Source organism: Coregonus lavaretus (assembly GCF_964263955.1).
Source record: "Coregonus lavaretus genome assembly, contig: SUPER_35_unloc_6, whole genome shotgun sequence".
Lineage (NCBI taxonomy): Eukaryota > Metazoa > Chordata > Actinopteri > Salmoniformes > Salmonidae > Coregonus > Coregonus lavaretus.
In genome coordinates, this window is record NW_028167176.1 from 625,733 (window position 1) to 742,493 (window position 116,761).

General features: G+C 44.2%; 8 protein-coding genes across 13 annotated transcripts; 6 read left to right on the forward strand and 2 right to left on the reverse strand.

Annotated features, from left to right (window-relative positions):
* Positions 1-2,572: 2,572 nt before the first annotated feature.
* On the reverse strand, positions 2,573-10,608 carry LOC311110490 (uncharacterized protein). Its single transcript, XM_084189050.1, has 3 exons — positions 10,147-10,608; positions 5,217-5,353; positions 2,573-4,170 (listed from the first exon to the last, which is right to left on the reverse strand). The coding sequence occupies exons 1-3, from the start codon at positions 10,442-10,444 to the stop codon at positions 2,950-2,952; spliced, it is 1,656 nt and encodes a 551-aa protein (XP_084045176.1). The 5' UTR covers positions 10,445-10,608; the 3' UTR covers positions 2,573-2,949.
* A 2,772-nt stretch (positions 10,609-13,380) lies between these two features.
* LOC311110487 (uncharacterized protein) lies at positions 13,381-15,474 on the reverse strand. The gene is made up of 4 exons (XM_084189047.1): positions 15,089-15,474; positions 14,888-14,991; positions 14,716-14,779; positions 13,381-14,537 (listed from the first exon to the last, which is right to left on the reverse strand). The coding sequence occupies exons 1-4, from the start codon at positions 15,381-15,383 to the stop codon at positions 13,444-13,446; spliced, it is 1,557 nt and encodes a 518-aa protein (XP_084045173.1). The 5' UTR covers positions 15,384-15,474; the 3' UTR covers positions 13,381-13,443.
* Positions 15,475-15,910: 436 nt separating this feature from the next.
* LOC311110472 (uncharacterized protein) lies at positions 15,911-34,107 on the forward strand. Of its 4 annotated transcripts, none has more exons than XM_084189029.1 (5): positions 15,912-16,787; positions 17,598-17,734; positions 17,913-18,131; positions 28,905-29,099; positions 33,029-34,107. In XM_084189029.1, the coding sequence occupies exons 1-5, from the start codon at positions 16,490-16,492 to the stop codon at positions 33,068-33,070; spliced, it is 891 nt and encodes a 296-aa protein (XP_084045155.1). In that variant the 5' UTR covers positions 15,912-16,489; the 3' UTR covers positions 33,071-34,107. The 4 variants fall into 4 exon arrangements, with proteins under 4 accessions (XP_084045152.1, XP_084045153.1, XP_084045155.1 ...); XM_084189028.1 differs by having other exon boundaries at positions 15,913-16,787; positions 28,902-29,099; XM_084189026.1 differs by lacking the exon at positions 33,029-34,107 and having other exon boundaries at positions 15,911-16,787; positions 28,902-30,454.
* Positions 34,108-34,243: 136 nt separating this feature from the next.
* Positions 34,244-45,551, forward strand: LOC311110474 (uncharacterized protein). Its single transcript, XM_084189030.1, has 4 exons — positions 34,244-34,725; positions 35,050-35,186; positions 35,569-35,766; positions 43,009-45,551. The coding sequence occupies exons 1-4, from the start codon at positions 34,428-34,430 to the stop codon at positions 44,230-44,232; spliced, it is 1,857 nt and encodes a 618-aa protein (XP_084045156.1). The 5' UTR covers positions 34,244-34,427; the 3' UTR covers positions 44,233-45,551.
* A 1,582-nt stretch (positions 45,552-47,133) lies between these two features.
* LOC311110471 (uncharacterized protein) lies at positions 47,134-70,151 on the forward strand. 2 transcript variants are annotated; one of them, XM_084189024.1, is made up of 7 exons: positions 47,134-47,806; positions 48,363-48,499; positions 48,678-48,890; positions 50,336-50,554; positions 64,252-64,464; positions 68,181-68,253; positions 68,370-70,151. In XM_084189024.1, the coding sequence occupies exons 1-7, from the start codon at positions 47,509-47,511 to the stop codon at positions 69,545-69,547; spliced, it is 2,331 nt and encodes a 776-aa protein (XP_084045150.1). In that variant the 5' UTR covers positions 47,134-47,508; the 3' UTR covers positions 69,548-70,151. The 2 variants fall into 2 exon arrangements, with proteins under 2 accessions (XP_084045150.1, XP_084045151.1); XM_084189025.1 differs by lacking the exons at positions 47,134-47,806; positions 48,363-48,499; positions 48,678-48,890; positions 50,336-50,554 and adding exons at positions 62,359-62,894; positions 63,705-63,841.
* An 11,863-nt stretch (positions 70,152-82,014) lies between these two features.
* Positions 82,015-90,854, forward strand: LOC311110441 (uncharacterized protein). 2 transcript variants are annotated; one of them, XM_084188988.1, is made up of 14 exons: positions 82,015-82,331; positions 82,514-82,683; positions 82,822-82,885; positions 83,956-84,437; positions 84,620-84,756; positions 84,873-84,963; positions 85,050-85,227; positions 85,475-85,614; positions 85,797-85,933; positions 88,414-88,507; positions 88,614-88,946; positions 89,047-89,215; positions 89,348-89,472; positions 90,335-90,854. In XM_084188988.1, exons 1-14 carry the CDS (start codon positions 82,136-82,138, stop codon positions 90,713-90,715), a joined length of 2,697 nt encoding a protein of 898 aa, XP_084045114.1. In that variant the 5' UTR covers positions 82,015-82,135; the 3' UTR covers positions 90,716-90,854. The 2 variants fall into 2 exon arrangements, with proteins under 2 accessions (XP_084045114.1, XP_084045115.1); XM_084188989.1 differs by having other exon boundaries at positions 82,016-82,331; positions 85,050-85,212.
* A 6,115-nt stretch (positions 90,855-96,969) lies between these two features.
* Positions 96,970-106,805, forward strand: LOC311110459 (uncharacterized protein). Its single transcript, XM_084189010.1, has 4 exons — positions 96,970-97,287; positions 97,673-97,839; positions 103,728-103,803; positions 103,920-106,805. The coding sequence occupies exons 1-4, from the start codon at positions 97,062-97,064 to the stop codon at positions 105,695-105,697; spliced, it is 2,247 nt and encodes a 748-aa protein (XP_084045136.1). The 5' UTR covers positions 96,970-97,061; the 3' UTR covers positions 105,698-106,805.
* Positions 106,806-106,926: 121 nt separating this feature from the next.
* On the forward strand, positions 106,927-111,222 carry LOC311110460 (zinc finger Y-chromosomal protein 1-like). Its single transcript, XM_084189011.1, has 4 exons — positions 106,927-107,238; positions 108,947-109,116; positions 109,551-109,623; positions 109,775-111,222. Exons 1-4 carry the CDS (start codon positions 107,016-107,018, stop codon positions 110,716-110,718), a joined length of 1,410 nt encoding a protein of 469 aa, XP_084045137.1. The 5' UTR covers positions 106,927-107,015; the 3' UTR covers positions 110,719-111,222.
* The last annotated feature ends 5,539 nt before the right edge of the window (positions 111,223-116,761 follow it).

Below are 116,761 nucleotides of genomic sequence, written 5' to 3' on the forward strand. Positions count from 1 at the left end.
GGCTAAATCATGTTTGCCTACTGCGCTGGCCAATCAGATAGCTCAAATCACCATGCCTACAGCTTCCAGGACCACAGCAAAGTCCGATACTAGCCTACGTGAGATTTCATACCTTATAAAACCATGACCAGTGAAAGACTGTCAAAGAATACAGCAAAGAGCTGCTGTTTTTATGAGTGAGTTCTGTTTTTATGAGTGAGTTCATGTTTAAGTTTTTATTCAGCACTTTCAACACTGTTTTTATTCAACACTTTTACAAAACATGAAGTGGGCTTCTCCCAACTTCCACTCGTGGTGCAGCTGCAATGAATGTGTTATTATTATTAGCAGCACTCGTGTTTATTTTAATATGAAGGAATATTTCACTTTCTCTGGTCATAGGAACAACATGAATTTGTGCATGAGGCAGAAATAATGCCGTGCGACTCGAGTTTGCCATCAGGTGGAAGACGGTGTCCCTTCTCTGTGGTCACTCTCACCGCGGAGGAAAGGAGAAAGCAGGGACCGTGAGAGGCGGACCCTCTACTGCCATCTCCCTCCCTCCGGTGAAATTGACCATCAGATGCTGGTACCATACAAAAAGCGAATTACTTGCTAATTATTTCAATTTATGCTCAGCTGTGCCTCGTAAGTGATACAACAACTGATTTGTTATCAAAGCTCGAGTTTTGAGTCTGAGAAGAGCAATATTGGAAGGCCAAGCACATAGCCAATATGATGTGATGATGTATTAGGACTACTGCACAAACCTCATTCCAACAGAACAGTTGTTTATTAGGTCAATGTTGCACTAACTGTAAGTCGCTCTGGATAAGAGCGTCTGCTAAATGACTAAAATGTAAATAGGCTTACATTTTTAAAGTGATGTAAAAACATTTTTTGGAGCGGTATATCTCTGCTTGCCTTTTGACTGTAAAAGTGATTTTGACTCAGAAAAGGTTGGCGAACGTTGCTCTGTTGGGTTGAGGTCTGGGGACTCAAGTCAACTGAACTCACTGTTATTTTCCAGGCAATGAACTGGCCGGTGAGTGTATATTTAGGGTCAACCTATATAGGGTAATCAATATTTAGGGTCAATATATTGTATACTTTGGGCCAATCTACATTTAGGGTCCCAGCTAGTACATTTGGTTCCTTGGAAGTTGTGGGAACGTACGTTTTTGGTTTCCCATTGGTTCTGGGAACGAAGCCATACGTTTCCTGACTGGTAAAACTTAACGTTTTTTTTCACGTTCAGAAAACGGAACGGTTCCCTGAAAGTTTTCCTGGGAGGTTTTATTAACGTTCTGATAATGGATTATTTGAAGGTAATTAAATAACGTTCTGAGAACATGTTTCAATAAGACTTTCATAACACTGATGGACTTAGTTTGGCAGAAGGCTAGGTTGGTGTCTCTTTTTTGAACAAAATTAAACAGATATATCAAAAAGCTGATAATAGTAGTATTTCCACTGAAATGTCCAACATGGTAATTGCTAACCCGTTAGCTAAAATTTTTAAGACACCAATAATCACAAAACATTGATGGCTTGATCACAAGATAACGCTGTTGAAGGTAATATATATATTTTTTTTTGTCATTTAGCAGACGCTCTTATCCAGAGCGACTTACAGTTAGTGAGTGCATACATTATTTTTTTCATACTGATCCCCCGTGGGAATCGAACCCACAACCCTGGCGTTGCAAACGCCATGCTCTACCAACTGAGCTACATCCCTGCCGGCCAATCCCTCCCCTACCCTGGACCAATTGTGCACCGCCCCATGGGTCTCCCGGTCGCGGCCGGCTACGACAGAGCCTGGATTCGAACCAGGATCTCTAGTGGCACAGCTAGCACTGCGATGCAGTGCCTTAGACCACTGCGCCACTCGTATTTCTTAAACGCTGTTGAATATGCCGATAATACGGGGTTCCACGCTAGCTTAGTTTGGGTTAACTGTTTTGAACTCCAAGCACAGATGGGAAACATGGAAATTAATTTGTTTAGGCATTAATCATGCAAACACATTTCTTTTTTTTATTGTGGCACGGCATCAGTGAGATTCGAACCTATGATCTTCTGTTCTCTATGCATGAAATTAGTTCACTGTGCCACCATGATGGAGCTAACATGCCATGTTTTTTTTGTTTTTTTGACTTATACAAAGCTGTTCATTTTAGTCTATTCAAACCGACCCCCTTTCAAAGTAAACAAGCACTCATTAAGATCCGGTGTGGCCAAATAGTGGGAGCGGCCAACATACCTGAACATACTTAACAAGATAGACGATAGAGTTATGTTGATGCTAATGTCATTAAATAACATTCTTAGAACGTTTTTTTAACGTTACTGTTTCTTGTGGTTTTTATGGACCGTTTAAAACATTTTTTAAATGAAATTCCCACAGAAGAATGTGGTTTGTTAACGTTCTCTGAACAATTTCAGAACATTACTTTAAATAGAATCATGAGGAAACCTGTAGGAAACGTTATGCTGAAGTACTGAAATTCCCATCTAAGAAACATATGGTTCTCAGAACATCATGTGCTAGCTGGGGTCGATAGGGTCAAGAAGCACCATGGAATTCTTTGAAAAATATTATTTATTGATGGAATTATAGGAATTGACAAACAAACAGCAATAGCCATTGGTCAAATTGGTACAAAAGGACAGTTTTTCACTCTCACAGTACAACTGCAGGATCTGCTATAACTTTAGTCTGAGGCACCTATATTGAACCATTATCAACCTTAACAGTCAATGTGAGTGATGCTGTTGGCCTTAAAGAAGCCAAGAAAACGTATCTTTGTAGATAATGTAAATATGAACCACGTTGTATTGTAAACGTATGAGACCAAGGCAAACATCCTGCAGACATATGACTACGTTACATCAACTGACGTTTGAACTCATGATATTGCTATAACAGCATTTTTCAATAGGAATCTCTTGCTTCTGTGCAATTTCTCAATGATGAAGCTTCTGATGTCTTTTCAGATTGCTGGAGTGGGAGAACCTGCGCCCGCAATGTGCACAACTGAAGGGCTTCTCGCCAGTGTGGACGTTCAGGTGCATTTGGAGCTTGGCGCGGGACACAAATCTCTTCTCACACAAGGTGCAGGCGAACGGCCGCTTTCTGGTGTGGATGACAGCGTGCTGCCGCAAGTCACTCTCGTGGACAAACTTCTTATTGCAGCTCGGGCAACCGTACGGTCGTTCTACGGTGCCTGGTCTAACGTCTGTGGCGAGATTACTCGAGTGAGAGGAAGTTGTGGCGCATGGTCTAAAATGGCTGACAGGAAGTGGGGTTTGAGCTGGTTGTTCAGCTCTTCTTCCTGGTATTTCAGAGTGTCTATGGAGGCTTGCCAATGAGCACCAACTATCTTTGTTGGCCTCACCTGCATTTCCTGTGCCAAGATGCATGCCTGTATTTATTTCTGAGGGCCGGAAGCTGGGTGAAACCAATTGCATAGTGTTGTCTCTCATCGATTCGTGGTGAATCATTGGTGCGTTTCTGTTAAACACTCCCACTTCCTGCTTATTTCCAGTCCCCTTGACCTGTGGTGTAGTAGCTGTACCCACCTGACCCCACTCAAAATCTCTATCTACCTGCTGCCCACTGGATACAGAGTCAATCACTATCACATGTTCTGATGAGGAATGGAACCTGTGGTTTTCTAACCCTACACTTCTCATTTCTATGGCAGAGCTAGTCTGCATTTCTGAGCCCACTGGGCCACTCCCTAGGTCCATTACTTTAGTGTGAGCAGCAGAGGCACCATCATCAGTCACTACTACCTCTCTCCACACCTGGTTTAAAGAATCTCTTAGAAGAGTGAGATCCCTGTTCATGTCACACTTTGTGTCCAGACTCTGTCTCTCTGCTCGGAGTTCAAATTCTGTGTCCTGCTGGGGTCCCTGGTTCATATTCCCTGTTTCTGATTGGAGGAGGACGTCGTCAGATCCACTGACCTCCATAGCGGTGTTGTTGTAATTGTTGTTGCCTTTGGGGCCACTGGACTGGAAGGCGGGGTCCTCTGTGGTGGCTGCAGCCGGTTGGGTGGTTAGCTCTCTGCTGCCCTCCACTGTTCTGGCTGGGTGGCTGGACCTAGAGTCCTGGTCATCTGCTTCTCCCTCTTCCTTGATGATCAGCAGGTCTAGTTCCCCTTCCTCTGTCTCTCCTGACTGCTGATGGGGTTAAGTGGGAGAGATGAGCATACACTTTCTACATGCCTAAACATCAGACTGTTACCATGGATATTCAGTCTGAAAGTAGTCTGCTTAAAAAAGACGCAAGAGTCTCTACAAGCCAGAATGTTGAATAAAATGATATTTACACTTACTTTACTGGTTGTACGTGCTGTTGGTCCTTTTGGTGGTAGGAGGTGGAGATAGGGTATCCACAGGAAAGTGTTGGTTACCCTACTTTTTGCGGCGCCGGTAGGTTCAGTCGCTTGTATTTTCAATCTCCTGATGCATTGCACATGACGCACAATATGTAAACAATAGCAGGATCTAACCGGACGTAGTCGACGTAAGCAGGTTTCCTCGCAAGCAGCTGGAAGGGTTTGTGACATTTGCCATCTGATTGCGTGGGACTACGTTCGGTCTGTTGGTTGGTTAGGCTCGGCCATATTGTGCAAGTGTTTGTCACGTGCGAATTGCATCAGTATTGAAAATACAAAATCAGAAATACAAACCGATAGACAGACCAGAGTACTGAAGGTCGGGTTGATAACGCTTCCCTGTGGATATTTTGTCTCAGGTTACAGATTAGTTGAAGTAAATTTAAATTAAGTTTGTTCAACATTCTGGCTTGTAATGGGACTGTTGGGGAATGCTGAGCCTACATGTTAGAAACCAGAGTGTAAGTATTTCACAATCTGATTCTAAAAAAGGCTAACTATCTACTGAATGGAGATATGGGCATGACATGGGATTTAGTAAAATTCATAGTAGTTGCCTTGTTGTTATTGTGTTATAATCAGTGGTGTAGTGGAGGGTAAACACCTTTTGTATTTTGCGTGAGCGTTTACAAACCTTTTGCGCATAAATGCATTGAAAGTATAGGGAGTATTACTCTACTCACCGCAAAGATCGCTGGTTATAATGTGCTGGCACACACGTCTATACAGACATAACCTCATCCCCAGGCGGAAGTGTCTGGTGTCCGAGACTAAAACAGACATAGGTCTGTGACTGACTGAAATCAGCTGTTAAAAATTGGGCGTTACCTCATCACTTGTAGCATCCATATGCTTTGACGGAGAGACATCCTCTTGGTCCACGTCTATGGGCTGTCTGTCTCTTTGAATGCTGCTGTTCCCAAAACTCCTGTTGGAAAGTCTGGCTCTGCTTTGCCAAGTAGGTCCTGGAAAAAAAATACATTTCATAACAATGATGGTTTACAAAATTATGATCATCTTCAATTTGACCTATCCATCAATGGTGTTTAACAAATAACAAAGCAAGCATAATATGTTAATGACGTGGGTAATGTGTCTATAGAGCTAGAAGGATTCTAGCTGTGTTAACAGTACCATATACACTAAGTGGCCAGTTTAGGTACACCACCCCCTTCACGAAAATGGTTTGCTCCTACAGACAGTGAGTCTGGTGGCCCTGGCTTGCTATATAAAGCAGGCAGACAGGCATCCAGTTACTGTTCGACTGAACGTTAGAATGGGCAAAACGAGTGACCTAAGCGACTTTGAGCGTGGTATGGTCGTCGGTGCCAGGCGCGCCAGTTCCAGTATCTCAGAAATGCCTGGCCTCCTGGGCTTTTCACGCACGACAGTGTCTAGGGTTTACCGAGAATGGTGCGGGAAATAAAAAACATCCAGTCAGCGGCATTCCTGTGGGCGAAAACAGCTCGTTGATGAGAGAGGTCGAAGGAGAATGGCAAGAATCGTGCAGGCTAACAGGCGGGCCACAAACAGGCAAATAATGGCGCAGTACAACAGTGGTGTGCAGAACCGCATCTCGGAACGCACAACTCGTTGGTCCTTGTCACGGATGGGCTATTGCAGCAGACGACCACATCGGGTTCCACTCCTATCAGCTAAAACCAAGAAGAAGCGGCTCCAGTGGGCACGCGATCACCAACACTGGACAATTGAGGAGTGGAAAAACATTGCCTGGTCCGACGAATCCCGGTTCCTGTTGCGTCATGCTGATGGCAGTCAGGATTTGGCGTAAGCAGCATGAGTCCATGGACCCATCCTGGCTGGTGTCAACAGTACAGGCTGGTGGGGGTGGTGTAATGGTGTGGGGGGTGGGGAATGATTTCCTGGCATATGTTAGGTCCCTTGATACTAATTGAGCTATGCTTCCATGCCCCGAAGAATTCAGGCTGTTCTGGAGGCAAAGGGGAGTCCGACCTGGTACTAGATGGATTTACCTAATAAACTGGCCACTAAGTGTATACATCCTGGATGTATGCATAACACATATAGGGCTAATGTCAATAATACAACTGTTATGTATGGTACGACGTGCTGTACGCCGTACTGTACGTTGTTATGGTTTACGATAGTGTGCTGCGTTACGGATGAATGGGTTGTCAGAATGTGTGGCACATGTCATTAAACGAGAGAGTGATGTACAATGTGAAACTGTGCAGATGTCCGTTCTTCTACAACTAGGCTAGATATAACATTGGTGACGAAGATGGCTGAAATTCAGTTTACCACCGCCAGCACCATTCCTCGCCGTGCCTGGCGAACCTCCAGTCCCGTGGAATAACTGGCTTGATAGTTTTAACACTTATCTAGAAGCTATGGACTTTTCTACAATCTCCGACAAGCGGAGGACAGCACTGCTCCGTCACTGCCTTGGTACAGAGGGACAGGGGATTTTCAGAGCGCTTGGATCGGCTCCTACATTCACTGCTGCAGTCAGCCTCTTACGGAACCACTTCGCCGGGAAAGAGCGAGTGCTCCTCCGACGCTACCGGCTACGGAAGAGACACCAACGGCCGGGTGAGTCCATTCAAAGCTACGTGGCTAATCTGAGGGATTTGGCTAGCTCTTGTAACTACGGGACACTTCAGGACGAGATAATCAGGGATCAGTTGATAGAGGGGACGTTATGTGAAAAGACAAGGGAGAAACTGCTTTTGGAATCGGATAATTTACAACTAGATGGAGCTATTAAAATAGCACTCCAGGTTGAAGCGGCGTTGGAATGCTCTTCTATGCTAACAGACAGCTCTGCAGCATACACTCGGCCCCCAGCCATTCTCACACAGCAGCTTCAGCCCGAGCAGGCGCACTACAACGATCACGCGCTGCGCACGCCCTCCCGCGTCGATAGCTGCATGGACACAGACACCGACATGCCCGTGCAGCAGGCACACAGACAAACAAACAGAAGTAGCTGTGGCAACTGTGGGGCTAGCTCTCACAATTCAAGGGCTTCAAACTGCCCAGCCCGTGGGAAAATATGCAAGAACTGTTCAAAATACAATCACTTTGCGAAAGTGTGTCGTTCTGCCCCTGCTACTAGCTCCACCCAGAACAGGCCCTTAGTTTCATCTCACTCTCAACATGAACACACGGAAATCCGAACCGTCTCCACCAACCATGTGTCATTCAGGACATGCACTGTGCAGCTGGGTGAGGTGGGTTTGCCTTTGCTGCTGGATACTGGCGCTGCGGTGTCGTTGCTCAACCTTGCCACTTACTACAAGTTTTTTCAGTCACCTACCACTCCAACAGCCCTCCACTGCCCTGTGTGGGTACGGTAGATCCAAGATAGACATTGTAGGCACCCTCCAGGTCCCAGTACACTACGGCACCAAACATCTGCCATCATTCACATTTCATGTTGCAAAGCGGGGTGCCAACCTCCTGGGCCTCGACCTCTTCACAGGCTTGGGATTCACACTGAGAGATGACAGTGGGTCAGCTATCTACCAGGTTACCTGCACATGGCAACAGAACTGGCCGACTCTGTTTGATGGACTGGGCTGCCTCACAGCCTTTACTCACAGGCCCCTAGTGAATCCGGAAGTGACCCCAGTCATGCAGCCCCTGCGGCGCATTCCCTTTGCACTGCGTGATGACGTCACAAAAGATCTCAAGTCACAGTTGGATGCAGGCATCATTGAGCCAGTCAACGCTGCCCCCTGGATTTCAAACTTGGTCATTGCAACCAAAAAGTCTGGTGGAATCCGGACCTGTGTGGATCTCCGTGCTGTGAACAAGGCCGTTGTCCCGGATAAGTACCCCTTGCCTACAGCTGAGGAGCTGACCGCACAATTCCATGGCTCCACGATCTTCACGAAGCTTGACCTTCGTCAGGGTTATCTTCAGGTACCCCTCCATGCAGCTAGCAGAGACCTCACGGCCTTTGTCACACATGCTGGCGTGTTCAGATATACATGCATGCCTTTTGGACTTAGCTCCGCCCCCAGCTGCTTCCAGAAGGTGATGAGCACCATCCTCGCTGGAATACCTGGGGTGGCGGTCTATCTGGATGACATCGTGGTCCACGGCCCTGACCTCCACATCCATGATTATCGACTCCACAGAGTATTCAGTGCTCTACTGCGGAACAACCTGACCCTTAACGGTGGAAAGTGCACCTTTGCAGCTCCAGCCGTCGAGTTTGTGGGCTTCCGCCTGTCGGCCAAAGGCATTGCCCCACTCATGTCGAACATTGAAGCCGTCCACCGGATCCCGGAACCGACCTCAGCCTCTCAGGTGGCCTCATTCTTGGGCATGACAGCTTACTACCTCCGGTTTCTGCCCCACTACTCTCAGACCACAGCGCCCCTTCGCCAGCTCCTCAAGAAGGATGAGCCATGGGCCTGGACGGCAGCCTGCTCAGACGCGGTCCGCTCACTGAAGAGCCAGCTCACCACAGCCCCAGTCTTGGCTCACTTTGACCCCGTCTGCCACACCATTGTCACATGTGACGCCTCAGCTGGAGCACTAGGAGCTGTCCTCTCACAGCTGCAGAATGGCATTGAGAGGCCCGTCGCCTTCGCCTCAAGGGCCCTGAGCCCCACAGAACAACGGTACTCTGTGGGCGAACGAGAAGCACTGGCTTGTGTCTGGGCGTGCGAAAGGTGGCACCTCTACCTATATGGCCGTCTGTTCACACTCCGAACCGACCACCAGTCCCTCACAACGCTACTGTCAGCATCAGGAACTGGCCACAAGCCACTTCGGCTGCACAGATGGGCCGACCGCCTCAGACAGTATGACTATCAGCAGGCAGTGACCAGGCACCAAAAGCAATGAAACAGCGTTTTGACAAGGCACACAGGGTGAAGAAGTCGATCATCCAAGTGTCAGACTGGGTCCGAGCCCGACGGCCTCAGCGGTGCAACAAAATGGCCTCATTCTGGTCGGACCCCTTGCAGGTCAGTCGACAACTGGGGCCCGCCACATTCATGATGAGCAATGGATCACGCTGGCACGCCAGCCGCCTCAGAAAAGTCCCTGCCCCTCAAGGAACACGAAGGCACACAAAACAGACATGCAGGCCAGAGACGCCACCGGATGGACCTCCTCCACCACTACCACCTGAGCCCCAGCCTCTGTGGGTTCCCCAAGGGCCAGAGCCACAAGCGGTGGCGGTTGAAGAAAGGCCTATGCGGGCACGAACTCGCCCTGCTTATCTGGGGGACTACTTAACCTCTTTTCATTCTTAGGCTCCGTTAGGTGTCTTAGTCAACCTCCAGTTTAATGGACTGAACTGGCTAGTTTGGAGAGTCCATCCGTTTAAGGGTTAATGTTTATTTCTTACAGGTATCACTCTAGGTTCTTGCCCTATGGACATTTTATATATGGTACCAGTCCCTGGTTTTGGAAAGGGGGGGGGGGAAATGTTATGTATGGTACGACGTGCTGTACGTCATACTGTACGTTGTTATGGTTTACGACAGTGTGCTGCGTTACGGATGAATGGGTTGTCAGAATGTGTGGCACATGTCATTAAACGAGAGAGTGATGTACAATGTGAAACTGTGCAGATGTCCGTTCTTCTACAACTAGGCTAGATATAACAACAACCCTAACTGTATTGAAATGCATACATCACGGCCGTATTATGCTTAATTTGTACTTTATGAAACACCATTGATGGATGGGGTCAAACTGAAAATTATCATAATTTAGCCTATGTAAACACTGTAAATTTCAGCTCATCACCAACCTGTCGTTGCAGTCTCTCGATTGTTGTGTCTGTTCAGCAGGCGTATTCCATGGAAGCGGTTGTGGACGGACCCCTCTGAAGACTTTGTTTTCTCTGCTCTAAACCTTGCGATCTGAAGTTCCATCAGTTTCATTTTCCTCCGGAGAAATTCGTTCTCCTTGTGGCTTTGGGACATCTCCAGGTGTACAACCGCATAGCCATCGTCAACAACTTTGCAGATTTCGGCTACAGCCGCATTGGCTAGCACCTCCATGATTGAGGCTATGTGCGCCTGGAAATCTACCACGGAACCCGACATTGTCTCACGACGCTTCAATGAAACAGTCTTTGTGTTTTTCTATATTATGATCATTCACAATTATCTAGCTAGCTAATAAAATTGATACAATCATGGCACAAACTAAACATCGCTAGCTAGCTTTGTTTGTAAGCAGCTGGTGATATTTTTCTTTTTCCTCATCTTCACAGTAATGTAATCATAAACTGGACTGTGCAATTCAATTGAAAGTACAACACCGCCACCTACTGTAGAGGAGTACTCCACAATAACAACAATGCTTTAAATATGTAATACAGCTTTCACATAGGATTTACGGTACTTCCCCCCCACAATAACAACAATGGTTTAGAAATGTGATACTGCTTTCACATAGGATTTACGGTCTTTTGGGCCATTTTTATATGACCCCCTTACAAACATGCACAGTTTTACGACATTCTTGCCTGAATACACCTTTTATACCTCCCATGCGCATGCCGCTGTTGAGTGCTACTATTGGTGTTTAGATGTGGGTGGGCATCTATTTTAATAAATCCACTGATATATATATATATATATATATATATATATATATATATATATATATATATATATATATATATATATATATATATATACCATAAAAAAGAAATCCATTATTAATGCTTTCAGGCAGGTCCTAAGAAACATTACAAGACTAATAAACATGTATTTTCAAAAGAATAGAATAGCATATTTTGGGTTTAATTAGGCTACGTTACGTCCAAATGAATGAAATGAATAGTTAATTATTTTGTTGAATGAAATTAATAGTTAATTATTTTGTTAATTGCACAGACAAGACCCACCTACCCGATCACAGTCAACACATATTTTATAGTAAGAATATAATGGAATAAAGGTTAAAAAAAAGACGTGTGGATCCGCTGTCATATAAAATAGTGGTAATTTGAAACAGAGCCCAAATCCATGCTTTTTTGTTCCACGTTTCATCTCTACCCTCACTCCACTTTGTTAGGGTGCATTCATAGTATATTCATCATGATACCGATAGAAAATAATAGCAATCTATATTTTCAAAAGCATGTGAGTCTCGTGTTCATATTTCACAACCTCCGCGGGCTTTTAGAGTTGCCTATACGCGATCGAACAAAAAATAGGGCTACACTTGATTTAGGCTACATTATAGCATGCTAAATGTTTCTGATCAGTAATAGATGAGCAAACGAATACTTATTTGCGCAGCCATTGAATTAACCAAGTAGCCTACCTATAGTAACAGATGGAGATTCAGTGAAACAAAAGGTTTTTGGTCGGGAGTAGGCCTAGGATACTAAACGACTGGAGTGAAGATCAACATAATCCACCTGTTAAGACTATGTAACATGCTGGCAAAATATTCTAATAAATGAGCCAACTAGACAAGATGATGAGAGCAGCACTCACCTCAACTATAGATAACATTTCCCCAGCCTAACCAATATCCAAACGGAGATTCAGTGAAAATTATAATCTGACATTGATTTTTCAAGACGAGTCCCCAAGCTTGTCTCAAAGCACCAATCAAAGCAATTATCATCTAGTTGACCACACGAAGGTAGGTATTGTTTAACATTTATTACATTGATTGGATGACTTTGTGAGTTTCAGTAAACAACAATTTGACACATGCCATCAATTTGATACCAGCAGCATACCACCCTGCATCCCACTGCTGGCTTGCCTCTGAAGCTAAGCAGGGTTTGGGCCCTGGATGGGAGACCAGGTGCTGCTGGAAGTGGCGTTGTAAAGCCAGTAGAGAGCACTTCCCTCTGGTCTAAGGAGATCTCCAGGGCAGTAAAGGGGACATTGCCCTGCATAGGGCGTTGTCTTTCGGATGGGACGTTAAACGGGTGTTCTGATTCTCAGTGGTCATTAAAAATCCTATGGCACTTATCGTAAGATTAAGGGTGTTTACCCCGGTGTCCTGGCTAAATTCCCAATCTGGCTATCATACCATCATGGCCACCTAATCGGCATATATCACTCCTCCCCTCTCTAGCTGATGTTTGGTAAGTGTTCTGGCACAAAAATGGTCGCTGTGCATCACCCAGGTGGGTGCCACGCATTGGTGGTGGATCAGGTGAGTTTGTCCCTTAAAGCACTTTGAGTACCTCAGTTGGTAGAAAAGCACTATATAAATTATTATTATTATTCAATTGCATTAGCCTACTTTATTCTATCATGACTGACATTAAATATATATTCATTCCATCCATCACATCTCTATAACTTGCTTGTAGCCTATCAGTCTAATAGTACATCTATCTTGTTGAGAGGCAAAGGGAAATTAGAAATCTTATGAGATAGATTATTTTATTTTATTGTATTTTTTTCTTTCTTATATTTCTGTATGTTAACTATATATTTTAACTAGGCCTCGGACGTTGCTGTAAATGACACTGTATTCAGAGGGGTTGGGTTAAATGCGGAAGACACATTTCAGTTGAATGCGTTCAGTTGTACAACTGACTAGGTATCCCCTTTTCCCTATTCTCAGTCAACTCACCTGGTAAAATAAATAATAAATTAAATTAAATAAAAATACTGTACTTTGGTTTGCCACTGCACCAATACAAATTCATAAGGATGTTTAAAATCTTCACCTGTCATAAGTTATACATGATCAGTCCACTCTGGACCAAGCATCAAGCCAGTTGAACTGAAAACACAACCACTACACACAAAGGGAAGCGTTCAATGTGGAAACCATCCAAACTGTTAAAAACACATAGACCTAGTTTTCATATGAAAACCCCAGTAGTGTGGAGCCATTCCCTTTACAACTAGGGTCAGGAGTTTTTTCCTGGTCTGGTCACATTGTGAGGGAAAACTCCTGGCCCTGACTATCATTATGTCAGGTGGAGTAGTGTAAAGTTGCCCCTAGAAGCTGATCTTTGGTCAGTTTAGCATTTTTTCTACTAATGGTTAAGGTTAGGATTGGGGGAGAGGAAGCTGATCCTAGATCTGTACCTAGGGGAAACTTCACCCTGGAACACTCAGGGCAGCCCAACGTCCTGTGGCCTGCTGCCAGTGTGGACGAGGAGGTGCCTCTTCATGTGGCCCGACTGGGTGAAGGACTTCCCACAGTAGACACATTGAAACGGTTTCTCTCCAGTGTGCACCCTCTCATGCATCTTCAGCTGGTGGCTGTGGGAGAAACGCTTGGTGCAGTGGCTGCAGCCGTATGGTTTCTCCCCCGTATGGACCCGCATGTGCCTCCTTAGGTATGCCGGCTGGGGGAAGGGCTTTCCGCAGAGGCTGCACCGGAGCTGCCTCTTGGCCAAGCGAGACGTTAGCTGTTGCGGCTGCTTTTCCATGCCTTTTGATGAAGAAGTTGAGCCTCTGTTGAAATTCGGGAAGGGGGCTTGCTTCCCTCTTTGGGGAACTTGTTGGAGAGTAACCCTTGGGGATGAAAAACTGTTTGGGGTGGACAGTCCGTTGAAATCTGGCAACTTGGATCTTGATCCTACAGTTGTCCCTTGCTCTGTGTTTTGAGTGTCAGTGGGACACTTTGTCTGTCCAGACTCCATTCCCCCTCTTCCTCTGTTGTCCACAAGCTGCCTGCGCTCTGAATAGACCTCTCCAGATGTCACCTCTTGACCCGTTATGCTCCATTCTGAACTCATATCTGCCTCCACTTTAATAGGAACCGAGTCCACCAGCATCACATCAGGCAGCCAGTCCAGAGAGCCTAAAGCAGACATGCAGACCCCAGAGTTACCAGGTGCCCCTCTCCTCTCTGGATGTTCAGACAGCCTCTTGGAGTCTGGCCCTGCATTGTGAGGAGCATTCACAGTTCGGTTGTCAGTCTCTTGCTTCTCTGTCCATTGGGACAGGCTGTATGCTATGGGTTGATGGTCAGTTTCCCAGGTCACACACTTAGCAACCTGATGGTCCTGCCTTGCTCTGTTGTATGGTGACGCTGGATGCTGGAACGTCTGGTTTTCAGGTTCTATATTGAGTGTGGTGTCTGGAGCTCTGTGTCTGTTGCCCTGCTGGTCCAGAAGGTCTGTGGTTTCAATAGATGATGAAGCACCTGGTTCTGCCACAACAATCTTCTCACTGCTCTCACTGACCGGTTGGACAATCTCTGAAATGGGGCAAAGTAAAGCACAACATCAGCTTCCTGTAGTGGAGACTGATTCTTCTTTGCCTTATTTATTAATGATGGGTTATGACTAAGAATTTAATCAAATACTGCAATAAACATTGAAGGCTTTACTCAACATAAAGTGTAAATTGCATAGATTTGATAAGTTGCATAATACCTTCTGTTATGCTGGTGTCAAGGTTCTCCATTTTGATAAGCGGTGCCTCTTGCATGTCTGCCATCTGTGTTTTTGTATTCAGCAGAAACATTTTTATTAGAAAAATATCCCCACCAACATTTGAAATATGAGAACCCAAATAATCAATTTGACCATGTCCATGACAACTGACCTGCATGCCCCCATCCTGGTCTGTCGCTGTGCGTCCTGAGTCTCTCCGGTTGGTGACATCCTGCATAAAGTTGCCTCCTTCACTGTAGGCAAAACGATTTTCCACTGCACCAGAAAAGAGAACCCTTCATAAACGTTACATTACAAATTATTTTGAATGTGTTGAAATAAGGTTAAAAAAAACTACAATATCCAAGTCTACCTGTTGGCTTTCCTACGAAGCTCTCTCTTTCCCGGACAACATGATCGGTGTCCACTCGCCTGTGAACTGTGCGTCGCAGGGCTCCGAATCTCTCTGCGCTCCGTCTAGAATTCTGGAACTTTGTCAAAAGCAGCTTCCTCCGCAGGTTATCGATTTCTTTCTGGCTATGGGAAATTTCCAAACGTAAGGCAGCATGGCCGTCATCTACAAGTTTGCAGATTTCTGCAACGGCTGCATTCGCCAAAACCTCAATGATGGAGGCTAGCTGAGCATGAAAGGCGACGGTATTGGACATTCCCTTGGCTTGGTACTATTTCTATGTTAAACACTTATAGTATAGGCTTACTAGCTCATTTGCAATGCAGTGTTCGGTCAATGTCCGGAGACTTCACACCATAGACAGACAGTACGCTTCGAACACATCTCTTTTTTGTTTGTTTTTGTTCCGGAAACGAGAAGATGTAGGCTACTTCCTCGATCATTTTCCAAAATAAAGGTTGCAACACACAATATTTATGTTAGTTCCAACATTGCCACCTGCTGTATCATAGCTGCTACTAAAAGGAATCAAACGTTTTATACAAATCAGCCTTCTTTGACTTTCAATAAAGCAGTGAATTAAATCAAACACACACTTTTCCCTTCAACAATGACTATTTACTATTTAGTTCAAGTACACAAATACACAATCTTCATACAACATGACGTTCAAAGGAATACATAAATGCCTTCAATAAATATAAAGTAAATCGAAGAGTATACTAAGGGTTAATACTAGCCTCAAAACTAACTGAAGCACTACACTGAGAATGCACTCTTAAGTAACCACTTTCTAACTCTGAACAATGTAACAGTAGAAAGAAAAACAATATTTGAATATAGAATGATAAATAGCCAATGCGATTGAGTGGATTGATAATGTATAAATTATGACAGGTGAAGATTTTAAACATCCTTATGAATTTGTATTGGTGCAGTGGCAAACCAAAGAACAGTATTTAAGAATTCAAATGTCTACAAGCAAATTATAGAGATGTGATGGATGGAATTAATATCAATTTAATGTCAGTCATACTGTTGTTATTGCTTTTTAAAAATTATGAAATATTGTTTACACCAGAGAACACCTGGTTTATTACATAGCTACAACATTGTTATTGTGGAGCACTCCTGTACAGTAGGTGGCGGTGTCCAACTTTCAACTCTACAGTTCAGCATATGATTACATTACTAGGAAAAGGAAAAATAATCTCACCAGCTAAAAACAAAGCTAGCTAGCGATGTGTAGTTTCTGATATGATTCTCTTTATTTTAATAGCTAGCTAGATAACTGTAAATTACCATAACATAGAAAACATAAAGACTGTTTAATTGAAAAGGGGCCAAAAGCGTCGGGGGACAATGTCGGGTTCCGTGGTCGAGTTCCAGGGGCAGATAGCCTCAATCATGGAGGTGCTAGCCAACGCAGCTGTAGCCGAAATCTGCAAAATTGTTGACGATGGCTATGCCGTTGTACATCTGGAGATTTCCCAAAGCCACAAGGAGAACGAATTTCTCAGGAGGAAAATGAAACTGATGGAACTTCAGGTCGCGAGGTTACGAGCGGAGAAAACAAAGTCTTCAGAGGGGTCCGTCCACAATCGCTTCCATGGAATACGCCTGCTGAACAGACACAACAATCGAGAGAAGGCAATGACAGGTGATGGTGAATTTGACAGTGTGCACATAGCCTAAATCGTTCATCTTTAATTTGACCCCATCCATCAATTTTGTTTTACGACGTTCAACGCAAGCATAATAGTCCATGATGTATGTAATGTCAATACAGTTAGAACCTGGTCGTACAACCTGGTCTCATATCATTTCGTATTATTCGTTACGTAAAACCAAATTACTCCTTATAGTATGATATATTACGTTTGGTATGGTTACATAAGACAGATGGTCACTTAAGGAGGGTGGTTAACCATTCGTCTAAGCTTAACCCTTTTAGCTAACCATTCCCCTAACCTTAACCATTTAACCTAACTCCTAAACTTAACCCTAATCCCTAGCCTAGCTAACATTAGCGAGCTAGCTAACCTTAGCCACCTAGCTAGAATTTGTAACATATCATACGTTTAGCAAATTTGTAACATATTGTACGTTTTGCGAATATGTAATATATTGTACTTTTAGCAAATTCGTAACATATAATATGAATTGTAATTCGTAATATATCGTGCGAAATCGGTAAATTAATACATACCATACAAAACATAACATATCATACTAAAAAGTATCTTGGATTTACATACAGAATAATATGAAATGCGCTGAGACCAGGTTGAGCGGTATTATTGACATTCCATACAGGATGTATCATGCTTACTTTGTACTGTCAACACAGCTACGATCCTTCTAGCTCTATTGACACACAACATACATCATGAACGTATTATGCTTGCTTTGTACTTTGTAAAACACCGTTGATGGATGGGGTCAAATTAACCTCCCCCTTTATTTCCAGGACCTACTTGGCAAAGCAGAGCCAGACTTTCCAACAGGAGTTTTGGGAACAGCAGCATTCAAAGAGACAGACAGCCCATAGACGTGGACCAAGAGGATGTCTCTCCATCAAAGCATATGGATGCTACAAGTGATGAGGTAACGCCCAATTTTAACAGCTGATTTCAGTCAGTCACAGACCTATGTCTGTTTTAGTCTCGGACACCAGACACTTCCGCCTGGGGATGAGGAAATCCCATGTCATGTCCATATCTCCATTCAGTAGATAGTGTATGCTCTGTCTCACTCACTCATCTCTCCCACTTAACCCAATCAGCAGTCAGCAGAGACAGAGGAAGGGGAACCAGACCTGCTGATCATCAAGGAAGAGGGAGTAGCAGACGACCAGGACTCTAGGACCAGCCACCCAGCCAGAACAGTGGAGGGCAGCAGAGAGCTAACCACCCAACCGGCTGCAGCCACCACAGAGGACCCCGCCTTCCAGCCCAGTGGCCCCAGAGGCAACAACAACAACTACAACAACACCGCTATGGAGGTCAGTGGTTCTGACGCCATCCTCCTCCAATCAGAAACAGGGAATGTGAACCAGGGACCACAGCAGTACACAGGATTTGAACCCAGAGCAGAGAGACAGAGTTTGGACACAAAGTGTGACGTGTACAGGGGCCTCAATCTCCTAAAAGATGATGGTGCCTCTGCTGCTCATACTAAAGTAATGGACCTAGGGAGTGGCCCAGTGGGCCCAGAAATGCAGACTAGCTCTGCCATAGAAATGAGAAGTGTAGGGTTAGAAAACCACAGGTTCCATTCCTCATCAGAACATGTGATAGTGATTGACTCTATATCCAGTGGGCAGCAGGTAGATAGAGATTTTGAGTGGGGTCAGGTGGGTACAGCTACTACACCACAGGTCAATGGGACTGGACATAAGCAGGGAGTGGGAGTGTTTAACAGAAACACACCAATGATTCAGCCCGAATCGATGAGAGACAACACTATGCAATTGGTTTCACCCCGTTTCTGGCCCTCAGAGATAAATACAGGCACCCATCTTGACACAGGAAATGCAGGTGATGCCAACAAATCTAGTTGGTGTTCGTTGGCAAGCCTCCATAGACACTCTGAAATACCAGGAAGAGGAGCTGAACAACCAGCTCATGCCTCACTTCCTGTCTGCCATTTTAGACCAAGCGCCACAACTTCCTCTCACTCTAGTAATCTCGCCACAGACGTTAGACCTGGCAACGTAGAACGACCGTATGGTTGCCCGAGCTGCAATAAGAAGTTTGTCCACGAGAGTGACTTGCGGCAGCACACTGTTGTCCACACCAGAAAGCGAGCGTTCTCCTGCACCTTGTGTGAGAAGAGATTTGTGTGCGCCAGCCATCTCCAAATGCACCAGAACGTTCACACTGGGGAGAAGCCCTTCAGTTGTGCACAGTGCGGGCGCAGGTTCTCCCACTCCAGCAATCTGAAAAGACATCAGAAGCTTCATCATTGAGAACTGACAAAGGCTGTGATGGTCATGGAGTTTTGGATGACGGTAATTGATCAGCCCAATAACCGCGGTCACCATTATAACCGTTGAAATAGCAAAGGACGCACATTTTCTCCTCTGCTCCTGACTTGTTTAAGCAAGGAGCAACAAAGTTTCATCATGTTGGAGAGTCCATGTTACAGCAGAAACCATAGAGATCCTATTAAATGACTAGAGGGGCTATGTCATAAACCCTCAAAGTTCTAGAATGGAGTGAAAATGGCAGCCATTGTGGTCAGGGAGAAATCCAAACCAGTCTAATTGGAATGAATGGTAGTAAAGGCAGAGGTGATGCATAGATGCGGTAAAGAGGTCAATGGAACGCAGACCGTGGGGAATAGAAGAAGGACGCCAGATTGGCGCACGTTCAACAAATCTGATCTAACAAAGTCGTCATTATTTATGTATTGTAAAATGTCCACAATGTGGTTACTAAAGTCCGATTTTGATATATTTGGCTGTTTTTGCTGCAGAACTTTTAGAAGTTGTCCCTTTTCAGGTTTAGAAGAAGTGACTGCTAAATGCTAACTCCCGTTCGTATAAGCTGTTAGCATCGCTAGCATAGAGAAATCATTGGTGGTTGTCAAAGTCGTTTTCAACTGTAATGCAGTTGATTGATGAAGATAACATGAACATACAGTACCAGTCAAAAGTTTAGACACACCTACTCATTTAAGGGTTTTTCTTTATTTTTACAATTTTTTACATTGTAGAATAATAGTGAATACTTCAAAACTATGAAATGACACATATGGAATCATGGAGTAACCAAAAAAGTGTTAAACAAATCAAAATATATTTTATATTTGAGATTCTTCAAAGTAGCCACCCTTTGCCTTGATGACAGCTTTGCACACTCTTGGCATTCTCTCAACCAGCTTCATGAGTTAGTCACCTGGAATGCATTTAAATTAACAGGTGTGCCTTGTTAAAAGTTAATTTGTGGAATTTCTTTCCTTCTTAATGCATTTGAGCCAATCAGTTGTGTTGTGACAAAGTAGGGGGGTATACAGAAGATAGCCCTATTTGGTAAAATACCAAGTCCATATTATGGCAAGAACAGCTCAAATAAGCAAAGAGAAACAACAGTCCATCATTACTTTAAGACATGAAGGTCAGTCATTACGGAACATTAAGAACTTTTAAAGTTTCTTCAAGCCCAGTTGCAAAAACCATCAAGCGCTATGATGAAACTGGCTCTCATGAGGACCGCCACAGGAAAGGAAGACCCAAAGATCATTAGAGTTACCAGCCTCAGAAATTGCAGCCCTAATAAATGCTTCACAGAGTTCAAGTAACAGACACATCTCAACATCAACTGTTCAGAGGAGACTGCGTGAATCAGGCCTTCATGGTCGAATTGCTGCAAAGAAACCACTATTAAAGGACACCAATAAGAAGAAGAGACTTGCTTGGGCCAAGAAACACGAGCAATGGACATTAGACCGGTGGAAATCTGTCCTTTGGTCTGATGAGTCTTTGATGAGGTTTTTGGTTCCAACCGCTGTGTCTTTTTGAGACGCAGAGTAGGTGAACGGATGATCTCCGCACGTGTGGTTCCCACCGTGAAGCATGGAGGAGGTGGTGTGGGGGGTGCTTTGCTGGTGACACGGTCTGTGTTTTATTTAGAATTCATGGCACATTTAACCAGCATGGCTACCACAACATTCTACAGCAATACGCCATCCCATCTGGTTTGCGCTTAGTGGGACTATCATTTGTTTTTCAACAGGACAATGACCCAACACACCTCTAGGCTGTGTAAGGGTTATTTGACCAAGAAGGAGAGTGATGGAGTGCTGCATCAGATGACCTGGCCTCCACAATCACCCGACCTCAACCCAATTGAGATGGTTTGGGATGAGTTGGACCGCAGATTGAAGGAAAAGCAGCCAACAAGTGCTCAGCATACGTGGGAACTCCTTCAAGACTGTTGGAAAAGCATTCCAGGTGAAGCTGGTTGAGAGAATGCCAAGAGTGTGCAAAGCTGTCATCAAGGCAAAGGGTGGCTATTTGAAGAATCTCAAATATAAAATATTTTGATTTGTTTAACACTTTTTTGGTTACTACATGATTCCATATGTGTTATTTCATAGTTTTGATGTCTTCACTATTATTCTACAATGTAGAAAATAGTAAAAATACAGAAAAACCCTTGAATGAGTAGGTGTGTCCAAATGTTTGACTGGTACTGTATATTGGGGTTGACATCCATACATGCATTATACTCAGATTTTTACCTCAACATAGTGTGGAATACATACATAAACAGTAGGCTAAAGGTAGGCTAATTTAGCTGGGGCCAATGAGGAGATTCGGAATCTTTCCCCCAATGCATTTTCCGCTCACGCGTTTCCATGGCATTCCCATTGTTTTGGTCGAGTTCCATTGACCTCTTTACTGCATGTACTGTATTTCCTGCTTGTATTTATGCAGAACAATTAAAGTAAGGCATGTGATGTATCAGGATTTGTGTAATATAATTATTGTTAACCTAAAATATAGTCATATAATTATAAATACAGTTTATTGTCAGAGTGGTGTGTGTAGATGAGGAAGGAATCAAGCGCAGGAAACCAGGAGGACTTTAACAGAACTTTAGTCAAGTCTGACACGACCATAAACGTCAACCCAACCGGGTGGCGCAAACAGATTACGCACAAAACACTGTGCGGAGAAAACAAGAAAAAGCGCACGCAGTGCGAACTCTCGTAACACATACGAGAGACTCAAATATATCGAGCAACAGCTGACAACAAAACAATCACGCATAACACCTGACCCAAACACACGAAACTAAATAGGGAAACAATTAAGACACAAATAAGGGACAGGTGTTATGAACAGACAAAACCAAATGAACATGAAACATAGAACGGTGGCAGCTAGTACTCCGGAGACGACGACCGCCGAAGCCTGCCCGAACAAGGAAGAGGAGCAGCCTCGGCCGAAACCGTGACAGTACCCCCCCCTTGACGCGCGGCTCCAGCCGTGCGCCGACCCGGAGCTCGGGGACGACCCGGACGACGCGGAGCAGGGCGCGCAGGATGACCCCGATGGAAATCGGTCAGTAGGGACTGGTCCAATACGTCCCTCCTTGGCACCCAGCACCGCTCCTCCGGACCGTACCCCTCCCACTCCACGAGATATTGAAGACCCCCCATCCGGCGTCTAGAATCCAGGATGGACCTCACGGTGTACGCCGGAGCCCCCTCGATGTCCAACGGGGGCGGAGGAGTCTCCTCAATCTCAAAGTCCTGGAGTGGACCAGCTACCACCGGCCTGAGGAGAGACACATGGAACGAGGGGTTAATATTTTTGTAATCAACAGGTAGTTCTAACCTATAACTCACCTCGTTCAATCTCCTCAGGACTTTAAATGGCCCCACAAACCGCCGACCCAGCTTCCGGCAGGGCAGGCGGAGGGGCAGGTTTCTGGTTGAGAGCCAGACTCGATCTCCAGGTGTGTATACTGGCCCCTCACTGCGGTGTAGGTCGGCGCTCGTCTTCTGTCGACGTATGGCACGCTGCAGATGGACGTGTGCAGCGTCCCACGTCTCCTCCGAGCGCCGCACCCACTCATCCACAGCGGGGGCCTCGATCTGGCTCTCATGCCATGGTGCCAGAACCGGCTGGTACCCTAATACACACTGAAAAGGGGTTAGTTGGGTGGAGGAGTGGCGAAGAGAGTTCTGTGCCATCTCGGCCCAGGGCACATATCTCGCCCACTCCTCCGGCCGGCCCTGACAGTATGACCTCAGAAACCTGCCCACATCCTGGTTGACCCGTTCAACCTGCCCATTACTCTCCGGGTGGTAACCCGAGGTAAGGCTTACCGAAACCCCCAACCGTTCCATAAATGCTCTCCACACTCTAGAGGTGAACTGGGGGCCTCGGTCAGACACTATATCCTCGGGTACCCCGTAATGCCGGAAGACATGGGTGAACAGAGCCTCTGCGGTCTGTAGGGCAGTGGGTAGACCCGGCATGGGAAGGAGACGACAGGCCTTAGAGAACCGATCCACAACGACCAGGATGGTAGTATTCCCCTGTGAGGGGGGAAGGTCGGTGACAAAATCCACCGAGAGGTGGGACCAGGGTCGTTGTGGAATAGGCAGGGGTTGTAACTTACCCCTGGGCAAATGTCTGGGCGCCTTACACTGGGCACACACCGAACAGGAGGAGACATAAATCCTCACATCCCTAGCTAACGTTGGCCACCAGTACTTCGTGCTAAGGCAGTGCACTGTCCGGCCGATACCCGGATGGCCAGAGGAGGGGGACGTATGAGCCCAACAAATGAGGCGATCGCGTACCTCGAGCGGAACGTACGTCCGACCCACAGGACACTGTGGAGGACTCGGGTCGGTGCGTAACGCCCGCTCGATCTCACCATCAACCTCCCACACCACCGGTGCAACCAGACAAGACTCCGGTAGTATGGGCGTGGACTCAACTGACCTCTCCTCTGTGTCATATCGCCGAGACAGAGCATCTGCCTTCCCGTTCTGGGACCCAGGGATGTATGTGATTTTAAACACAAACCGGGCTAGAAACATAGTCCAGCGAGCCTGGCGAGGATTCAATCTCCTAGCTGCCCGGATGTACTCCAGGTTACGATGGTCAGTTAGAATGAGGAAAGGGTGTTGAGCCCCCTCGAGCCAATGCCGCCACACCTTTAGGGCCTGTACCACGGCTAACAGCTCCCTGTCTCCTACGTCATAATTCCGCTCCGCCGGACTGAGCTTCTTACTGTAAAACGCACAGGGACGGAGTTTAGGTGGAGTGCCAGAACGCTGGGAAAGAACGGCCCCTATCCCGGCCTCTGACGCGTCCACCTCTACTTGGAACGGTAAAGAGGGATCCGGATGCGCCAACACCGGCGCCGAGGTAAACAGGTCCTTCAGTCTCCCAAAAGCCCTGTCCGCCTCAGCTGACCACCGCAAGCGCACCGGACCTCCCTTTAACAGAGACGTTATGGGAGCTGCCACCTGTCCAAAACCCCGGATAAACCTCCGGTAATAATTCGCAAAACCCAAGAACCGTTGCACCTCCTTCACAGTGGTTGGGGTCTGCCAATTACGCACAGCTGACACCCGGTCTACCTCCATCTTCACCCCTGACGCAGACAACTGGTAACCCAGAAAGGAGACCGACTTCTGGAAAAACAGACATTTCTCTGCCTTGACATATAGGTCATGCTCCAACAGTCTCCTCAATACTCGGCGCACCAGGGCTACATGCTCAGCACGGGTAGGGCTATACACCAGAATGTCGTCGATGTACACCACTACTCCCTGTCCCTGCATGTCCCGGAAAATCTCATCGACGAAGGATTGGAAGACTGAGGGAGCATTCATCAACCCATATGGCATGACTAGATACTCGTAGTGTCCGGAAGTCGTGCTAAACGCTGTCTTCCATTCATCGCCCTCTCTAATGCGCACCAAGTTATATGCGCTCCTAAGATCCAATTTTGTAAAGAACTGCGCACCGTGCAGTGACTCCGTCATAGTCGCAATCAGAGGAAGTGGATAGCTGTACTTCACTGTGATCTGATTGAGACCGCGGTAATCAATACACGGGCGCAGACCTCCATCCTTTTTCTTTACAAAAAAGAAACTTGAGGAAGCGGGTGAAACGGAGGGCCGTATGTATCCCTGTCTAAGAGACTCAGAGATGTACGTCTCCATAGCCTTTCTCTCCTCTTGAGACAAGGGATACACATGGCTCCGCGGGAGAGCTGCTCCTGACTGGAGATCTATCGCACAATCCCCCCGCCTATGAGGAGGCAGCTGCGCCGCCCGAGTCTTACTGAACGCCAGTGCCAAATCCTCATACTCGGGGGGAATCTGCAGTGCTGGCATTAGATTCGGACTCTCCACCGAGGTCGCCCCTATGGAAACACCCAGACACCGCCCCTCACATTGAGCAGACCACCCTTTAAGAGCTTTCTCTCGCCACTTAATAATAGGGTCATGAGTCATCAACCAGGGAAGACCCAGCACTACCGGATACGCAGGAGAGTCAATCAGATAGAGCTGAATTCTCTCCTCATGACCTTCCTGCGCCATCATCTGAAGGGGTGCTGTGACCTCCCTAATCAACCCAGACCCTAACGGACGGCTATCTAGGGCATGGACGGGGAAAGGCTTATCCACAGGAAGGAGGGGAATCCCTAACTCTATACAGAACTGGCGATCTATAAAATTCCCAGCTGCGCCTGAATCTACCAGCGCCTTATGCTGGGAACGAGGTGCAACCTGTGGGAAGCAAACAGGCAAGGTTAGGTGCACGACAGAAAGCTCTGGGTAAGCAGGGCGCCTACTCACCTGGGTGGACCCCCCAATGCGTGACCTGCCTTCTACCTCCCTGGAGGACCCGCCCCAACACCTAGCCGCGGTGTGCCCTCCACGACCACAGTTGGTGCAAGGGCCGGGTCCCCTCGGGCTCCTCCTCCTCCGTTCCCTAGCGCCAGCACCTCCGAGCTCCATAGGGCTCGGCTCGGAGGTGCTGGAGAGTGGAATGGGCAACCCCCTCCCGGAACGTCCACGGGTGGCGAGCAGGGTATCCAGCCGGATGGCCATGTCGACAAGCTGGTCGAAAGTCAACGACGTGTCCCTGCACGCCAACTCTCGCTGGACGTCCTCCCGGAGGCTGCAGCGGAAATGGTCGATATGGGCCCGCTCATTCCACCCTGCATCAGCCGCTAGGGTCCGAAACTCCAAGGCAAAGTCCTGGGCGCTCCTCATCCCCTGTCGGAGGTAGAATAGACGCTCCCCCGCCGCCTTCCCCTCTGGTGGATGGTCGAACACAGCACGGAAGCGGCGGGAGAACTCCGCATAGTTCGTGGTAGCGGCGTCCATTCTCCTCCACTCGGCGTTGGCCCACTCCAACGCCTTGCCGGTGAGACAGGAGATGAGGGCTGAGACGCTCTCGTGTCCCGAGGGCGCCGGGTGTACGGTGGCGAGGTAGAGCTCCACCTGCAGCAGGAACCCTTGACACCCGGCAGTGGAGCCGTCGTACGCCCTCGGGAGCGAGAGCCGAATCCCACTAGGTTCCGGAGATGAGACAGGAGGGCTGACCGATGGGGCTGGTTCGGTTCGTGGAGGTGTGGGAACCCCGCTGGTCTCCCATCGGTGCAGTGTATTCATCACCCCCTCCAGGGCATGACAGACCTGGTTGATGCGGTCCTCCTGGCCACGAAGACGTTCAGCCATCTCGGCTGTCGGCGCGGTCGCTCCTGCTGATTCCATGGATATGATGCGTGATTCTGTCAGAGTGGTGTGTGTAGATGAGGAAGGAATCAAGCGCAGGAAACCAGGAGGACTTTAACAGAACTTTAGTCAAGTCTGACACGACCATAAACGTCAACCCAACCGGGTGGCGCAAACAGATTACGCACAAAACACTGTGCGGAGAAAACAAGAAAAAGCGCACGCAGTGCGAACTCTCGTAACACATACGAGAGACTCAAATATATCGAGCAACAGCTGACAACAAAACAATCACGCATAACACCTGACCCAAACACACGAAACTAAATAGGGAAACAATTAAGACACAAATAAGGGACAGGTGTTATGAACAGACAAAACCAAATGAACATGAAACATAGAACGGTGGCAGCTAGTACTCCGGAGACGACGACCGCCGAAGCCTGCCCGAACAAGGAAGAGGAGCAGCCTCGGCCGAAACCGTGACATTTATACTGGTTTTATACACATTTTCTGTATAAATAGCCTTTAAAATATATCTAAACAGACCATAAATGTCTCAATGTTTGTTTTATTGGAAAGCTGTGAGTGTTCAAATATTATACAATATCAGTACTTGTTGCATTTACAACTTGTATAAGTCCTATCATCAACTGATTTCAGCCAGTGAATGGCTGTGGATTGACTGCAGAAACGGACTCCACCACACGAATGCCTGACCGTCCCGTTTTCAGTCAGCTGTACGTCCCCCCCCAAAAAACGACATGTTGTCATTTTTTAAAATGCGATGATGGTTAATTTAATTTTCATGACGGTCTTCATCCATAACCATCGGTTACACGGTTATACAGTCATTGTGCCAGCCCTAGACACAGAAAGACACAGAAGCAAGAGATTCCTATTGAAAACAATCTATGGATAAGCTTTATGTCAGTTAGGTTATAGCAATACGCTATTTTTATTGTTATTATTATTATTTTTATATATATATTAGTATATATATATACACTACCGTTCAAAAGTTTGGGGTCACTTAGAAATGTCCTTATTTTTGAAAGAAAAGCAATTTTTTTGTCCATTAAAATAACATCAAATTGATCAGAAATACAGTGTAGACATTGTTAATGTTGTAAATGGCTATTGTTGCTGGAAACGGCTGATTTTTTAATGGAATATCTACATAGGCGTACAGAGGCCCATTATCAGCAACCATCAGTCCTGTGTTCCAATGGCACGTTGTGTTTGCTAATCCAAGTTTATCATTTTAAAAGGCTAATTGATCATTAGAAAACCCTTTTGCAATTATGTTAGCACAGCTGAAAACTGTTGTGCTGATTAAAGAAGCAATAAAACTGGCCTTCTTGAGACTAGTTGAGTATCTGGAGCATCAGCAATTGTGGGTTCGATTACAGGCTCAAAATGGCCAGAAACAAATAATTTTCTTCTGAAACTCGTCAGTCTATTCTTGTTCTGAGAAATGAAGGCTATTCCATGCGAGAAATTGCCAATAAACTGAAGATCTCGTACAACGCTGTGTACTACTCCCTTCACAGAACAGCGCCAACTGGCTCTAACCAGATCAAGCTTTAACCTGCGATAGCAGACAGCCGCATAGCAGGTGTTTTGGCTGTGTTCGAGGTGGAACTAAGTTGGAGCCATCAAATCGGTGAGCAGCTGGTCTTGCTATCATTGTCACAAAGCCACACCCGCCCCACTCGCGTTAGAAGTTCAGAACATGAAAGTGTAGGCTATTTAGAAATAATTACGCTCAAATTGAAAAATCATTAAACAAAATAATGAGGATTTCTATCATCCTAATAGAGGTGTAGATTACATATCACATTCCAGTGTTCCAATTTAACAAGGCTGCATGGGATTTCTCTTAATGCGACTCCGTTCAGCCAATGGCGATGTCCGCTTTAGGTATAATGCCAGGAGCCGGTTGAGAATTTGACAGCTCTAACGCAGTTTCACCTCCAACACGCCAAAATAACCGCTATGTGGATGTCGGCTAAAGCGGATCTGATTGAATAGACTCCAAAATCTACACCCGTTGTATTCATCGCATGTGACTCGAAAGTCCTGCCTACTTCCTGGATCATGTCACTTTCTGTTTTTGAATGGGATTCAAGAGTATGTAATCAAATTAATGAAAACACAGTCTTTTAATATACACTACATAAACAAAAGTATCTTGTCGAGCATCTCATTCCAAAATCATGGGCATTAATATGGAGTTGGTCCCCCCTTTGCTGCTATAACAGCCTCCACTCTTCTGGGAAGGCTTTCCACTAGATGTTGGAACATTGCTGCGGGGACTTGCTTCCATTCAGCCACAAGAGCATTAGTGAGGTCGGGCACTGATTTTGGGCGATTAGGCCTGGCTCGCAGTCGGCGTTCCAATTCATCCCAAAGGTGTTCGATGGGGTTGAGGTCAGGGCTCTGTGCAGGCCATACATTTCACTAAATCAAATGTAATGTCCATATCTCCATTCAGTAGATAGTGTATGCTCTGTCTCACTCACTCATCTCTCCCACTTAACCCCATCAGCAGTCAGGAGAACCAGACCTGCTGATCATCAAGGTGGAGGGAGAAGCAGATGACCAGGACTCTAGGTCCAGCCACCCAGCCAGAACAGTGGAGGGCAGCAGAGAGCTAACCACCCAACCGGCTGCAGCCACCACAGAGGACCCCGCCTTCCAGTCAAGTGGCCCCAGAGGCAACAACTACAACAACACCGCTATGGAGGTCAGTGGATCTGACGCCGTCCTCCTCCAATCAGAAACAGGGAATGTGAACCAGGGAGCCCAGCAGCACACAGGATTTGAACCCAGAGCAGAGAGACAGAGTCTGGACATAAAGTGGGACATGAATGGGGGCTTCAATCTTCTAAGAGATTCTTTAAACCAGGTGTTGAGAGAGGTAGTAGTGACTGATGATGGTGCCTCTGCTGCTCATACTAAAGTAATGGACCTAGGGAGTGGCCCAGTGGGCCCAGAAACACAGACTAGCTCTGCCATAGAAATGAGAAGTGTAGGGTTAGAAAACCACAGGTTCCATTCCTCATCAGAACATGTGATAGTGATTGACTCTGTATCCAGTGGGCAGCAGGTAGATAGAGATTTTGAGTGGGGTCAGGTGGGAACAGCTACTACACCACAGGTCAATGGGACAGGAAATAGGCAGGGAGTGGGAGTGTTTGAGGGGAACGCACCATCGATTCACCCCGTACACCCCGATTCGATGAGAGCCACGACGCAATTGGTTTCACCCAGCCTCCGGCACACAGAGAAAAATACAGGCACGCATTTTGGCACAGGAAATGCAGGTGAGGCCAACAACTTTAGTTGGCACTCGTTGGCAAGCCTCCATACACACACTGAAATACCAGGAAGAGGAACTCAACAACCAGCTCATTCCTCACTTCCTGTCGGCCATTTTAGACCAAGTGCCACAGCTTCCTCTCACTTGAGTATTCTCGCAACAGACGTTAGACTTGGCACCGTAGAACAACCGTACGGTTGCCCAAGCTGCCATAAGACATTTGTCCACGAGAGCGACTTGCGGCAGCACATGGTCATCCACACCAGAAAGCGGGGATACGCCTGCACCTTGTGTGAGAAGAGCTTTGTGTCCCCCAGCAAGCTCCAAGTGCACCAGAATGTACACACCGGGGAGAAGCCCTTCAGTTGTGCACAGTGCGGGCGCAGGTTCTCCCATTCCGGCAATCTGAAAAGACATCAGAAGCTTCATCATTGACAACTGACACAGAAGCAAGAGATTCCTATGAAAAAAAGCTGTTATAGCAATATCATCAGTTCAAACGTAATTTGTTCTAATGTAGTCATATGTCTGCAGGATGTTTGCCTTGGTCTCATACATCTACAATACAACGTGGTTCATATTTACATTTTCTACAAAGACTTAAGTTTTTTTGTCTCCTTCAAGGCCAACAGCATCACTCACATTGACTGTTAAGGTTGATAATGGTTGTGTTCTTCTAATAAGAAGTCCCTAATAAGTGGTCCTCTGTAGCTCAGCTGGTAGAGCACGGCGCTTGTAACGCCAAGGTAGTGGGTTCGATCCCCGGGACCACCCATACACAAAAATGTATGCACGCATGACTGTAAGTCGCTTTGGATAAAAGCGTCTGCTAAATGGCATATTATATTATATTATTATATTAATAATACTGCGTGCAGGACTTATTTTGGCATGACATATCAGGGGACTTATTAACAGATACTGACATTGTACTGTGAGAGTGAAAAACTGTCTGTTCTTTTGTACCAATTTGACCAATGGCTATTGCTGTTTGTTTATTCATTCCTATAATTCCATCAATAAATAATATTTTTCAAATAATTCCATTGTGCTTCTTGACCTTATAGAGATTGACCCTAAATATACAGGTAACTGCCCAAATAATGGAAACACTTGAGTAAATGAGGGATACAAAGTGTATTGAAAGCAGGTGCTTCCACACAGGTGTATTTCCTGAGTTAATTAAGTATAATAATGCTGGGCAGGCCATTATTTTGGCTACCATGGCTATGCCACCATAGGATGATAATGCCACCATCCACAGGGCACAAGTGGTCACTGAATGGTTTGATGAGCATCACCAGATCTCAACCCAATTGAACACTTATGGGAGATTCTGAAGCGGTACCTGAGAGAGCGTTTTCCACCACCAAAACACCAAATGATGTAATTTATCGTGGAAGAATAGTGTTGAATCCCTCCAGTAGAGTTCCAGACACATGTAGAATCTATACCAAGGTGCATTGAAGCTATTTTGGTTCGTGGTAGCCCAACACCCTATTAAGACACTTTATGTTGGTGGTTCCTTTATTTTCTCAGTTACCTGTGTATTGGCCCTACATATCCAGTACCAGTCAACCCTTTGCCTTGATGACAGCTTTGCACACTCTTGGCATTCTCTCAACCAGCTTCACCTGGAATGCTTTTCCAACAGTCTTGAAGGAGTTCCCACGTATCCTGAGCACTTGTTGGCTGCTTTTCCTTCAATCTGCGGTCCAACTCATCCCAAACCATCTCAATTGGGTTGAGGTCGGGTGATTGTGGAGGCCAGGTCATCTGATGCAGCACTCCATCTCTCTCTTTCTTGGTTAAATAGCCCTTACACAGCCTAGAGGTGTGTTGGGTCATTGTCCTGTTGAAAAACAAATGATAGTCCCACTAAGCGCAAACCAGATGGGTTGGCGTATCGCTGCAGAATGTTGTGGTAGCCATGCTGGTTAAGTGTGCCATGAATTCTAAATAAATCACAGACAGTCTCACCAGCAAAGCACCCCCACACCATAACACCTCCTCCTCCATGCTTTACGGTGGGAAATACACATGCGGAGATCATCCGTTCACCTACTCTGCGTCTCACAAAGACACGGCTGTTGGAACCAAAAATCTCACATTTGGACTCATCAGACCAAAGGACAGATTTCCACCGGTCTAATGTCCATTGCTCGTGTTTCTTGGCCCAAGCAAGTCTCTTCTTCTTATTGGTGTCCTTTTGTAGTTGTTTCTTTGCAGCAATTCGACCATGAAGGCCTGATTCACACAGTCTCCTCTGAACAGTTGATGTTGAGATGTGTCTGTGACTTGAACTCTGTGAAGCGTTTATTAGGGCTGCAATTTCTGAGGCTGGTAACTCTAATTAACTTATCCTCTGCAGCAGAGGTAACTCTGGGTCTTCCTTGCCTGTGGCGGTCCTCATGAGAGCCAGTTTCATCATAGCGCTTGATGGTTTTTGCAACTGGGCTTGAAGAAACTTTCAAAGTTCTTGAAATATTCCGTATTGACTGACCTTCATGTCTTAAAGTAATGATGGACTGTCGTTTCTCTTTGCTTATTTGAGCTGTTCTTGCCATAATATGGACTTGGTATTTTACCAAATAGGGCTATCTTCTGTATACCCCCCTACCTTGTCACAACACAACTGATTGGCTCAAATGCATTAAGGAAAGAAATTCCACAAATTAACTTTTAACAAGGCATACCTGTTAATTTAAATGCATTCCAGGTGACTACCTCATGCAGCTGGTTGAGAGAATGCCAAGAGTGCAAAGCTGTCATCAAGGCAAAGGGTGGCTACTTTGAAGAATCTGAAATCTCAAATATATTTTGATTTGTTTAACACTTTTTTGGTTACTACATGGTTCCATATGTGTTATTTCATAGTTTTGATGTCTTCACTATTATTCTACAATGTAGAAAATAGTAAAAATAAACAAAAACCCTTGAATGAGTAGGTGTGTCCAAACTTTTGACTGGTACTGTATATTTTGCCCCTAAATAGATTAACCCTATATAGATTGACCCTAAATACTGTAGATTGACCCTAAATATATATTGACCCTATCTATATATATTATCACATTGCTTCCAAATGAAATCATGCAGTTCGAAGGAAAATACATTTTCCTTTAAAAAGTACAGGAAATTAATGCAGTCCAATATTCGTTGTATATGTTTTGAGGACAGAGAAGATTTAGATGTTCTGTGTCCATGAGTTGAGTCAGTAAATTAACAACTTAATTAAATACATTGGATCAATAATATAGCCTAGCCATAGCTGAGTTATAATAGACTTGTATTTGTTTGAAATCTTTGTAGAGCTCATGCCTGTCAACTTAATTCCTCCCTCCTCTTTTCAGGCCAAATCTACTGTCGAACATGGGGACACGGAGGGGCAATAGAGTCTGGACAGACCGAGAAGTGTCCCCCTGACACTCACAACGAAGAGCAAGGGAGAACTGTAGGATCGAGGTTGAAGTTGCCAGATTTCAACGGACTGTCCACCCGAAACAGCTTTTCATCCCCAAGGGTTACTCTCCGCCAGGTTCCCCAAAGAAGTAAGCTAGCCCCCTTCGCGATTGTCTACAAGAGGCTCCACTTCTTAATCGAAGGGCATTAAAAATCAGCCGCAACAGCCAACGTCTTGCTCGGCCAAGAGTCAGCTCCGGTGCAGCCACTGCTCCAAGCACTTATCCCTCAGCCAACAGCTGAAGATGCACGAGAGGGTGCACGCCGGAGGGGACCCGTTTCTATGGGTCTACTGCGGGAAGTGCTTCAAAAAGTTCGGACACATGAAGAGGCACCTCCTCTTCAACACTCTCCTAGGTACAGATCTAGGATCAGATTCCTCTCCCCCAATCCTAACCTTAACCATTAGTGAAAAAAAATCCTAAACGGACCCAAGATCAGCTTCTAGAGGCAACTTCACACTACTCCACCTGGCGCAATGATTCGCAGGGCCAGGAGTTTTTCCTCACGACGTGATCAGACCAGTAAAAAACTCCTGGCCATAGTTGTAAGGGGAATGACTCCACACTTCTGGGGTTTTCATATGAAAACTGGGTCCATGTGTTTTTGACAGTTTGATTGGTTTCCACATTTAACGCTACCCTTTGTGTGTAGTGGTTTAGTTCAACTTGCTTGATGCCTGGTCCAGAGTGGATTGATAATGTGTGAGTTATTACAGGTGATTTTCTTTTTTACATCCTTATGAATTTGTATTGATGCAGTGGTGGACCAAAGTACAGTAATTAAGAATTCAAATTTCCCTTTGCCTCTCAACAATATATTTACAGTTAGACTGATAAGCTGTAAAGATGTAAATGAAATTCATATCAATGTATTGTAGGCTAGTCTGTCATACTGTTGAAATTGACATTTTTTTGTCAATGAACTGTTTTTGTCGTTTATTTCTATTAGAAATACCACAAATAGTGAAATGCTTTATTATCATTTTTATTTTTTTAACATGAAATATTGTTTACACCAAATGCTTATTATAGCTCCAACATCGCTGTGGTCGAGCACTCCTCCGGTACAGTAGGTGGCGCATATGATTACATCAAAGTGATGATGAGGAACAGGAAAAATAACCTCACCAGCAGCTAGCTACAAACAAAGCTAGCTAGCTATCGATGTTTAGTTTCTGATATGATTGTATTTGTTTTAATAGCTTGCTAGATAACTGTATAGCATCATAATATAGAAAACATAAAGACTGTTTTCATATTGAAAAGGGTCCAAAAGCGTCGGTGGACAATGTCGGGTTCCGTGGTAGACTTCCAGGCGCAGATAGCCTCAATCATGGAGGTGCTAGCCAACGCGGCTGTAATCGAAATCTACAAAGTTGTTGACGATGGCTATGCGGTTGTACACATGGAGATGTCCCAAAGTCACAAGGAGAACGAATTTCTCCGGAGGAAAATGAAGTTGATGGAACTTCAGATCGCCAGGTTTCGGGCTGAGAGAACAAAGTTTTCAGAGGGGTCCGTCCACAACCGCTTCCATGGAATACGCCTGCTGAACAGACACAGCAATCGAGAGACTGCAACGACAGGTTGGTGATGATGGTACATTTGACAGTGTGCACATAGCCTAAATTACATTCATCTTCAATTTGACCCCATTCATCAATTGTGTTTTACAAAGTTCAAAGCAAGCATAATACAGCCATGATTTATGTAATGTCAATACAGTTAGGGCCTAGAGGTATTATTGACATTCTATATAGGACGTAGCATACTTACTTTGTACTGTCAACACAGCTAGGATCCTTCTAGCTCTATTGACACAACATACGTCATGAATGCATTATGCTTGCTTTGTACTTTGTAAAACACTCGATGGATCGGGTCAAATGAACCTACCCCTTTATTTCCAGGACCTACTTGGCAAAGCAGAGCCAGACTTTCCAACAGGAGTTTTGGAAACAGCAGCATTCAAAGAGACAGACAGCCCATAGACGTGGACCAAGAGGATGTCTCTCCATCAAAGCATATGGATGCTACAAGTGATGAGGTAAGTCCCAATTTTAACAGCCGATTTCAGACTGTCACAGACTTATGTCTGTTTTAGTCTAGGACACCAGACACTTCCGCCTGGGGATGAGGTTATGTCTGTATAGACGTATATATGACAGCACATTATAACCAACGATCTTTGCGGTGAGTAGAGTAACACTCCCAATGCCTTCAATGCATTTTTGCGCCAAAGGTTTGTAAATGCTTGCGCAAAATACAAAAGGTGGTGTTTACCCTCCACAACCCCACTGATTACAACACAATAACAACAAGGCAACTACTATGAATTTTACTAAACCCCATGTCATGCCCATATCTCCATTCAGTAGATAGTGTATGCTCTGTCTCACTCACTCATCTCTCCCACTTAACCCCATCAGCAGTCAGCAGAGACAGAGGAAGGGGAACCAGACCTGCTGATCATCAAGGATGACGGGGAAGCAGATGACCAGGACTCTAGGACCAGCCACCCAGCCAGAACAGTGGAGGGCAGCAGAGAGCCAACCACCCAACCGGCTGCAGCCACCACAGAGGACCCCGCCTTCCAGCCCAGAGGCAACATCAACACCGCTATGGAGGTCAGTGGATCTGACGCCGTCCTCCGCCAGTCAGAAACAGGGAATGTGAACCAGGGACCACAGCAGTACACAGGATTTGAACCCAGAGCAGAGAGACAGAGTCTGGACACAAAGTGTGACATGAAGGGGGCCTCAATCTCCTTAAGGCGTCAGCTTGCTTCAGTTCAGCTGGTGCTCACATACTCCCTTAAAAGACCTTTGCTTGAAAAACGAGAAAATAGTACTGTTTGTCCGTTTTGAAACGCCGTAGCCGGCCTACACTTCTTCAAAATAGTCCGAATTCATCTAAGATCAAATTTAATGACACATTTTTGAGTTATGTTTTTGCCAGAGACCTTACTCCCGCAATTTTACATCTAACAGATGTTTTGTGCAGTAGTTTTTCAATGAAGAAATTTGCATGAAAACGAGTCATCTCTCGTTAAATGACAACAAATACTTTATTGAAGAAACCCTACTGTGGACCAATCACTGACGAAGTGGCGTAGACTTCGTCTCCGAACTTCGGCATTTCTCCAGAAAACGTTTTGTGTGCCCGAACAGCCGAATAAACCTTCACCGAAGTCCAAAACAAACAAAAACGTTATAATATACATTGAGGGAAAAAAGTATTTGATCCCCTGCTGATTTTGTACGTTTGCCCACTGACAAAGACATGATCAGTCTATAATTGTAATGGTAGGTTTATTTGAACAGTGAGAGACAGAATAACAACAAAAACATCCAGAAAAACGCATGTCAAAAATGTTATAAATTGATTTGCATTTTAATGAGGGAAATAAGTATTTGACCCCTCTGCAAAACATGACTTAGTACTTGGTGGCAAAACCCTTGTTGGCAATCACAGAGGTCAGACGTTTCTTGTAGTTGGCCACCAGGTTTGCACACATCTCAGGAGGGATTTTGTCCCACTCCTCTTTGCAGATCTTCTCCAAGTCATTAAGGTTTCGAGCCTGACGTTTGGCAACTTGAACCTTCAGCTCCCTCCACAGATTTTCTATGGGATTAAGGTCTGGAGACTGGCTATGCCACTCCAGGACCTTAATGTGCTTCTTCTTGAGCCACTCCTTTGTTGCCTTGGCCGTGTGTTTTGGGTCATTGTCATGCTGGAATACCCATCCACGACCCATTTTCAATGACCTGGCTGAGGGAAGGAGGTTCTCACCCAAGATTTGACGGTACATGGCCCCATCCATCGTCCCTTTGATGCGGTGAAGTTGTCCTGTCCCCTTAGCAGAAAAACACCCCCAAAGCATAATGTTTCCACCTCCATGTTTGATGGTGTTCTTGGGGTCATAGGCAGCATTCCTCCTCCTCCTCCAAACAAGGCGAGTTGAGTTAATGCCAAAGAGCTCCATTTTGGTCTCATCTGACCACAACACTTTCACCCAGGATTTCAGTCCTTCACGGCGTAGTGTGTTACCAATTGTTTTCTTGTTGACTATGGTCCCAGCTGCCTTGAGATCATTGACAAGATCCTCCCGTGTAGTTCTGGGCTGATTCCTCACCGTTCTCATGATCATTGCAACTCCACGAGGTGAGAACTTGCATGGAGCCCCAGGCCAAGGGAGATTGACAGTTCTTTTGTGTTTCTTCCATTTGCGAATAATCACACCAACTGTTGTCACCTTCTCACCAAGCTGCTTGGCGATGGTCTTGTAGCCCATTCCAGCCTTGTGTAGGTCTACAATCTTGTCCCTGACATCCTTGGAGAGCTCTTTGGTCTTGGCCATGGTGGAGAGTTTGGAATCTGATTGATTGATTGCTTCTGTGGACAGGTGTCTTTTATACAGGTAACAAACTGAGATTAGGAGCACTCCCTTTAAGAGTGTGCTCCTAATCTCAGCTCATAACCTGTATAAAAGACACCTGGGAGCCAGAAATCTTTCTGATTGAGAGTTTTTTTTTTTTTGTTATTCTGTCTCTCACTGTTCAAATAAACCTACCATTATAATTATAGACTGATAATTTCTTTGTCAGTGGGAAAACGTACAAAATCAGCAGGGGATCAAATACTTTTTTCCCTCACTGTATGCACGAACTCTACCGGACTGTTTCTGCTGGGAAGCATGCAGATGCCTTAAGAGCTTCTTTAAATACAGGCACCCATCTTGACACAGGAAATGTAGGTGAGGCCAACAAAGCTAGTTGGTGCTCATTGGCAAGCCTCCATAGACACTCTGAAATACCAGGAAGAGGAGCTCAACAATCAGCTCATACCTCACTTCCTGTTGGCCATTTTAGACCAAGCTCCTCAACTTCCTCTCACTCTAGTAATCTTGCCACAGACGTTAGACCTGGCAACGTAGAACAACCGTACGGTAGCCCGAGATGCAATAAGAAGTTTGTCCAAGAGAATTACTTGTGGCGGCACGCTGTCATCCACACCAGAAAGCGGCCGTTGTCTTGCACCTTGTGCGCCAGCAAGCTCCAAATGCACCAAACCATCCACACTGGGGAGAAGCCCTTCAGTTGTGCACAGTGCGGGTGCAGGTTCTCCCACTCCAGCAATCTGAAAAGACATCAGAAACGTTATCATTGAGAACTGACACAGATAGGGCCGTGACGATCAAGGAATTTTGGATGACGATAATTGGTCACCGTTTATAACCGTTTGAATTGCAAAATACACACATTTTCTCCTTCGCTCCTGACTTGTTTCAGCAAGGAGCAACAACGTTTCATCATGTTGGAGAGTCCATGTTACAGCAGAAACCATAGAGATCCTATTAAATTACTAGAGGGGCTATGTCATAAACCCTCAAAGTTCTAGAATGGTTGTTACTAGGTTCTACAGCCACAAAAATGGTTGTATCGTAAAGATTCATGAAAACCTTCAATTAAAACAAAAAATGTCTGTATAAATAGCCTCTAAAATATATCCAAACAGACCATTAATGTCTCAATGTTTGTTTTCTTGGAAACCTGTTAATGTTATAATATGACACAATATCAGAACTTGTTGCATTTACAACTTGTATAAGTCCTATCATCAACTGATTTCAGCCAGTGAATGGCTGTGGATTGACTGCATTGTTTGTATGGAATGTTGGCATATTGGCAGTTAATTTGAACAATTATTGGAAATCATTCAACTTAAACTGGCTGGCTAGCTTGCTAATAAACATACTGTGCAGATCATCTTCAGATTCATTGTTTTACACAACATCTTATCGCAGCACACTGGCTGACCATGGTTGACCAACTCCCTGACCAAAATGGCTGACATTTTATACTGTCATAAGACCTCTCATGTCCATTCGTGTATTCTAATTCCTAATTATATGGCAGAAACTGACTCAACCACACAAATGCCCGGCCGTCCTGTTTTCAGTCAGCTGTTTGTTCCCAAAAAAAAGAACATTATTATATACAGTACCAGTCAAATGTTTGGACACACCTACTCATTCAAGGGTTTTTCTTTATTTTCATTATTTTCTACATTGTAGAATAATAGTGAAGACATCAACACTATAAAATAACACATATGGAATCATGTAATAACCAAAAAGAGTAAAATACCAAGTCCATATTATGGCAAGAACAGCTCAAATAAACAAAGAGAAATGACAGTCCATCATTATTTTAAGACGTGAAAATCAGTCAATACAGAACATTTCAAGAACTTTGAAAGTTTCTTCAAGCGCAGTCGCAAAAACCATCAAGCGCTATGATGAAACTGTCTCTCATGAGGACCGCCACAGGAATGGAAGACCCAGAGTTACCTCTGCTGCAGAGGATAAGTTAATTAGAGTTACCAGCCTCAGAAATTACAGCCCAAATAAATGCTTCACAGAGTTCAAGTCACAGACACATCTCAAAATCAACTGTTCAGAGGGGACTGTGGATCAGGCCTTCATGGTCGAATTGCTGCAAAGAAACCACTACTAAAGTACACCAATAAGAAGAAGAGACCTGCTTGGGCCAAGAAACACGAGCAATGGAAATTAGACTGGTGGAAATGTGTCCTTTGGTCTGTAGTCCAAATTGGAGATTTTTGGTTCCAACCGCTGTGTCTTTGTGAGATGCGGTGTGGGTGAACGGATGATCTCCGCATGTGTAGTTTCCACCGTAAAGCATGGAGGAGGAGGTGTTATGGTGTGGGGGTGCTTTGCTGGTGACACTGTCTGTGATTTATTTAGAATTCAAGGCACACTTAACCAGCATGGCTACCACAGCATTCTGCAGCGATACACCATCCCATCTGGTTTGGGCTTAGTGGGACTATCATTTGTTTTTCAATAGGACAATGACCCAACACACCTCCAGGCTGTGTAAGGGCTATTTTACCAAGAAGGAGAGTGATGGAGTGCTGCATCAGATGACCTGGCCTCCACAATCCCCCGACCTCAACCCAATTGAGATGGTTTGGGATGAGTTGGATGGCAGAGTGAAGGAAAAGCAGCCAACAAGTGCTCAGCATATGTGGGAACTCCTTCAAGATTGTTGGAAAAGCATTCCAGGTGAAGCTGGTTGAGAGAATGCGAAGAGTGCAAAGCTATCATCAAGGCAAAGGGTGGCTATTTGAAGAATCTCAAATATAAAATATATTTTGATTTGTTTAACACTTATTTGGTTACTACATGATTCCATATGTGTTATTTCGTAGTTTTGATGTCTTCACTATTATTCTACAATGTAGAAAATAGTAAAAATAAAGAAAAACCCTTGAATGAGTAGGTGTGTCCAAACTTTTGACTTGTACTTTGTATGTGTATATATATATATATATAAAAGCGGTTATGACGGTTAATTTAACTTTCATGACGGTCTTCATCCATAACCATCGGATAAATGGTTATACGGTAATTGTGCAAGCCCGAGACACAGAAGCAAAAGATTCCTATGGAGAAAAAAAAGCTATGGATTAGCTTTATGTCAGTTAGGTTAATGCAATACGCTATGAATAGCACTACGCTATTTTTATTATTATACAGTATATCATTAAAAATATATAGATATATTAACTCTGCATTGTTGGAAGGGCTCATAAGTAAGCATTTCACGGTAATGTCTTCACCCGTTGTATTCGGCGCATATGACAAATAAGACTTCATTTGAAAGTCCTGCCTACTTCCTGGATCATGTCCCTCACTGTTTTTGAATGGGATTCAAGAGTAAATATACCAATTCATGAAAACACTGTCTTTTAAGATACAGTGCATTCGTAAAGTATTCAGACCCCTGACTTTTTCCATATTTTGTTACATTACAGCCTTATTCTAAAATTGATGAGGAAAAATGTAATTTAATCCATCTACACACAATACCACATAATGACAAAGTTTTTTTTTGGGGTGCAAATGTATAAAAAATTAACTGAAATATCATATTTACATAAGTATTCAGACCTTTACTCAGTACTTTGATGAAGCACGTTTGGCAGCGATTACAGTCTTGCGTCTTCTTGGGTATGACACTACAAGCTTGGCACACCTGTTTTGGGGGAGTTTCTCGCATTCTTCTCTGCAGATCCTCACAAGCTCTGTCAGGTTGGATGGGGAGCGTTGCTGCACAGCTATTTTCAGGTCTCTCCAGAGATGTTCGATCAGGTTCAAGTCTGGGCTCTGGCTGGGCCACTCAAGGACATTCAGAGACTTGTTCCGAAGCCACTCCTGCATTGTCTTGGCTGTGTGCTTAGGGTAGTTGTCCTGTTGGAAGGTGAACCTTTGCCCCAGTCTGAGGTCCTGAGCACTCTGGAGCAGGTTTTCATCAAGGATCTCTCTGTACTTTGCTTCGTTCATCTTTCCCTTGATCCTGACTAGTCTCCCAGTCCCTGCCTCTGAAAAACATCCCCACAGCATGATGCTGCCACCGCCATGCTTCACCGTAGGGATGCTGCCAGGTTTCCTCCAGATGTGACGCTTGGCATTCAGGCCAAAGAGTTCAATCTTGGTTTCATCTGACCAGAGAATCTTGTTTCTCATGGTCTGAGAGTCCTTTAGGTGCCTTTTTGCAAACTCCAAGCGGGCTGTCATGTGCCTTTTACTGAGGAGTGGCTTCCATCTGGCCACTTTCCCATAAAAGCCTGATTGGTGGAGTGCTACAGAGATGGTTGTCCTTCTGGAAGGATCTCCCATCTCCACATAGGAACTCTGGAGCTCTGTCAGTGACCATCAGGTTCTTGGTCACCTCCCTGAGCAAGGCCCTTCTCCCCCGATTGCTCAGTTTGGCCGGGCGGCCAGCTCTAGGAAGAGTCTTGGTGGTTCTAAACTTCTTCCGTTTAAGAATGATGGAGGCCACTGTGTTCTTGGGGACCTTCAATGCTGCAGAAATGTTTTGGGAACCTTCCCCAGATCTGTGCCTCGACACAATCCTGTCTCGGAGCTCTACGGACAATTCCTTCAACCTCATGGCTTGGTATTTTCTCTGACATGTACTGTCAACTGTGGGACCTTTATATAGACAGGTGTGTGCCTTTCCAAATCATGTCCAATCAATTCAATTTACCACAGGTGGACTCCAATCAAGTTGTAGAAACATCTCAAGGATGATCAATGGAAACAGGATGCATCCGAGCTCAATTTCCAGTCTCATAGCAAAGGGTCTGAATACTTATGTAAATCATGTATTTCAGCTTTTTATTTGTAATACATTAGTAAAAATTTCTAAAAACCTGTTTTCGCTTTGTCATTATGGGGTATTGTGTGTAGATTGATGACGAAAAATGTAATTTAATCAATTTGAGAATAAGGCTGTAATGTATCAAAATGTGGAAAAAGTAAAGGGGTCTGAATACTTTCCGAATGCACTTTATCTCAAATTATAAACTGGGTGGTTCGAGCCCTGAATGCTGATTGGCTGATAGTCTTGGTATATCAGACTGTATACCACGGGTATTACAAAACATATTTGTACTTCTCTAATTACGTTGGTAACTTATAATAGCAATAAGGCACCTTGCTGGTTTGTGATATATGGCCAATATACCACGGCTAAGGGCTGTGTCCAGGCACTCCACGGTGCGTCGTGCTTAAGAACAGCCCTTAGCCGTGGTATATACAAACCCCCTCGGGCCTTATTGCTTCATTATATTAGTGTATTCATTTACTTCTATCCAATGTCTCTATGAAGGTTTTTGCGCAAAATACAAAAGGTGTTTACCCTCCACTACACCACTGATTATAACACAATAACAACTACTATGAATTTTACTAAATCCCATGTCATGCCCATATCTCCATTCAGTAGATAGTGTATGCTCTGTCTCACTCACTCATCTTTCACACTTAACCCCATCAGCAGTCAGGAGAGACAGAGGATGGGGAACCAGACCTACTGATCATCAAGGTGGAGGGAGAAGCAGATGACCAGGACTCTAGGACCAGCCACCCAGCCAGAACAGTGGAGGGCAGCAGAGAGCTAACCACCCAACCGGCTGCAGCCACCACAGAGGACCCCGCCTTCCAGCCCAGTGGCCCCAGAGGCTACAACAACAACTACAACAACACCGCTATGGAGGTCAGTGGATCTTACGCCGTTGTCCTCCAATCAGAAACAGGGAATGTGAACCAGGGAACCCAGCAGCACACAGGAATTGAACTCCGAGCAGAGAGACAGAGTCTGGACACAAAGTGTGACATGAACAGGGATCTCACTCTCCTAAGAGATTCTTTAAACCAGGTGTTGAGAGAGGTAGTAGTGACTGATGATGGTGCCTCTGCTGCTCACACTAAAGTAATGGACCTAGGGAGTGTCCCAGTGGGCCCAGAAATGCAGACTAGCTCTGCCATAGAAATGAGAAGTGTAGGGTTAGAAAACCACAGGTTCCATTCCTCATCAGAACATGTGTTAGTGATTGACTCTGTATCCAGTGGGCAGCAGGTAGATAGAGATTTTGAGTGGGGTCAGGTGGGTACAGCTACTACACCACAGGTCAATTGGACTGGACATAAGCAGGGAGTGGGAGTGTTTAACAGAAACGCACCAATGATTCACCCCGATTCGATGAGAGACAACACAACGCTATTGGTAGCACCCGCTTTCCATCCCACAGAGAAAAATACAGGCACCCGTCCTGACACAGGAAATGCAGGTGAGGCTAACAAAGCTAGTTGGTGCTCAATGGCAAGCCTCCATAGACACTCTGAAATACCAGGAAGAGGAGCTCAAGAACCAGCTCATACCTCACTTCCTGACGGCTATTTTAGACCAAGCGCCACAACTTCCTCTCACTCTAGTAATTTCGCCACAGACGTTAGACCTGGCACCGTAGAACGACCGTACGGTTGCCCAAGCTGCAATAAGGAGTTTGTCCACGAGAGTGACTTGCGGCGGCATGTGGTCATCCACACCAGAAAGCGGCCGTTCGCCTGCACCTTGTGTGAGAAGAGCTTTGTGTCCCCCAGCAAGCTCCAAGTGCACCAGAATGTACACACCGGGGAGAAGCCCTTCAGTTGTGCACAGTGCGGGCGCAGGTTCTCCCACTCCAGCAATCTGAGAAGACATCAGAAGCTTCATCATTGAGAACTGACACAGAATCAAGAGATTCCAATGCTGCCAATGACTGGAACGAATTGCAAAAATCTCTGAAGCTGGAGACTCTTATCTCCCTCACTAACTTTAAGCATCAGTTGTCAGAGCACCTTACCGATCACTGCACCTGTACACAGCCCATCTGAAATTAGCCCACCCAACTACCTCATCCCTATATTGTTATTTATTTTGCTCTTTTGCACCCCAGTATCTCTATTTGCACATAATCTCTTGCACATCTAGCATTCCAGTGTTAATACTATTGTAATTATTTTGCACTATAGCCTATTTATTGCCTTACCTCCATAACTTGCTACATTTGCACACACTGTATATATATTTTCTGTTGTATTTTTGACTTCATGTTTTTTTACCCCATATGTAACTCTGTGTTGTTTTTATCGCACTGCTTTGCTTTATCTTGGCCAGGTCGCAGTTGTAAATGAGAACTTGTTCTCAACTGGCTTACCTGGTTAAATAAAGGTGAAATAAAATAAAATAAAATAAATTCCTATGGAAAAAAAACTATGGATTAGCATTATGTCAGTTAGGTTATAGCAATACTCTATGAAAGTCCTGCCTACTTCCTGGATCATGTACCTTGCTGTTTTTGAATGGGATTCAAGAATAAATAATCAAATTCATGAAAACGCTGTAATTTAATATATACAGTTAGGTCCAAAAGTATTTGGACAGTGACACATTTGTTTTGGCTCTGTACTCCGACACTTTGGTGATATTTATGATTTTTATGCCTCTAACTTTCTCACTCATCATTATTCACGATTCATAAATGATTATCTGTAATCATGGTAGCATCCACATTAATGTAGAATTGTTAAGAAACACATTCCATTCTTATTTACAATAAAAGTGGCTCCAAAATGAAACAATACATTATTTACCATTCACAGCTACCCTCAAGCCATTAGACTGCTAAACACTGCTACCCAGACTATTTGCACTGACCCCCTTCTTTTACACTGCTGCTACTCGCTGTTTATTATCTATGCATAGTCACTTTACCCCTACCTACATGTACATATTACCTCAAATACCTCGACTAACCTGAACCCCCGCACATTGACTCGGTACCGGTACCCCCTGTATATAGCCTCGTTATTTTATTGTGTTACTTTTTTTCTACTTTTTATTTATTTATTTATTTTTTGCAAATATTTTCAGTTAAGGGCTTGTAAGTAAGCATTTCACGGTAAGGTCGACACCTGTTGTATTCGGCGCATGTGACAAATACAATTTGATTTTATTTCTATTGGGTACAAAATGTTCTGAAACACAACCAAAACAAACTGCAGATGCATCCAACAAGTTTGTAGAGTCACAAGCTTGATCAAGGTAGGAATATCGCACAAATATGATCAATGGCTCATTCGATAGAAGACAACCTACCGCGTTATGACATTGGCAAGTATTGAAATCTGACGCGTATGCTATTTTTCGTGATCTAAAAGTCGTATTTGTCATAACTTCCAGTGTAGCGAGAGCGATTTTATCGCAATGCAACGTCATACCTGACAAATGACACTTCTTGAACCGCATATAGCTCCGATACACATGAAAGCACATGACCCCTGGTATCGATGGAACATATTCTTCTTCTTCGATGAGGTTTAACGACGAATGGCATCCAATTTGTTGCATTACCGCCACCTACTAGACTGGAGTACAACTCCCTTATATATATATATATATATATATATATATATATATATATATATATTTTTTTTTTTCACCTTTATTTAACCAGGTAAGCCAGTTGAGAACAAGTTCTCATTTACAACTGCGACCTGGCCAAGATAAAGCAAAGCAGTGCGATTAAAAACAACAACACAGAGTTACATATGGGGTAAAACAAAACAAAGTCAAAAATACAACAGAAAAAAAAAAGATTTTTAAAAATATTAAAAATAGAATATACAAATAAATACACACAAAAATAAAAATAAATTGCTTGAAAAAAAGAATAAAGAAATACCCTACCATCTACCACTACACTCACAAATTCAAAAATATTATTTCGTATTATTTCGTATTACCACTGGAATGATAGATGTGCAAAAGATGATGTGCAAATAGAGATACTGGGGTGCAAAATAAATAACAATATGGGGACGAGGTAGTTGGGTGGGCTAATTTCAGAATGGCTGTGTACAGGCAAAGGTGTGTGAATCATGTTGGACATATTGGAATCAGAATAAAATTGATTTACACCAAAAGTCTTTATGGGCATAAGTGTTTTACGCAATTCTGATTTAAAAAAAATCGAATTTACTTAATTTATACATTAACCTCCAAATGATATTATTGCAGCCATATGGGATTTTGGACGCCATATTGGATTTGAGGTCAAATCCAGGGTGGCCCCAACAATAATCTGTGGTTTAATTACATGAGTAGGGTCAAAAGATACAAAATCCTTCAAGGAACCTTTGACCCAAAATGTTTAATTTCAATGTCTAAACCCACTTGTTTTCCTTAGAGCCGGTTACAATAGCCACAACATTAAAAAAAAGTGTAACTATGTATTTTTTATCAGGCAGGACCATACATTACTGAAAGAGAGCAATGACTTGGGAAGTTGTCTATTATTCAGCTACCAAAAAGTAAAGTGTACATTCATCATAAATATTCATAGTTTATATTTCTGCCTATTGTATCTCTGTATTTACAGGTCTATATTTCCAAGATACATTAAGATATCCTAATGCTGTTTGTTTGTGCATGTGGGGCAGACAGCTGACTAATTGTATTCCAAATGTTAGTAATATCAGAGCTTGAAATATTGGGAATCCCCCTTCCATCCAGGCATTATTCTGCACTTTTGTTAGTTTAGGGCGTGTCACAATATCTATAAATGTAACCACTTTTTCAGTGAAATATTTTTACACAACCATCCATTTCATAAATTAGAGACATTATAGATGTGAAAAAACATGGTTGTGTTTTGTTATAGCTCGGGTATGGGTGTCTCAACATTTTTGGGGCCTTGCCACAAGCCTCGTCTTTTTATTACGTAGTTACAACATTGTGGTGGAGCACTCCTGTACAGTAGGTGGCGCAGTTAAACTTTCAATTGTACAGTCCAGCATAATGAGGAAAAGTAAAGAATATTAACAGCTACAAACAAAGCTAGCGATGGTTCGTTTCTGATAGGGTTGTCTTTAGTTTAATAGCAAGATAGATAACTGTAGATTATAATAATATTCAAAACAGAAAGACGGTTTTCATATTGAAAAGGGGCCAAAAATGTCGGGTTCCGTGGTAGATTTCCAGGCACAGATAGCCTCAATCATGGAGGTGCTAGCCAACGCGGCTGTAGCAGAAATCTGCAAAGTTGTTGACGATGACTATGCTGTTGTACACCTGAAGATGTCCCAAAGCCACAAGGAGAACGAATTTCTCCGGAAGAAAATGAAACTGATGGAACTTCAGATCGCTAGGTTTAGAGCAGAGAAAACAAAGTTTTCAGAGGGGTCCGTCCACAATCGCTTCCATGGAATACGCCTGCTGAACAGACACAACAATCGAGAGACTGCAACGACAGGTTGGTGATGATGAATTTGAAATTATGCACATAGAACAACATTGAATCAGAACATCATTAAAAATAATAATCTTTATTATATTATTATAATCATTATTTTATAAATCCTTAGCCCTTCTCTGAAGGCGTAGAAGGCCCATTGTTCCCAACTGTGTTTGGGTTAGTCATAATTTGTAGAGCGGCTCTATTTCCCCTCATTATGCATTTATTCACTATTCTGAATGTCTAAATAATCCCTATGTTGTTCTGAAATATGAACACAGAAATACTGGACATTTTTAACTCTTATGGTGGTGATTTGACAAATATCCAATCATGGTCTTGAATTTGACATTTTTTCTGGTCTTGACTCGGTCTCTAAATGATTTGTACACTCAGTGTATGTCATGCTTACTTTGTACTGTCAACACAGCTAGGGTCCTTCTAGCTCTATTGACACATTATACATCATGTACATATTATGCTTGCTTTGTTCTTTTTTAAACACCATTGATGGATGGGGTCAAATTGAAGATGTAGTAAACATCATAGATTTAACCTCCCCCTTTATTTCCAGGACCTACTTGGCAAAGCAGAGCCAGACTTTCCAACAGGAGTTTTGGGAACAGCAACATTCAAAGAGACAGACAGCCCATAGACGTGGACCAAGAGGATGTCTCTCCATCAAAGCATATGGATGCTACAAGTGATGAGGTAAGTCCCAATTTTAACAGCCGATTTCAGACTGTCATAGACCTATGTCTGTTTTAGTCTCGGACACCAGACACTTCCGCCTAAGGATGATGAAATCCCATGTCATGTCCATATCTCCATTCAGTAGATAGTGTATGCTCCGTCTCACTCACTCATCTCTCCCACTTAACCCAATCAGCAGTCAGCAGAGACAGAGGAAGGGGAACCAGACCTGCTGATCATCAAGGAAGAGGGAGAAGCAGATGACCAGGACTCTAGGTCCAGCCACCCAGCCAGAACAGTGGAGGGCAGCAGAGAGCTAACCACCCAACCGGCTGCAGCCACCACAGAGGACCCCGCCTTCCAGCCCTGTGGCCCCAGAGGCAACAACTACAACAACACTGCTATGGAGGTCAGTGGATCTGACGCCGTCCTACTCCAATCAGAAACACGGAATGTGAACCAGGGACCACAGCAGTATACAGGATTTGAACCCAGAGCAGAGAGACAGAGTCTGGACACAAAATGTGACATGAATGGAGGCTTCAATCTTCTAAGAGATTCTTTAAACCAGATGTTGAGAGAGGTAGTAGTGACTGATGATGGTGCCTCTGCTGCTCACACTAAAGTAATGGACCTAGGGAGTGGCTCAGTGGGCCCAGAAACGCAGACTAGCTCTGCCATAGAAATGAGAAGTGTAGGGTTAGAAAACCACAGGTTTTCCCCCAAGTTGTTCAATTCCTCATCAGAACATGTGATAGTGATTGACTCTGTATCCACCGGGCAGCAGGTAGATAGAGATTTCGATTGGGGTCAGGTGGGTACAGCTACTACACAACAGGTCAATGGGACTGGACATAAGCAGGGAGTGGGAGGGTTTAACAGAAACGCACCAATGATTCGCCCCGTTCACCCCGAATCGATGAGAGACAACACTACGCAATTGGTTTCACCCGGCTTCCGGCCCTCAGAGATAAATACAGACATGCATCTTGGTACAGGAAAGGCCGGTGAGGCCAACAAAGCTAGTTGGTGCCCGTTGGCAAGCCTCCATAGACACTCTGAAATACCAGGAATAAGAGTTCAACAACCAGCTCCTACCTCAGTTCCTGTCGGACATTTTAGACCAAGCACCACAACTTCCTCTCACTCTAGTAATTTCGCCACACACATTAGACCAGGCACCGTAGAACGACCGTACGGTTGCCCGAACTGCAATAAGGAGTTTGTCCACGAGAGTGACTTGCGGCGGCATGCAGTCATCCACACCAGAAAGCGGACGTTCTCCTGCACCTTGTGTGAGAAGAGCTTTGTGTGCGCCAGCCATCTCCAAGTTCACCAGAATGTACACACCGGGGAGAAGCCCTTCAGTTGTGCACAGTGCGGGCGCAGGTTCTCCCACTCCAGCAATCTGAAAAGACATCAGAAGCTTCATCATTGAGAACTGACACAGAATCAAGAGATTCCTATGGAAAAAAGCTATGGATTAGCATTATGTCAGTTAGGTTATAGCAATACACTATGAAAGTCCTGCCTACTTCCTGGATCATGTCCCTCGCTGTTTTTGAATGGGATTCAAGAGTAAATATGCAAATTCATGAAAACACAGTCTTTTAAGATATATGTACAGTTATATTCGTATTAGTGTATTCATTTACTTCTATCCAATGTCTCTATGAAGGTTTTTGCGCAAAATACAAAAGGTGTTTACCCTCCACTACTCCACTGATTACAACACAATAACAACAAGGCAACTACTATGAATTTTACTAAATCCCATGTCATGCCCATATCTCCATTCAGTAGATAGTGTATGCTCTGTCTCACTCACTCATCTCTCCCACTTAACCCCATCAGCAGTCAGGAGAGACAGTGGGAGGGGAACCAGACCTGCTGATCATCAAGGAAGAGGGAGAAGCAGATGACCAGGACTCTAGGACCAGCCACCCAGCCAGAACAGTGGAGGGCAGCAGAGAGCTAACCACCCAACCGGCTGCAGCCACCACAGAGGACCCCGCCTTCCAGCCCAGTGGCCCCAGAGGCAACAATAACAACTACAACGACACCGCTATGGAGGTCAGTGGATCTGACGCCATCCTCCTCCAATCAGAAACACGGAATGTGAACCAGGGACCACAGCAGTACACAGGTTTTGAACCCAGAGCAGAGCGACAGAGTCTGGACACAAAGTGTGACGTGAACGGGGGCCTCAATCTCCTAAGAGATTCTTTAAACCAGGTGTGGAGAGAGGTAGTAGTGACTGATGATGGTGCCTCTGCTGCTCACACTAAAGTAATGGACCTAGGGAGTGGCCCAGTGGGCCCAGAAATGCAGACTAGCTCTACCATAGAAATGAGAAGTGTAGGGTTAGAAAACCACAGGTTCCATTCCTCATCAGAACATGTGATAGTGATTGACTCTGTATCCAGTGGGCAGCAGGTAGATAGAGATTTTGAGTGGGGTCAGGTGGGTACAGCTACTACACCACAGATCAATGGGACTGGAAATAAGCAGGGAGTGGGAGTGTTTGAGAGGAACGCACCTACGATGGCAAGCCTCCATAGACACTCTGAAATACCAGGAAGAGGAGTTCAACAACCAGCTCATACCTCACTTCCTGTCGGCCATTTTATACAAAGCGCAACAGCTTCATCTCAATCGAGTAATCTTGCCACACACGTTAGACCTGGCACCATAGAGCGATTGTACAGTTGCCTGAGCTGCCATAAGAAGTTTGTATACGAGAGTGACTTGCGGCAGCACGCTGTCATCCACACCAGAAAGCGGGCGTTCGCCTGCACCTTGTGTGAGAAGAGCTTTATGTCCCGAACCGATCTCCAAATGCACCTGAATGTCCACACCGGGGAGAAGCCCTTCAGTTGTGCACATTGCGGGCGCAGGTTCTCCCACTCCAGCAATCTGAAAAGACATCAGAAGCTTCATCATTGAGAAATTGGACAGAAGCAAGATATTCCTATTGAAAAATGCTGTTATAGCAATATCATGAGTTCAAACGTTATTTGTTTTACAGTGCATTCGGAAAGTACTTAGACCCCTTCACTTTTTCAGAATTTTTTACGTTACAGCCTTATTGTGAAATGTATTAAATTGTTTCCCCCCCCCCCATCATAAATCTACACACAGTACCCCATAATGACAAAGCAATTACATGTTTTTATAAATTTTTGCACATTTATTAAAAATAAAAAACTGAAATCACATTTACGTAAGTATTCAGACCCTTTACTCAGTACTTTGTTGAAGCGCCTTTGGCAGCGATTACAGCCTCAAGTCTCCTTTGGTATGACGCTACAAGCTTGGCACACCTGTATTTGGGGAGTTTCTCCCATTCTTCTCTGCAGATCCTCTCAAGCTCTGTCAGGTTGGATGGGGGAGTGTTGCATCACAGCTATTTTCAGGTCTCTCCAGAGATGTTTGATCGGGTTCAAGTTCGGGCTCTGGCTGGGCCACTCAAGGACATTCAGAGACTTGTCCCGAACCCACTCATGCGTTGTCTTGCCTGTGTGCTTAGGGTCGTTGTCCTGTTGGAAGGTGAACCTTCGCCCCAGTCTGAGGTCCTTAGCGCTCTGGAGCAGGTTTTCATCAAGGATCTCTCTACTTTTCTCTGTTCATCTTTCCCACGATCCTGACTAGTCTCCCAGTCCCTGCCTCTGAAAAACATCCCCACAGCATGATGCTGCCACCACCATGCTTCACCATAGGGATGGTATTGGCCAGGTGATGAGCGGTGCCTGGTTGCCTCCAGACGTGACACTTGGCATTCAGGCCAAAGAGTTCAATGTTGGTTTCATCAGTCTTGGTGAGTCCAAACGTCTTCCATTTAAGAATGATGGAGGCCACTGTGCTCTTGGGGACCTTCGATGCTGCAGAAATCTTTTGGTAGCCTTCCCCAGATCTGTGCCTCGACACAATCCTGTCTCGGAGCTCTACGGACAATTCCTTCAACCTTATGGCTTGGTTTTTGCTCTGGCATTCACTGTCAACTGTGGGACCTTTATATAGACAGGTGTGTGCCTTTCCAAATCATGTCCAATCAATTGAATTTACCACAGGTGGAGTCCCAATCGAGTTGAAGAAACATCTCAAGGATGATCATTGGAAACAGGATGCACCTGAGCTCAATTTCCAGTCTCATAGCAAAGGGTCTGAATACTTATGTAAATAAGGTATTTCTGTTTTTTATTTTTAATAAATTTGCAAACATTTCTAAACCTGTTTTCGATTTTTCATTATGGGGTATTGTGTGTAGATTGATGAGGAAAAATATATAATATAGTTCATTTTAGAATAAGGCTGTAACGTAACAAAATGTGGAAAAAGTGAAGGGGTCTAAGTACTTTCCGAATGCACCCTGTCTGCAGGATGTTTGCCCTGGTCTCATGTTTATACTATACAACGTGATTCATATTTACATTATCTGCATAGACTTCAACCTTTTCTTCTTGCCCAGGGACCCCCCCCAGGCAACTGATCATATGTTAGCCAAGAAAATCATGTCTTGTCATATCTTCAGGTGAATGATAATGGTAAGGAGAAGTAATCAACATTTTAAAATGAATAGATTTAGAAGATAGTTGTAGATTTTCACTAAGATCATCTGTTTAGCTGGTTAAACAAAGGTTAGCCATGTGTTGGCAAAAGTCAAGAAAGCTTACCAGCAGTCAGCGGCACTTGCCGCACTGGTAGCTTATTGACTGGTAGCTTATTGACTGGTAGCTTATTGACTGGTAGCCTATTGACTGGTAGCCTATTGACTGGTAGCCTATTCGCGGGTGCTTTTTCAAGGACTATGTCGGACACTCCAGTGAGTGTAATTGGCTCAATATTAGGTGAGAAATAAAGTTGACATCATTAGAAAGAAGATTCTCCTCTTTTCTACTATAGGTATGTAATTCAAAATGTGTTTATTCTGTCCTAGCTAGCGATATTCATAAAAGCATTGTACATAAAGAAAATGTGTTCCACTTTTTTAAATATATATTATTTTTTCTGCGGACCCCCTGCAGTACCTCTGTGGCCCCCTGACACCTGGTTGAATAAACTGTTAAGTGTTGTTGTCTCCTTGGCTCTTTTAGTGTCAACAGTATCACTCACATTGACTGTTAAGGTTGATAATGGTTGTGTTCTTCTAATAATACGCCGTGCCTCATACTAAAGATATAGCAGATATTGAAATTGTACTGTGAGAGTGAAAAACTGTCTCTTCTTTTTTTATGAATTTGACCAATGGCTATTGTTTTTTGTTGATCAATTCCTATAATTCAATCAAGAAATTATATATTCTCAAATTGACCCTAAATATATATTCACATTTTATTTGTCACATGCGCCGAATACAACAGGTGTAGACTTTACCGTGAAATGCTTACTTACAAGCTCTTTCCCAATGCAGAGTTAAAAAGTGAGAAAGATTTGCTTAATAAATAAAAAGGAAATAGTAACTCAATAAAATAACGAAGCTATATACAAGGAGTACCGGCACAGAGTCATTGTGCAGGGGTACGAGGTAGTTGAGGTAATATGTACATGTAGGTAGGGGTCAAAGTGACGTGGCAATCAGGATGGATAAGAAACAGTATGTGGAGACTGTGGTAGTGTGTGTGTGAGCATATGTAGTGTGTGTGTGTGTGTTCAAATCAAAATGTATTTGTCACATACACGTGTTTAGCAGATGTTATTGCGGGTGTAGCGAAATGCTTGTCCTTCTAGCTCCGACAGTGCAGTAATATCTAACAATTTCACAACATACACACAAATCTAAGTAAGGAATGAAATTTAAGAATATATACATACATACAAGCAATGACCATAAACATTTGAAGTCGGAAGTTTACATACACTTAGGTTGGAGTCATTAAAACTTGTTTTTCAACCACTACACACATTTCTTGTTAACAAACTATAGTTTTGGCAAGTCAGTTAGGGCATCTACTTTGTGCATGACACAAGTAATTTTTCCAACAATTGTTAACAGACAGATTATTTCACTTATAATTCACTGTATCACAATTCCAGTGGGTCAGAAGTTGAACTAAATTGACTGTGCCTTTAAACAGCTTGGAAAATTCCAGAAAATGATGCCATGGCTTTAGAAGCTTCTGATAGGCTAATTGACATAATTTGAGTCAATTGGAAGTGTACCTGTGGATGTATTTCAAGGCCTACCTTCAAACTCAGTGCCTCTTTGCCTGACATCATGGGAAAATCAAAAGAAATCAGCCAAGACCTCAGAAAAAAAATCATAGACCTCACAAGTCTGATTCATCCTTGGGAGCAATTTCCAAACGCCTGAAGGTACCACATTCATCTGTACAAACAATAGTATGCAAGTATAAACACCATGGGACCACGCAGCCGTCATACCACTCAGGAAGGAGACGCGTTCTGTCTCCTAGAGATTAACGTACTTTGGTGCGAAATGTGCAAATCAATCCCAGAACAACAGCAAAGGACCTTGTGAAGATGCTGGAGAAAACAGGTACAAAGGTTTCTATATCCACAGTACAACGAGTCCTATATCGACAACCTGAAAGGCCGCTCAGCAAGGAAGAAGCCACTGCTCCAAAACCGCCATAAAAAAGCCAGACTACGGTTTGCAACTGCACATGGGGACAAAGATCGTACTTTTTTGAGAAATGTCCTCTGGTCTGATGAAACAAAAATATAACTGTTTGGCCATAATGACCATCGTTATGTTTGGAGGAAAAAGGTGGCCGCTTGCAAGCCGAAGAACACCATCCCAACCGTGAAGCACGGGGGTGGCAGCATCATGCTGTGGGGGTGCTTTGCTGCAGGAGGGACTGGTGCACGTCACAAAATAGATGGCATCATGAGGAAGGAAAATTATGTGGATATATTGAAGCAACATCTCAAGACATCAGTCAGGAAGTTAAAGCTTGGTCGCAAATGGGTCCAAATGGACAATGACCCCAAGCATCCTTCCAAAGTTGTGGCAAAATGGCTTAAGGACAACAAAGTCAAGGTATTGGAGTGGCCATCACAAAGCCCTGACCTCAATCCTATAGAACATTTGTGGGCAGAACTGAAAAAGCGTGTGTGAGCAAGGAGGCCTACAAACCTGACTCAGTTACACCAGCTCTGTCAGGAGGAATGGGCCAAAATTCACCCAACTTATTGTGGGAAGCTTGTGGAAGGCCACCCGAAATGTTTGACCCAAGTTAAACAATTTAAAGGCAATGCTACCAAATACTAATTGAGTGTATGCATACTTTTGACCCACTGGGAATGTGATGAAAGAAATAAAAGCTGAAATAAATCATTCTCTCTACTATTATTCGGACATTTCACATTCTTAAAATAAAGTGGTGATCCTAACTGACCTAAGACAGGGAATTTTTACTAGGATTAAATGTCAGGAATTGTGAAAAACTGAGTTTAAATGTATTTGGCTAAGGTGTATGTAAACTTCCGACTTCAACTGTATGTATATATGTATATATTCTTAAATTGTAGTATGTGTAAATGTGTGTGCAAAAGAGCCAGTGCAAAAAAATCAATAAAAAATGGCTTGACCCCAAATATATTTTTACACTCTGTGGACATTTTTAAAGTAGACCCATCTACATGTACATTTTAGTAGACGCTCTTATCCAGAGCGACTTACATGAGCAATTAGGGTTAAGTGCCTTGCTTAAGGGCACATCGACAGATTTTTCACCTAGTCGGCTCGGGGATTAGAACCAGCGACCTTTCGGTTACTGGCACAACGCTCTTACCCACTAAGCTACCTGCCGCCCTATCTAGTCCCGGGTAGGACCCTCCTTTGCCTCCAGTACAGCCTGAATTATTTGGGGCATGGGAGTTGGATTGAGATCTGGTGACTGGGCAGGCCACTGCAGCAAGCTGAATTCATTGTCACGTTTGTGGAAACCATTCCTGGACAATCCTAGCCTTGTGGCATGAGGCAATAGCCTGCTGAAAAAATCCATTTGCAGATGGATACTCTGCTGCCATGAAGGGATGCACCTGATTGGCAATGATGTTCAGATATCCGGTGCCATTCAAACGTTGCTCCACTTTTATCAAGGGGCCCAATGTTTGCCATGAAAACATACCTCACACCACCACCATCAGCCTGCAATATTGACACGCGGCATGATGGATGCATGTACTTGGGGTTTTCTCCTTACCCTAGTCCTCCCATCACCGTGAAACAGCAGGATCCCGGATTCATCAGACCAGGCAAGGTTTTTCCAATTCTCCAGTGTCCAGTGTTTTTGTTCCTTAGCCCATTGCAACCACAGTTTCTTGTTTTTTGCTGAAATAAGTGGAACTCTGCAAGGCTGCCATACCCCATTCGTGTCAAGGTATGACAAAGTTGTGCATTATTTTATGGGTCTTTGGGTAACCAATGTTGTACTGGACTGTCGGTTGACTAACTGTAGCCCGTCTGTTAGTCTGCACAATTCGTGTCAGCCTCCTTTGTCCTCTTTCATCAATGACCCATTTTCGACCACTGGCCTGCCGTTGGCTGGATGTCCTTTGGGTGGTGGACCATTCTTGATACACACAGGAAACTGTTGAGCGTGAAAAACTCAGCAGCGTTGCAGTTCTTGACACACACAAACCGGTGCGCCTGGCACCTACTACCATACCCCGTTCAAAGGCACTTAAATATTTTGTCTTGCCCATTCACCCTCATGGGCACACACACAATCCATGTCTCAAGGCTTAAACATCCTTCTTTAACCTGTCTCCTCCCCTTCATCTACACTGATTGAAGTGGATTTAACAGGTAACAACAATAAGGGATCATAGCCTTCACCTGGATTCACCTGGTCTGTCTGTCATGGAAAGATCAGGTGTATGTAATGTTTTGAACACTCAGTGTATATTGAACCTACATATAGATTGACCCTAAATATAGATTGACCCTATATATATATATATATATATATATATATACACAGTGGGGGAAAAAAGTATTTAGTCAGCCACCAATTGTGCAAGTTCTCCTACTTAAAAAGATGAGAGAGGCCTGTAATTTTCATCATAGGTACACGTCAACTATGACAGACAAATTGAGGAAAAAAAATCCAGAAAATCACATTGTAGGATTTTTTATGAATTTATTTGCAAATTATGGTGGAAAATAAGTATTTGGTCACCTACAAACAAGCAAGATTTCTGGCTCTCACAGACCTGTAACTTCTTCTTTAAGAGGCTCCTCTGTCCTCCACTCGTTACCTGTATTAATGGCACCTGTTTGAACTTGTTATCAGTATAAAAGACACCTGTGCACAACCTCAAACAGTCACACTCCAAACTCCACTATGGCCAAGACCAAAGAGCTGTCAAAGGACACCAGAAACAAAATTGTAGACCTGCACCAGGCTGGGAAGACTGAATCTGCAATAGGTAAGCAGCTTGGTTTGAAGAAATCAACTGTGGGAGCAATTATTAGGAAATGGAAGACATACAAGACCACTGATAATCTCCCTCGATCTGGGGCTCCACGCAAGATCTCACCCCGTGGGGTCAAAATGATCACAAGAACGGTTAGCAAAAATCCCAGAACCACACGGGGGGACCTAGTGAATGACCTGCAGAGAGCTGGGACCAAAGTAACAAAGCCTACCATTAGTAACACACTACGCCGCCAGGGACTCAAATCCTGCAGTGCCAGACGTGTCCCCCTGCTTAAGCCAGTACCCGTCTGAAGTTTGCTAGAGTGCATTTGGATGATCCAGAAGAGGATTGGGAGAATGTCATATGGTCAGATGAAACCAAAATATAACTTTTTGGTAAAAACTCAACTCGTCGTGTTTGGAGGACAAAGAATGCTGAGTTGCATCCAAAGAACACCATACCTACTGTGAAGCATGGGGGTGGAAACATCATGCTTTGGGGCTGTTTTTCTACAAAGGGACGAGGACGACTGATCTGTGTATAGGAAAGAATGAATGGGGCCATGTATCATGAGATTTTGAGTGAAAACCTCCTTCCATCAGCAAGGGCATTGAAGATGAAACGTGGCTGGGTCTTTCAGCATGACAATGATCCCAAACACACCGCCCGGGCAACGAAGGAGTGGCTTCGTAAGACGCATTTCAAGGTCCTGGAGTGGCCTAGCCAGTCTCCAGATCTCAACCCCATAGAAAATCTTTGGAGGGAGTTGAAAGTCTGTGTTGCCCAGCAACAGCCCCAAAACATCACTGCTCTAGAGGAGATTTACATGGAGGAATGGGCCAAAATACCAGCAACAGTGTGTGAAAACCTTGTGAAGACGAACAGAAAACGTTTGACCTGTGTCATTGCCAACAAAGGTTATATAACAAAGTATTGAGAAACTTTTGTTATTGACCAAATACTTATTTTCCACCATCATTTGCAAATAAATTCATAAAAAATCCTACAATGTGATTTTCTGGATTTTTTTTTCTAATTTTGTCTGTCATAGTTGACGTGTATCTATGATGGAAATTACAGGCCTCTCTCATCTTTTTAAGTGGAAGAACTTGCACAATTGGTGGCTGACTAAATACTTTTTTTCCCCACTGTATATATATATATATATACACTCAGTTGCCAGTTTATTATGTACCCCACCTTGTTCATGAAAATGGTTCGCTCCTACAGCCAGTGAGTCGCGTGGCCATGGTCTGCTATATAAAGCAGGCATACAGGCATTGAAGCATTCAGTTATTGTTCGATTGACCATTATAATTAGCAAAACAAGTGACCTAAGCGACTTTGTGCATGGTATGATCGTCGGTGCCAGGTTCGCCGGTTCCAGTATCTCAGAAACGTCCGCCTCCTAGGATTTTCATGCACGACAGTGTTTAGGGTTTACCGAGAATGGTGCGACAAACAAAACACATCCATTCAGCGGCAGTCCTGTGGGCGAAAACAGCTCGTTGATGAGAGAGGTCGAAGGAGAATGGCAAGAATCATGCAAGCGGTAAGGCGGGCCACAAACAGGCAAATAACAGCGCAGTACCACAGTGGTGTGCAGAACGGCATCTCGGAACGCACAACTCAGCGGTCCTTGTCACGGATGGGCTATTGCAGCAGGCGACCACAGCGAGTTCCACTCCTATCAGCTAAAAACAAGAAGAAGCGGCTCCAGTGGGCACGCGATCACCAACACTGGACAATTGAGGAGTGGAAAAACATTGCCTGGTCCGACGAATCCAGGTTCCTGCTGCGTCATGCTAATGGCAGAGTCAGGATTTTGCTTAAGCAGCATGAGTCAATGGCCCCATCATGCCTGGTGTCAATGGTACACGCTAATGGTGGTGGTGTAATGTTTTCCTGGCACACGTTAGGTCCCTTGATACCAATCGAGATTGACCCTAAATATAGATTGACCCTATATATACAGGTAACTGCCAAAATAATGGAAACACTTGAGTAAATGAGGGATACAAAGTGTATTGAAAGCAGGTGCTTCCACACAGGTGTGATTCTTGAGTCAATTAAGCAATTAACATCCCATCATGCTTAGAGTCATGCATAAAAATGCTGGGCATGCCATTATTTTGGCTACCATTGCTCTGCCCTCATAGGATGACAATACCCCCATCCACAGGGCACGAGTGGTCACTGAATGTTTTGATGAGCATGAAAACGATGTAAACCTTATGCCATGGCCCTCTCAGTCACCAGATCTCAACCCAATTGAACACTTACATTTGAGTCTTTTAGCAGACGCTCTTATCCAGAGCGACTTACAGTTAGTGCATTCATCTTAAGGCAACCATATATCACAGTCATAGTAAGTACATTTTTCCTCCATAAAGTAGCTATTAGCAAAGTCAGAGCTAGTAAGGGAGAAAAAAGTGAAGAGCGAGTGTTAGTTCACGAAAGGCATTTATGGGAGATTCTGGAGCGTTTTCCACCACCACCAACAAAACAGCAAATTATGGAATTTCTCGTGGAAGAAATGTGTCGAATCCCTCCAGTAGAGTTCCAGACACTTGTAGAATCTATACCAAGGTGCATTGAAGCTGTTCTGGATCGTGGTAGCCCAACGCCCTATTAAGACACTTTATGTTGGTGGTTCTTTATTTCGGCAGTTACCTGTATATTTTCATATTGACCCTAAATACACTGCTCAAAAAAATAAAGGGAACACTAAAATAACACATCCTAGATCTGAATGAATGAAATAATCTTATTAAATACTTTTTTCTTTACTGCAAAACCAGTCCTTTATTGGGGGTGTCTTGCTAATTGCCTATAATTTCCACCTGTTGTCTATTCCATTTGCACAACAGCATGTGAAATGTATTGTCAATCAGTGTTGCTTCCTAAGTGGACAGTCTGATTTCACAGAAGTGTGATTGACTTGGAGTTACATTGTGTTGTTTAAGTGTTCCCTTTATTTTTTTGAGCAGTGTATATTGGAAGGAAAGGACGTTTTCCTATTAAAAGTACAGTGAATTACTGCAGACCAATTTTAGTTTTATATGTTTTGAAGACAGAGAAGATTTAGATTTTCTGTGTCCATGAGTTGAGTCAGTAAATTAACAACTTAATTAAATCAATTTGATCAATAATATAGCCTAGTCACTTTTACCCCTACCCACAGGTACATACTATAATGTATTACCTCAACTGCCTCGAACCCCGGCACATTGACTCCGTACTGGTACTCCTTATATATAGCATCGTTATTGTTTTAATTGTGTTACTACTAACTTTTTCATTTAGCAAATATATGTCTTACTTTTTTAACTCTGCACTGTTGGGAATGGGCTCCTAAGTAAGCATTTCACTGTAAAGTCTACACCTGTTGTATTTGGCGCATGTGACAATACAATTTGATTTGTTTTAGTAATAGCTGAGTTATAATAGACCTGTATTTGTTTCAGAGCTTTGTAGAGCTCATGCCTGTCAACTTAATTCCTCCCTCCTCTTTTCAGGCCAAATCAACTGTCGAACATGGGGACACGGAGGGGGAATAGAGTCTGGACAGACCGAGAAGTGTCCCCCTGACACTCACAACGCAGAGCAAGGGAGAACTGTAGGATCGAGGTCCAGGTTGCCAGAGTTCACGGTACTGTCCACCCGAAATAGCTTTTTTGATCCCCAAGGGTTACTCTCCAACAGGTTCCCCAAAGAGGGAAGCCAGCCCCCTTCCCAAATTAAAAGAGGCCCACTTCTTCATCAAAAGGCATAGAAAAGCAGCCGCAACAGCTAACGTCTCACTTGGCCAAGAGGCAGCTCCGGTGCATCCACTGCTCTAAGCACTTCTCCCACAGCCAACAGCTGAAGATTCACGAGAGGGTGCACACCGGAGAGAAACCGTTTCAATGTGTCTACTGCGGGAAGTGCTTCAAACAGTCCGGCCACATGAAGAGGCACCTCCTCTTCAACACTCTCCTAGGTACAGATCTAGGATCAGTTTCCTCTCCCCCAATCCTAACCTTAACTATTAGTGGGGGAAAAATCCTAAACGGACCCAGGATCATCATCTAGGGGCGACTTCACACTATTCCACCAGACATAATGATAGGCAGGGCCAGGAGTTTTCCCTCACCACGTGACCAGACTAGGGAACAACTCCTGGCCCTAGTTGTAAGGGGAATGGCTCCACACTTCTGGGGTTTTCATATGAAAACTGGGTCCATGTGTTTTTAACAGTTTGCATGGTTTCCAGATTGAACGCCTCCCTCTGTGTGTAGTGGTTGTGTATTTAGTTCAACTGGCTTAATGCTTGGTCCAGAGTGGATTGATAATGTGAGTTATTACAGGTGCAGATTTTAAACATCCTAAATCATTTGCATTGGTGCAGTGGTGAACCAAAGTACAGTAATCGAAAAAAACAACAACTTTTGTTTATACTAAATAACATGTTGTTTATTACATACCTACAACATTGTTGTGGTCGAGCACTCCTGTACAGTAGGTGGCGGTGTTAAACTTTCAATTGTACAGTCCAGCATATGATACATTTAATGCGATGAGGAAAACGAAGCTAGCTACAATCAAAAGCTAGCTATCTATCGTTATTTATCTTCTGATATGATTGTATTTGTTTTAGTAGCTTGCTAGATAACTGTAGACAATCATAATATAGAAAACACAAAGACTGTTTACATATTGAAAAGGGTCCAAAAGCGTCGGGGGACAATGTCGGGTTCCGTGGTCGAGTTCCAGGCGCAGATAGCCTCAATCATGGAGGTGCTAGCCAACGCGGCTGTGGCCGAAATCTGCAAAATTGTTGACGATGGCTATGCGGTTGTACACCTGGAGATTTCCCAAAGCCAAAAGGAGAACGAATTTCTCCGGAGGAAAATGAAATTGATGGAACTTCAGATCGCGAGGTTTCGAGCTGAGAGAACAAAGTTTTCAGAGGGGTCCGTCCACAACCGCTTCCATGGAATACGCCTGCTGAACAGACACAACAATCGAGAGACTGCAACGACAGGTTGGTGATGATGGTACATTTGACAGTGTGCACATAGCCTAAATTACATTCATCTTCAATTTGACCCCATCGATCAATTGTGTTTTACAAAGTTCAAAGCAAGCATAATACAGCCATGATTTATGTAATGTCAATACAGTTAGGGCCTAGAGGTTTATTGACATTCCATATAGGATGTATCATGCGTACTTTGTACTGTCAACACAGCTAGGATCCTTCTAGCTCTATTGACACATTACACACGTCATGTACATATTATGCTTGCTTTGTTCGTTGTAACACACCATTGATGGATGGGGTCAAATTGAAGATTATCATAATTTATTAAACCATCATACACTATATATACGAAAGTATATGGACACCCCTTCAAATTCGTGGATTCAGCTATTTCAGCCACACACGTTGCTGACAGGTGTATAAAATCAAGCACACCGCCATGCAATCTCCATAGACAAACACTGGCAGTAGAATGGCCCGCACTGAAGAGCTTTCAACGTGGCACCGTCATAGAATGCCACCTTTCCAACAAGTTAGTTTGTTCAATTGCTGTTGTTGTAAAAGATTGTCTGTCCTCGGTCGCAACACTCGCTACTGAGTTCCAAACTGTCTCTGGAAAAAAAATCAGCACAAGAACTGTTCACCGGGAGCTTCAAGAAATGGGTTTTCATGGCCGAGCAGCCGCACACAAGCCAAAGATCACCATGCCGATGATTTTGAAATGAGATGTTCGAGTAGGTGTCCACATACTTTTAGTCATGTAGTGTAGTTATGAAATGTATTTTTTTTTACCTCCCCCTTTATTTCCAGGACCTACTTGGCAAAGCAGAGCCAGACTTTCCAACAGGAGTTTTGGGAACAGCAGCATTCAAAGAGACAGACAGCCCATAGACGTGGACCAAGAGGATGTCTCTCCATCAAAGCATATGGATGCTACAAGTGATGAGGTAAGTCCCAATTTTAATAGCCGATTTCAAACTGTCACAGACCTATGTCTGTTTTAGTCTCGGACACCAGACACTTCCGCCTGGGGATGAAGTTATGTCTGTATAGACGTGTGTGCCAGCACATTATAACCAGGGATGTAGTGGTAAAAAATAGGTGGGTAAACAGTGATCGTCGTTCACCGTGAGTAAAGTAACACTCCCTATACTTTCAGTGCATTTCTGCGCCAAAGGTTTGTAAACGCTTGCGCAAAAGGTGGTGTTTACCCTCCACTACACCACTGATTACAACACAATAACAACAAGGCAACTACTATGAATTTGACTAAATCCCATGTCATGCCCATATCTCCATTCAGTAGATAGTGTATGCTCTGTCTCACTCACTCATCTCTCCCACTTAACCCCATCAGCAGTCAGGAGAGACAGAGGACGGGGAACCAGACCTGCTGATCATCAAGGAAGAGGGAGAAGCAGATGACCAGGACTCTAGGACCAGCCACCCAGCCAGAACAGTGGAGGGCAGCAGAGAGCTAACCACCCAACCGGCTGCAGCCAGCACAGAGGACCCCGCCTTCCAGCCCAGAGGCAACAACTATAACAACAACAACGACACCGCTATGGAGGTCAGTGGATCTGACGCCATCTTCCTCCAATCAGAAACAGGGAATGTGAACCAGGGACCACAGCAGTTTACAGGATTTGAACCCAGAGCAGAGAGACAGAGTCTGGACACAAAGTGTGACGTGAACGGGGGCCTCAATCTTCTAAGAGATTCTTTAAACCAGGTGTTGAGAGAGGTAGTAGTGACTGATGATGGTGCCTCTGCTGCTCACACTAAAGTAATGGACCTAGGGAGTGTCCCAGTGGGCCCAGAAACACAGACTAGCCCTGCCATAGAAATGAGAAGTGTAGGGTTAGAAAACCACAGGTTCCATTCCTCATCAGAACATGTGATAGTGATTGACTCTGTATCCAGTGGGCAGAAGGTAGATAGAGATTTTGAGTGGGGTCAGGTGGGTACAGCTACTACATCACAGGTCAATTGGACTGGAAATAAGCAGGAAGTGGGAGTGTTTAACAGAAACACACCAATGATTCGCCCCGAATCGATGAAAGACAACACGACGCAATTGGTTTCACCCAGCTTCCGGCCCTCAGAAATAAATACAGGCATGCATCTTGACACAGGAAATGCAGGTGAGGCCAACAAAGCTCGTTGGTGCTCGTTGGCAAGCCTCCATAGACACTCTGAAATACCAGGAAGAGGAGCTCAACAACTAGCTCATACCTCACTTCCTGTCGGCCATTATAGACCAAGCACCACAATTTCATCTCACTTGAGTAATCTCACCACACACGTTAGACCTGGCACTGTAGAACAACCCTACGGTTGCCCGAACTGCCATAAGCAGTTTGTCCATGAGAGCGACTTGCGGCAGCACGCTGTTGTCCACACCAGAAAGCGGGGGTTCGCCTGCACCTTGTGTGAGAAGAGATTTGTGTGCGCCAGCCAGCTACAAATGCACCAGAACGTTCACACTGGAGAGAAGCCGTTCAGTTGTGCACAGTGCGGGCGCAAGTTCTCCCACTCCAGCAATCTGAAAAGACATCAGAAGCTTCATCATTGACAACTGACACAGAAGCAAGAGATTCCTATTGAAATAAACCGTTATAGCAATATCATGAGTTCAAACATAATTTGTTTTAACGTTGTCATATGTTTGCCTTGGTCTCATACGTTTACATTTCTAAAAACATTTGTTACATTTTAGGAATTTAGCAGATGCTCTTATCCAGAGTGACTTACAGGAGCAATTAGGCTTAAGTGCCTTGCTCAACGTTACGTCGACAGATTTTCCACCTAGTCGGCTCTGGGTTTCAAACCAGCGACCTTTAGATTATGGCCCAGCGCTCTTAACCGCTAGGCTACCTGCCGCACAACCTCGTCTCTGAGTATTTCGTATTATTCTTTACGTAAATCCGAGATACTACATGTAGTATATGTTACGTTTCGTATTGGTATGTATTCATTTGTGGATGTCCATCATCCATTTCGTATGATATATTACGAATTACAATTTGTATGCTATTTTACGAATTTGAAAAATGTACAATAAGTTACGAATTTGCTAAACGTATGACGTTACGAATTCCAATTTGTTGTGGCTAACGTTAGCTAGGTGGCTAGGTAGCTAGGCTAGGGGTTAGGGTTAAGGTTATGAGTTAGGTTAAAGGGTTATGGTTAGGGGAATGGTTAGCTAAAATGCTAAGTAGTTGCAAAGTAGCTAAAAAGTAGTAAGTAGTTGAAAAGTTGCTCAAGTTGTCCATAATGAGATTTGAACACTCAACCTTTGGGTTGCTAGACGTTCGCGTTGTACGCCCACCCATCCACACCGACCAACCACACTCCTTTCATTTTTGCCTCAAGTAACCTTCTTTCTTATGTAACCAAATGTAACATATCATATTAATTTGAGGGTCACGGATTTAGATTTACTATGTTACATCTAGTCTATGAGACAAGGCTGGTTTACAATACAATGTGGTTCAGATTTACATTATCGGCATAAACTGTTACGTTTTCTTAGTTCCTTGGCTCCTTCAAGGCCAACAGCATCACTCACATTGACTGTTAAGGTTGATAATGGTTGTTTTCTTATAATAATACTGCGTGCCTCACAAAGTTATAGCAGATCCTGCAGTTGTACTGTGAGAGTGAAAAACTGTCTGTTCTTTTGTACCAATTTGACCAATGGCTATTGCTGTTTGTTCATTAAATCCTATAATTCCCTCAATAAATAATATTTTTCAAAGAATTTCATGGTGCTTTTTTTAGTTTTGTATTTTACCCCCTTTTTCTCCCCAATTTTGTGATATCCAATTACGATCCAATTACGATTTTGTCTCATCGCTGCAAATCCCCAACGGGCTCGGGAGAGGTGAAGGTTGAGTCATGTGTCCCCCGAAACATGACCCGCCAAACCGCGCTCCTTAACACCCGCCCGCTTAACCCGGAAGCCAGCCGCACCAATGTGTTGAAAGAAACACTGTTCAACTGACTGAAGTCAGCCTGCAGGCGCCCGGCCCGCCACATTCAGTACCGGGTCGGACCCCCTGTAGCCATGAAGGGATGCACCTGGTCAGCAACAATGTTCAGATACGATGTGGCATTCAAACGTTGCTCAATTGGTATCAAGGGACCTATGCCAGGAAAACATTACACCACCACCACTAGCATGTACCATTGACACCAGGCATGATGGGGCCATTGACTCATGCTGCTTACGCAAAATCCTGACTGCCATCAGCATGACGCAGCAGAAACCTGGATTCGTCAGACCAGGCAATGTTTTTCCACTCCTCAATTGTCCAGTGTTGGTGATCGCATGCCCACTGGAGCCGATTCTTCTTGTTTTTAGCTGATAGTAGTGGAACCCAGGGTGGTCGTCTGCTGCAATAGCCCATCCGTGACAAAGACCGCTGAGTTGTGCGTTCTGAGATGCCGTTCTGCACACCACTGTTGTACTGCGCTGTTATTTGCCAGTTTGTGGCCCGTTTGTTAGCTTGCACGATTCTTGCCATTCTCCTTCGACCTCTGTCATCAACAAGCTGTTTTTGCCTACAGGACTGCCGCTGACCGGATGTTTTTTGTTTGTCGCACCATTCTCTGTAAATCCTAGAGACACTGTCGTGCGTGAAAAGCCCAGGAGGCGGACGTTTCTGAGATACTGGAACCGGCACGCCTGGCACTGACAATCATACCACGCTCAAAGTCGCTTAGGTCACTAGTTTTGCCCATTCTAATGTTCAATCGAACAGTAACTGAATGCTTCGATGCCTGTCTGCCTGCTTTATATAGCAAGCCAGGGCCACCAGACTAACTGTCTGTAGGTGCAAACCATTTTCGTGAAGGGGGTGGTGTACCTAATAAATTGACAACTGAGTGTATATTTTCACATTGACCCTAAATATATATTCTCACATTGACCCTAAATATATATTCTCACATTGACCCTAAATATATATTCTCACATAGATCCTAAATACTGTATATTCTCACATTGCCTCCAAATGAAATCAGTCAGTTGGCAGGAAATTACGTTTCCCTTTCAAAAGTACAGGAAATTATTGCTGTCCAATTTGAATTTTATATGTTTTGAGGACAGAGAAGCTTTAGATTTGCTGTGTCCATGAGTTTAGTCAGTAAATTAACAACTTAATTCAATCCATTGGATCAATAATATAGCCTAGTCATAGCTGAGTTATAATAGACCTGTATTTGTTTGAGAGCTTTGTAAGGCTCATGCCTGTCAACTTAATTCCTCCCTCCTCTTTTCAGGCCAAATCTACTGTGGAAGGGGAGAGAGACCTCCAGTCATGGAAGAAAGAAGAGGATCTGAGGGAGATGCAAGGTAATGCTGAATGGATTGCTGTAAGGGGTGGCTGTAATGAAAAACGACATACTGATTGACTACCTCATTGTTATATTTGACTGCATATGACCATCATGCTTTTGTTGTCTCTTCAGGCACTGACAGTGGCCAGAGAATACCGGGCCCGGACTCACAGACCTCTCCAGACACAGACCAAGCAGAGCTCACTGAGCAGCTCAGAACCAAACACATCATAGTGAATGTCAACAGGTCAGACACGGAGCCTGAGAGGCTGAGCCAGGCGCTCCAACTCACAGGTCCAGGACCTGTTGCTAAACAGAAGTGCAGCCTGAACCCCGAGAGAACAACCGATCTGCCTGGAACCTCCCGTAAGCAAAGAGGCAGTGATACAGTGACTGAGCGGCCATCTTGTTCTAGTTATGCTGCCGAGACAGTCTCAGGAAGCCCCTCGCCTCTCACAAAGGTGAACTCCATTCCCCCACTTCCTCAGATGGTGAGGGGTGAACACGAGAATTCCCAGGGCGGTTCAGAGGTCAAGTCTGAGGTCATAGTTATCGACCCCCTTCCTGTTGACGAGGGGGAGGGTGGGGATGACACGCCCTCTTCCTGGGGACAAGGTGACATCATGGAACCCAGGCATCATCAAGGAGGACATAGTGAAGCAGATGCCATGCTTCTTGGAGGACATTCGAGTAACACTTATCATCATCATCCTCACCCAGGTGTCCAGGCAGCAGCGAGACAGAACTCACCCGAGAATCTGTTCTACACCATTGGCATGGACGGCGCTTTCGACAACCGCCTTGGCACCTTTCAGAACCCCGCAACCACCGCCACTGCTCCATTCGCCGAGGGAACCGGAGAGCTGCAGTACCCCTCCTGGGTGGATTTCCCTGGGAGCGCCCCCGACACCCACCTGGGCGACATGACTGGGACTCATCAGGACAGAGGGGTGGGGGAGGAGGGGGCGAGGTCCTACAGGTGCACCTTCTGCGGGAGGGAGTACCCTCACCTGTGCCAGCTCAAGATGCACCAGAGGGTCCACACAGGGGAGAAACCGTATGAGTGTGCCCAGTGCGGGAAGCAGTTCAGCCAGCTGTGCGGCCTGAAGCGACACCAGAGAGTACACACAGGGGAGAAACCGTTCAGATGCGCTCAGTGCGGGAAACAGTTCTCTCATTCCAGCAACCTGAAAGTGCATCAGAGCGTCCATACGGGGGAGAAACGGTTCCACTGCGCCCAGTGTGGAAAGAACTTCTCCTTTCTGAGCAATCTGATAAGACACCAGGCAGTTCATGCACGTAAATTATAGGTTGTGTTGTGTTGATTTTGTTGTGTTGATTTAGGATTGTGTTTTCTGAAATTATTGTAAATTGAATGAGGTGTGTGATTGCTCTGGCTATATGCCGCGTTTACGTGCTAGTCAGAACTCGGAAATGTCGGACTTGCTAAGTGGTTGTAGTTATGCACGTGCCGCGTTCAACCAGTTAGCAAGTTGGACATTCAAGAGTTTCCTAGTTCCAAAACGCGCCATTAAAGGTTGTTACCTGTTCTTTGTATTCTTTCTTTGTCGTCTTTTTTCCTCTCCTCTGACTGTTATTTTGTATTCTGGAGCCATTTGTAGAAAAATTCAAGAAAGAATCAAGAAAGAAATAATGATTTAAGGTTTGCTGCAGATTGTTATATTGGTTCAACATACAGTATCATGTCGAAAAGGTTACACTTTTTATTGGATAAATTCCTACAGTATTTGTGTAGTGTTGAAAATAATCAGGCCAAAATAAGATTGTCACAAGGAACATGCTTGTGTTAATGTTCAAACGTTCTTTGTGATGTTTTGAGAAATAAACCAACTCATGGGAAATGTGAAGAATGTATTTTGTCTTTGAGAATAATAAATTGAGCTTTATCTCCACAAAGACAAACTCTGTGATCTCAGTGTTTACGGTAAATTGTCTCAGGAAGTAGATGGTTTAACACCGGAAGAAGGTCTTGCGCGGGAAAGTTTGTTTGTAGCTCGGTAGCTAGCCTGCTTAGTAAGGTTGGCTTCTTAGTATTCAGTGCCATGGTTATCAAATGTACCGCAGAAATGGAAAGTAAATCACAGAAAATATTGTGGTGACAGCTGAAGAGAAGTACTTGGGGGTACGATATTTGACAGAAGAGTTACAGGGTGTGTTGAGAGGTGCTGTCCCGTGCTCCCAGGCCTTTGGCATGGTGTACTGTACGAGCCGATAGGATCAAGTAGTGAAATGGGTAGTGGGTTTTTAATGAGTGTAGGTGGCAGCTGCAGAGAAGTACCTGTGTACGAGATTTTACTGCAGAAGAGGTAATGGGGTGGTGGTTTTTATAAAATAGTGGTAAATACTGTAGGTGTGGGGTTAGTTGGTTGTGGATTTTTTCTTTTAGGAACAGGAATAATGAGAATTTAATGTAGGTAGGAAATGACTGGCCTCACACTTAAGTACAGTAGGTGGCGGTGTATGTACCTTTAAATTGGATGCGATCCGCCAATCCCGGAGAAGAAGAAGCTAGCCTCCTTGTACTAGTAATCAAATAATAACAAAGATGTCCAACGAAGTCGTTTTTCGTGCGCGTGTAGCTTCCGTTATGGAAACTTTAACAGCAACAGCCGTACGAGCAGTGTGTCAAATAATGGAAGAAAGCTACGCTGCTCTTCGTGTGGAAATGGAGTGTTGCCATGAACTGAACTGGAAGCCCCTGACAATGGAGATTGGCACAGGGATGGAGAAGGACACTGTGCCACCATAGAACCCTTGCCGTTCTTCTGATCGTATTCAAGTGGCAGGTGAGGTTACAAATCAAATCAAATGATTTGTCACATGCGCCGAATACAACAGGTGTAGACCTTACCGTGAAATGCTTACTTAACGTTACAAGCCCTTAACCAACAATTCAGTTTTTTTATAAGTAAGAAAATATTTGAAAAATAAATGAATGAAAAGTAGAATAAACGAAAGTTTAAAAAATAAATAACAGCATTAAATTACAATAACGAGGCTATAAAAAGGGGGTACCGAGTCAGTGTGCGGGGGTACAGGTTAGTTGAGGTAATATGTACATGTAGGTAGGGTTAAAGTGACTATGCATAGATAATAAACAGAGTAGCAGTAGCGTAAACGGGGGTCAATGCTCTCGATGGTGCAGCTGTATAACTTTTTGAGGATCTGAGGACCCATGCCATATCTTTTCAGTCTCCTGAGGGGGGGAATAGGCTTTGTCGTGCCCTCTTCACGACTGTCTTGGTGTGTTTGGACCATGATAGTTTGTTGGTGATGTGGACACCAAGGAACTTCAAGCTCTCGACCCGACCCGCTCCACTGCAGCCCCATCAATGTGAATGGGGGCGTGCTCGACCCTCCTTTTCCTGTAGGCCACGATCAGCTCCTTTGTCTTGCTCACGTTGAGGGAGAGGTTGTTCTTCTGGGTTCAGGGGGTGCATCGTATTGAGTATGTGTTGTATGTAGCTGCAGTTTGTACACCAGATGTGTTATATCTATTTACATTACATTTGAGTCATTTAGCAGATGCTCTTATGCAGAGCAACTTACAGGAGCAATTAGGGTTAAGTGCTCAAGGGCACATGGACAGACTTTTCACCTAGTCTGCTCAGGGATTTGAATGAGAGCCCTTTCGGTTACTGGCCCAACGCTCTTAACCGCTAGGCTACCTACCACTCTACTATGTTTCCATTGCTTGGCGTTACAGGTTAACTTATTGAAAACGCCGCCATAGATTTTAACTAACCTGGTCTTGGCAATACTAAAATGTAATTAAAAAATGGTCTGAGAAGAACAACATTGGCAGGGCAATTCAAGCAAAGCCAATATGCAGTGATAATGAATTGGGCCTATAGCCTACTGCACAAACCTCATTACTACAGAACTGTTTTTAATTGGTTAATGTTGCATACATAGGCTGATGTTTTTTAAGTCATGTTTTAAAGAAAAATCTGAGCGGAAGAGCTCTGCTTGCATTTTGACTCAGAAAGTGATCTTGACTCAGAAAACTTGGTGACCACTGATCTAGAGGTTAGCTCTGCCCTGGACCAGAGCTAGAAGATCCAATGTAAATCCCTTTTATAAGTACAGATCATCATTAGCTGTAACACTATGACGTCAATGTTATGGCAACTCTCTTCTAGTAAGTTTAGATATTTTGGAATATGGGCCTTCGTAGCTAGAGAACAATAGGCATATCCCAGTGATTCACAGCACCCCAATCTTAATTGGTATGTTACCCCACCAGGTTTGAGAAAGGACCTTGTTGAGGAACAGGAGGATGAAGAAGAGGCCTGCGGTGCTGATATGGAAGATGATCCCATGGACCACAATGATCCCACAGATCATGATGATTACACTCTACTGTTACCGATGTCATCGCAAGGACCATCACAGCCTGTTAAACCAAAGACATCCTCAGAAGGACCATCACAGCCTGTTAAACCAAAGACATCCTCAGAAGGACCATCACAGCCTGTTAAGCCAAAGACATCCTCCTCTCTGGTTAAGCTTACGGAAGATAAGGTCAGTGGATCTTGCGGTCGTATACTAGGGGCCTTATTCGTAGGTGAGGATATGTAAATTATTCTCACGCTCCATGATACATTTCGACGACATGTTTGTGCAGTTTCTTTGTACTGTCAGCGTCTGAGATTTGGAGTTACAGTGTCTGAAAAGGGTCCAGGGTGGTTAAAACCCAAAATGCCATTGATATCCTTGTGTTATCCAATACTTCTCTAAACCCAACATGCCTTTGATATCCTTATGTGAACCAATACTTCTCTAATCACTTGAGATACAAATACCTAATGGACTACATGATGTCACAAATCCCTCTTCAGAAGGGGATTGTCTCTCTCTCTGATCGTTGCTGTGTTTTCTAGCTCCACGTCACAGTGCTGGAGGGGACTTCTCTACCACCGCTACAAAGATGCACAACCTGCTGCAGCTACTATCATTGCCCATATTGCACCTTTTTCAAACCTGCAAGAAGGACTAAAACCATCCAGCATATACGGTGTCATCTTGCAAGGGCCGTTTGTCATAAGGGTAAGATCTTCTGGATGTCATTTTGACACGTACTTAGCTATTCGACAATGTCATGGCCCTTTTGTAACTAGAACACCTTTCATTTGTTTTAACCGCAGGTCATGAAAACCGCAGGTCATGAAAATGACATGTCTTTTCTGTCGATATTGAACCCATTTTTCGTAACAGAACCCATTTATCTGTTGGCAGGTTACACCATGATCAGGTGTACTTTTGACTGCAGGGAAGTTGGACATTTCCACTGTGCATTTTGCAAAAAGATTCTACTAAATAAAAACATATTCATTGACTACCTGAAAATGTGCGGCGGTGCGGAACCTGGTGGGACCAGCACTAACCTGGATCCCAGACCAACCGTTCTCCACGCGGAGGCCATTCTCGAAGCTCTTGCTAAGCTCAATGCAACCTCGACTTATGGACCTATGGAGCGTGCAAGGCTTAACAGCAACTTGAAAGTTGTTAGTGTGAAAATGTTGCAGCGGTGCAATGAACAAAACAAAGGCTTGAAGACAACGTCACAGACGACCCAGAGTGTGCCAAGAGGGATGGAGTGCCTGGCGACCCAGAGTGTGCCAGGAGGGATGGAGTGCCTGGCGACCCAGAGTGTGCCAGGAGGGATGGAGTGCCTGGCGACCCAGAGTGTGCCAGGAGGGATGGAGTGCCTGGCGATCCAGAGTGTGCCAGGAGGGATGGAGTGCCTGGCCACCCAGAGTGTGCCAGGAGGGATGGAGTGCCTGGCCACCCAGAGTGTGCCAGGAGGGATGGAGTGCCTGGCGCCAGAGAACCATCTTGACAATGATCCAAATCCTGGTGAGATATTTCGTTACAACTGAGCATCATGCAGGCTATTGAGTCGGTTTGAGTGAAGTCAACCAGCCCCAATCACTCGTCCTTTCTTCACTATGCTATATCGAGTTAGCTAGCTAGCTGTTTTGTGTTGAATGCTCTACGTCTGTTAGCAAACTAGCTGTTGTTGAGCAATCATTTCAGAACACCTCAATCTTTATTAGTGTTTTTTTTTTTTTTTTTTACCATACCAGGTTTGGGGAACCTTTCTGTCGCAGATCAAATCCTAGAAGAAGTGGGTCTCAAACACCTTTTTACGGAAGGTGAATCTTCAGCCGAAGACGACGATAACACAGCGGCAGAGGAGGAAGGACTATCACAGCCTACTAACAATGAGGTCAGTGGGGCTTGTGGTTCAGCCATCTGGAAATGGTGCTCATTTGTTCAAATCTATTTTAGATTGTGGCATGTAGCTGGATCTACAGAACAGGCAACCTAAAATATGGACACCTCTTGACATTAGTAGAGTTCAATGTCTGCGCACCTTTTTATTTTCTAGCTCCCCGTCACAGTATTGAAGGGACAAATGATGCCACCGCTACAAAGATGTACAACCTGCTGCAGAAAGTATCATTGCCCCTTTTGCACGGCTTTCAAACCTAATAGAAAGTGCCATCTCCTGATACATCTCGACACTCCTATTTCACGGGCTGTGTTTCACGACGGTAAATGCTACTTGCTTTGTGACATTTCAAAGAGTTCAGGCAATAGTTATTCAGAAATACATTTACATTAATACGGAACGTCCATTTTTGTAACCAAACCTATTTGTCTCTTTCCAGGTTACGTCATTATGACATGCACGTCGAACTGCAGGAAAGACGGACACAGACACCACCACTGTCCATATTGCAAGGAAACGCAACGTTCTAGACACCACCTCATTAGTCACCTGAGAACCTGCAGAAGAAGGAATCCCGGTGGTACTAACACTGGCGACGTAGATGCCGCTTCTCTCGAAGCTACCATTGCATTCGAAGGTATCACTGAGGATGACGCTACCGCTGCCCTTCAGATCGAGGCTACCGCTCCGGTCTTAACCTATAACTTGACCCGTAACCAGCGTATTGAAATTACCCCTCAAAGCCAAACGTCTCAAAGTCCAGCCTATAGGCCTCTGACGACTGTGTGTGATCACTGTGGTTTTGTGCTCCTGAGAAAGAACTTGAAGCAGCACATGCTGAGGAAACACCCGGAGATCGCCACTCCATGGGAGGGCGTAGATCCCGTGTCTGTGGCACAACAACACGGCGCCATGAAACACGCTGAAGGGACCAGACGGACACTGACAGCCACCTGCACCGTATGTGGGCGTACGGTGACCATGAAGAACATGAGAGCACACATGAACAGAAAACACCCCGATTCCTGGTAGATGCCTGCTTTGCAAGCAGAGGCATCAAAGCCTGGTCCCAGATCTGTTTGTGCGTTTGCCTACTCTATTGTCGTTGTCAACAAAACAGTCTGGCAATGACATAGAGTACAATGAGTGGAATGTTAGCAAAACAGGTTCTGGATTTCAGGCTATAGGCATCATGCATCAACTACTTCATTGATGAGGCACTGATGGCTGAAGTGTTTTTATTTTTATAATTATTTTTGGTACGTTTTACCCCTTTTTCTCCCCAATTGGTAGTTACAGTCTTGTCCCATCGCTGCAACTCCCGTACGGACTCGGGAGAGGCGAAGGTCGAGAGCCATGCCACCCTGCCAAGCTGCACTACTTCTTGACACACTGCTCGCTTAACCCGGAAGCCAGCTGCACCAATGTGTCGGAGGAAACGCCATACAACTGGTGACCGAAGTCAGCATGCATGCTCCCAGCCTACCACAAGGAGTCGCTAGAGCGCAATGGGACAAGAACATCCCAGCCGGCCAAACCCTCCCCTAACCCGGACGATGCTGGGCCAATTGTGCGCCGCCTCATCATTGGTCTCCCGGTCGTGGCCGGCTGCGACACAGCCTGGGATTGAACCCGGGTCTGTAGTGACGCCTCTAGCACTGCCACTCGGGAGGCCCCTGATGGCTGAATTCTATTTTTATTTTTATTTTTTTATATGTTCTGTTTATAACAAATCTTATAAATACATGTTGTATATCTGTTTACCATACAAATGGAGAAAATTGAGTTTGGGAATCTGACCCCTCAGTTTCATTGGGTTATGGGTATGGCCTGGCTGCCAGTTCCAAGGCCTGAGTGCTAGTCTTGCAAACAAGCAAAAATGAAACAATTGGGCAGGAAAACTATGGAGACATTTTGTTTTGAACATTTCTTGCAGTCTCTATAACTTGTTAAAGTTGACTATTGTATAAAGTATGTTGAAAAGCTGAGGAATCTTGCTCCACTCACTCCCACAGAATAATGGTTGTTAAAACCCATTATAATTAAGTTCAAGTTATATAGCTTAGTATGTTATAGCTGTAGAAACGTACATAGCAGCTCATTAGATCGATAGTTACCGGAGTGTAACTCCAGTTCTATGAGTGGAGCGGAGCCCCATAGGGGAGCTCTGCTCCTATTGGTTTACCCCGCTGCCTAGGCAGCGAACAGCCTGAGACAAAATTATGCACACACCTGCAGCCAATAGGAGTACAGGTGTCCCTATAAGAGGGGACGCTTCCCCTCAATCAGCCTCCTGATAAATTATCTTCAGCGAGACTAGAGAGGGTCGGCAGGGCCTTAAGTCCTATGGGGCTCCGCTCCACTCATAGAACTGGAGTTACACTCCGGTAACTATCGTTCTATATCGTGGAGCTCTGCCCCACAGGGGAGCTCTGCTCCTATTGGTTTAAGGCGGAGCGCAACGCTCCAAAATGTACTCCCTGCCGAGCCCAACACTTCCCATCGAAATGAAAAGGTCGGGCCTAGCAATGGCTGCGACCAAGTCCCGCAGTACTGTAACACACTGTCACAATATACTGCGTCCTCGGTTCAAATCCGCCCCACCTAGTCCAATGGCATCACCAATGTCTGGTGGGCAGATAACCAGAATATGAGTCACACTAATCTGAACCAGCAGATGGATGACGTCACAATTCCGTCAATATTTTTATGACCGGTCAATAGTAATGTAACAAAGTTACAAAAACTATTTCCCTCATCATCCCGCCCCAACCCAGTACTACTGGTGGGCAGATTAATAACATTCCCTCTACTGTACTGAACATGTCAGTCAGGAGTCATGTCATATATGTCTCCTAACAGGAGCGGACCTGAAAGAGACCTACCTGTTTTAGTCCTGCATTCCTTTCCCCTAGCTCAAGGCCTCCCATCAGCTACGCTGAGTACAGACTGAGCCAAAGAGTTAGAAGACATATCCAAGAGATAGAAACGGATAAATGGAGACGGTGGCGACCACGACGCCGCTGCACAGATATCCTCTACCCCTGTTTCTCTGAAAAGGGCAGTAGAAGCCGCTACTCCACGAGTGGAGTGGGCTCTTATACCCTGAGGCAATTGTCGCCCCGCTGCCTCATAAGCTGTCTCAATGCCTTCGCAAAGCCAATGAGACAAATGCTGTTTCGAAAGTGGTCTACCTAATGCAGCCGCACCGTGCCACACAAACAGCTGAGGCGATGACCTGATCGCTGCTGTGCGCTCAACGTAACACGCCAAAGCGCACACTGGGCACAGGCGATTGAGTCTTTCCTCTCTCCTCTCCCCATGGGGAGGAGGAGAAAAAGCCCACAGCTCCACGGTCTGTGATCTATATGAGCTCTTAATAACCTTCGGCATAAATGCCGGGTTAGGACGTAACACAGCTCTGCTCAAATCGCCATTAATGGCAAGGCAGTCGGGTCTCATCGAAAGAGCACACAAATCACTGACACGCTTTGGAGTAGTCAAAGAGAGCAACAGTGCCGTCTTCACAGACAGCATCTTGAGGGGAATTTGATTCAATGGTTTGAACGGCGACTCACAGAGCGCTTCGAGTACCAGAGCCAAATCCCACTGAGGAACCGTGGCTCTAGGCGTTAGCCTAAGCCGCCGTGTTCCTAAAAGGAAACGTTTCACCAGAGGGTGGCTGAAGACAGTGTCTCTGCCAAACCCCTCATGACAAGCCGAAATCGCCGCTGCAAAACCTTAATGGTGGCGGGCGAACGTTGCTTATCAAATAAACACTGTAGGAACAAGAGAACACTCTCAACCTGACAGCACACGGGGTCCACATTTTTTGTGACACACCACTGTGAAAAGACGTTCCATTTGCTGGCATAAACCCTGGAAGTGGAGCTGGCACGTGAACCCTGTATGGTCCTGATTACAGAATCAGATAACCTACGGCGCTCCAGCCTGTCCCTCTCAGGAGCCAAGCCTTCAGTGGTTGGCCGATTATGGGCAATTGCCCTATCGCACCTCCCGCCTGAGTCAACGCGTCCTGTTGATGTGGAATTGGCCAAGGTGGCGCAATCAACATCTGAATCATCTCCGCGAACCATGGAGCCCCTGGGCGATCGGGAGCCACCGATATGATTGACAGCCTGCCTGATCTCACCCTGGCTAACAGTGGGAGAATGCAGGACAGCGGTGGGAATACATACAGGAGAACTCTCGACCACGGTCGGTGCGCAAACGCGTCCCTCCCCAGTGGCGGTTCGTCCTGATCCCTTAGAGAAAACCATAGTTCACACGTGACGCGAATAGATCCATCTCGGCTCTCCCGAACTGTTCCCAAATTTGGAGAACAATGTCCGGGTGCAGACGCCACTCGTCGTCTCGAGTAGCCTGGAATGTGTGCTCTCAACGAGCGAAGGTGCTCGTGAGCCCACAGCCACAATTCTTCCGCTGACCGGTGGAGTTCAGGAGACCTGACTCCTCCCTGGCGATTTATGTAGGCTACTGTGGTCCGGTTGTCTGACCAGACCAACACATCGTGACCCCGAAGGGTAGACGCGAAGTGGGTCAGAACCAGTCGAACCGTTTCCAACTCCAAGAGGTTGATGAGGCGACTCAAAAGAGGCCACACACCTCCTATCGCTTGGGTCTGACATGTCCCTCCCCATCCAGTCAGAGAGGCATCTGTAAACACTGGAATGTAGGAGGACACTTTGCCTGTTGGGACGCCGTGCGTGAGAACGCACGGGTCTCTCCAATAGTTCAGATCTGCACTGAGCGAGAGATGAACCACCACCAACCGATGACGTTGACGCACTGGGTCTAGTCTTAGTTGGGCAAACCATCGCTACATCCTGCGCATGCGCAGGAGTCCCAGCGGGACCACGAAATGGGCTGACGACATGAGACCCAAGAGTGACATGACTGACAGCGCCGTTACCATGTGATTCGGACAAAACCTTCTCAGGGCTAGCAACAGGGCTACCCTTCGAGGGTCCGAAATTCGAGCCCTCATCATTACATTACAGGAACTCGTAACCTTAGTATTCCGTCCCTCCGTGAATGTAGCATGGGTCTGAACTGCACTGACTGAGGCGTTAGCCTGAGACAGAGCGCCGTCCCCGAATAGCGGTCGCGTCATCATGCCATTATCTGGTTGAGACTGAAGCCTGCTATGTGAGACACTCACTACAGCACTCCTAGGAGTCTGTAAAGTGAGGTCTTTATAAGGTAACACAAGGCGGCGCCTTGATACCTTTTTAACACCCGCCTCATGTGTGCGCTCAGCTACGCACCTTTGGTGGGCTGAGCTGCACTCAGAGTGGTGAGAGAGTGAGGAAGGTCGAACGCTCTCGGATGTATTATGGAAAAGGGTCTCTTTTTTGACAAAGTCAGGTGGAGCCAACTCTTTATTGCACACATCAACAAAAACATTATCCTCCGTACCCTCAACAGAAGGGTGGGGGGGAATAGCGGGCGCACTCGAACTCGTCACTGTGCCATCCTCCATTCTCTCCCCTACGTCCCGTCACGTGCGCCGTCTCTTCTGGTTGCCATTAGGCTGCCAGGTCGACGCTCTAATGACTTCCCTCGCCGGCGGCATCGTCGGGGCTGGCGCCGGGCACGACGCCTCGCAGTAGAGCCTACTCTACTAGAGGCGGTGGAGGTGGACTGTTTTGTAGTCGCGTGGCCTGCTCTCCCTGCCAGTGGCAGGTGTCTGGCCAGCTGCTTCCTCTCTTCGTCGAGCTTCGTGAAGCGCTCCGTCGCCTCTTTGACGGCGACTCCGAAGAGTCCGTCGTCAGAGAAGGGGGCGTTCAGAAGCGGCGCTCTGTCTGCTTCTTTCATGGTTGTCAGTGACAGCCATAGGTGTCGCTCCGCGACCACCGAAGTGGCCATGGACCTCCTCTCGCAGACAGCTGACGCCTGTGTCAGGTGAAGAATAGCTTCAGAAATCCTGGACGCCTCTTCCACCTCCTCCCTGCCGAGCTCAGTCTTACCTGTGGTTAGACGGGACAGAGAGGCCGCTAGGAGGGCAATATTATTCTCTGCTGCTACTGCTTGGGCCCCCAACGTAAAATACTTTTGCACCAGCTGTGCTGTGAAACAGTCTTTCTGTGTCGGCAGAGTGGCCTTCTTGGAAGAGGGCCAGGGACTCAAACCCGGCACGAGATACGCAGCCAGGGCGCTCTCTAGCCTGGGGATTCCCTTAGTGAAGCCCTGTTGCCTTCCCTCCACTCTGGTAAACGGGAGGTACGCCTTGGCCGGCAAATGCGCCGCCAGAGGCGCCTCCCATGAGCCCTCGACGTATTTTGCAAGCGAGGGCATTGCTGGAGCCAAAGGCTCCACCGCCCTCCTTGGCCGAAAATAGGGGCCGCCCTCCATCATGTCCACATCCGGTCCGGAGGGAATGGGGGGCAGCGCTATCTCTAAACGTCTAGCAGCCCTCTCAATGAGCCCAGGAAAGTCTGAGCGCAGAGAGGCTGCAGCGAAGGACAGGGCTACTGATCTCTCAGAGCCTGTGTCGTCATCGCCCAGGGAAGTACAAGACCTCTCACTCTCCAAAGGAAAGGGGGTCTTGAAGTTTTGGGTCAGAGGGACGGATTGTTCCATTGGAATATCCATCTCATCCCCATAATCCCTGTCTTCTCCAGAGTCGGCGCCTTCGGATGATGCCTCAGAAGATGAGGCTAACACTGATAGCACATCCTCTAAAGGGATATCCTCCCTAAAGAACGCCCAGCGCTGCTTCCTCTCCTTCAATGGAAGGAGGGCGAGGCTGGCGCAAATAGGGGGATCGCTGATGCCGTCCTTGATGTGCTGTGAACCCAAACACACGAAACATAAGTCGTGGGAGTCTGCAGCCGCCATGGAGGCGCAGCGGCATTGAGCTCTGAAAATAGCTTTTGGGGGTGGAAAACTTCCCGGTGTGCTCATTATCGGATGACGTCGAGAACTGGAAATCGACGGCGCTATCTTCGTCCTGAGTCTTCGTCTCTTCTTGGCTTCTTCAGTCTAGTCCAGTCGCTGAAGATAATGGGAGGCTAATTGAGGGGAAGCGTCACCTTGTATAGGGACACCTGTACTCCTATTGGCTGCAGGTGTGTGTATAATTTTGTCTCAGGCTGTTCGCTGCCTAGGCAGCGGGGTAAACCAATAGGAGCAGTGCTCCCCTATGGGGCGGAGCTCCACGATATAGAACAAGAGGATGAGAATGTTTCTCACTTTGCATTGAGGTGGGCTGGCTAAGGTGTGCTGTTTGAAAAAAAAATATTAGAGACTTGGGAAAGTTTGTTCAGTCAGTTTGTCTTGTTGATTTTGTTTGGTGGAAGAAGAAAAAAACGCCACTAATGCTGTTGTGAAATTTCGTATTAATATTTGTGGGTATCAAATAAATTCTCAACAAAAAAATGAATGAAGCTGCTAGAATCAAGGGCGTATATAAGCGTGTATTTACGGTATTTCACGCCCCGCCCAACCTCGTCAGCTGTCCGGAACTAATCAGAAGATAACTTCCGGAGGAGGTGAAGAGGTGTGAAAAGGTGAAGGCTCCATCTGATAACAAAGAAGATGTTCCTTGATGTAGACTTCTCTCCTCACATCACAGTAGGATCAAATTAGATCGTTTGTTGCAGTCTACTTGGTAACCATGTCTCACGAACTCACTTTTCGTTGTCGTGTTACCTCCATTATGGAAGCTTTGACAGCAACAGTCGTGCAAGAAATCTGTCAATTTATGGGAGAAAGCTATGCTGCTCTTCGAGTGGAAATGTTGCATGAACAAAATAAAAAAGAGACAAGGATGGAGAAGCCAGCGAATTGCCTTGAGAACGTTTCTAAACCTGGTGAGATGTTGACATTTAGCTATTTAGTGTACAACACACATTTTAGCGTCTGGTTTACATCCATGGTTTAACACGCAATAACACCAGAGTGTTATACCACCACTATAACGGTGTCGGTAAAAAAATTAATGCTGTACAGTATAAAATCATTAATGCGTATATTTTCATTATTTGTATGTTAGTTAGTCCACGAAGTTTGGGAAACTTTCCAGTCGTGGGGCAAATCCTCAATAAACAAGAGGCCAACTATCATTGGCTAGAAGACGGTGCTGTTTTTGAAGGTCTAGCATCACCGGTGCCAGAGACGGAGAGACGAGAGCCATCACAGCCCTCTGGTCAGATTCCAGACACGGTAAATTCAGCTAGGTTTGGCCACCTACTTTGTAAGGGAGGACAACCACAGAAGATGTTTGTGTTGTTGATGCAGCCCCAACATAACGGGCTGTAGTTTAGGACAATGTTAATCAATAATGACATTGTCTTTTGGAAGGTACCATGGCCAGTATGGCTCATCAAACAGGAGGATATGGCTGATGATGATCAGGAAAAGGAAGGTCAGTTGAAGCAACTATTTTCAATCACGATTTAAAGGCTTATTTCCCTTGTAGTAGATTGTATATTTTTCATAATTCTATAAATTATTTATTTTTGTAATAATAATGTACTTTTCAAATGTTTGTTCATTCCAAAAACAACGTATAAATCCAAACAACAACTTAGACACAAACAATGACTACATCTCATCTACCCAGACCTGCATGCTCACACCCCCATCCCTACTGCTTGCATTATTGTTTGCCACTTGGCCTTAAATTGTACCAATTTGTTTTTCTCGGTCGCCCATGATATTTCACTATTTGTCAATGCTGTCGGATTGATTGACCTCTATGTTTTAAGTATACCTTTTTTCAAGATGAGTGATGAGAAGAGAATTGTCTAGCCCATTGGCTATCTCACTACACCCCCATATGACATGTCTTGAAATATGCAGACAGACCGATTTAAAAGTAAGTTTACATTGTCTGTAGCTCAGCTGGTAGAGCACGGCGCTTGTAACGCCAAGGTAGTGGGTTCGATCCCCGGGACCACCCATACACAAAAATGTATGCACGCATGACTGTAAGTCGCTTTGGATAAAAGCGTCTGCTAAATGGCATATTATTTATTGTAATACTTCTGAAAGCCAACTTTCTAGCTCCGCCCACAACTTCCGGACATTATAGCATTTCCAGAAAGCATGGATTATTGAGTCATTATTCGTTTTACACTTAAGACATGACTCTGCTGTTGTGCTGTAGAATTTGTGAATTTTGTCAATTGTGTAGTAAATTCTATACATTAGTTTATACTGGATTAAGCGTACATTTTCGTTAACTGTAATTTTCCATCTTGTACCAACACCAGTTATTTTTTAAATCTTGGTTCCAATAGTTTGTATTTTTTTCTAAGAGGTTGTCAGTTGGATATGCTCTCTGCATTCTATCAAACATGAAGACAAGACGCAAATTAATGTGGTATTTTTTTAGATTTTGCACTTGTTAAGACCATGACAAAGTAAACTATCCCTTTAATGGCTCACCGTAAAGCCAACTCTGACATTCATTGTTGGTGACTTCCTTTCCAGATTACGGCGAGTTGATTCCAGAGACTCACAAGGCCAACCAGAATATCACAGGAGAAAGTGATGAGGAAGAGAGAAGTCAAGCCTCTGGGGGATCCAAAGAACTTGGACTCAAGGACTTCAAGAGAGAAGTTCAAGAGAGTCCGTTGCTGGTGTCAACTGAGGATGCTGCAGCACCCATAAAGATGAAGTATAAAACGAGCATGTTCGAACACACTGGGAAGCCACGCTTTCGCTGCGATATCTGTGGTGAGAAATTCCAGCGTCAGAGCGGCTTGACAAGGCACCAACGGCACAAACACAACACAGTGGAAACCTACAGTTGCTATGTGTGTGGGAAAGGGTTCACCTACATCAAATCCCTCAACACGCATGAGCTCACGCACTCCGACGTCTCTATCAGTTCTACTGTAACTCTTGATGAAGCCAAGGCAAGGAAAAGACATCTGACTGATGAACCCACAGACAGAAATGCAGCGAGAGATGTGAGTCGTGTAAAATGTTGCTGTTAGCTCCACTACTAGTGTGTTAGTGATAACTCTTTAAAACACATTTAGCTGTTTCTACTCCACCTATTTACATAGCCTTGTCTTCTTGCCCATTACCAGTACCTTGAAGATGCATGACTGATCACACGGCTTCTATTGTTTTTATGTGGTTTTTCTAGATGATCAGTGCCATCCTTCACTCAAAGCCAGGTGGAGAAAAGGTATTCCAGGAGTATTTGAAAACCAAAGGTCTTACGGATAGCACACGGAGACTGATGGTGAACATTATTGTGGCCGATATGATGGAAAATCATGGGTACGTGAATAATTCAATGTGTTAGAACTGTATGCTGACAAAAGCTGTATTACATTTAACAGTGCATGATTTTACTAGAATTGTAGTTACTTTTTATTTAATCTTCCTCAAAGTAGGATCCCCCCATCAAGAGTCCGCACCAACTACGCCCTGGGGATTGTGACTTTATTCCCCTACTTGAATGATCCAGATTCAGAGCATGGCTATGTAAGTATGAACGTAGGACTGAATTCCCTCTCAGGGGATACCAGACCTAGAGTTCCATTTTGAACTGTTTTCTTTTTGATTGATAGGAACAATATTACGATGCAGCTAGTGGGTCTGGTTACCTGACTTGGAGAATAAAGACAGTGGGACGCAACAAATCATGTAAGATCAAGAAGAGAACCAAGTCCACCTATCAAAATGGTCCCAAGGCTCAACAAAGTTCCCCTTCAGCTGTTGAGCAACTGTCAGGTGATGAATGCAGAGGTACAGCGAAGTTCCCTTCAGCACTGTATTATCCCAATTCTTTGCTAAAGGGATAGTCCATCAAAAATATCCACATCTTATTTTCACTCATCTATTATCAGTTGATCGAGACATTTGGTAAATCATTGTCAGATTGTTTTTGTAATGTCCATCAGATTCTAGTTAGAGCATTTTAGCAATACTAGTGGTAATGGTAGGATTTTTTTGCTGAATTTTCCCTGAAAGTTGCATCTTTGTAATCTTTCAGATGAACAAGTGTCCATGTCTGAGGTGTCTATCTGCTCAGTTGGGTCTGATTCGTCTGGATCAACTGTCATTCTGGAAAAAACCAAGGCAAGAAAAAGACGTCTGACTGATGAACCCACAGACAGAAATGCAGCGAGAGATGTGAGTCGTGTAAAATGTTGCTGTTAGCTCCACTACTAGTGTGTTAGTGATAACTCTTTAAAACACATTTAGCTGTTTCTACTCCACCTATTTACATAGCCTTGTCTTCTTGCCCATTACCAGTACCTTGAAGATGCATGACTGATCACACGGCTTCTATTGTTTTTATGTGGTTTTTCTAGATGATCAGTGCCATCCTTCACTCAAAGCCAGGTGGAGAAAAGGTATTCCAGGAGTATTTGAAAACCAAAGGTCTTACGGATAGCACACGGAGACTGATGGTGAACATTATTGTGGCCGATATGATGGAAAATCATGGGTACGTGAATAATTCAATGTGTTGGAACTGTGTGATGACAAAAGATGATTTTAGTCAAAATATATACACTACCAGTCAAATGTTTTAGAACACCTACTCATTCAAGGGTTTTTCTTCATTTTTCTACATTGTAGAATAATAGTGAAGACATCAAAACTATGAAATAACACATGGAATCATGTAGTAACTAAAAAAAGTGTTAAATAAATCAAAATATATTTTATATTTGAGATTCTTCAAATAGCCACCCTTTGCCTTGATGACAGCTTTGCACACTCTTGGCATTCTATCAACCAGCTTCACCTGGAATGCTTTTCCAACAGTCTTGAAGGAGTTCCCACATATGCTTAGCACTTGTTGGCTGCTTTTCCTTCACTCTGCAGTCCGACTCATCCCAAACCATCTCAATTTGGTTGAGGTCGGGGGATTGTGGAGGCCAGGTCATCTGATGCAGCACTCCATCACTCTCCTTCTTGGTAAAATAGCCCTTACACAGCCTGGAGGTGTGTTGGGTCATTGTCCTGTTGAAAAACAAATGATAGTCCCACTAAGCCCAAACCAGATGTGATGCCGTATTGCTGCAGAATGCTGTGGTAGCCATACTGGTTAAATGTGCCTTGAATTCTAAATGAATAACAGACGGTGTCACCAGCAAAGCATTCCCACATCATAACACCTCCTCCTCCATGCTTTACTATGGGAAATACACATGCGGAGATCATCCGTTCACCCACACCACATCTCACAAAGACACAGCGGTTGGAATAAAAATCTCAAATTTGGACTCCAGACCAAAGGACAAATTTCCACTGGTCTAATGTCCATTGCGCGTGTTTCTTGGCCCAAGCAAGTCTCTTCTTCTTATTGGTGTCCTTTAGTAGTGGTTTCTTTGCAGCAATTCGACCATGAAGGCCTGATTCACACAGTCTCCTCTGAACAGTTGATGTTGAGATGTGTCTGTTAATTGAATTCTGAAGCATTTATTTGGGCTGCAATTTCTGAGGCTGGTAACTACTGAACTTATCCTCTGCAGCAGAGGTAACTCTGGGTCTTCCATTCCTGTGGCGGTCCTCATGAGAGCAAGTTTCATCATAGCGCTTGATGGTTTTTGCGACTCCACTTGAAGAAACTTTAAAAGTTATTGAAATGTTCCGTATTGACTGACCTTCATGTCTTAAAGTAATGATGGACTGTCGTTTTTCTTTGCTTATTTGAGCTGTTCTTGCCATAATATGGACTAGGTCTTTCACCAAATAGGGATATCTTCTGTATACCCCCCTACCTTGTCATAACACAACTGATTGTCTCAAATGCATTAAGAAGGAAAGAAATTCCACAAATTAACTTTTAAGAAGGCACTCCTGTTAATTGAAATGCATTCCAGGTGACTACCTCATGAAGCTGGTTGAGAGAATGCCAAGAGTGTGCAAAGCTGTCATCAAGGCAAAGGGTGACTATTTGAAGAATCTCAAATCTCAACTATATTTTGATTTGTTTAACACTTTTTTGGTTACTACATGATTCATTATGTGTTATTTCATAGTTTTGATGTCTTCACTATTATTCTACAATGTAGAAAATAGTACAAATAAAGAGAAATCCTTGAATGAGTAGGTGTTCTAAAACTTTTGACCAGTTGTGTGTGTGTGTGTGTGTATATATATATATATATATATTAGGGGAGAAAATGGGGTAAAAGTGTGTATGTGTTTTTATATATATACACACTTTTACCCCCTTTTCTCCCCAATTTCGTGATCCAATTGGTAGTTAGTCTTGTCCCATCGCTGCAACTCCCCTACGGACTCGGGAGAGGCAAAGGTCGAGAGCCATGCGTCCTCCGAAACCTGACCCTGCCAAGCCGCACTGCTTCTTTTAACACTGCTCACTTAACCCAGAAGCCAGCCGCACCAATGTGTCGGAGGAAACACCATCCAGCTGGCGACCGAAGTCAGCTTGTAGGCGCCCAGCCCGCCACAAGGAGTCGTTAGAGCGCAATGGGATAAGGAAATCCCGGCCGGCCAAACCCTCCCCTAACCCGGACTATGCTGGGCCAATTGTGCGCCGCCTCATGGGTCTCCCGGTCATGGCCGGCTGTTGACACAGCCTGGGATCGAACCCGGGTCTGTAGCGATGCAGTGCCTTAGACCACTGTGCCACTCGGGAGGCCCGATTTCAGTCAAATTTAGAGTACCTGTCTGTTCATACTGGGGGGTTTCCCCAGCACATTCCGTCAGCTTTAGACCAAACCATGTGGCAGGGCTGGCTGCAGTTTTGCTGAGAAATGTATCAGTGATGGCTTTTACCATAATTTTTTTAATTAAATGAACTTCAAATTCAAATAACTTTTATTTCCTGAGGGAACTTCATATGTACTGATGGGGGATTCATACAAGACACATTACAACATAAAACACTATATATTTTTTTTATTAAGTTAATGTTTTTATAGTATTTTTATTTATTTATCTTCCTCAAAGGAGGATCCCCCCATCAAGAGTCCGCACCAACTACGCCCTGGGGATTGTGACTTTATTCCCCTCGTTGAATGATCCAGATTCAGAGCATGGCTATGTAAGTATGAACGTAGGACTGAATTCCCTCTCAGGGGATACCATGCCTAGAGTTCCAGGATATTAAATGTTGTTGATCATTTTTAACTGTTCTTTTTGATTGACAGGAAAAATATTACGATGCAGCTAGTGGGTCTGGTTACCTGACCTGGAGAATAAAGACAGTGGGACGCAACACATCATGTAAGATGAAGAAGAGAACCAAGCCCACCTATCAAAATGGTCCCAAGGCTCAGCGAAGTTGCCCTTCAGCTGTTGAGCAACTGTCGGGGGATGAATGCAGAGAGGCGATATCTGCGCTTCAGCATACAACTAATGAGTCACTGGTTAAAGAGAAGATGATGGCGACGTACCAATACAGACAGGAGATGGTTCATGATCCGGAGAAGTCCTCAACTGTCCTAGATGTCTTCCCAAGATTCCTTGACACTACAGGCTTGGTAAGACTGGATGACTAGAATTCATAATGTTTTGGTGATTTTAAAAGAAAGTGGAAAGATAATCAGTCTTGTGAGAAAACAAATATTGAATGTATTTCAGATCGACCAAGATTTCACCATGCTTTTCGGAGAGGTGGTGTCTGGGACATTTTTGGCGAAGTGGCCAACTTTCTTCAAACCCAGGGTCATCGCAGACTGTAAAACCCTTCCCTCCAGCGAACCTGTGGAAGACCTCCTCTCATCTGCACAGCAGGAATCCAATGATTATGGTATTAGTGCAAATATATTGTCTTTGGTATTACCAATGACATTTTTAACTTGACCATACAATGTCTGAGTGAGACTGGCATGTGAACTTCTACTGAGCATTTCTTGTTCTTGTTTTCTATTGAAACAATTAGGATGGGAGAGTGACTTGGCAGCCATTTTGTTGCTTCTGCATCTCCTACCCCCGACCTCAAAGGGCCCGAAGACCGCAAAGATCCGTACCTCTCAAGCTGCTGACCATTTGGTTAGATTTATGAAGGTTTGTTGTATGTTCTGTGATCATTGTGCCCTTCTCCTTCCCTTAGTACAGTACTTGTTAACAATATACACAGCTCCTGTTAGCCCCTCCCCTGCCGCTTTCTTTAGGACAGTTTTACATATGGTCTCAGAGGTGTAGGCAAATTCAATTACGTTCCATGTAAATTGGATAACCATCCATTTTATGAAACTCTTGAGTGCATATTTGAGTGGGAAATATAGTTAAGCTAAACCTTCATCGCTAGGTTGCTTAGATTAAGATGAAGATCACTTTATCGGTCAATTGCACACGAGGTCCAACCGGAATTTGACTTCCGCTTTTAACCCAACCCCGCCGAAAGACACATGCATATAGAGGTTTTGGAGAGGTGCGGGGGGCTGCCACACTGGGTGCCTGGGGAGCTGCTGTTGTGGGAAGTTAAGTGCCTTGCTCATGGGCACAACGGAAGGCAATGGCATCTAGAATTTGATACCAGTAGCCCTCTGGTTGCCAGCTTACTACCTGACAGATTTTTCCCATCGGACCCAGGATTGGAACTGGCAACCCTCCGCTTGCTTGCTCACCTCTAACCGCTAGGTCAGTGTTTCCCAACTCCAGGACCCCCAACAGCCCACACTTTTTTTTTTTTTTTTTTCATCCCTGACAAACTCACTTGATTCAGCTTAACGAGGGCTTGATGATTAGTTGACACGTTTCAGGTGTGCTTGTCCAGGGCTACAATAAAATGTGTACTGTTGGGGGTACTGGAGGACTGGAGTTGGGAAACACTGCGCTAGGCTACCTGCCTAGTGGTCATGTGGTCTGCCTTCAGGATTGTGGAACACGTTATTTACTGTTGTGTCTTGTGTTCTCTTTTCCTCAGGTGGGGACCAGTATGGCGACCTTCCTTGAGACAGTTGGCTGTGAGCAGCAGCCCTTCCTCCTCTGTGTCGGTGAAAGGAAGAACATCCTCCAGAGGTTTTACATCGTCGTTGACCAGAAGGCCATCCCATGCAAGGCCCAAACATCAGTGGCAGCTTTTGATGAGCTCTTTAAGGCCCACTATGTCTTCAGTGTGTCCTACCATGAAGCTTTGTGCAACTTCTACACATTCATCCAGACCACCGTGTACGGTATCGACGTGGGGAAGGCAAAGGAGTCGTCAAGAGTCAAGGAGATTAGAGTAAGGCTGCTTAACAAAGACCAGGGGTGTAGTGCTGCCGGAGCGCAAGGGAGCGGCACTCCCACACTTCTTTCAATTTGACAATATAAGAAGCTGGTAAAAATATTTCAGGAAAATGATTTCTAAAGCTGAATCAATGTCCAGCAAGATCACATAATGATGAATTTGTATTTTACATAACAGAACTGCAGTAGGCATCTAATAATGTTACTGTTACACCAAAAAAAACAAAATTTCTAGTGAGATTTCAGGATGTTTAGCTGAAGCTGAATAGTCCCATTGTTCTAATGTGGCCAGAACTCAACAGCTTGTGCCACTAGGCAGGATATGTGCTTTGATTGAAACAAAATACAAGAAAGGCTATTAGCTTAACACCATCTGCTCTAATTCACTCACAAAACAGTAATGGCCTATTTTTAAATTAGATATGCCTAACTTGGTGTTTGAGGGTGTTACAAATACAGCTCTGGAAAAAATTAAGAGACCACTGCACATTTTTCTTAAATCATCATCTCTACATGTATGACAGCCATTCCATTCCAGTGTCTGTTGAATTCCAACACAGGCACACCTCATTCTACTGAAATAGGTACTGATTAGGTGATCACCTGAACCAAATCTTATTTAACGAGGAAAAGTATAAAAACCACTGCTGTGGTCATCACTATCCTCTTGCAATAGGACCAGCTGGATGGCAAAAACAATGCTAATAGGACCTCAAAAGTAATATTAAATCAGAAAATTACTATTGACCATGCCAAAAGAGTTGAAAATGAAAGTTTTGAGTGTGGAAAAGAAGGGTTCAATTCTGGCTTTACTGGCAGAGGGATACAGTGAGCATCAGGTTGCTTCCATCCTTAAAATGTCAAAGACGGCGGTTCATAAGAACAAGGTCAAGCAGCAGACATTGGGGACAACAAAGCTACAGACCGGCAGAGGGCGAAAACGACTCTCTACTGACCGGGATGACCGCCAACTAATTCGAATGTCACTCAACAACCGTAGGATGACATCAAGTGACCTACAATAATAATGGCAAACGGCAGTTGGGGTGAAGTGCACGGCGAGGACTGTTCGAAACAGGCTCCTAGGGGCAGGGCTGAAGTTGTGCAAAGCTAGAAAAAAGCCCTTCATCAATTGTCCTGGAAGAAAATGTGCTTCCTTTTGCTCTGACATTGTTCCCCAACTCTGAGGATTGGTTTTTCCAGCAGGACAATGCGCCATGCCACACAGCCAGGTCAATCAAGGTGTGGATGGAGGACCACCAGATCAAGACCCTGTCATGGCCAGCCCAATCTCCAGACCTGAACCCCATTGAAAACTTCTGGAATGTGATCAAGAGGAAGATGGATGGTCACAAGCCATCAAACAAAGCCGAGCTGCTTGAATTTTTGCGCCAGGAGTGGCATAAAGTCACCCAACATCAATGTGAAAGACTGGTGGAGAGCATGCCAAGATGCATGAAAGCTGTGATTGAAAATCAGGGTTATTCCACCAAATATTGATTTCTGAACTCTTCCTAAGTTAAGACATTACTATTGTGTTGTTAAAAAATTAACATGAATTTATTTTCTTTGCATTATTCGAGGTCTGACAACACTGCATATTTTTTGTTATTTTGACCAGTTGTCATTTTCTGCAAATACAGTGAGGGGAAAAAAGTATTTGATCCCCTGCTGATTTTGTACGTTTGCCCACTGACAAAGAAATGATCAGTCTATAATTTTAATGGTAGGTTTATTTGAACAGTGAGAGACAGAATAACAACCAAAAAATCCAGAAAAACGCATGTAAAAAATGTTAGAAATTGATTTACATTTTAATGAGGGAAATAAGTATTTGACCCCTCTGCAAAACATTACTTAGTACTTGGTGGCAAAACCCTTGTTGGCAATCACAGAGGTCAGACGTTTCTTGTAGTTGGCCACCAGGTTTGCACACATCTCAGGAGGGATTTTGTCCCACTCCTCTTTGCAGATCTTCTCCAAGTCATTAAGGTTTCGAGGCTGACGTTTGGCAACTCGAACCTTCAGCTCCCTCCACAGATTTTCTATGGGATTAAGGTCTGGAGACTGGCTAGGCCACTCCAGGACCTTAATGTGCTTCTTCTTGAGCCACTCCTTTGTTGCCTTGGCTGTGTGTTTTGGGTCATTGTCATGCTGGAATACCCATCCACGACCCATTTTCAATGCCCTGGCTGATGGAAGGAGGTTCTCACCCAAGATTTGACGGTACATGGCCCTGTCCATCGTCCCTTTGATGCGGTGAAGTTGTCCTGTCCCCTTAGCAGAAAAACACCCCCAAAGCATAATGTTTCCACCTCCATGTTTGACGGTGGGGATGGTGTTCTTGGGGTCATTGGCAGCATTCCTCCTCCTCCAAACACGGCGAGTTGAGTTGATGCCAAAGAGCTCGATTTTGGTCTCATCTGACCACAACACTTTCACCCAGTTCTCCTCTGAATCATTCAGATGTTCATTGGCAAACTTCAGACGGGCATGTATATGTGCTTTCTTGAGCAGGGGGACATTGCGGGCGCTGCAGGATTTCAGTCCTTCACGGCGTAGTGTGTTACCAATTGTTTTCTTAGTGACTATGGTCCCAGCTGCCTTGAGATCATTGACAAGATCCTCCCGTGTAGTTCTGGGCTGATTCCTCACCGTTCTCATGATCATTGCAACTCCACGAGGTGAGATCTTAAATGGAGCCCCAGGCCAAGGGAGATTGACAGTTCTTTTGTGTTTCTTCCATTTGCTAATAATCGCACCAACTGTTGTCACCTTCTCACCAAGCTGCTTGGCGATGGTCTTGTAGCCCATTCCATTCTTGTGTAGGTCTACAATCTTGTCCCTGACATCCTTGGAGAGCTCTTTGGTCTTGGCCATGGTGGAGAGTTTGGAATCTGATTTGATTGTTTGCTTCTGTGGACAGGTGTCTTTTATAAGGTAACAAACTGAGATTAGGAGCACTCCCTTTAAGAGTGTGCTCCTAATCTCAGCTCGTTACCTGTATAAAAGACCCCTGGGAGCCAGACATCTTTCTGATTGAGAGGGGGTCAAATACTTATTTCCCTCATTAAAATGCAAATCAATTTATAACATTTTTGACATGCGTTTTTCTGGATTTTTTTGTTGTTATTCTGTCTCTCACTGTTCAAATAAATCTACCATTAAAATTATAGACTGATCATTTCTTTGTCAGTGTGCAAACGTACAAAATCAGCAGGGGATCAAATACTTTTTTCCCTCACTGTAAATGCTCTAAATGACAAATTTTTATTTGGAATTTGGGAGAAATGTTGTCAGTAGTTTATAGAATAAAACAACAATGTTAATTTCACCCAAACACATATCTATAAATAGTAAAACCAGAGAAAGTTATATTTTTGCAGTGGTCTCTTAATTTTTTCCAGAGCTGTATAACATTTTTGTGAGAGTGTGGGCATAGAGCAGATGTTGCAATTGGAGAATGCATTTAATGCATATTGTATTATAACATTCAATAGGTTACATCTGTCAGTACAAACTTTGATTGTGAAATTATGTAATTCACTTTTTGGGGGTCAGCTCCCGCACCTAAAAAAACAATACGGCTCTAAACCACTTACAAAGACACTTGAATTGAGAAACAACAGTGTTTACATGTTTTATTTCTAAAACACACTACAGCAGTCGTGCATTGCTTTTTCGACATATGAAGTTTCATCATGGTTTGTCAATAAAACGTATTTGAATCTGGACAGCAACTGTTGTAAAAGTAAAGTAAATCTACACCGGACAAATATAAATACAACATGCAACAATTTCAAAGATTTTACTGAGTTACAGTTCATATAAGGAAATCAGTCAATTGAAATAAATTCATTAGGCCCTAATCTATGGATTTCACATGACTGGGAATACAGATATGCATCTATTTACATTTAGTAGACGCTCTTATCCAGAGCGACTTTTTTTTCTTCCATTTTTCATACTGGCCCCCCTTGGGAAACAAACCCACATCCTTGCCGGCCAAACCCTACCCTACCTTGGACGACAATGGACCAATTGTACGCCGCCCATGGATCTCCTGGTCGCAGATGGCTACAACAGAGCCTGGATTCGAACCAGGATCTCTAGTGGCACAGCTAGCACTGTGATGCAGTGCCTTAGACCACTGCGCCACTCTGATGTTCAGGTACCTTAAAAAAAAGGTAGGGGCGTGGATCAGAAAACCAGTAAGTATCTGGTGTGACCACCATTTGCCTAATGCAGCGAGACACATCTCCTTCGCATAGAGTTGATCAGGCTGTTGAATGTTGTCCCACTCCTCTTCAATGGCTGTGCGAAGTTGCTGGATATTGGCGGGAACTGGAACACGCTGTCTTACACGTCGATCCAGAGCATCCCAAACATGCTCAATGGGTGACATGTCTGGTGAGTATGCAGGCCATGGAAGAACTGGGACCTTTTCAGCTTCCAGGAATTGTGTGCAGATCCTTGCGACATGGGGCCGTGCATTATCATGCTGAAACATGAGATGATGGCGGCGGATGAATGGCACGACAATGGGCCTCAGGATCTCGTCACAATATCTCTGCATTCAAATTGCTCGTTGTCTGTAGTTTATGCCTGCCCATACCATAACCCTCACCGCCACCATGGGCCACTGTTATCAACATTGACATCAGCAAACCACTCGCCCACATGACGCCATACACGCTATCTGCCAGGTACAGTTGAAACCGTGATTCATCTTTGAAGAGCACACTCCTCCAGTGTGCCAGTGGCCATCGAAGGTGAGCATTTGCCCACTGAAGTCGGTTACCTCGCAGAACTGCAGTCAGGTCAAGACCCTAGTGAGGACGACAAGCACGCAGATGAGCTTCCCTGAGATGGTTTCTGACAATTTGTGCAGAAATTCTTCAGTTGTGCAAACCCACAGTTTCATCAGCTGTTCGGGTGACTGGTCACAGACAATCCCGCAGGTGAAGAAGCTGGTTGTGTAGGTCCTGGGCTGGTGTGGTTACATGTGGTCTGCGGTTTTGTGTTCAGTTGGATGTACTGCCAAATTCTCTAAAATGACGTGGGAAGGCAGTTTATGGTAGAGAAATTAACATTCAATTATCTGGCAACAGCTCTGGTGGACATTCCTGGAGTCAGCATGCCAATTGCATGCTCCCTTAAAACATCTGTTGCATTGTGTTGTAACAACACTACACATTTTAGAGTTAACTTTTGTCCTCAGCACAAGGTGTACCTACAGGACACCTACAGCACCCGATGTCACAGGAAGGCCAAATCAAGGACATCAACCACCCAAACCACTGCCTGTTCACCCTGCTATCATCCAGAAGGTGAGGTCATTACAGGTGCATCAAAGCTGGGCCATTAGACTGTTAAATAGCCATCACTAGCACATTAGAGGCTGCTGCTGCCTATTGAAATCACTGGCCACTTAAAGAAATAGAACACTAGTCACTTTAATAATGTTTACATATCTTGCACTACTCATCTCATATGTATATACTGTATTCTATAATATTCTACTGTATCTTCGTCCATGCTGCTCAGTCATTGCTTGTCCATATATGTATATATTCTTAAATTCAATTCCTTACTAGATTTGTGTGTATTGGGTATATGTTGTGAAATTGTTAGATATTACTTGTTAGATATTACTGCACTGTCGGAGCTAGAAGCACAAGCATTTTGCTACACCCGCAATAACATCTGCTAAACACGTATGTGACAAATACATTTTGATTTGACCTGAGTAATGATAACGCTGTTTAATCGGCTTTTTGATATGCCACACCTGTCAGGTGGATGTATTATCTTGGCAAATGAGAAATGCTCACTAACAGGGACGTAAACAAAATTGTGGACAATTTGAGAGGAATTATCTTTTTGGAAAAGCTGGAACTTTTCTGGGATTTTTTATTTCAGCTCATGAAATATGGAACACTTTACATGTTGCGTTAAATTTTTGTTCAGTATAAATGATGGAATTGAGATTATTCTGATTTAAATCAGTAATTTTATTGTATTATTTTGTATATACAACACAAATATTGCGGGAAAATGGAGGCCGATAAAGGTCGTCACTAGTTACCACAGCCGCAAAGTCATAAATCCCGCCTATTTCTACTATTTGTTCTTAAAATTGTATTTTAACCCGAATCTTACCTACACTGCTAACCTTAACTTATAACCAAAAAGCACATTTTTTGTTTTAATAAATTTGTACAATATAGCCAATTATGACTTTGGCTGTGGTAACTAGTGACAACCGCACATAAACGAGTATTTACGGTAAATCACCAGCGCAACCTCGTCAGCTGTCCGGAACGAAACGGCCAACACCAACTCAATTGCGCCGTTAGTAGTTAATTTCCCATTTCTCTCACGGGCACACGCATAAACTCCTGTAGCCTATTTGTGTAGCCATGTCTTTCGAACTCGCTTTTCGTTGTCGTGTTGCCTCCATTATGGAAACTTTGACAGCAACAGCCTTGCAAGACATCTGCCAACTTATGGGCGAAACGTATGCTGCTCTTCGAGTGGAAATGGTGCATGAACAAAACCAAAGTTCGAGGACAAAATTGCAGGCGATGGAGAATGGGACAGGGGTGGAGAATCCAGCGAATTGCATGGAGCGCATTCAAAAACTCAGTGAGATAAAATATTTAACGATAGTTATGCCTATATGCTAATTGTCTGTATAGGAAGCGGGGATAGATATACAATAGCTAGCTATATCGCCTAGCTAGCTAGCAGTCGCCTTTCTATGAAAATCCGATAGTGATATTATTCATGACGTCACCTGATCCTCCACGTCAGGAATAACTACGCCCTCTAGGGGTTTCTGCGCTACAGTAGCGCTACAGTAGGCCTATTGCTTTGCTCCAATGTCTGCTTGGCTTGACAAATACAATCTATTTCTCTGATAAGTCTATACCATCATGAGTGATGATGGCATATTTCCACTACATGTTTTTGTGAAGTTTCAGCATCGTATAACAAATATTTTCAGATTCTCAAGCTTTATGTGTGTTAGCTTCCCCGCCAGGTTTGAGAAACTTCCCAGTTGTCGAACAAATCCTCAATGAACAAGAGGCCAATGGTCTTTGGCTTGAAGGTGTTCCTACTGTGGAAGACGAAGGTCCACCATCACTGGTACCAGAGGAAGATCCATCACAGCCTCTTGGTCAGACAACAGACATGGTGAGTTGAGTTTGTTGATTTTGTAAAGGTAGATGCAGGTAACTGCCAAAATAAAGGAAACACCAACATAAAGTGTCTTAATAGGGTGTTGGGCCACCAGAAGATATTCAATGCGCTTGGAATAGATTCTACAAGTGTCTGGAACTCTATTGGAGGGATGCAACATTTTCCCATGAGAAATTACATATTTGGTGTTTAGTTGATAGTGGTGGAAAATGCTGTCTCGGGTGCCGCTCCAGAATCACCCATAAGTGTTAAATTGGGTCGAGTTCTGGTGACTGACACACACACACACACCCTTTAAACCCCCTATGCTCCTTTGAGACCCCTCTTTCAAAGTCACTGAGATCTCTTCTTCTAAACATGGTAGCCAAAATAATGGGCAACTGGGCATTTTTATACATGACCCTAAGTATGATGGGATGGTAACAGGGCCTAAAATTAACTTTTTGGTCCACCAGCCACTGTGTAAAGTAGATTTAAAAATCTACCAGCCACTCAGATTTTGTACCAGCCAAAATATTCTCTCTAAAATTACACCAACAAAACACAAACATGGATGAGCATGCTTTAATGTTTCTGAAACAAATGTATTACTAGTAAGACGTATTGTGGTATATTGTTTAATAATTTTTTTTGTCACCTGAGTCTTTTAACCAAAATATCACAGATGAGACAAATATTTTCACCTTGCCCTTTAAGGGCAGGAGGTTACCGTGGTAATCAAATCAAATCAAATGTTATGTCACATGCGCCGAATACAACAGGTGTAAACCTTACAGTGAAATGCTTACTTACAAGACCTTAACCAACAATGCAGTTTCAAGAAAGAATACCAAAAAAAAATAGAAATAAAAGTAACAAATAATTATAGAGCAGCAGTAAAATAACAAACACGAGGGGCCCCCGTGTTGAGGAGCAGCGTGGTGGATGTGTTGTTACCTACCCTTACCACCTGGGGGCGGTCCGTTGGGAAGTCCAGGATCCAGTTGCAGAGGGAGGTGTTTAGTCCCAGGGTCCTTAGCTTAGTGATGAGCTTTGAGGGTACTATGGTTTTGAACGCTGAGCTGTAGTCAATTAATAGCATTCTCACATAGGTGTTCCTTTTGTCCAGGTGGGAAAGGGCAGTGTGGAGTGCAATAGAGATTGCATCATCTGTGGATCTGTTGGGGCGGTATGCAAATTGGAGTGGGTCTAGGGTTTCTGGGATAATGGTGTTGTGAGCCATGACCAGCCTTTCAAAGCACTTCATGGCTACAGACATGAGTGCTACAGGTCGGTAGTCATTTAGGCAGGCTACCTTGGTGTTCTTGGGCACAGGGACTATGGTGGTCTCCTTGAAACATGTTGGTATTACAGACTCAGACAGGGAGAGTTCTACAGCTTATAATGAGATACTCTACCTCAGGCGAGCAAAACCTTGAGACTTCCTTAGATATCGTGCACCAGCTGTTGTTTACAAATATACATAGACCGCCACCCCTTGTCGTACCAGAGGCTGCTGTTCGATCCTGCTGATGGTGTATATTGCTACTTGAGTCATGTTTGTGCCTGTGAGATTGAGTCTGACTAGTAGCAGCGTTGTCTCCTTTTCCCTAGCAGTTGAACATAGGAAACAAAAATAACCTACCTTGTGAAAAAACAATGTAAATAGCCAAGAAACACAAGGACAATGTCTCACTTCAGTGGACTTTAGTTTCAAGTAAGTTAGACTCATTTGTATGCCTGTGCACAAAAAGAATGAATCTTTCACTCAGCTCTTCACGTGCGCACAGCCCCCAGCCAGGCAGTGTTGTAGTGCGAGGTGGGATAGGCTATATACTGTAGGATTCCTAGTTCTTTGACTTTGATTCATTTACCAGCTATGAAACAAAATGGCAGAAATACTTTGAAAACAGCTACTGCAGCATTTATTTTACTATAAATGTGATTATACTTTAAAATGCTCGCACTTTGGAGCCCTGACCACCGCCAATGTGGCTGGTGAAATAGCCATCTTACCCGCCAATGTGGCTGGTGAAATAGCCATCTTACCCGCCAATGTGGCTGGTGAAATAGCCATCTTACCCGCCAACGTGGCTGGTGAAATAGACATCTTACCCGCCAATTGGTGGGTGTTAAATTTAGGCCCTGGATGTTAACTACTTCATAAACTTAGGAACCACACCTGTGTGGAAGCACCTGCTTTCAATATACTTTGTATCCCTCATTTACTCAAGTGTTTCCATTATTTTGGCAGGTACCTGTATGTCTCAGAGCCTCTGGCTATGCCCAGGTTTGATTGAAAACCATGTGACCATCTCATGCCCAGCAAACGTTATATGTCCAGTGTATAAGGCCTGTAACTGCAAATAATAAGCCTTTAAATGACACTTAGATACACTATACTATCTAGGTTACAGATAAAACCTTTAGGGCTGGTTTCACAAGGATTCCTAAGCATAAAACATACCTTTCTGAAGATATTAATTTTGTGTAAAATATACAGAGTATACAAAACATTAAGAACACCTGTTCTTTCCATGACGTGTGAAAGCTATGATCCCTTATTGATGTCACTTGTTAAATCGACTTCAATCAGTGTAGATCAGGGGTGTCAAACGCAATCAGCGCAAGGCCCATATTGAAAAAAACACAACTAATTTGCGGGCCAGACATAACCTATTATGTTTGTTTTTACCAAAAAACCTATCATACAACAGCGACCCAAACTGGCCATTAAGACCCTTTATAATGACCACTTATGCTCACCTTCGATGGCCACTGGCACGCTGGAGAAGTGTGCTTTTCACGGATGAATCCCGGTTTCAACTGTACCGGGTAGATGACAAGACAGCGTGTACTGAACAAAAATTATAAACGCAACACAAAAAGCTTATTTCTCTCATGTTGTGGACAAATGTGTTTACATTCATGTTAGTGAGCATTTCTCCTTTGTCAAGATAATCCATCCACCTGCCAGGTGTGGTATATCAAGAAGCTGATTAAACAGCATGATCATTACGCAGGTGCACCTTGTGCTGGGGACAATAAAAGGCCACTCTGAAATTTGCAGTTTTGTTGCACAACACAATGCCACAGATGTCTCAAGTTTTTAGGGAGCGTGCAATTGGCATGCTGACTGCAGGAATGTCCACCAGAGCTGTTGCCAGATAATTTAATGTTCATTTCTCTACCATAAGCTGCCTCCAATGTCGTTTTAGAGAATTTGGCAGTACGTACAACCGGCCTCAACCACAGACCACATGTAACCACGCCAGCCCAGGACCTCCATATCCGGCTTCTTCACCAGCGGGATCGTCTGAGACCAGCCACACGGACAGCTGATGAAACTGTGGGTTTGCACAGCCTGCATCTGCGTGCTCGTCGTCCTCACCAGGGTCTTGACCTGACTGCAGTTCGGCGTCATAACCCACTTACAGTTGGCAAATGCTCACCTTCGATGGCCACTGGCACGCTGGAGAAGTGTGCTTTTCACGGATGAATCCCGGTTTCAACTGTACCGGGCAGATGACAGACAGCGTGTATTGCGCAGAGATACCGTGACGAGATCCTCAGGCCATCATGTTTCAGCATGCATGGCCCCATGTTGCAAGGATCTGTACACAATTCCTAGAAGCTGAATATGTCCCAGTTCTTCCATGGCCTGCATACTCACCAGACACGGCACTCATTGAGCATGTTTGGGATGCTCTGGATCGACGTGTAAGACAGCGTGTTCCATTTCCCGCCAATATCCAGCAACTTCTCACAGCCACATTCCACAGGCCACAATCAACAGCCTGATCAAATCTATGTGCTGCATGAGGTAACTGGTGGTCATACCAAATGTTGACTGGTCTTCTGATCCATGGACCTACTTTTTATTTTTTAAAGGTATCTGTGACCAACAGATTCATGTCTATTCCCAGTCATGTGAAATCCATAGATTAGGGCCTAATTTATTTATTTCAATTGACTGATTTCCTTATGAACTGTAACTCAGTAAAATCTTTGAAAAGGTTGCGTTTATATTTTTGTATAGGATGCTGTATATAGCGTTTAACATATTAAAACAAAAGATCAATCATATTTTCCCAGCCTTTGCTGCTATGCTTGCAGATGTCCATAATATGCTGCGACCCTAATCAAAAAATATTTAATAACTCCAAATAACAAAAACGTAGCTAGGTTGTTGTAACATTTAAATTGAAACATGTTTTTCATTTTTTTGCACCGCATGCATCACCGGTGTGGTTGAATGCAGCATTGCTGTATGGTGCACTCAAAATGTATTGTAGCCAGCCTAGGCTACTGCTCAAATGTTTCTGTAACCGGCCGACATGTTTCTCCTTTGCGCAGTGTTTTGTTTTTTGGTTATTCATTGTTAAGCTTTAAAAACCGAAGACAAACTGCAACATTTTACTAGGACTGTGACATGTGTCCGTACACTTTCAACCTCTGCTGCGTGCGATAAACGGGACACACGAAGCAGCGCAATTGATGTTGAATTCACCGATGTGAGCCCATCAGGCTGTAATTTCATAAAGTAGATGACTCAACTGTTGACTCATTTATACTCGCTTGTGTGTCCTATTTTCCTTTAGTAATTTATACCCATGTGTGAATCCTTTATAACTTTTTGACAACCAAGATGCCATTTCCTGTAGGCTACAGCAATGACCCGTTGGAACCGAAACTGGCCATGAATATTTAGCCTACAAGACGTTTAAACTTTCGGTCTGGTAGAAGATTCGGTCAGTGCCATTTAGTGATGACATGATACAGTACACTGGCTGGTGTGTGTGTCTGGGATGAGGTGTGTGTGTGTCTGGGATGAGTGGCGCAGTGGTCTAAGGCGCTGCATCGCAGTGCTAACTGTGCCACTAGAGATCCTGGTTCGAATCCAGGCTCTGTCGCTGCCGGCCGCGACCGGGAGACTCATGGGCGGCGCACAATTGGCCCAGTGTCGTCCAGGGTAGGGGAGGGAATGGCCGGCAGGGATATAGCTCAGTTGATAGAGCATGGCGTTTGCAACGCCAGGGTTGTGGGTTCGATTCCCACGGGGGGCCAGTATAAAAAAATAAATATGTATTCACTAACTGTAAGTCGCTCTGGATAAGAGCGTCTGCTAAATGACTAAAATGTAAATGTAAATGTAAAATGTAAATGAGGTGTGTGTGTGTGTGTGTTTGTCTGGGATGAGTTGTGTGTGGCAATGCACTGCGGTTTGGCGTGCAGCACGTTGGCAGTGCTTGTAGTGCAGCGCATCGCGGGGCTGTATGGAAGCGTGCCAAAATGACTTGACAACCCAATGTGTCGTGGGCCGGATTTGGCACGAGATGAAGGGGAGGATAGAGATTAAAGAAGGATTTTTAAGCCGTGAGACAATTGACACATGGATTGTGTATGTGTGCCGTTCAGAGGGTGAATGGGCAAGACAAAAGATTTAAGTGCCTTTGAACGGGGTATGGTAGTAGGTGGTGGGCCAACAGGTTTGTGTCAAGAACTACAATGCTGCTGGGTTTTTCACACAACAGTTTCCCGTGTGTATCAAGAATAGTCCACCACCCAAAGGACATCCAGCCAACGACACATTGGAAGCATTGGAGTCAACATGGGCCAGCATCCCTGTGGAACGCTTTCGACACCATCTAGAGTTAATTCCCCGACAAATCAAGGCTGTTCTGAGGGCAAAAGGGGGTGCAACTCAATATTAGGAAGGTGTTCTTAATGTCTTGTACACTCAGTGTATTCCATGATGTGTTCAACATATTCCATTATTTTGGTGTCATTCCCCCTGTTTAATGTTTTCTATTTATTTATTTATTTCAAAAACTGACATAAAGATGTTAGTGTAACCATTTATTAATGATCTACTAGTTTAATTAAAGGTTGTCTTTTGGAAGGGGGTGGAGACATGGCCAGCACCACCGATCATCAAACAGGAGGATATGGATGATGATGATGACATGGAGTCTCAAGGTACGTTTAATCTATTATTGTAATCTATGTTCAATACAAAAGCACAGACTAGCTCAACGACACTCTAACTTGTAACAATTATAGTCACTGTGTGTTGTTGGTGACTTCCTTTCCAGCTTACGGCAAGTGGATTCCAGAGACACATGGGGCCAATCAGAATATCACAGGAGAAAGTAATGAGCAAGAGAGAAGTCAATCATCTGGGGGATCCAAAGAACTTAGACTCGAGGACTTCAAGACAGAACAGAATCCGTTGCTGGTCTCAACTGAGGATGCTGCTGCACCCGTAAAGAAGAAATATGATAAAAGGTACACCTGTGAAATATGTGGAAAGACTGAGACCAAGAAAGCCAGAATGACGAGTCACATGAGAAGGCACACAGGGATGCCCTTTAACTGCGATATCTGTGGCGAGAAATTCCAGTGTCAGAAATTATTGACAAGGCACAAGCGCTCCAATCACTACACAGGGATCATCTACAGTTGCTCTGTGTGCGGAAAAACTTTCATGCAGGCCACATCTCGCGACACGCATGAGCGTGGTCACACTGGAAAAAACTATTGGTGCTCAGACTGTGGTGAGACGTTCAAGGAGCGCCAGGAACGCGACACGCACGAGTGCATTGTTTACAAAGGTGACCGGCCCTTCAGCTGCTCCGAGTGCAACAAGGACTTTGAAAGGCAGTACCATCTCAAAAAACACCAGCTGGAAAAACACCCTCTAATGGTGGACCAGACTGTCGACCCTGAACCTGAGTCAAAGCACTTTGAGGACCAACAGAGTCCGTTGTCTGAGAGTTCTGAGGCACCCACGTGTTTCACCTGTGACATATGTGGAATGATTATTATGAATAAAGGCAACATTAACAGACACATGTTAACACACACAAAGAAGCCCTTTAGTTGTGATATCTGTGGTGAGAATTTTAAGCGCAAAGCCCAATTTACCCGACATCAGGGCAAACACACGAGAGTTGAGGAGAAAATAGAAAAAGCCTACAGTTGCACTGTGTGTGGAATGATGTTTGTATATTCTAAAATGCGCAACAACCATGAGCGCAAACACATTGGAGAAGACTATTGTTGTTCAGACTGTGGCAAGACGTTCAAGGAGCGCCAGGATCGCGACACGCACGAATGCATTGTTTATAAGGGAGACCGGCCCTACAGCTGCTCAGAGTGCAATGAGGACTTTGAAAGGCAGTACCATCTCAAAAAACACCAGCTGGAAAAACACCCTCTAATGGTGGAGCAGACTGTTGACCCAGAGCCTGAGTCAAAGCACTTTGAGGACCAAACGAGTCAGTTTGAGTCAGCTGAGAGTTCTGAGACTGAGGCACCCACGTGTTTCACCTGTGACATATGTGGAATGATTATTATGAATAAAGGCAACATTAACAGACACATGTTAATACACAAAAAGAAGTCCTTTAGTTGTGATATCTGTGGTGAGAATTTTAAGCGCCACGCCTGTTTAGCCAAACATCAAGGAAAACACAAGAGCGTTGAGGAGAAAATAGAACCATACAGTTGCTCTATGTGCGGAATGACGTTTGTATATCCTAAAATGCGCGACAACCATGAATGCAAACACATTGGAGAAGACTACTGGTGCTCAGACTGTGGCAAGACATTCAAGGAGCGCCAGGATCGCGACGTGCACAAGTGCATTGTTTACAAGGGAGACCGGCCCTTCAGATGCTCAGAGTGCAATGAGGACTTCGAAAGACAGTACCATCTCAAAAGACACCAGCTGGAAAAGCACCCTCTAATGGTGGACCAGCCACGTCCCGGTCATGATACTGATATGGTAGTTCAGGGAGCACAGCCTTCAACTGACAATGATCTTAAGGCCGAAATGAGTACGTTAGGTGGAAAAGTTCCAGTAACATGAGTTAAAGTTGACAAGTGAAATGGCTTCAACTGAATTAAGATGTTTTGTAAAGTACAAAAAGGATAGACATGAAATTGAATGAAGGGATGACGGATAGAGTTGGAAATAGTATGTAGAACATTGATGGGACTGGGATTCAATCCCACACAAGCAGGGGATTGCATATCCGCAGAGGGTGGTGGCCTTTACTGCACAACTAACTTTAGGCACCTGGATGATGTTTTACAGCAATTTCTAATGCTCATTTTGGGCCTAGATTCGATCTGGACTGTTATAGCGCACTTCACATTTAAAGGTAATTTCCGATTTGAGCCGAAATATGCAGCATTTAACGTGAATAGACTGTGATTCCCAAACCACCCACTCGCCCCTACCAACTCACTCGGAGAGCCCTCCGTTGTCACGTGTTGCTGACGAAACTCAGAGGGTGACTTCCAAAGAGTGGCGAGGGGCTCAATAAACCTATCAACTTTGGGACACACTCGTGGGTATACTGATGATTTGTTTACATAGGTTAGGATAATTAACGTAGCAGGTTAGGAGAAGGAGGTTAAGGTTAGGAACAGGGTTCGAGTTAGGCTTATCTAAAATGCTACAGTTGTCAACAACTAGATGGAGCTGTAGGCCTACTCCATCTAGCCACAACCATAGAAACCATCAGCTATGTCAGGGGTTCCCAAACTTTTTCGCTCAGGCTGCCCTTCCAGCATTGGGCAACATCCCACGCTCCATGTCTATTTCTCTGTTCACACTGCTCTTGTTGGTGGAGAGAATTTTGCAGGGTTAAATCCTATTTCTTGTAATCTACACATTTTGTCATGAGGTGCAGAGAAAATGTTGCTGTTTTAAATCTCATTTTCAATTCTATACATTTTGCCGTGTCTAATGTGTATTCATGTGATATGAGTGACTCCAACATTACAACAAAATATATGGGCAAAAATATGCTAAAAACCGTTGGACAGCAAGGGTTTTTAGAAGCGGTGTGTTAATCAAAATGGAATTGAGAAGTCTTATGACTCAGTGGTTTCAGTAACAGCATTTATGTTTAAGGTTTGTCAACTCGACATGTTAATGCTTTTTGAGAGGAATAAAAATGTCAACTTGTGATATCGTTTAGTTTTATTATTTTGCATGTACAATACAAATACTCAAACAGCAGGTGAAATTAAAGAGGCAGATAAACGACTGTTTACGGTATATCACCGGCGCAACCTCGTCAGCTGTCCGGAACCAAACGGCCACCAGCAATTCAAAGGTTCCACAGTAACTTCACACAAACTAGGCTAAATTAGCGAGGTTGGTGAATTTTGTAGCCATGTCTTTCGAACTCGCCTTTCGTTCTCGTGTTGCCTTCATTATGGAAACTTTGACAGAAAAAGCCTTGCAAGACATCTGCCAACTTATGGGAGAAACGTATGCTGCTCTTCGAGTGGAAATGTTGCATGAACAAAACCAAAGATCGATAAAGTTGCAGTCGATGGAGAATAGCATCGGGAAGGAGAAGCCAGCTAACTGCATGGAGAGCATTCAAAAACCAGGTGAGAGCTAGCTAAGTTAGCCTATACGCATAATAACCAGGTGTCTGTATGAAGCTTGGATACAATTGGCTAGCAAGCCATGTCACTACCCCACTTGTCGGCTACAGTAACTAGTTAACGTTAGTAGCCTCTTCACTCCGGGAGACCTGTAACCTTACACATCTCGGGCGAAGAGGCTATCTAACAGTCGCCTGTCTGGGGGGGGGGCGCCTTGGCTCCAAGTCTGGACAGTAACTCCTCTCTCGTCTCTAACGTGTAGGCTCACTTTTTAACAGTCCCATCACAAGTCAGACTTGAATAAACTTAATTTGAACGTACTTTACCAGTTGTCCACTGATTTTGTCCTTATGTAGGAGGTAATCTGAGACAAAATACATGTTTATTTTATTTATTTAACTAGGCAAGTCAGTTAAGAACAAATTATTATTTACTATGACGGCCTATAGTATCCAGAGTAGTGTTAATAACCCGACTTTCAGTACGCTGGTCGGTTTTGTATTTTCAATGCTGACGCAATTTGCACGCCACTTGAACAATATGTTAACAATTGCCGAGTTTAACCGAAGAGCAAGACCAAACATTGTTCCACGCAAGCACCTGGCAACTTTCACAAGCACTTCCAGCTGATTGCGACAATGCGCTTTGGTTGAAAACGTTCGGCTATTGTTTACATATTGTGCATCACGTGAAATGCGTCAGGAGATGGAAAATAAACAGAACCTACTAGTGCAGCAAGGTTGGGTAAACAACACTTTCCTGTGGTTACCCGATCTCCAATTCCTACCGCCAAAAGGACCAACGGACAACCGGTAGATATGTTAAAATAACATTGTATTCAACATTCTGTCTTGTAGAGACGATTGCATGTTTTTTTACGAACTGATATCCACGGAGTAACCTTGGTAACAGTCTGTTGCCAGTAGAGTTAGTATGACTATTACTATGCTACTATCATTCTCCTTAGTGAAAAGTTGCTATAGAATATATTTCTCAGATAAAGATGGCTACGCCATCCTGCCATGAGTGATGATGGCATATTTCCACTATGCAGTGGTGGAAAAAGTACTCAATTGTCATACTTGAGTAAAAGTGAAGGTACCTTAATAGAAAATGACTCATGTTAAAGTGAAAGTCACCCAGTAAAATACTAATTGAGTAAAAGTCAAAGTATTTGGGTTTTAAATATACTTCTTAAGTATTAAAAGTAAATGGAATTCCTAAAATGTACTTAAGTATCAAAAGTAGAAGTATAAACCATTTCAAATTCCTTATTTTAAGCAACCAGAAGGCACAATTTTCATATTTGTATTGACGGATAGCCATGGGCACACTCCAACACACAGACAGTTTACAAATGAAGCATTTGTGTTTAGTGAGTCCGCCAGATCAGAGGCAGTAGGGATGACCAGGGATGTTCTCTTGATAAGTGTGTGAATTGGACCATTTTCCTGTCAATGTAAGAAGTACTTTTGGATGTCAGGGAAAATATATGGAGTAAAAAGTACACTATTTTCTGTAGGAATGTAGTTTAGTAAAAGTTGTCAAATATAAATGGTAAAGTACAGATACTACTGAAGTCGTTTTTTGGTATGTTAAAGTATTTTTACTTAAGTACTTTACGCCACTGTTTGTGAAATCTGAGCCTCGATATCCCTGTTTTGTGTTGAACAACATTTTTAGAAAATCTCAATCTGTTTTTGTATGTTAGCTTCCCCAACAGGTTTGAGAAACTTCCCAGTCGTGGAGCAAATCCTCAATGAACAAGAGGCCAATGGTCTTTGGCTAGAAGGTGATCCTACTGTGGAAGACAAAGGTCCACCATCACTGTTACCAGAGGGAGAAGAGCCATTGCAGCCTCTTGGTCAGATGACAGACATGGTGAGTTTAGCTTGTGGTTTGGCTGCTGATTTTGTAAGGGTAGATATGTCTCAGAGCTGCTCTGGCTAGGCCCAGCCATATTTAATTGAAAACCATGCGAACTCGTGCTCTGCAAAAGTGTCACGTCCTGTGTAGCAGGCCTGTAACTGCAAATAATAAGGCTTTGAATGATGCCTAGGCAAGCTCTATACTGTCTAGGCTACAGATGATAAAACGTTTAGGGCTCCCAAGGATACTCATTTAAACATAAATGCCCTTCTGAAGAAATGTATATGTGTACAATATAACATTATTTTGGTGTCATTCCCCCTGTTTTGTTTTTATATATAAAAAACAATTGTTTTAACAAAGATGCTAGTGTAACTGTTGCTGTATGATCCTACTGGCCTAAAGGCTGATAAGAGTTCATAACAGCATTGGTTGTCTTTTGGAAGGGGGTGGAGACATGGCCTGCACCACTGGTCATTAAACAGGAGGAAATGGATGATGATGAAATGGAGTCTCAAGGTCAGTTGAAGCTATTATTTGAATGTATGTTTAATACAAAAAGCACAGGCAAACTCTGCAGTAGGAGTTATACTCTTAGCTTCTGTATTGGCCAATATGGGTCACTGTGAAACATCCCTGTGAAATGTATTGTTGGTGACTTCCTTTCCAGGTTACAGCGAGTGGATTCCAGAGACTCACAAGGCCAACCAGAATATCACAGGAGAAAGTGATGAGGAAGAGAGAAGTCAAGCCTCTGGGGGATCCAAAGAACTTGGACTCGAGGACTTAAAGAGAGAACAGAGTCCGTTGCTGGTGTCAACTGAGGATGCTCCGGCACCCGTAAAGAAGAAATATAATAAAAGGTACACTTGTGAAATATGTGGAAAAACTGAGAACAAAAAACGCAGAATGACAAGTCACATGATAACACACACAGGGATGCCCTTTAGCTGCAATATCTGTGGTGAGAAATTCAAGTTTCAGAATTTCTTGACCAGGCACCAGCGATCCAAACACACAGTGAAAACCTACAGTTGCTCTATGTGCGAAAAAACCTTCCTGCAGGCCACATCTCGTGACACGCATGAGCGTGGTCATGCTGGAAAAAACTATTGGTGCTCAGACTGTGGTGAGATGTTCAAGGAGCGCGGGGATCGTGACACGCACGAGTGCATTGTTTACAAAGGAGAACGGCCCTTCAGCTGCTCCGAATGCAGTGAAGCCTTTCAAAGGCAGTACCATCTCAAACAACACCAGCTGGAAAAACACCCTCTAATGGTGGAGCAGACTGACGACCCAGAAAATCGAGTTGAGGAGACTATAGAAAAACCCTGCAGTTGCTCTGTGTGTGGAATGATGTTTGTATATCCTAAATCGCGAGACAACCATGAACGCAAACACATTGGAGAAGACTACTGGTGCTCAGGCTGTGGCAAGACGTTCAAGGAGCGCCAGGATCGCGATACGCACGAGTGCATTGTTTATAAGGGAGATCGGCCCTTCAGATGCTCAGAGTGCAATGAGGACTTTGAAAGACAGTACCATCTCAAAAAACACCAGCTGGAAAAACACCCTCTAATGGTGGACCAGCCACGTCCTGGTCATGATACGTAAAAAAAAATTTTTGCCGTACGAAACATACGCAGACAAACAGCCACAACATCACCCTGCCCAGACCCACCTGCTCACACCCCCATCTCCAGCGCCCGCAACAGTCTCCGCCACATGGCCTCAAACTGCACCATTTTGTTTCTCTCTCTCTGTTTCAACATTTAGATAATAAAGGATTTGACCTTTCCATTGTGTTAACGATGGAGGATTGGTTGATTTTACAGTTTAAGTATACGTTTAAGATGATTGACGAGAAAAGTATCTCTCTGCACCCACGTATGCCATGTCTTGAAATATGCAGACAGACAGAATAAAAGTACATTTCCATTGTAATACTTCTGACAGCCAACTTTCTAACTCCGCCCATAACTTTTGGACTTTATAGCATTCCCAGAAGGCATGGGTTATTGAGTCATTGTTAGTTTTACACTTAAGACATAATTTGGCCGTTGTGCTGTAAAATTTGTGAATTTCGTTTCTTGTGTAATAAATTCTATACATTAGTTTATACAGGATTAAGTGTACATTTTTGTTCTTTGTAATTTTGTTATTTATGTTCCAACATTCCCTCCAATTTGTGCCAATAGAGCCCCACAGTGGAGCTGTCATAATACCCATAAATCTAGCGGTCAAACTGGGAAATGGTTCCAATCGTTTTCCACCATTCATTTTCTCCATAGGGGATTTTAGAAACACTTAAAATAAGGGCTGTGTTTTGTGTAGGCTTATCCTGGTGTGACGTTTTGATAACCATGTAAATCTCTCTCGGACAAGGTGACTTATCAATATATTCGGCTCTATTTACTCTTGATTCGAAAATGTTAATTAGCATCAAAGTAGACATGCAAAACTACAAATCCCCCCACATCATCTCTAGCTGACACCTTTGCTAACAGGTATTGTGTCAATTTAAAACTTGCACAAGACAGTACACAGAATTGTAAATTAAGAAATGTAGCCAATTTATTCATTACTACATTTAGCTAACATTAGTTAATCTAGAGATTCTTACCTTTGCCTCGATTCGGCAGTCTAGTCCAGATCGTCATTGGCATTTGTAGTTTATGATAGACACATTAGCAAAAACTAATTTTTTTTTTTTGGGGGGGGGCGGTAAATACAGGCGAATATATTGATGTCACCTTGTCATAGAGAGATTTACACTTATCAAAACGTCACGCCAGGGTAAGCCTACACAAAACACAGCCCTTATTTTAAGTGTTTCTAAAATCCCCTATGGGGAAAAATGAATGGTGGAAAACGATTGGTTCCATTTCCGTTTGACGGCTAGGTTTTATGGGTATTATGACTTCTCAGTTCTTGGTTCCAATGTATATATTTTTTGTAAGTGATTGTCAGTTGGGTAGGCTCTCTGCAAAGTTTTGTATATCTTACCTATCATATGAATATCCTTTTCTGACTCAAATAGGATTCCCTCAAGATGTTCTGATGTCCAAAAGATTTCAAATACAAATGTATTGAAATTCAACTTTTAAGTTGTATGTATTTAAAAAATATCTAAATTGGTCAGTCCATTTTTTTGCATGGACTGCGTCTCAATCCACCGCGAGTCCCACGGGACTCGTCTGATGTCGGTACCATAGATGTGCCAACTAATGTTTGTAGCGTCGGAACTGTTTTGGCTACAAACTGTGACCCCACTGTGGGAAGGGGAGATTCTCACCCATCGGTTTCTTGGACCAATCAGAACCGTTATGTGTTTGCGTTCTACAAATCATCTGGAAGGATTTAAATACAGACTCGTTGCAGAGAATAAACGTTTGTGGGCGTGGCGTTTGGCTGGAGCGTTGCGTTTGGGTAGCCAGGCAAGGGGATCAATAAACCCATCAACCCGGGACACACATATGACTTGAATGATGCAATTCATGTTCCACGTTTAAATAATAAAACAAGCATGAAATTCAAAAGAAATCCCCCCTGTTGTTATACAAGATATAAACCTCAGTAACAGTTACACATTTTAATTTGGGAGGTATTTAATCTTGTACATGTGTCAAGTATCGAAATCCGCCATAAACGAATGCACGTGGCATATAATTAGGCACCCGCCATTATTTTGTGTGAAATTACACAAACTCAATAACTCTGTGCCTTATGGGATTTCACTTCGCTCTGAAGCCAGCAGTGTTGCTGTAAAGGAGGATCTAATTAATTAGCAGGTTAGGAGAACTAACGTAGCAGGTTAGAATAACTAATGTAGCAAATTAGGTTTAGCAAGTTGTCAACAACTGTTGTCCCTGACGCGACAACTAGATGGAGCTGTAGGCCTACTCCATCTAGCCACAGCCATAGAAACCATCAGCTATGTAAACAAACCATCAGTCCCGACAAACCATCCAGTGGAGGCTGAGGGGAGGACGGCTCATAATAATGGCTGGAACGGCGTAAATGTAATGGCATCAAACACATGTAATTGATACCATTCCACGAATTCCGCTCCAGCCATTACCACGAGCCCGTCCTCCACAATTAAGGCGCCACCAACCTCCTGTGAAACTATCAGTATCATAACACCGGTCTTAATTTATTTTAGGGTGTATTGTGTTACCTGCAATTGTGTATTGTTTTGAATATTGGATTTTCCCTTTCATGTCAGTAAATCATTTTTGAATCTGGACAGCAAGGGTTGTAGAAGAGGTGTTAATGAAAATGATGGAATTGAGAACTTTCTTGTGACATCAGTGGTTTCAGTAACAGTATTTTAAAGGTTTGTCAACTCAATATGTTCTTGCTTTTTGAGAGGAATAAAAATGTATCAACCTGTTATATCGTTTAATTTTATTATTTTGCATGTATAACACAAACACTCAAACAGCTGGTCAATTTAAGGTGGCAGATAAACGAGTGTTTACGGTATATCACCGGAGCAACCTCGTCAGCTATCCGGAACCAAACGGCCACCAGCAATTCAATCGTTCCACCACAGACAGAAGGGTTTAGTTTTAATTTATAACATATTTGGTTCCACATTCATTTCATTCTAGCACACTAGCTAACATTTACCAGGCTAAATTAGCGAGACTGGTGAATTTTGTAGCCATGTCTTTCGAACTCGCTTTTCGTTCTCGGGTTGCCTCCATTATAGAAACTTTGACAGAAAAAGCCTTGCAAGACATCTGTCAACTTATGGGAGAAACGTGTGCTGCTCTACGAGTGGAAATGGTGCATGAACAAAACCAAAGATCGATAAAGTCGCAGGCGATGGAGAATAGCATCGGGAAGGAGAAGCCAGCGATCTGCATGGACAGTATAAAAAAATCCGGTGAGTAATGACTCGCTAAATTAGGTATTATGCGTATAGGCTATTTGTCTGTGTAGGAAGCTCGGATACAATTACTTCCCCACATGTCGGCTAGCTAGCTAGTAGACTCTTCGCTCCTGGAGACCTGTATCGTTACACATCTCCCGGAGCGAAGAGGATGGCTAACTAGATAGCAGTCGCCTGTCTGTGACGGACGGGCGTCCTGGCTCCAATTGTGGCTTGTAGTTAGCGGACTAAACTCCACTCCATGGTGAAAGAGACTTCCTTCACCATGAAGTGGAGTTAAGTCTGCTAGCCAGTAATTGCCCTATTGCTTAGCTCCTATCATCTCCTTAGTGAAAAGGTACTAACTATATAGCAAATACAATCTATTTCTCAGATAAACGTAGCTATACCATGAGTGATGGCATATTTCCATTATGTTTATGAAATCTGAGCCTCGTTATCCCGATTTTGTATTGATCCACATTTTCAGAAAATCTGTGTTTGTATGTTAACTCCCTCACCAGGTTTGAGAAACTTCCCAGTCGTTGATCAAATCCTCAATGAACAAGAGGCCAGTATTTGGCTAGAACGTGATCCTACTGTGGAAGACAAAGGTCCGCCATCACTGGTACCAGTGGGAGAAGAGCAATCACAGGCTCTTAGTCAGACAACAGACATGGTGAGTTGAGCTTGTGGTTTGGCTGTTGATTTTGTAAGGGTAGATATGTCTCACAGAGCGCGTTGTTTAGGCACAGGTTTAATTGAAAACCATATGAGCATCTCACGCCCAGCAAAAGTTACAAATCCAGTGTAGCAGGCCTGTAACTGTAAATAGTACATTTAGGCTTTGAATGACACCTAGATAAACGCTATATACCATCTAGGCTACAGATAAAACGTTTTAGGTCTGGTTCCACAATGATTTTCCTGTAAAGGCGAAGTAAACTTTATTTGAACCAAATCACTATTTTCGATGTAAATTACATGTTATAGAAGTACACAGACACCTTTTTGTTGTTGTTGCTATCTCACTTGTTTTTGAGAACCTTACCACTCCAGCGATATACTTCCTCATGCTCGTTCAGCAGTTGTAGGAGCACAGAAAAACATGAACAAAGGCTAAAAAACAAACACACAAATACCTCATTTTAGGAACGGCAACAGTCTCATCATAGTGATGCATGTCTTTAGATGTTATACACATTAAATTGTCATTACCAACGTTATCCGCAATGTTATATATTCAATTTTGTGCGACTACAGCGGTTTATCCTACCAGCTGGGCTGCTTCTCCTTGTAGCCCGCGCAGCACAGCTAGTATAAAACATGCCCTTCCATATACATTTATTTGTGTTCAACATATGACATGACACCTAAATCATGTAATTCCTCCTGTATTGTAACCGAAAGAAAGATGTAACTGCTTATGTATGATCTACAAGTTTAGTAAAGGCAGATAAGTTAATTACATTAATTGTCTTTTGGAAGGGGGTGGAGACATGGCCAGCACCACTGGTCATAAAACAGGAGGATGATGATGATGATGATGACATGGAGTCTCAAGGTCAGTGGAAGTTATTATTTTAATCAATGTTCAATACAAAACAGACAAGCTGAGTTTTACTCTTCTTTGAAACAATTATAGCTTCTGTATTGGCCAATATGATGGGTCGCTGTGAAACATCCCTGTGAAATGTATTGTTGGTGACTTCCTTTCCAGGTTACAACAAGTGGATTCCAGAGACTCACAAGGCCAACCAGAATATCACAGGAGAAAGTGATGAGGAAGAGAGAAGTCAAGCCTCTGGGGAATCCAAAGAACTTGGACTCGACGACTTCAACAGAGAACAGAGTCAGTTGCTGGTGTCAACTGGGGATGCTGCAGCACCCATGAAGAATAAATATAATAATATAAATATAAAAAGGAACACCTGTGAAATATGTGGAAAGATTGAGACCAATAAAGGCAGAATGACAAGTCACATGATAAAGCACACAGGGCTGCCCTTTAGCTGCGATATCTGTGGCAAGAAATTCAAGCGTCAAGACTTCTCGACCAGACACAAACGCTCCAAACACAACCCAGGGATCACTTACAGTTGCTCGCTGTTGGAGAGTCCGGAACTGGAAAACAGCTGTGAAGAGAGTGAGTATGAGTATGAGCCACCATCTAAAATGAGGATCCCACAACCAGAGCCATCTGTGCGCAGACTAGGAGCCATGCACATGCCTGAGATGATGGATACCAAGCATGCAGAAAGATGCAGAAATAAGGGCTGCAAGAGCAAGACGTACATGAGATGTACCAAATGCAAGATGTTCCTCTGCATTACCAAAAAGAGAAATTGCTTCCAGGACTTTCACCACTAACAAAGAAAATACTAAGAACAAAATGAAGAGTGAAGGAAAAAGCTAGATTGGATTCAGTTTGACAGAAGGAAAAAATCCAAAATAAATCTGTTACACATTAGTTATATGTTCATTGTTCAAATAACACTGAAAGGATTCAAGGGGACCAATCAAAGGATATGGACATAACAAAGTGTTAAGCTTTAATAGTAAAGCTATCCTTGCGAAATGTAAGGAAAAGGATTCAAGAATGATGAATGTGTATTGTATAATCAAAATGTCTGTATTCTTGGATGATAATAATCAATCTACAGCCCAAAATGTATGTATTCTTAGTTCATAAAAACTCTGTAATCTGTAAGAACTCTGTAAAAAATTTGTATCTACCAAATGTGTCTCTTTTCGTACTCAAATGATCCTGTTGTCCAC

Bases quoted from the DNA above. Each gene is read 5' to 3' on its own strand.
- LOC311110459 (XM_084189010.1), top strand. From the start codon at position 97,062: ATGTCTTTCGAACTCGCTTTTCGTTGTCGTGTTGCCTCCATTATGGAA. The intron at 97,288-97,672 runs GTGAGATAAAAT...TATGTGTGTTAG, and splicing joins GGAGCGCATTCAAAAACTCA to CTTCCCCGCCAGGTTTGAGA. The intron at 97,840-103,727 runs GTGAGTTGAGTT...GTCTTTTGGAAG, and splicing joins TTGGTCAGACAACAGACATG to GGGGTGGAGACATGGCCAGC.
- LOC311110474 (XM_084189030.1), top strand. From the start codon at position 34,428: ATGTCGGGTTCCGTGGTAGACTTCCAGGCGCAGATAGCCTCAATCATG. The intron at 35,187-35,568 runs GTAAGTCCCAAT...TAACCCCATCAG, and splicing joins TGGATGCTACAAGTGATGAG to CAGTCAGCAGAGACAGAGGA. The intron at 35,767-43,008 runs GTCAGTGGATCT...TAACCCCATCAG, and splicing joins ACATCAACACCGCTATGGAG to CAGTCAGGAGAGACAGAGGA.
- LOC311110490 (XM_084189050.1), bottom strand. From the start codon at position 10,444: ATGTCGGGTTCCGTGGTAGATTTCCAGGCGCACATAGCCTCAATCATG. The intron at 5,354-10,146 runs GTTGGTGATGAG...TTTTTTTTCCAG, and splicing joins TCGAGAGACTGCAACGACAG to GACCTACTTGGCAAAGCAGA. The intron at 4,171-5,216 runs GTAACGCCCAAT...TAACCCCATCAG, and splicing joins TGGATGCTACAAGTGATGAG to CAGTCAGGAGAGACAGAGGA.
- LOC311110460 (XM_084189011.1), top strand. From the start codon at position 107,016: ATGTCTTTCGAACTCGCCTTTCGTTCTCGTGTTGCCTTCATTATGGAA. The intron at 107,239-108,946 runs GTGAGAGCTAGC...TTTGTATGTTAG, and splicing joins GGAGAGCATTCAAAAACCAG to CTTCCCCAACAGGTTTGAGA. The intron at 109,624-109,774 runs GTCAGTTGAAGC...CTTCCTTTCCAG, and splicing joins TGATGAAATGGAGTCTCAAG to GTTACAGCGAGTGGATTCCA.
- LOC311110471 (XM_084189024.1), top strand. From the start codon at position 47,509: ATGTCGGGTTCCGTGGTAGATTTCCAGGCACAGATAGCCTCAATCATG. The intron at 47,807-48,362 runs GTTGGTGATGAT...CTTTATTTCCAG, and splicing joins TCGAGAGACTGCAACGACAG to GACCTACTTGGCAAAGCAGA. The intron at 48,500-48,677 runs GTAAGTCCCAAT...TAACCCAATCAG, and splicing joins TGGATGCTACAAGTGATGAG to CAGTCAGCAGAGACAGAGGA.
- LOC311110487 (XM_084189047.1), bottom strand. From the start codon at position 15,383: ATGTCCAATACCGTCGCCTTTCATGCTCAGCTAGCCTCCATCATTGAG. The intron at 14,780-14,887 runs GTCAGTTGTCAT...ACAAAAACACAG, and splicing joins ACCAGGATGGGGGCATGCAG to ATGGCAGACATGCAAGAGGC. The intron at 14,538-14,715 runs GTATTATGCAAC...GCCCCATTTCAG, and splicing joins TGACACCAGCATAACAGAAG to AGATTGTCCAACCGGTCAGT.
- LOC311110441 (XM_084188988.1), top strand. From the start codon at position 82,136: ATGTCTCACGAACTCACTTTTCGTTGTCGTGTTACCTCCATTATGGAA. The intron at 82,332-82,513 runs GTGAGATGTTGA...TTTGTATGTTAG, and splicing joins TGAGAACGTTTCTAAACCTG to TTAGTCCACGAAGTTTGGGA. The intron at 82,684-82,821 runs GTAAATTCAGCT...GTCTTTTGGAAG, and splicing joins CTGGTCAGATTCCAGACACG to GTACCATGGCCAGTATGGCT.
- LOC311110472 (XM_084189026.1), top strand. From the start codon at position 16,490: ATGTCGGGTTCCGTGGTCGAGTTCCAGGGGCAGATAGCCTCAATCATG. The intron at 16,788-17,597 runs GTGATGGTGAAT...CTTTATTTCCAG, and splicing joins TCGAGAGAAGGCAATGACAG to GACCTACTTGGCAAAGCAGA. The intron at 17,735-17,912 runs GTAACGCCCAAT...TAACCCAATCAG, and splicing joins TGGATGCTACAAGTGATGAG to CAGTCAGCAGAGACAGAGGA.